The sequence below is a fragment of the Macaca mulatta genome, chromosome 18 (genome assembly GCF_049350105.2).
Source record: "Macaca mulatta isolate MMU2019108-1 chromosome 18, T2T-MMU8v2.0, whole genome shotgun sequence".
NCBI lineage: Eukaryota > Metazoa > Chordata > Mammalia > Primates > Cercopithecidae > Macaca > Macaca mulatta.
The window spans coordinates 66,743,280-66,887,458 of NC_133423.1; positions in this window are offsets into that span (position 1 = coordinate 66,743,280).

Consider the following 144,179-nt stretch of genomic DNA (forward strand, 5'->3'; position numbering starts at 1 on the left):
GAGTAGGAGTAAGCCAGATGAAGCAGAAAATGTGCCAAGAGTGACAATAGGAGGTGTTAAGTCTCAGAAGCAAGTAAGTGCCTGGTTGGGCTCAGGAGCTCCAGTAAGAAGTGCGAAAGGAAGAGGTATGAAAGAGGTCTGGAGAGGTAGGCAGGGCCAGGTAGTAGAGGGGTATGTAAGTCATGTTGTTTGAAATGTATGTAAGAGCCAGGGAATAGTTTTAAGCAGAAAAGCAAACTGATTTTATTTGTGTGGCTGGAAATCTGTCTTGCCACAATATGAAAATGAACTAGAGAGAGGCAAGTTTGGAGGTGGAATGATTGGTTGAGAGACTGGGAGATGGTGTTAGCTTAGTCAAAATTGGTGATAGTAGGTATTATGGTCTGGCTCTATGTCTCCACCCAAATCTCATCTTGAATTATAATCCAAATTGTAATCCCCACATGTTGTGGGAGGAACCTCATGTGTGATGATTAGATCATGGGGGTAGTTCCCTCATGCTGTTCTCCTGATAGTGAGTGAGTTCTCACAAGATCTGATGGTTTTATAAGAGGCTTTTCCCCCATTCACATGACACTTCTCCTTGCTGCCACCATGTGAAGAAGGATGTGTTTGCTTCCCCTTCCTCTGTAATTGTAAGTTTCCTGAGGCCTCCCCAGCTGTGCTGAACTGTGAGTCAATTAAACCTCTTTCCTTTATAAATTACCCAGTCTCGGGTATGTCCTTATTAGCAGAGTGAGACCAGACTAATACAGTAGATATGGAAAGAAGAGAACTTTCAGGAGGTAGAATTGACAGTACTTGGTGACCCAATGGATGTAGAATAAGAACAGGGAGTCAGGGGAAAAATATGGGTTTCTGGTTTAATGGGAACGTATCTGACCAAATAAACTGTCTTCTTCCAAGCCTCCCTCTGCCCACACTTGTAAGCTATTTGTTCTGAATTATTTAGAAATTGTCTCAATATCCATCTCACATGTTTGTGTAGACATATCCCTAAAAGGTTATATAAGCAGTATTATTATTGTAATTATTGTTTAGCTGCTTCATTTCTTATTTTCATTGTGGAAGTGAGAGAGAGAACATTGAGGGAGGAGAAGTTGGGTGCATTGTTGAGATGATGAATGCAGATTTGAACACATTAAATTTTATTGAATTCTTGGAGGTTCTTGGGAAACATTTAAATGGAGAAGTCCAACAGTAGTCATTTATATAGGTTTAGAGCTCAGAAAAAAATTGAGACCTGGACAGGAGTGAAGATATAAGAGTGAGCAATAAGTAGATGGCAACTAAAGCTAGGGGAGTGTAGGAGACTTCCCAGGGCTTGTACAAGATGTGAGAAAAGAAGAAACAGATGAAGAAAGAATAGGCTATAGTGGGGTCCAGAGAGGAAGCAGAGAAACTGGGGCAGAGCAGAGGCAGGAATTCTGTACTGGAAAACAGGGTAAATACAGTGTTTTGAAAAGTAGCGGTGATAAATTTCTAAAGTTGCCGAGAAGTTAAGAAAATAAGTACTGAAAAGCGGTTGTAAAATTTCGTAATAAATCAGGTAATGAAATGCATGAGTGACTTAGAGAAAAAGAAATTTATTAGAATTCAATTCTGATTGCAGGTTAACGAAAACATTATGGTAGATTTAAGTAATTTATTCGAATTAAAAATGTTCTTTTCCATTTGGTGTTGACTAACTTATCTACTGGGTCTAAAACTGGCTGAGTGACAATGAATCACATAATGAGAAACTATTCACTGCACGTTTGGGTCTGAATCACTGTCGTCATCAGTTTGGCAAGTCGTGGATAGGATGCCTATATGATGTTTGGTTTGCCTGGGGTGATCCCATCATGCTTGTTATTCCATTGTATTTATTAACACTAACTTATTTTACTCTCAAACATATCTCCATTTGAACAAAAAATAAAATGGGTTTTCATGCTATAGATGTACTGCCTTGATATCTTTTCAAAATTCTGCTCTCCCTGCTTAGGTAGAAAGGTGTTCAATTTATACAAATCTGGTTTTGTTTTGTGCACCATGGCTAATTATAAGAAAAGCACAAATTGTTTTTAATGATTTTCTAAAAATCATTTTTCACGATGTTTTAAAATGAAAACACGGAAGCAATATATAAAGGAAAAGATTATTTCTCTGCTTTGAATGAATAATGTTCAATCAGGAATTATCAATATATATTGAACACCTATTATGGGTAAGGCACCAGGTTCAAGAATGTTCAAGCTTCTTGATGATACTAGCACTTATTTTCAGTACTTTCATATAGTCTACAGTACTTTGTCCTGTTTTTTATTGATCTTCGTCTTATTTTGATTTTTCCCTTCTCTCCCTTATTAGAAATAAAATATTTCTTATATGTGCATCAGTATTCTACTTAGATTCTATTTATGCTTCCAAGCTGAAGACAAATTGGATCAGATCTATGATACATAATAATATAGATGTTAGCATCTATACAATCTAGAAAAGAGAGAGCCTCCAGATTAGTGGAACGGACATTTCCCTCAATAAATGATGGTAGAGTTTTTCCTTGCAGCATGTTGGGAGCAATGAATGGACCAATACAATGCGTGGAGAAGCTAGGAGGAAGCACAATAAAAAGAGGGCCGATATGAGATCCTCTCCATTTGTCCACTACCCATCCATCTAGCCACAGATGGTGATCATAAGCCAAGCACTACCCAGAAAAGGCAGGGCAGATCCATTGTAAATTCAAAAAGAACACTGACAGTCAAAAGCTTTCCAGTCTGAGGAAGAGACAAGAGGTTGAATACAGTAATAGAGGGAAATAAGCATGCACCAGACAGAGGACTTTACAGGCAAAGACAAACAATAAAAAGGCTGAAAAACAGAGCTGTCAGGAGCTTGTCAGAACATCCCTGATCATCTGAGTGAGGAAACAGGACAAGGCTCCGTCCAAACCTGGGAGGCCGAGGGCAGAGGTTTCAGACCTTTTGAATCTTATCAGTAAAATTATCTGACCATGCTTTGTTATACAAACCCCCTTAAAAATATAGTCTTGCCAGGTATGGTAGCTCATGCCTGTAATTCCAGTACTTTGGGAGAGAGGTGGAGTTTGAGGCTAACATGGAGAAACACCATCTCTACTAAAAATACAAAAGTTAGCTGGGTGTGGTGGCGCACGCCTGTAATCCCAGCTACTTGGGAGGCTGAGGCACAAGAATTGCTGGAACCCAGGAGGTGGAGGTTGCAGTGAGCCAAGATTACGCCACTGCACTCCAGCCTGGATGACAGAGACCCTGACTCAAAAAACAAACAAACGAAAAAGATAGTCTGGAACAAAGGCAGTCAGTGCCTCTGCTTACAAGAGGTGCAGAAACTTGAAAGACTAATAGAAAATTGTCACACCAAAGTGACTTTCTTTTCTAATCTATGGTTGGCAGTAAGAGGTATCATTTGTGATTAAAATTGGCCTCAAATACTTTACTATTTCGCTAATTAGGAGGTAGAGTCTCAGTCTCCTTCTTTTGTGTCTTCACTGACCTAAGTGGACCTGTTCGATCATTAGAATATAGAAGAAATAAAGTTCTGGAACTTCTAAAGCTAGGTCCTTAAAAACCTTGCAGATTTTTTCTGGGCCTCTTGGAACATTTGCTCTTAGATACTTGAGCCAACGTGTAAGAAGTCTGACTATCTTGTGAGAGACAGAACCCCCTGAGACAGTAAGGAAAGGGCCCATTTATCCTTGCTGTCATGAGAGGCCTGTGCCATCTAGGACCCTCTAGACTTCTAAAGCAGCCAGTTGAGTGGCACGGATTGATCCCAGTTGATGCCAATTGGAACAGAAGAATTGTCCAGATGAGCCCTGCCTAAATTCTTAACCCACAATATCATGAGACATAATAAAATCATTGTTTTTTTATGACACTATGCACAGATAGACAACCGGAGCAAGATTATATGACTGGACTTACTACTGCTACTAACAAAGATGTTAGGATCGCAAAATAATAAAGACATGAGATACCTGAGTCAGAGACACTGAGTTGGTTGCATTTTACCATCAGAATCAAGTCAGTCATGACTATCACAATGAGTGGCAGATCTGAGGGGCAGCCAGAGAACCATGGAAATGATTAATAAACACATCATCCTTAAGAACAAGCTAGATGAAAAGTCCACAAGGGTACTGCTCAATAGATGCAGGCTAAAGAAACTAAAGATGGTTGATTAGGAGACTAAACACAGTTGCCTCCCCCCACCAAAAAAAAAAAAAAAAAAATCTTTTTATCCAGTTTGTGAACCTAAGCCAGTTTCCTAACCTGAAACCCACTGAACTGGAGAAGGGGCTAGTTTTCCAGAAGGCAGAAACCTGCAGCACTGTCACAGAATATATGGTACTGGTTGCCCTAGTGCTTTCTTAAAGGGATCTGAAGAGTCATCATAGCCCCACTGTTGCATGGGCATATGGGAGCTAAGTAATACATGAAGTTCTGGCCCAGACTGGGCTCATAGAAGGTCCAATGGGTCCACAAACCCACTCTGTGGTCACTTCCTTGGAATGGACATCGCTGGGAGTTTGCAGGATCCCATATTAGTTTCTTCTTCTGTGAGATAAAAGCTGTCACAGTCAAATAAGTCAAGCTCTGAAACTGTGTCCACCCCATGAACATAGTAATTACAGAAAATCTTTGACGCTGGGAGGTACGGGAGCAGAAAACAGTATCTCCCTCAAGGACATAAATAATTCGGAGGTGGTCTCTAGCATAATCTCCATTTAATTCACAAGTCTGGCACCTATAAAAGCCAGATGAAACCTGAAGGATGACATGAGACTACTTCAAATGCAACCGAGTATAGCCCAATTGCCTCTGCAGTGCCATATGTGGTATCTGTTCTAGAGCACAGTAATATGACCTCAGGAATGCAGGATGTGGCCTTTGATCTGGTGGTGCATTCTTTCCGCTTCATTCGGAAAAGAGGATCAGAAACAGTTTGCATTCACTTGGAACAGAAAATAGTACTCATTTACAGTCTACAAATGACAAATATGAATAGTTCAGCCCTTTGTCATAATAGTCTGAAGAAACTAGGACTGTCTAGATATCCTGAAGAACAACACACTTTTCCACTACATCAATGATATTTTGTTAACTTGATTAAATGTAGCAAGAAGTATTAAGGGTGTTAGAAGCTATGGTGAGACACATGTGCTTAACAGTATGAGATGAGCACTTAAAGACTTAGGGACTAACCATATTAGTAATATTTTAGGAATTCAGTGGCTTGGAGCATACCAAAACTTTCTATCACAAAGTAGTTGGAACAGTGACAAAGTATTGCATCTCATACTTCCCGCCACAAAGAAAGACGTAGTACAATGATCTCTCTTTGGTTTGTTTTTTGAGATCTCACTCAGTCGCCCAGGCTGGAGTGCAGTGGCGTGATCCCGGCTCACTGCAACCTCCCCTTCCAGGGTTCAAGTGATTCTCCTGCCTCAGCCTCCCAAGTAGCTGGGACTACAGGTGTCCACCACTGCACCCAGCTAATTTTTGTATTTTTAGTGGAGACGGGGTTTTGCCATGTTGGTCAGGCTGGTCTTGAACTCCTGACCTCAGGTGATCTGCTCACCTTGGCCTCCCAAAGTGCTGGGATTACAGGCATGAGCCACTGCACCCAGCCTCTCTTTGGGTTTTGATGGTAGTATATTCCATATGAAGAACTGTCAGCTTTGCATGGGTCCCAGAACAGGAAGAAGCTCTGTAGCACATCCAGAATGCTGGACTAGCATTCCTGCCAACTGGAATGTATGACTCAGCAGATCCTGTAATATTAGAGGTATCTGAGGTGGGAAAAGATGCTGTGTAGATTTTATAATGAGTCCTGAAGTTCTGGAGCAAGGGCATGCCATCTATAGAGAACGATAGTATGCCATTCAAAAATTGCCACCTGGCCAGCTACCAGATCCTGGTAGAAATGAAGTATCTGACCATGGTTAATCACATGACCATCTGGCTAGAACTTCCCATGATAAGATAGATTCTGTCAGCCCTTCTGAGGCATAAAGTTGGACAAGCCTAGGGGCTATCCATTGTAATATGGAAATGGTACATCTGGGATCCAGCCCAATTAGGACCAGAGGACAAAAATCAGTGGCACAAGCAGGTGACTCAGACTGCCATGTCACCAATACTCTTACCCTAGTGCATCTCCCTTAGCTCACATTCATGGCCAAATTGGAGGACCCCCATGACCAGCTGACAAAGGAAAGAAAAAGCCCAGCTTGGTTCACAGATAGGTTGACTTGGTTATGTGTAAGCTAGTGTGATTTTAAAACATGCCTGAAAATTTTTTGATATTCTGTGACATTCTTTTGACCCCCTAGCAAAATATAGAGCCTAATTCTTCTCTCCTTGTATATAGGCTGGCCTTAGTCCCTCACTTCTAATGAAGACAATGAAACTGAGGTGACACTGGGCAATTTCCAAGGCTAGGTCATAAAAGGTGCTATGTTTTCCTCGTGGTCCTTTCTTTTTCGTGAGATGTTTGCTCTTGGAACCAAGCCATCATGCTTTGTGAATGCTAAATAGCCGTATTAAAACGCTGTGTGTGTGTGTAGGTCTTTCAGCCACAGCAGCTACTGAGATCCCAGTGAAGAGCCAGCATCAACCGCAGACGTGTGGGTAAGCAAGCCTTCTCATGAGTCCAGACCCAGCTGTCAGCTGCCCCACCTGTTACATGGAGCAAAGCAAGCTGTTCCCACAAAGTCCTGTCCAAATTTGAGCTATGTGAGAAAAATAAATGTTGTGTTTAAAGCCACTGAATTTTGGGTTATGTATCCATAGATAACAAGAACAGAAACTGCAACACAGCCCAGTCACAGATGGCCTTCAAATGTAGTTGTGAGGGGAAATACTACAAATAGGCTACATTTTGGGTGGTACACCTGGTCATATTCTTTCTGTAGGAAAATAAGTGGACCAAAGTTCGAGTATATATGGACTTATGGCAATAGAAAATGACTTTGCCGGTTCATTGGGGCCTGAAAGAGAATGATTGGAAGGTCTGTAAAAACATGGTCTGGGTTAGATGTATGTGCATTGATGTATGGGAATAAGTTATGAAATGTGAAAATCTTGCAATATGATAATGTCTACCAGAGAGCATCTACCATGAAAGAAGCACTGCACAGCCAAATTGACACAATAACTGGTCAGGTGATGTAAACTGCATGCGTCATTGGCTATTTGAGTGTCTGGCACAATGGACACAGGAATAAAATCACCATGGTGACAGGGATGGAAGCTATGGATGGGTTCCTACTCACTATGGCCTATCTAGCTACTGTCTACTATCTAGCTACTGTCACTGCCAGAAGTTTGAACTGCCACCAACAGAAAGTAACCCTGAACTCACCCCCCAATTTGACACTATCTCTTGACGAACCATTTGATGGCAGGTTGAGTATCTTGAAACCATTCACCTTTAGAGGGACATCAATTCATTCTCACGGGAATAGGCACATATTCTTTTCTTTTCTCATAGCTTTTGCCAGCACCACTATTGGAGGATTTACAGAACGTTCTATTCATCAACATGGCATCCCACATAAGACCACGTTAGACCAACTGACTCTGATTCAGGAGGAGATAGGACTTCTAGTACAGAATACAGTGAAGAAAAATGTATTTAGCACCCATAAGTTCCACTTTGGTATCTTAGTATTCACTTGCCCAACTTTGATTTAAATGGATAATTATAGCTGCCACAGAAAACTTTGGTGACAAAGTGTTGGGCTCTTCAGTGATGAGGATCTGGGTCACCCCATCAGATAAGTCCCTTAGACCAGGAGATGTTCTAACTGAAGGTGTGGGGAGTCTAGAATAAGTGATAAAGAAGGAAAGGGATGAAAATCAGCTGGGGCCTTAAAACAAGCTGCAGCAGCAGAGGCTGTGGGTCATGCCACTTACCTTCCTATCTAAGTTTCTCATGGGAAAGAGGCCAGCCAGTGTCTTGAAGTGGTCGCAGAACTTGTAAAAAGAAGTGATCTAACTGGTACAAGTGGTGGACTATGATGGAGGCTGTGATATGCCATCCAGATCCTGGCTCAACACTGAAACACCCTAAGTTTCTGGGAGTTTTGCTGATTGACAGTCCTCAGATATCAACACTTTTTGAGAATTGCCCTAGGTTGAAGAAAGCCACCTTGCCCAAAGTCACTCCTGAATTTCAGACCAGTCTTCATTCAATGATGGGTAGATGTAGGCACATAAAATAGAGATCTTTTGCCCAAATTCTGAAGAGCCATGTGTTCCAGTGATCTATTGCTGCATATTAAATCACCCTGAAACTTAGTGACTTAAAAGAACAAGAATCATTTTATTATTTTGCAAGGTTTATGTGAGTCAGTAATTTGGAAAGGGATCAGCTAAGAAGTTGTGGCTTAGGGTTTCTGCCAAATAATGGTTAGAACTAAAATAACAGACAGCCAAATCAACTGAAGGTTGGCTAGGCATCTCTCTCTCTTTATGTAATCTCAGGGCCTTGCTGTGTGCTAGTCTGGTCTTTCCATATGAGCTAGTTTGGTCTTTCTCATAGCATGGTGGTCTCAGGCCAGTCAGATTGCTTCTATGGCAGCAGAATACTTCAAGAATAAGCAAACAACTCAGAAGTTCTACGGCCTTTAAAGCCACATAGCATTGCTTTTGTTATTCTCTGTTGGTTGATATAATCAAGAAAACTCACCCTGTTCTAAGGAAAGTAGATATAGACCTTCCTTTTTTATAGAGGAGTATCACAGTCACACTGTAAGAACAGCATGTACTATAGAAGATGTTATGGCAGGTGTTTTTGGAAAATACAATCTGCCACACTGTTCCAACTTGGAGCTCCCCTTAGGTACGCCAAGTCCTTTGTTGAGACTGCATCACAGACCAACTTCTCCCTTGGCCCATACCTTCTTCCTTTTCTTCTTCCAAAGGTGTCTTAGTCTATTTTGTGTTGCTATAAAGGAATACCTGAGGCTGGATCATTTACAAAGAAAAGAGGTTTATTTAGCCCATGGTTCTGGAGGCTTTACAAGAAGCATGATGCTGGCATCTGGTCGACTTCTGGCACAAAAGCTGAGGCAAAACATGTTGAAGGTCAAAGGGGAAGTAGTCCTATCCACACAGGGACCAAACCTGAGGGGCATCCTGGCTTTATAACAAACCACTCTAACAGAAATGGATCTATTCCCCAGAACCAATCCAATCTCATGAGAGCAAAAATTCACTCACGACTGCAAGAATGGCACCAAGTCATTCATAAGAGATGCACCCTCATGATCCAAACACCTCTCTCTAGGCCCCACCTCTGAACACCACCACACTGCAGGTTAAATTTCAACATGACATTTGGTGAGGACAAACAAACCACATCTAGACCATAACAATAGGTGTTGATCCTGAATGCACTTCTTAATAAACTTCCTTCATTATAATCTGCATTGCCAGTCTCCCTTCCAGGAAACCTGACCTGCAAGAACTCGATAGCCATTTAGGTTTTCCCTGCTGTGAAATGCATAATAATTGTCCTCCACTGTATTTTCTACTGTGTTTTCTACCTTTTCTCATTAATTTCCAGGAGATTGTAGGTGGTCTATTAATAAATATCAATCCTGTTTCCGTTTTAGAAGTTGCAAATATCTTCCCCAAAACCACGATCTGTCCATTTACTTTGCCTATAATGCCCTTTATTTTATAGACAGCTAGACATGTTTTTGATTTGGGTATGTATTTTAGAAAGTTTCAAGCATGCCCTGAACATTTTCTTCTATTGGCTTTCTTTATTTTTAATTCCAGAGGATTTAAATTCATGGAGTAATAAATGATGTCATAATTTAGGAATATAATGTGGAGTAATTAAATCAAGCCAGTTGATATATCCATCACCTCAAATATTCACCACAGTGTGTGATAAAACTCAAAAAAGAAAAAAATTCCTTCTGTTTGAGATTTTTTACCTTTTGACCATCCTCTCCCCATCCCTCTACTCCCTTGACTCTGCAACTACCATTCTGTTCTTCGCTTCTATGAATTCAATTGTTTTAGATTCCACATGTAAGTGTGAACATGCAATATTTGTCATTCTGAGCCTGACATTTCACTTAGCATAATGTTCTCCAGTTCCATTCATGTTGTCACAGATGACAGAACTTCCTTCCTTTTGTAAGGCTGAATGGTATTCCGTTGTGTATATATGCCACATTTAAAAAAATCATTTATCCATTGATGGAAACTTAGGTTGATTCCTTATCTTGGCTACTATGTGAATAGTGCTGCAATAAACATGGGAGTTCAGATATCTCTTCAACAAATCGATTTCAAATCTTTTGGGTAAATATCTAAGAGTGGGATTGCTGGATCATATGGTAATTCTATTTTTGTGGGTTTTTGGGGAAATATCTCTATGCTGTTTTCCACAGCGGCTATACTAATTTACTGATTTTACTATACTAATTTATAATCTCAACAGCAGTATGAAAGTATTTCCATTTTAATTTTACCTTTCTTATTTTGGTCTTTATTCCATCTGGCATCCACTTTTAATACAGCATATGTAGAAATTCAATACTGTTTTTCTCTATCGAGTTTCCCCTATATCATTTTCTAAGCAGTATCCCACTTTCCGATTTTTCTGAGATCTTTTATGTTCTCTTGAAGGTTTTTTAATTGCCATAATGTTTTTCTTACTAAAGCTTTTTGGATACATTGCTCTGTGATAGAACATGATTCTTTTTATTTGCTCCTCTTTTTCAAAATTGACTTAGCTATTTGTACACTTGTATTCTTCCACATTGCAGTATGAATTCATAGAATTCCTTTAAAACTAATTCTGCTTAGAATTTTTATTGGCATTGCATTGCACGTGGAGATTAGGGAGGACTGACATCTTTTACTGTTAAGTCATTTCATCAATGAGCACATGTCTCTCTCCATTTATTCAGATGATTAGGATTTTTTCAGTAGAAGTAGTATGGAGACTCCTTATCTAGTGGTGGATCCATATTCCCTGCTATTTATTTATCAAGGCAGACTTAGGAGACCTAAGCAGACCTGGAAACCTACACTGTTCATCTGACACTTGTTCTAGAAATAATAAATATGACCCTACAGTTGTTTAAAACCTGTTTTTTTTTTAAATTAAGAAAAACATAACAAATAATAAATGGACAAAGATTATGAGCAAATAGCTTTTCAAAAAAGAAATAACATTTTTGGGGATTTTTTATTTGTTTTTTGAGATGGGATCTCACTCTGTCACCCAGGTTGGAACGCAACAGCATGATCTTGGTCCACTGCAACCTCTGCCTCCCAGGCTTAAATGATCCTCTCACCTCAGCCTCCTGAGTAGCTGGGACAACAGGTTTGTGCCACCACGTGCGGCAAATTTTTTTGTATTTTTGGTAGAGACAGGATTTCGCCATGTTGTCCCAGGCTGGTCTCCTCCTGAACTCAGGAGATTCACCTGCCTCAGCTTCCCCAAGTGCTGGAATTACAGGCGTGAGCCACTGCACCTGGCCCCAGTGTTTTTAAGTGTAGGAAAAGATGCTCAATTTCACCTATAATTAGGGACTTGCAAATTAGAAACATAATGATATGCCACTTTTTGCTCATGAAACTGACAGATTTCCAGAAGTTTGTATTAACAGAGTGTTGGAAGCAAGTACTCACATATGTAGTTGGTAGGATTCCAGATAGATGCGAGCTCTTTGAAGGGAAATTTCTCAACATATTTCAAAATTGAGAATACAGGTAACATTTGAACTTGCAGTTTCACCGGTGGAAATTTATCCTTCAAGTGTACTTACATATCTGTGCAAAGTTGTATAAAGAAGGCTATTTTGTAGCATTATTTATGCTCGCAAAAGGCTGGAATAATCTAAATGTTCATCAGAAGGGTATGGCTAAAAATTATTTGTATATCCATACAGCAGAATAACATGTAGCCTTTGAAAATAATTAGGTATAGTTTCTTTCTGTGATGTGGAGTAATCGTGAGGATTGTAAAGTGGAAAAGGCACAATGCCAAATGTGTGTAAAGTATACTCCAACTGTATAAAGCAAAAAGGTTGTATTAATATATTTGTTTGCGGTTCCATACAATATCTCTGGAGTGATAATTAACAGATAATAGTGGTTGCCTCTGGGAAGGACAGCTGGGAACTGAGGGTTGAGGTGGGAGAAGACATTCTTTACTGTCTCTATCCCTTTGAACTCTTCAATTAATTTATTTAACAAGATGTATATATTATTTTAAAAAATAAATTTAAAACTATTTTAAAACTTAGTTTCATCCTCTCACATAAGTTGTAGAATATTATCCCATATTAGGGGTGCTTTGCTGTATTTAGATTCGACCGAAATATTTATCCTTTTAGTTTATTGTATGTTCCGGTGTTCCTTCCTGTACACTCCAAGGAATTATTAGGAGATATGTTTTTCTAGCAAAAGTGGAGTAAAATAATATCATAGTTTAAAAGTCTTCAGCAATGGTACCTATGTCCCTCTATTAGAAGTGAAATGGGGATTGGAATAATGTTTCATTGCATTTGAACAATGTTGAAGTAAAATCTGGAGAATTCTTAATAAGTTGGTGTTATGGGCTGAATTTTGTCCTCCTAAAATTCTTGTATTGAAATCCTAAGCCCCAAAACCTCAAAATGAGATTGGATTCAAGTCTTTAAAGGGTTAATTAAGTTAAAAATGAGGTCATTAAGGTGAGCCCTAACCCAGTAGCACTAGAGTCCTTCTAAGAAGAGGAGATTTGGACACAGATGAGTCCAGGGAGAAGAGCATATGAACACACAGGGAGAAGGCAGCCATCTATGAGCCAAGGAGAGAGGCCTCAGAAGAAATCAACTCTGTCAATACATTGCCATGGACTTCTAGCCTCCAAACTGTGACAAAATAAATGGCTGTGTTTAAGCCACCCAGTCTGTGGTACCTTGTTATGGCAGCCTTAGCAAACAAATATAACATAATAATGCAAAGCTATCTCATGTAGTGAAAAAGAGCACTGGTATCAAACATTTAATAGATACATTATTTTAGGATTTGGGGTTTGGAATGTTTTAAACAGACTACCTTGAGCTCTCCTTGTGAGACTTTTTCAGAGGATCAGTGGATCATCTCTATTAATTAATATTTTGAACTCAAGTGAGATGATAGCAGAGAGGAAGTCAATGTTTGTGAAACCAGGTAGAGATGAATGTTGCAAATGTGGGGTGTTCTTGAAATCCAAGTTTGCTGGAAAATAAGAGAATCTCTTTGATCTCGGACATGAGGTTTTAAGATGTAATAGGAGAGATTTATTTACACATTAGGCAGACAGCTGAGCATAGGTGAAAATCTTTCTCATCTGCAAGATATCATAGACAGCATTAAAAAATATTCCGTTATTCCTAAAAACAAGAATGAGAATTCTCTATGGACTGGAATAAAAGAGGGAATCCAAAAAGACGGCTTTAGATGGGCAGCCCTCACTGCCAGATTTGATGCTTCTGCTAAAAGACTGGGACTGATGTGATTGCCCAGGGGCCACTCTTGCAGAAAGGTCACTGTGTCAGGAACGATCGCAACGTAGAACACATGATAGAGAAATCTTGCACATATGAACAAGCAGAAGATTCTTTGGACCACCTCTAATTTCAGCTGCACAGCCTTGTACAGTTTCCATGCCTGTCTGGATAGACACGGACCAGGTCCTACCTCAAATGCAGGTCTTTTCTATTTTAAGCCAAAGGGCTGTCTCCAGAGCAGAGGGAGCCCCTTTGGCCCATAGGCAATCACAGTTAAAAGTGTGAGGGAGTCAGCATTCCCAGGAGCAGCCCTCAACTCATGGGGGGACTGGAACTCTTTAGCAAACAGTTCTGGAAGGCATTCTGCTTCTCAGGTCCTAGGGGGAACTGAGAAACTTCCAAATGCTGCCTAAAATGGGCTTTTCCTGATTCTGTGTCTTACTCTCGTTGCTCTTTTGCTTGTGTTTCTTAGAATTCCTTTCAAATAAACTACCTACAACCACTCTCGCAGGCTCCATCTTGAAGGAACCTAAACTAAAACAGTGAAAAACCAAGAATTAACTAATATATGAGGACGGCTAATGCAATGAAAGAGAGACCACCGATACAACAAATAGAAAAAAAATTTATACCCCAGGAATGAAAAGTAACAGAAACAATCAAAAAATGATTTTAAGAATATACAATATCATCACAGAGATAAAAGAGGTTTTTGTAAACATGATTATTAAACTACAAGAAGTACCCAAGAAATAAGATCTGGCAGTCTACAACTTCTTAGAAATGAAAAACGTAATTGTTGAAATAAAAAATTCATGGTGGGTTGAGTAGCATACTGGATATACCTGATGAATGAAACAGTGAGTTTAAGTGAGGGGAGGTATTTCAGAGATTCAAAGGGGAGATCTGGGGTTTCACCATCCATCAAGTAGGACTTACAGGAAAAACAAAATTGGGGGAGTAGAGGGGAATTAATATAGAAGGAAATAATTCAGAGCATTCCTATAACTGAAGAAAGACTTCAAGTGGAGAATCCACTAAGTGCCATGCAGAGTGAAAAATAAATAAGAAAATGCATGCATGTATGAATGCGTATTGCAGGGACATAATTTTGAGCAGCTTGGTTTGACTCACTTCAGTATTATTTATGTTCTTATGGTTGGGTAGTTTTACATGATATGGGTTTTGTTTTTATTTTTGAGAAAAGACTGTAGATTCAATAGAAGCAAATTGAAGTGAACGTTTAAGTAATGACCAGGTAAATTCAAGTTCTAAGGACAATCTGATTAATTCCGGCTAGGAAAAGTCATTCATATATACTCTTTATAAAAAAGTTAGACAATGAAAGTATCTGTGTATGAATGGATCTGATCCTCTAAATGGGAGAAAACACCTTTCAGAAAGATCATTGCTGGTCATCTTACTGATTAATTGAATCATTGCAAGATTAATGAAACCACTTCAGTGGAATAGATTGGCCATTGCAATCCACACTTCTGGTAATATGATTTGCTTCCCCCATCAATCCCATTTGCCCCATTCAATCTGTAAAATGGAGAGCAATAGTCTACACCACCGGCATTCAACAGCTCATCTTCAGGTGCCAATTGTTTACACGGTGGCTGTGTCTACATACTATAAAAAGCAATTGTTCACTCCAGTCATAAGGAGAAAGCAAACAAGCTAGGTTATGTAGACAAAACATTAATTTGTGTTAATTTTTCTCACCCTTCGATTGGTTTATTTGATATTGTGCAGACACAACCTCCACTTGGCATCGAGGTGCTTTTGTTTCCATTGTGCCTGCTTTGTAGTCTGCCTTCCCTTTTTGCAGAGGGATCTGTTTACTTTAGTGGTCTTTTGACACCCTGGCAGCATTGTCTCTTGCTCATAGCTAAGTACTGAGGAAGGACAAATCCATATGCCTCCCACAGTCTAAATCTAAATCTCTTTTGCCATGTTAAGCAGCTCCTGCCTGAATCTGGAGGGAGGCAGTCCATGAGCACTGGAGAACAGGACGACTAGAGGTAGAGCACCACGTTCTACCGTATCTTAAGGGAAGCAGCAGTTTGTCCGTGATGTTTGATGGCTTTCTTTATCTCAACACAACAATCTCTGGGGCACACTGTGGTCTCTAAACGTGTCCCTATTTAACTACACTCCTTACTTTTAGCTGCTTGCGCTCAGCTAACCAAGTGGTGGCAGAGATGTGTATAGGCGATCTTAAATCATTCTGATTTTCCCAAGTCCCTCCGCAGTTCTCGGATTGAACATATGGCAATGTTATGTCTATTTGAAAAAGCCTTTGCATCATATGTTTATACAACTGCTCACTATCCCAAGACAAAAATTCTTTTCCTGTTATTGCCCATTTGCTGACTAAAGAAATTATCCTCTTTATGTATTCTGGTACTTTACCTTGATATCTTACACGTTTAATTATGTAGCCCTCAGTCCATAATCTATATCTTCATCATCTAAGGCCATTTTGCTTCTGTGAATCCAAAGCTTAATGATATGTTGGGAGATAAAGAAGAGATATTTTTAAAATTTCTTACTATTACTCTTTCTAAGATTTTTTTTTTTAATTGTAGAATCACAAGTAACAGAATCAATAGGAAAAGACCAGTAAATTCTCAGATGTTTCTTATCCATTCCTCAATTATGTTGTGCTGCTAAAATGATAATACCCAAAACCTTTCCTACCAAATAATCCAACTTGTATTTCAGACAACATATAAAATGATGGGAATAGTTTTACTTACCCTACAAATGCTGTGACCCCAGATACTGCAGGGTGGAGGGTTATCATCATCTGACGCATGTCAGCATCAATCTCCAGGGAAGAGAAGGCAAGAAGAGCCCTAGTAAATCCAATGAAACCCAATTTTTAGACAGCAAAACTGAGCGTAGCAGAACAATAGTGAGGCTCAACACTCACAGAGGTTGCAGAATCTAATATGGGTCATAGAATAGCCTGTGAGGCCTGTTGCAGATTTCTTACAAATGAGATTTACAACGTGCCCTGTTGACCCCAATTTAAAGCCCTTCAACTACTTCTAACTGTAAGATTTCTTCTTGGACTCCATCTATACTGTATCCCTTTAATTCATGTCATATTTGAGTGAATGATTCCAACCTGCATTATTTCCTGTTCCTCTGATATGAACTTGTCTCTACTGCAGTAATGGAATCAACTGTCAGGTCAAGCCTGTGATTTTCATGAGAGCGTATCAGAAGTGTTGGAATGGGGACGATGGATCATTTAAATATTTTAAGGTTGAAATTCAACAATTACCTCGCCATTCAGCACTTTGTGAATGTCTTGGTGAGGTCTTGTATCAAAGTATATTTGAAACGTGGAGGTTAAGCTGGTTGACCTGGGTATGTCTTAGAAGTTCTATTACATTAGCTAATGCAGTACAAAACCTAAGCTGAGTTGGGCATCATGTTTTGCACGTAAACCAAAGGTATCGAATTTGTGGCTTTTGCTAGCTTTGCAGAAAAGATTTTTTTAAAATACATTTCTTGATAGTGCAAAACTAGCAAAAGCCACAAATGGGATGGGTTTGCTTCTCATGGAAAACCTTTTGTATGCTGAAGCTCTGGTCAGCCTCTGCAGTACTTTGCGGTTTGTAGCTCCAATCTCAGAACAAGTCTGTTATTGTCTTAGCTCCTCAAGAAGCAGAACGAGTTCCACACAGACCATTGGAGTGGTCTATGGAATACTGCCCATCTCCTCGGCAGGCTAATGTTTCTCATCAGTTTCCAACTTCAAAACAGTAGGACCAAGAATCACACTCAGGAAAGCAATTTGTTGGCCCCACGTGAATAGACGATGGGAATGTCAATCATAGATGTGTCTCAAGGTGGATTCTATGGTAAAATGAAATTGATAAATGGAGCTACAAGAGAAAAAGTGGGAGCTACAGGAGGTCATGACCATAATATTTTAAAGTTCACATAGTATCAGTTATACTCTTGGACAAAATTGCATAAAGTATATAACAACGTAGGACAACCTATCTTTCTCTCTATTTTCTGCCTTCTTGGCTATCTATTATCTACCTATCTGTTAAAAAATAAACAAAGGCACTCTAGATTATCCATGCACTTATCCAAAAAGTGGAGGTAGACATAAAAAAAGGTTCTGTTTCCTTCTATTCCATGCTATCAAAAGCCATTGTCTAAAATCCTAGTAGTTATCTTTGATTACACTGCACTGTTGGCTTTTGATCTAACTGTTGGTGTTCACTTTCTATTTCCCAGTCTGAGGATCCTGTCTTTCTACTTGGTGTTGCTGGTAACACTTTCAGTGTTCATTAGGAGAACTGACACAATGAATCAGAAGCAAAGAGAGAAAACACAGGTGAGTTAATTTGGTTCTTTCTTTAACTTCTACCCTGATGAGAGAGAACATCAAGAAGGGACCAAAAATCTTAGTTAAAAAGTGGTCTTTAAATTATCTGTGGATTTATTAAGTTATGTACTTCTAGAAAATTGATCAATTTAATTGTGAAACTCTGTACAATTGATTGAAAATTAACTATGTCTGCAGCACACAGGCATTTATCACATTCTAGCCTCTGTGTATTATTGAAGACAATAATCAAAGGATTACTTAAATACTGTAAAATTACACCTATGATGAGGGCTAGCAAGGGGAAGTGCATGCTACTAGTCACATATAATACAGGACCGTCAGGGAAGGCTTCCTTGAAGAAGTGATTACTGGGCTGGGATCTACTGGAAGAGTAGAAGTTAACTGGACACAGCTGAGGGTAGATGTTCTGAGCAGCAGCAATAGCATGTGCAATTGCCTTGTGGTATGTGGAAGGCTGGTGCAGTTGAGAAACACAAAGATACAACCAACAGTTCTGAGCAGTATTTTTGCTTCTGGAAAACCATCACATTGATGCAGAGTGCAAAACTTTCCTTTCCAGAAATGTTAATTTAATATTCATATAAAAAATAGAAATAGAGGCTCAAAAAGGCTGCTTGGTTCACATGGCTTATAGTGTCACAGAGAGCTAACTGAGAAATTTTAGTATGCTTTCTTCCCATTCCCTCTCATTATGAATGGCTGCAAATAACAGAGAAACAACAACAAAACCTCATGATACAATAGTTTAGTTCACTATCACTTCAAAAACACAAAACCTTTGTGTCGGTTGCAAGCACTGGAAGGAGAAATCATAGGGTTACTTTCTTAGGGAGTAGAGCCAAATCTGACTTTCACTCTAGGCCCCAGGTATACAGATCAAGAAAAGCAGGAGTGGATGGAGGATGCAAACCCTGGAAATACGCTCATGCCCCATCCTTAGACATATGCAAGATTGGGAAAGCAGAATTGCCACCACTTAACAGCAGTGTCAAAGCATGCTCAAGAAAAAGGTGGTGCTGTGGATACTGTCTCAATTAGAGTGTTACCAGCCTCTTTCTGGGTGGCACTTCCTGGAGAATCCCATCTGGGCATCTGAAAGTTTTCCAGATCGGGGTCACCCTTGTGTCATTATCATCCAAAGCAGCTTTTGCTAAGAAAGTTTCTATGTCAGGTTGCTGCGTCGTGTCTGTCACAGCCAAAGCAGAGAATCTCTGAGAACTCCTGATCACCTGTATCGAACTAATGAGGTTGTCCTTTATCTGAACATGAGGCCTGGATTGTATGCTGACAGTGGATATTAAGCTTTGCTTTCTACCCCCCTCTCCCAGAGCTTGTATAATTGATGATTCTTCCTGCCAGGATAAGTTTTTGAGCACAAAATTCATTTTAATAGCAGTTTTTGCTTATTAAACAAACCACTGTGGGTTTTTTTTCCTGTTTACTTCTACAGCCAGAATCACAGAAACACAAAACAAATCAGCCTAATTTTACCGTGAACTTTGCTTTTGACATCTTTCTATTTTTCAAAGAGAATAAATGTGCTGTAAGTTGACTGCTCTCTTTCAGACGGAAGAAGCAGAGAGCTATTTTTGAAGCTCCTTAAATCAGAAGCTATGGCTTTTTACAAAAGCAGCCCCACAGGATATCAAGACTGTGTTTGGAAACATATGTGATAAAAAAAAAAAAAAAAAAGAAACAAACCGTAAAAACGAACTGGGATCACCTTGTAATTGGGCAGAGAGGGCTTCCTGCTGCTCTGTGTTTTTACAAAAGCCATTGCTTCTGCATTTCTCACCTTTTGCTGCAAGAGATTGTACACAAAATCTCCAATTGCCAAGCAAATCACAGCCGAGAGTCAGACCCCCTGTTTGGAAGAGACCTTTCTCCTCTCAATATCCTCTTTTATTGATGTTATGGAAAGAAATTAGAGATACACAAAGAATCAACAGTGGTTATAGTGAAAATGCAAGTCTTATACAAAGAGCCCTGAGCAAGGTCTTACAATACGCCAACATCCACACGGGGATGACATTAGACAGCTCAATGAAGTTTAATTGTTTTACTGCTGTGCTTCCAGGCAGACACCTTGCATGCCAATGGAGGATAAGTGCCTTGTAAATAAAGTGCATTATTATTATTTTATTTAATATCGCTAAATAGCTGTTACCTCCCCAGCCAGTATAGGAGCAGGAAAGACTGGAGTTTGGTGTGTTTTGAAAAGGACATCTTGTCTCAGAATCTACCTGTGACTCTTAAGGTGATAACTTCAAGAAGTATTCTTCCTCCTCTTTAATTTCTCCTCTTATGAAGTGGGGCCAAAATTAATTGCTACATTTACCTTTCAGAGCATACAGCAGTTCAATGGCTATGTATACAGTTATTTACCATAAATAATATTGACTGGCTGCCCACTATTTCAATGGTTCTGAGTTAGGAGCAATATAAATTGTTTTTAAAATAGAAAGAAAGCATGATTAATTTTTAAGGTGTTTGCCAATCTCTGAGTTATGTTTTTAATAACAATTTTAGGTCCAACTTTGCAGGTGTGCAGGCATAGAAAATTATTAGCATGAAAATCTGCAAGGGTCTTAGAACCAGAATTTTTAAGATGGCTCAATCAGAAAAGCTAATATCTCATGTGCTAAGATGGTCTTTCCAATTATAATTTCTCATTACACATGTGTACTAGCTGAGCGGCAGAAAGTTAGGTGGAAACTTTCTTCTTAAAAAAATTCTTTTTGAAAAATTTATTGTACAAAAGCATGTACACTGACAAACATTCACTAAGAGAAAATGAAACAGGCACAAGAATATGAATAAATACTGAAATGTATTCATACGTAACATGTTATTTCTACTAAAATGAACACATTGATAAGTTTTACTTTCTTCTTTTGAGACTAACAGTTTTGGCCTGATTATGAGCTTAAAGAAGGAACATTTTACATTGTGTGTTCCAGGCATATTTCACATGAGTAAAGAATAAGTTGCAAAATTATGGGGCAGGGAGATTATACCCTACTTTTTTTTTTTATCAGGTTTAAAAATTTACTGTGTCTTTCTCACACTTAAAAAAATACTTTCTTGTGATACTGGTGAATTACTGTTTTCATCCATATGTTTATGGCATGTAAACTTCCTTCTATGGATGGATAGACAGGAACGTTATTCTTGAAATTTGTTGACAACATGGGTACGATTTTTCACTTCACCTGTTCTCAGGGAATTCTGCAAAGCCATAAATTCTATGTTAGCTGGCTAGACTGTTCCTAGAAGAAAAAAAAAAAGTTTAACACAGTGAAATGCTTGATTCCAAAGAAATCTTAGTGGTTTGTTGGAAAATGAGTACATTTTGGCTGCCCTATTGAAGTCAGATCTGTTGTTGATGGTGGAAACAGAATCAGTGCCATTGACAATGCCATGCCTATTGCTTTACAGTTTCATGAGTATGAATGTGTAGTGGACTGGACAAGACTATAGAATACAATGAGAAAGAACATCCTGAACACAAAGGAATACAGGTGGTAGATAAAAAGAGACTTGCTAAAAAAACAGGGCCAAGGGTGCTCCTCTGCATGCTCACTGAAGGACTTTCTAGGCAAAAAACGTGGTGTTCAGTGGGCCCAATCAACTCCCTCTGGCTCTGTTCACCAGAAATATATCATAGAAACTTTTCTCCTTACTTCATGTCTGGTTAATGTTGAGTTCTGCTCTTGTAGCACGTACCCACCATCTTGAATACCCTTAGGAGTTATTTTCGTCTTCCTTCTTACGTATTAAAAATGTATCTGAGATAATTTTACAGCAAATGATTCTCAGCTCCAGGACTCTTTATGATGCCCTGTGCTTGTTCTTCTAATCACTAGGTGGATCTCTTTCTAGGTACCTCTATGCCACACTCTCTTTCAGTTACTGTAAATACAAAGATGAAAGAAACCTGGGGATTCTGCCCTTGAGTTCATAGTTCAGTGGAAGCCACAGTCACAGAGCACGTTGTTGTTATACCGCGTTCTATAACCCGAGTATTCTGTGGATATACAGGGCAGGTGACTGACCGCCTGGGAGAAGCTGGGGAGGCTTCATGGAGGAGGAGTCTTTTAGATTGAGTCTCTGCTATAGATTCAAGGCCTGTCTCAAGAACCAAATGCCAGCACCTGCATGTCTCTTACTGAGATTCTGAGCCAAATGGAGCTAAAGTTCCTCTTAATAACAAAACATGTGAAAATGGGCTTGGTGCAGTGGTTCACGCCTGTGATCCTAGCACTTTGTGAGGCTGAGATGGCGGGATTGCTTGAGGCCAGGAGATTGAGACCAGACTGACCAACATAGCAAGACCCCGTATCTAAAAAAAAAAAAAAAAAGAAAAGAAAAGAAAAAAAGAAAAATTAGCCAGATATAGTGGCACATGCCTGTAGCCCCAGCTACTCAGGAGACTGAGCCAGGAGCATCACTTGAGCCTGGGATGTTCAAGATCATGCCAATGCATTCAAGCCTGGGTGAGTGATATCCTGTGTTTTGTTTGTTTTTTAATGTGTGAAAAGGGAAGAAAGGGAAGAAAAGAAGAGATGTCTCATTTCACACACACAAAAAACCCATCCACTAACAAAAGAGATCCTGTGGACATTTGGCTCCTCCTATTCAGACCACCTGCTGCTGCCTTCTCTGACTTTGAGAGGGGATAGGTCAGCAGTGAAGAGAAGGTGCGGGGCCATTTGACAAGTGTCTGCAGGAGTGTGCTGGGTATTTTCCCTCTGTATAAGCAAAGGCAGGAAAGTGACTAGATGATGAGGAGGAGGAGGACTCTTCCCTATATAGGTGAAGGATAGAAAAGGTTTGTCATACAAAGTAGAAGGAAAAGAATATGTAAAGACATGGCTGAGTAAAAAACAGCGTATCTGGGAAAGAGCAGCATTGGGTATGCAGGGGAGTGGAAGGGAAACTGAAGAGGGTGGGTCAGGGAATGTAGGTTTGGAAAACACTTCAGAATTTAGATATCATGCTAAGTCGTGTGGACTACATTCTATTGGCAAAGTGGAGTACATTACAACAAGAAAGGGACACCATCATATTTGTGTGACTGTGAGTGTATAGATGTAATAATCTTTTTTTTTTGAAAGAGTATAAGAGCCACAAGAAGTTGCAAAAATAATATAAGAACTTCCTGTATATACTTTACCCAGATTCCCCCAATGATAATATCTTACATAACCATAGTACACTGTTGAAACCAGGAAACTGTCATTGGTCCAATATTATTAACCCAGGTCTACACCAGGGGATCCTGCCCTTGAGTTTGTAGTTTAGTAGAAGCCACAGTCACATAGCACATAATGCACTCCACATCTAGGTTCAGACATCTATCTACACCTGAGTTATTAAGATTTCACAAATTTTTACATAAACTTTTTCGGATATTTACTGCTGTGAAATTTTATCATGTGTGTAGATTCAAGTAACCATCACCTCTATCAGGATATAGAATTGTTCCACCAACACAAAGAAACTCCTTTATGTTGCCTCTTAATAATCATATTCTTCTTCCAAATCCAACCTTGGCAAACACCAGTCTCTTCTCCATCACTATAAGTTTGTCTCTTTGAGGTTGTTATATAAATGGTATTATATGAGTATATAACCCTTTGAGATTGGCTTTTTAAATATAAACTGCCTTAAGGTTCATCTAGGTGGCTGCATATATTAATAGTCAGTTCCTTTTTATTGTGGAGTAGTGCTTCATTGTGTGGGTGCACCATGGTTTGCTCATTCATTCACCCATTAAAGGATAATTGCTTCATTTCCACATTTTGTCTATTACAGATGAAGCTGCTGTGAACATTCATGTACAGGTTTCTGTGTGAACACAAGTTTTAATTTTTCTGGGCCACATAATCAATGCACATAACCTGATAAGAAAGTGCCAAACTGTCTTCAGAGTGGCCATACCATTTTACATTCTCATCAACAACATATGAGGGATGCAGTTTCTCTACATCATGGCCAGCATTTAGTACTGACAGTATCTTTTATTTTAGCTGTTCTGACAAGTATATGGTGATATCTCCTTGTGGTTTTAATTTGAAATTTCCTAATGGCTAATGATGTTGAAATCTTTTCATGTGTTTATTTACCATCTGTATATCTTCTTTGGCAAAGTGTCCTTTTAAGTACTTTGCCCATTTTATAATTGAACTTTTTGTTTTCTTTCTAAAATTTTCTTATTTTTTATTTTTGTGGGTACGTAGTAGGTATATATATTTATGGGATACATGAGATGTTTTGATACATTCATGCGATGTACAATAACCACATTGTGGAGAATAGAGTATCCGTCCCTCAGCATTTATCCTTTGTGTTACAAGGACTGTTTGTTTTCTTGCAGGTGAGTTTATAGCATTCTTTGTATATTGTAGATATGACTCTTTTTGTCAGATATATGATTTGCAAATATTTTTCCTAATTTTTGGCTTGTTTTTCTATCCTCTTTGGGTATTTCACAAAGCAAATTATTAATTTTGATGAAATCCAATTTACTAATTTTGCTGTTATGAATTCTGTCTTTGGTATCATATCTAAGAACTATTTAATCCTAGGTCATGAACTTTTTTTGCTTTCTTCTAAAAGTTTTACAGTTATTTGCTTTACATTTAGATATATAAAACACTTTGAATAAATTTTTATATGAGGTATGAGGCTTGAGTTGAGGGTTTTTTTTCGTTTCTGCCTGTGATTACCCAAATATTCCAAAACTAATTGTTGAAAAGACTACACTTCCTCCATTAAGTTGCTTTTGCATCTTTGCCAAAAATCAGTTGACTATACTTGTTTGGATCTACGTCTGGATTCTTTATTTTGTTCCATAGATCTGTGTTTCTGTCCCTCTGCCAATACCACATTGTTTTGATTATTGTAGCTATGTAGTACAATTTAAATCAGGTAATGTGATTCCTCCAACTTTATGCTACTTTTTCAAAATTATTTTTTACTATTCTAGTCTCTGGCTTTTCACATAAATTTTAGAACCAGCTTATTTATGTCTAAAAATGTCTTAGAATTTTGATGGAAATTGCATCACACTATAGGTCAATTTGTTGAGTCTATCAACCCATGAACACACCATATCTATCCATTTATTTAAGTCTTTGATTTTTTTTATTAGTGTTTTGTAGATTTCTACAAACAGATCCTGTGCATGCTTTGTTAGTTTTATATCTGACAGCTTTATTTTCTTAGAGTGATTGTAAACAGTATTGTGTTTTAAATGTTAGTTTCTAATTGTTCATTGTTAACATACATTAATAGAAGTGTGATTGGCTTCTTATGTGTTAGCCTTGTTTTCTGCAACCTTGCTAAACCTACAACTTACTTATTCATTTCATGAGGTTTTTTTGGGGGATAAATTCCTTGAGATTTTCTATGTTGTCTGCAAATAGCAACAGTTTTAATTCTTTCTTTCTTATCTATATGACTTTTATTTCCTTTACATGCTTTATTACATTGGCTAAGACTTCCTTTCTGTGCTCTTAATCTAAAGGGAAATCAACTAACTGTTGTCCATTAATTAAGATGCTACCTCTAAGATTTTCTTTATGTGTGTAGATGCTGTTTATCAGTTTGAGTAAGTTCTTTTCTTTCCTAGTTTTCTGAAAGTTTTTATCATGAAGTTTATATTGAAATGTTGTCAAAGGCTCTGAATTCATCCAGAGTTTGAAGGGCTGGTGGTGAGGCTTGTTTTGGAGAGAGTGATCAGTGCATTGTGTAGCCCCCATAAGGTAGGAGAGGAAAGGTACCCTGTCTTCACATCAAGTCCGGTGAGGAAGAATTTAGGAGGATCATTTGGAGAACAATGTGATGCTAAGTATGCCACATTGGTGTGATGTGATAGTAAGTAGGCCACACTGGAATTTGAGAGATGCAGGATCTGGAATGCCCAAGAGGTAATGTCTAGCTGGAGCAGTCTGCTGGTGGCAAAGCAAGGAAATAAGGCTGGTAACATTTTAAAGCTCTATGGTATTTTCCATAGGTCGAAAGAGAACCTGGCTGGGCATAGAGGCTCACACCTATAATCCCAGCACTTTGGGAGGCCAAGGTGCGCGGATCACTTGAGGTCAGGAGTTCAAGACCAGCCTGGCCAACGTGGTGAAACCCCATTTCTATGAAAAATGCAAAAATTAGCTGGGTATGGTGGCAGGCACCTGTGATCCCAGCTACTTGGAAGGCTGAGGCAGAAGAATCATTTGAACCTGGGAGGCGGAGGTTGCAGTGAGCCAAGATCATGCCACTGCACTCCAGCCTGGGCAACAGAGTGAGATTCTGTCTCAAAAATAAAAAAAAGAGATGTCCTTTCTCCCTCCCTCCCTTCCTCCCTCCCTCCCTCCCTCCCTCCTTTCTTTCTTTCTTTCTTTCTTTCTTTCTTTCTTTCTTTCTTTCTTTCTTTCTTTCTTTCTTTCTTTCTTTCTTTCTCTCTCTCTCTCTCTCTCTCTCTCTCTCTCTCTTTCTTTCTTTCTTTCTTTCTTTCTTTCTTTCTTTCTTTCTTTCTAAATTAAGAGGACTTCCTGAAGGGACAGAATGACTCCCAACAGGAGTGTGATATGTGTGTGCAACCACTAGAAGCCAGAGGCAGAGGAGGAATAATAAGCATCCCTCTAAAGGAAGTATTGCCCTTGTAAAGAGAACTCAAGTGGGAGATCCTAGTGATGGTGGAGAGTTTGGAATTCCAGTTATTTGGGATCCAAAGAATCCAAAATCACCCCACCAATACCAGATTTCAAAGGTAAGATTGTTTCTTCCCCTTACCTCTCTCCCACCCACTGCTTCAGTTTCATGAGTGTCAGAGATAATGTAATTAAAGGGGGAATCAGTGGAAAAGCAAGATAGGAAAATGAGGGCAGAGTGAAATCACCTATGTCCCCTCTCCCAATTCGGGTTCCCTGCATATATCAAACACGAGCTGGAGGAAGGGTGACATTATAAATTGGATTGGAGTTTGGAATTTTGAAATTAGACTGGACTGTATGATTTATTTTGTAATAATTGATACTCATCGATAATAACTGAGAGTGATGGGAAGAGCTATATAACTTGCCTAAGATTTCAACAAAGGTCAGAGAAATGGAGGTTGGTTGAGTTAGTCTGCAAGCATGATGCAATGACAGAATAAAGTTGATTTTTGTTTGCATCATAGCAAGTCAAGCTATTTTAGTAAACCAGTGATAGTCATGAGTCGTAGGATATTTAGGAGACCAATTGTAAATGTGAATCTGGAGAAGATCAGGAAAGAAAACATGGATTTGAGGGTTCATTCTATCATTTTTGCTCCGTTTAGAATTGATTCAACCTCTAATGCTTACTTGATAGTTATATAATAGACAATTTACTTTAAAATAGTTACAATAAAAGTACCCTACTTAAAAAATAAAGCACAGGAGTGACGTCAGCAAAATGGCATAATAAAACATCCCAGCCCTTGTTTCCCCACAGTTACCCTGATTTAAAAACAATATAGGGATAATACACCTTTATGAGAATTCCAGAATCCAGTTAATAAGTTTTAGCACCCTAGGTAAGCACAAAGCTAAGAACAGTATCACTAAAATGGGTAAGAAGTGCAATTTCAGTTTACCCTAACAACTTTCCCCAAGTTAGCACAGCTGAGTACCAGAAGAGCATGCCCTAGCTCACAACTCCTCCTTTGAGTGAAAGAGAAGGGTAGAGTGTGTATCTAACATTTTGGCTTTTCAGAGGGCTGCCCAATGGGCTGGTTTCTGTCTTGTCTCATTCAGAGCACAGGTTGAACAAATATAGTTTCAATGCCTGGTGACTGCTCAGACAAAAGAAGTGTGTATGGTAGGGGAGGGAGTGGGAGATTGCTGTAGCCATCATGGCTTACTGTGACCAGAAGAAAGTTCTCGACTTGAGGCTATCCCCTTGGGAAAGAGGGAGAGAAATGAAGCATGTGTCCAGCATTCTGGCTTTTTGGAGAGCTATTCTAGGGATTGGTATTCATCTCTCTTGTCAGGTATCTGTCTACATTTCAGGGTTCTGACAGAGAATCTGCATAATCTGAATAACCTGCTGGCCACTAGGAACAAGGAGAGTGACCCAGATTGGTGCCATAGACTCAAAGAACTTGCAGTACCACAGACAGATACCAGAGAGAGAAAGAAGTTATGAAAAAGAAAGGAATAATCCTCTCTAATGGAAATTACACACACAGACTCAAAGAAAATGCATCAGCCTCTTAAAAAAAGTTTCAGAGATCACAGAAGCTCTAGTCAGGCTGATTGGTGAGTGTCTTCCCTTTTATAAAGCCAGTCCAATAAGACTGAGAGAGGTGGCTGTTTTTTCAGATGTGTGAATCCCAACACAAAGTTATGAGGCACATGAAGGAACAGGGAAACACAGCTCAAGTAAAGGACCAAAATACATATTCAGAAACTGATCCTAAGAACTGGAGGCATATGAGTTGTCTGACAAATAATTCAAAGTAACTGCCATAAAGATGCTCTGAGTTCAAGAAGATAATGCATAAACAAAACAATATCACCAAATATATAGAATATATTTGAAAGAATCAAATAGAAATTTGGGAGCTGAAGACTTTAATAACTGAATGAAAAAATTCACTAAAGGGTTTTAATAGCAGACTTTTTCAAGCAGAAAAGATTCAGCAAGCTTGAAGACAGGTCATTTGAAATCATCCAGTCAGAGAAACAAAAAGATAAAAAGAATAAAAAAGCTGGGCGTGGTGGCTCATGCCTATAATCCCAGCACTTTGGGAGGCTAACGGTGATGGATCACCTGAGTCAGGAGTTTGAGTCCAGTCTGGCCAACATGGTGAAATAAACCCCATCTCTACTAAAAATACAAAAATTAGCTGGGCATGGTGGTGGGCACCTGTTATCCCAGCTACTCAGGAGGCTGAGGTGGGAGAATTGCTTGAACCCAGGAGGCAGAAGTTGCAGTGAGCTGAGATTGTGCCACTGCACTCCAACCTGTCAATTCACATCAACAATTGACAATTCACAATTGACCCCTCTTCCCTGTGTGGTGTCGTAGTTAAGAAATGAATGCAATCCTTGGATTCAGACAGACCTGTTTCCAATCTCAAATCTTAGGGATTATATTAATACCACGTTGCACAAATTACCCTTTCTGATACTCAGTTTTGTCTTTTGTAAAATCAAGGATGACTAAGCCCTGTTACTGATATCAGGAAGTTAATCTCATATTTAAAATGGATGCTGAGGCAACATAAACTTGTAAGAATTCACAACATGCTTGAAAAACAGGATATCTACATTCAAAAGAAGGAAACTGGGTCCTTATCTTACACCACACATAAAAATCACTCAAAATGGATTAAAGACTTAAATGTAGTACCTGATATCATAAAACTCCTAGAAGAAAACACAGGAAAAAAAGCTTATTGATATTTGGCTTGGCAATGATTTCTTGGATATGACACTAAAAGCACAGGTAACAAAAGCAAAAATAGACAAGTGGGACTACATCAAAGTAAAAAGCTTCTGCATAGCAAAGGAAATAGTCAACAGAGTGAAAAGACAACCTATGGAATGGGAGAAAATGTTTGCAAACCATACATCTGATAAAAAGCTAATATCTAAAATATTTGAGGAGTTCCTACAACTCAACAGCAAAAAAATCCAACAAACAACCTGATTAAAAAATAAGCAAAGCAAATGACCTAAATAGATATTTCTCCAAAGAAGACATACAAATGACCAAGATATATATGAAAAGGTACTCAAAATCACTAATGATAGAGAAAGAAAAATCAAAACCACAATAAGATATCACTCATATCTGTTAGGATTGCCATTATTAAAAAAGGAAAACATCAAATGTCAGCAAGGGTGTAGAGAAAAATGAATCCTTGTATATTACTGGTGAGAATAGAAAATGGTACCGTCATTACAGAAAATGGTACAGAGAAGCACCATATGACTCAGCAACCCACTTTTGGGTATTTATCCAGAGGAATGAAAATCAAAATATTGAAGAGATATTTGTACTTCCTTGTTTATTATAGCATTATTCAAATAGTTAAGAGGTAGAAACAACCTAAATGTTCATGGATGGATGGATAAATGAATAAAGAAAATGTAGGGGGGGGGTGTGTGTGTGTATTTATATACACAGTAGAAAATTCTCCAGCCATTAAAAAAGAAGGAACTCCTGTCATGTGCTAAAACATGGATGGACTTTAAGGACATTATGCTAAGTGAAATAAGCCAGTCACAAAAGGACAAATACTGCATTATTCCACTTATATGGATATCTAAGATAGTCAGACTCATGGAAACAGAAAGTAGAATAGCACTTGCCAGGGGCTGTCAGGAGAAATGAGGAGTGGTTCAGTGGTTATAGAGTTTCAATCACACAAGATGAAAGTTCTAGAACTCTGCAGTACAACATTGTGCTTATAGTTAACAATACTGTGCTGTACACTCAAACATGTATTAAGTGGGTAGATTTCATATAATGTGTTTTAAATCACAATGCAAAATGCACATACAATGCCACATTTAGATTTTCTCATAGAAACCTATGAGATTCACAATTGACAATTCAAAATTCACAATCGACGATTGACAATTCACAATTGACCCCTCTTCCCTATGTGGTGTCGTAGTTAAGAAATGAATGTGGTCCTTGGATTCAGGCAGCCCTGTTTCCAATCTCAAATCTTAGGGATTATATTAATACCACGTTGCACAAATTACCCTTTCTGATACTCAGTTTTATCTTTTGTAAAATCGCAAAATGGTGCTTTCCAGGTAGTTAGTTCTAACTAACAGCTAGTTTGTTTCTTTATGTCATTTCCAAATCACATGTAAAATATTTGGGAGGCAACATCTTATTGCATGGGCCTTATGACTCTGCCTTTACCTTCAACCTCTCTAGAAATTACGTGTGTGTGTGTGTGTGTATGTGTGTGAACATTTATTCTTATGAAACTTTTGTGTATATATATGTTAAATATATATAATAGATATTGATATATAATTCCTTCTCTTGAAACTCTGGTCTATATATGGATACAATGATTATCATTAAATCATTTATAAAACACCTATTAAGGTTTAAGGATTGATTCAAAGACATACAAAACATTTCCTTTGTTTAAAGGATTTAAAATGTGCCAGGGGAGAAGAATATACTAATATTATTTACTAATATATTATTAATAGTATTTAATATTGGTATATTAATATTAAAACTTCAGATAACCATTCATCAATGCTAACAATCCAGAGGGAACAAACAGTAAGTGGTAGAGTGGGTCAGGGGACAAAGCAGTCACTGAGGGCTGGATCATAAGATTTGCCAAGGAGATAGGATTTGAAGACAGTTTGTAGTTCAGTCTCTTCAACACGCGGGGCAGGTAGTGCAGTGTGGGCTAACGGTTCAACATGAGACATGCTCTGATTTTAGGTCACGTGTGGAAATGGTTCTACAGAGTGTTGAATCCCACTGTCACAGGCAGTGTGGCGTGGTGTTAAGAGAACAAACGGTAGTGAAAATGCCTGGGTTTGAACCTGGCTCTGGCACTTTTTAGCTGTGTGACCTTAAACAAAATACGTAACCTCTGTGTACCTTTTCTCATCTGTAAAATGGGGATAAGAATATACTACATTATAGGGTCATTATGAGGATTAGATAAGTTAATGTTTATAAATTACTTAGGCCAATCTAGGCACCTAGGCACCTGGTGAGTGTTAGGCATGTACTTGTTAAATAATGAATAAATAACCAATCACATTGGAAGGAAGCTATTTCCTTTTCAACTCTCTTTCAATCCTTATGACGAAGTCAAAAAGAAAGTCTCTGTGTGGTGCCAGAATGACTTTAATACCTCTCTAGCCTTTGCCAATCTCCCACTGCAAGAAAAAGAAAATATCCCAAGCTCCTCTCTTTGACAGAAGATGATGTTGCAACAGTACTTAATAAGCCAATTTTATTGTCATGATACTACTTTTATAGTTATCTTCTATTTGTATCAAATGATTCTGGCATTCCATTTATGGTAGTTACATATAGTTTAAAAAATAAGTTTTAGTAAACGTTTTTAATCAATTTGAGGAAAGTAACTAATTTACATTTAAAGACAGTAAATAAACAGATAACAACAACAAAAAGGTGGTTTCTTGAAGACTTAAGTTTAGAAAGCTTTGGATTAAAGCAAAGCTGGTAATTCAGAGAGAAAAGAGAAAGTTTTATTCTTCTGTGTTGTGCCTTTTGCATGGTTTTCAGAAACAATGCCTCAAAGTTCCTCTTTTACCTAGGCAAAGTGCACGGTTTTGTCTGCCTTCCAAAATCACCACTCGCCTTGTCTAAGACACATGGTCAAATAGAAGTGGGTAGGGAATGTAAGCACTTTGCATTGTTGCTTTAGTGGACCTCTTCTGTCTGCTGAAAAGTGTTTGGTCCAGCTATCTGAGGAGTTCCACTAATTGCCTCATTAGGCAATCTCAATGCAGAAACAATATTTAAGTACATCAGTGCAACTCTTGGGTATATGTAGAATTTAATAGCAGATGAAGCCAAATGAGCTGAAATGGAAAATTTATTTCGTTTTTAATAAGCCTTCTTAAATTCTCATTAAAAAAAGACAGTAAGCAATTCATGCTTTTCAGCAAGCTGTAGTTTTTCTTAAGTTGTAAATGCTTCTGAGCCATTTAGAGAAGCTTTGAAATATTTTCTGCAAATTATTCTAACATTTTCAAGTATGGGATATTTAATAAGAACTTTACTTCTTCTAAAGTTAGATGTACAATCTGTGAATCATAATATCAAAATGCACAATATGTAAATGTATATGTAATATATGCATTCATAAAGGAGAATGACCTTTTTAAAATATTTAAGGCTTTAGTAATTATGTTAAAAATATCCCCAACAATGGTTACTAAAATCCCCCCTTGGTTTTATACTCGCCTAATGTAACGGTTGTCCCCGAATCAGGGGACAATAGGAGTAGAAATACTGGCAGAACCAGGGAGAGGCAAGCTGCTGCCGTCCATTTGTGTGTTTTAAATTGACCATAGGAAGAAAAGGTGACCGAAGGACAAAGAGCCTCCAGACTTCCCTAAAACTCATCTGTCCTAATATTTGGAGTTCTTCACCTTTCCCATCTCACTGTGTCTACCTGGTTCCCAGCACATAGTCACCGCACACCTAGATTATTACAAGTCTCCAAACTGCCCTCCCCTTCACCACCACCATCCCAGCTTGCTCTCAGTAGAGACCGATCTTTCTACAATCCTATCCACAGCCCCCCATTTCTTCCTCTAAGAGCTCTTCTGGTTACACTCTGCCTTCAGATGAAGGTCGAACTGCCTGGCTTTACTTTCGTCCTGTGCGACAACGTGGCTTCAGCTGCTTTGCTGGCACTTTCTTTCCCTTTTCTTCACACTGAACTCTCTGCTCCAACCAGACCTTCCTGGAGTTCTCATTGCTCCTTCCCAAATACACCTTGCACGTTCTGGCTTCTGAAGCTTTGCTGAGGCTGATTTCCTACCTCTGTGTCCTTCATTCACGCACATTCCACCATCCAGTAAGGCCCATCCTAAATTCAATTCTTGCCATTTAGACTGGAAGGACTTCTGCGCACCGAGCAAAACCAGGCCTACCACTCAGCTGACTCTTCCTGTGGCAGTTTCTTTCTGTACCATGGATTGCCACTTACATTTTTATGTGTGTTTATTGTCAAGCCTTTTGCATTAGATTTGAAGGTATTGAAGGGCAGAGACCATCTCATAGCATTTGGTGTGCCTTGTTTATAGGAGGTGTTCAGTAAATCAGTTGATTAATTGCTCAATTATGTACTTTGCTGGTATGTTTTTGTAAAACAATCAGCTATAATTTTGGACACCTACTAGAAGTTCCTAAAGTTTGGAAGAGCTTTCTGGGGAATTGGTGATCTATTACAAGAATTAGATTTTAATTCCTCTCGGTTTTGAGCTTCTGTAGAACTTAACACTGTATGGTGAAAACAGGGATAGTCAATAAATGTTAAAGAACCAATAAATGAGTGAATGGAGTCCTGAATTTGATTTTTCATTCTTATCTTCTCCTTAGACCATCTTGTATATAAAACCTTGTCCATTTCATGCCTCTGAAAGTAAATCATAAAATGATGTAATCTTCTTTCATGTGTTTATAGCTTGTGATTAGTAGCAATCCTCAGATCCAGTCCAAATTTAAGCGTATAGAAAAATCTTTTATTATAAAGACATGTTGAATCTTCTTTATCATCATTGCAACCTAACTAATAAAAATCTTTGTGATCCTATTGCTGGGACTGTTACTATCTACCCCAAATTTGTACTGGAGTCAGAAAATTCGAATTACCTTTTTTGGATAGGATCTGCTGTTTGACTGTTTACTTTGAAGACATATGTATGCCTACTGCTGGTGGAAAAATAAATTGATATAAGCTTCTGGGATATTAAGTTTGCAATAGAAAATAGCCACCTTTAAAAGACTGAATGCCTCGCCTGGGCAACATACTGAGACCCAATTTCTATGAAATAAAAATAAATTAGCCAGGTATGGTGCGTGCCTGCAGTCGTAGCTACTCAGAAGGCTGAGGTGGGAGGATCACTTGAACCCAGGAGTTCGAGGCTGCAGTAAGCTATGGTCATGCCACTGCACTCTAGAGACAGACACCCCATCTCTGAACATAAAATAAATAAATTAATGTCTGAATCCTTTGATCTCATAATTCCATTTCATAGAATTATAAAATTATCATGAATGTACACAAACATTTAACTCTGAGAATGTTCATCTCAGCATTATTTCAAATACAAATAAATGTAACCAACATAAATGTTTCATCATAAATTAGACAAATTGCAGTAAATAATTTTTATTTACCTACATCATTAGACACATGCACTTATTAAAAATAATGTTTAGAATTTTATATATTAATTGATGAAATGGAAAGACGTGGAAAATTATGTTGTTTAATTTTTAAAAAGCATGTGACAAAATATGCGTGCAATTTATTTTAATAAAATTAATTAAATATATGTGTGTGTGTATATATATATATAAAATGAATGTATAGACCTCAAATGTAAAGAGTAGTTACACTTGGTAGGTGGAATTATGTGAGAATTCTCTTCCTTTTTATATATATCTTTATGTTCTAAATTGTTTTTTAGAATAGATATGATAGTTTAAATATGTATGTGAAAAAATAAAAGATTATAAATGTTTACTTAAAGTTTTATAATTGAGTAACATTTATTTTCTGGCTCACCATTTGTAAAACAGAATATCTATTACCAAACAAATACTTGAATAAAGTTTTATAAGAAAGATGACAACTACTGCTACTATTACTGAAAACAATTGCCCTCAAAGAGCTTCCAGTTTTCAGGTATGTAGATCTAGGCAATCACATTTAGGAGATAAAAAAGTTGAAGTGTACAAAAAGTTTTTTTAAAAACATGGTCTTTTATTGTATCTTTGCAAAAGCTAGAGGTACATAGATCTTAAAATATAATTCCAGGGAGCGAATTCTGATACCTGTAACAAATATATTCTAAAACAGAGTTTACTGTAGTTGATAAAAGCCAAGGATCAACCTCCTCTGGGAGGCAGATGGTGACTGTTTTCAACTACCTGGAGGGGCTTTGAGACATGGGGGATTCAGTTTTTGCAACTCAGAAATCTCAAATGCAGTCAGGAAAAATAAAAAATACCATATGTGTCACTTGCTCTTTCTTCTTTTTGTGTCTCTTCTGCTGCGTCTTTTTTTTGTTTTCTATGGGTCTCTCTTTCATCCTCTGCCCCGCCCCCCTTTTTTTTAATCTCCTGGCTTGCTAGAAATGACTGAGTTAATAGCTACCAGAGTGAAGTACTCATGCATGATTAAAAAAATAATTACCCTCCTTTTTCTACTTTTCCATCTTGCTGACATCTTTTATCAAAGTTTGGGTTTGTGGTTCTTCCAGAGTGAGGTCTCTCCCTGATTGTGAGTTCGGCACTTTGGGAGGTACATTAACTCTTTCCTGCCACTAGGGGACCATTCTGTATAATGCTTCAATGGACTCATTATCATTTATTTACACTGAGCCCAGTTCTTCCCAGACTATGGGGTGAGCAGGTTTGGAGAAAGAACCTGTGTATATACACCTTGGGCAGCTTTACCGGAGGGCAGAACAGAGAAGACGTGAATCCCTTTCACTCTCTCTTCTGTGTGTTTTGCTAGCATGCTCCTCTCTTTGCCAGGAGGACAAAACCCATTCTTTTAGTTACCCCTCAAGATTTGGCAGAATTTTTTTTTTTTTTTTTTTTCCAGAAAGACTGCAAAAGATGGTAGGGGAAATACCAGTCAGAAAAACTGGAATACAACAGGTTACAGTTCAAACATAACCTGCTAATTGAGGCCATGTATTACCGCAAAGGGAGCAAATGGCCACTGAAGGAAAAACACAGGTTGAGAAACAGGAAGGGCTAATACTAGCAGCCTATGTGGGCAGACTCCCAGGATTTCCATTTGTATGAAAAATGAGACAGTCATAAATATCAAACTGTGCAAGCCACATGAACAAGTGATGAAATGTAGCAATTACCTTTAAAAGGGTGTCTTTTGCTATTAACAGTAGACGAAGAGGATGAGCATGACAATTTGAAGAACCACATGCATATTTGACCAATTTCTCCTGATAAATCTAATCCACCTGACCCAACACCATTATCCCTTCCACCCGCAGCCATGCTTTCCTGCTGACTCTAAGCGTCCTCTTGAGTCAGTGGTTGAACTAAAATGTACAGAATCGGGGCTCACTGGTAGAAAAGGTTGCTCTACTTTTGCAGTGGGCTTTGTGGGCTTCTTTTAGCCTCTGAGAATTCTAGTGCATTGCTGTGAAAACTTAGGGTTAACTTCTTTTGCATTGAGAATGGTGTCACTTAGTCTGTTAGTTCCATCTATTTACACAGCAGGCAGCTTTGCATTTGGTTGTAAAGAAGAAATGCCCCAGTAGGTTTTCCTTCTATGCAGAGAAAGTGTGCTCTGGCCCTTTGTGGGTCAGACAGAAAGCGGAGGGGCGAGCTGAGGAAAAGGGGTCTCCCAGGTGTCCTTGACTGCAGCCCCTTCACTAAGGAGAAGCCAGAATTCACCAGCATCTGCAATAAATATTTAATCATGCTTTGCTCTGAATCAAACCAATAAATGTTGATAAATTCCTTGTTTTTTTTTCACAAGTCTGTTCACTTTGCTGTTTTTCTCCCCCTCTGGAATTTGGAAACGTGAATTATGTTTTTTTTTTAGTTGCTTTAGGCGTCTCCCATCAGGCTCTGAAGGACTCCCTGTTTTCTAAGACCCTTGCATGCTCATCGGGGCTGAGTTTGGAAAGGCACGTAAGAAAGAAGAAGGATCAAAAAGAAGCAAATAAAGAAAGGGTGGAGGCCAGCAGAATAGCATCTATGCTCAGAGGTGAGCTGAGTAGGAAAGTGCTCAGAAAAAGCAAAATGGAAGCCAGCCCTGTGACATTATTTTGACTTTCTCAGATGGTGTTTGAGGTTAAATCAAAGTCCAGCTTGTTCATGGATGGGTACTATTGGATCTAATGGCTTCAGCAGCCCGTATGATTTTGAGGAATGATAAATTGAAAGGTTCCTCCCTTCCGCAGAAAAACCATCATTGTTATTTTAAGCTTAAGTTTCATTTGGGCTGGAAGAATTGTCCATTGCCTGGAAATAACTACTGCAGCCACAGCCGCTACCCGTCAGCAGGAATATCTGCCAATTGCTTTCTTTGGGGAGCAATTCTGTGTCCTGGGAGAAGTACAAATTTTATTTTATTATTTTAGCTGGCCAGAATCCTTGTTTAAAGGGGGGCATTGTGGATATGGGAGTGGTTTGTTTTGTTTACAATGGCGGCTCATGAACTTCAGGGCATATAGAGATCACCTGGAAAGTTTGTTAAATGCAAATTTGGGGGACCCCTACTACAGATTCTGATTTGGTGGAGCTGTAATCGGAACAAGAGATCTCTATTTTTAACTAATACCCCAAGTGATGCTTGTAATATGTGCAGCCCACACTTTGGGAAACAGTGATTTGTGAATTTTAAATCAGGATAATCTTATGAAAGAAAGACTTTATATTCTCACCAGAAATCCATGTATAGAGTTAAAATTTTCTAGCTACTCCCTAGTGTAAGTCTGGCAGAATGGTGATATTCTCAGTGCATCCCTTCCTGAGAGATGTCACAGCAAAATGCTGCATAATATTGCAATGAAAACAAGTAAGCATTGAGTCTAGGCGTCCCCTACCGCCTCTCCCTCTTGAAATCAGAATATTCCAGAAACTGCAGTCCTCATCTGTCATGGAGGCCTTCGGCTTTAGACATAGCTCTGTCCTAGCCATGTGGCCTCCTTTCAGGCATGAAGTCTCTTAGCAGTGGCAAGTGGAAAGGTGGAGTGATTTCCTAAAAAATTCAGAACTTTTTCATGTTCATTACTTGACTTAGAATTTTTTTGATCTAAATAACCCAAGTGGCAGTCTCATGCCTTGTTTCTTTGATATTGGAGTTCCATTTAACGGTGAATTGCAACATGGCCAAGTGAATCAGAATGTTTGTACATGTTTTAGTGTAGAAAGAGCTTTCTTTTTTTAAAAAAAATTGACATTATTGAGGTATGATTGACTTACAAAAAGCTTACATATTTATATTTAATGTATACAACTTGATGAGTTTGGAGATCTGCATATATCCTAAAACCATCACTATGGTCTATGCCACAAACTTATCTATTGCCTCCAGAAGTTTCCTTCCACTGTCTTTATTTATTTACTTATTTATTATTTTGGTGAAAAGAATACTTAACATAAGATATACTGTCTTAGCAAATTTTTAAGTATGCAATATAGTACTGTTAACCACAGGCACAATGCTGTACAGTAGATCTCCAGGATTTATTCAGCTTGTATAATGAAGGCTTTGTGCCTTTGACTTATGCCTCGTCATTTCCCCCTCCCCCAGCCTCAGGCAACCACCATTCCTCTCTCTGCTTCTACGAGTTTGACTATTTTAGATTCTCTATATAAGTGGTATTACATATTATTCTTCTGTGTCTGGCTTATTTCATAATGACCTACCATTTCATCCATGTTGTAGCAAATGGCAGGATTTCCTTCTTTTTTTTTTTTTTTAAGGTTGAATAATATTCCATTGTATGTATATACTGAGTTTCCTTTTTCCATTCATCTGTTGATGGACATTTAGGTTGTCTCCATATCTTGGCTATTGTGAATAATGCTGCAATGATCATGAGAGTGTAGATGTCTCTCCTAGATCCTAATTTCAATTGCTTTGGCTATATACACATAAATGTAATTGCTGGATCATATGGTAGCCCTATTTTTAATTTATTAAGGAAACTTCATATTGTTTTCTATCATGATGACAACAATTTACATTTCTACCTACAGTATACAAAGGTTTTTTCTCTATATCCTTGTTAATATTTATCTTTTTTTTTTTTGGATAATTGTCATCCCAATAGGTATGAGGTGATATCTCATAATGGTTTTAATTTGCATTTCCCTGATGATTAGTGATGTTGAGGACCTTTTCATATACCTATAGGCCATTTGTATATCTTCTTTGGAGAAATATCTATTCAGGCCCTTTGCCCATTTTTAAGTCAGGTTATTTATTTATTTGCTATTGAGTTGTTTGGGTTTCTCTAATATTTTGGATATTAACTTCTTATCAGATGTATATTTTGCAAACACTTCCTCTCATTCCATAGTTGTCTTTTCACTAGTTGATTATTGTGCAGAACTTTTTAGTTCACTGTAGTACCATTTGTCTATTTTTGTTTTTGTTACCTGTGCTTTTGGGGCCATATCCAAGAAATCATTGCCAAGGCCAATGTCAAAAAGGTTTTTCCCTATGTTTTCTTGTAGGAGTTTTATGATTTCAGGATTTAAACATTTAAGTCTTTAATCCATTTGGAGTTGATTTTTATATATTCAATAAAATGATCTAATTTCATGTTGCTGCATGGATATCCAGTTTTTTCAACACTGTTTATTGAAAGACTGTCCTTTGTTCATTGGTACCCTTGTTGAAGATCCATTGGTCATATATGTGTGGATTTATTTCTGGGCTCTTCATTCTGTTCTATTGGTCTATATTGTTTTTATGCCAGTATCATACTGTTTTTTTAAAGATTTAATTTTTTTAGAGCAGTTTTATGTTCTCAGCAAAATTAAGAGGAAACTAAGAGATTTCCCACGAACCCTCTGTCCCCACATAACTTCCCCATTATCAATATTCCCCACCAGGGTAGTTCATTTATTACAGTTTATGAACCTCCATTGACACATCATATCACACAAAATTCAGAGTTTACATTAGGATTCATTCTTGGTATTGTTCATTGTATGGGTTTGGACGAATTGTATAATTACATGTAGCCACAATTAAAATATCATGCAGAGTATTTTCACTGCCTTAAGGGTTCTTTGTGGTCTGCTTATCATTTCTCCCCTGCCTGAACCCCTGGAAACCACTGATCTTTTTATTGTCTTCATATTGCCTTTTCCAGAATGTCATATAGTTGGAATTATACACTATGTAGACTTTGCAGACCAGCTACTTTCACTGAGTAATAAGCATTTAAGCTTTCTCTATGTCTTTTTATAACTTGATAGCTCATTTATTTTTAGTGCTGAATAATATCCTATTGTCTGGATGTACCATAATTTATCCATTCACCTACTGAAGGATATCTTGGTTGTTTCCAAGTTTTGGCAATTATAAATAAAGCTCCTATAAACATCTATGTGCAGATTTTTGTATGGACATGTTTTCTTTGGTGTAAATATCAAGGAGAACAATTACAGATCTTTTGGTAAGAGTATGTTCGGTTTTGTAAGCAATAGCCAAATGGTTTTCCAAAGTGGCTATATACCATTTTGCATTTCCATCAGAAATGAACGAGAGTTCCTTTCATTCCACATCCTCACCAGCATATGGTATTATCAGTGTTTTGGATTTTCACTTTCATAGGTGTGTAGTGTTATCTTGTTATTGTTTTAATTCACATTTTTCTGATGACATATGACATGGAGCATATTTTTATCTGCTTATTTGCCATCTGTATATCTTCTTTGGTAAAGTGCCTGTTAAGGTCTTTGGCCTATATTTTAACAGAAAAGTTTGTTCTCTTGTTGAGTTTTAAGTGTCCTTTATGTTTGGATAACAGTCCTTTTTCAGATGTGTCTTTTGCAGATATTTTCCTTTAGTGTGTGACTTGTCTTCTCATTTTCTTGACATTATCTATTGCAGAGTAAAGGTTTTTAATTTTAATGAAGTCTAGTTTAGCAATGATTTATTTCACTTTTAGGACTTGATAATCTTATATTTAGGTCTATGATCCATTTTGAGTTAATTTCTGTGAAGGAAATAAGGTCTGTGTCTAGATTCTTTTTGTGTGTATGCCTGTGGGTATCCAGTTATTCCAGCATCATTTGTTGAAGACTATCTTTGCTTGATTATATTGCCTTTGCTCCTTTGTCAAAGATGAGTAAATTTATTTGGGTTACTGTGCTGTTTTGATTACTGTAGCTTTGCAGTATATTTTTAATTTGGAATGCAAGATACCTTCAGCTTTGTTCTTTTGGCTTAAAATTGCTTTGGCCGTTTTCAGTCTTTTGTGGTTACATATGAATTTCAGAATTGTTTTTTCCATAGAAAGAATTTTAGGATTGTTTTTTCCATAGAGAGAAATTCCTAGGAAGACAGTTCATTCATGATACAATGTATTGTGGTGAAAAAGTCCTGTACTTAGAATCTGAGGTGCCAGCTTCTAAGTTTATTTATTTATTTCAAATTATATTTTAATAAATATATTAGCAATATCTTGCTTAATTTTGCATGCTTTTGAACTCTGAATGAACGAAACTACATGGCAGGAATAATTTTGTCATCTGCCTCTTTCACTGAAAAATATGCCTATCAGACTCATATTGCTTGTTTGTGCAGCAAGCGTCCACAAAATCATATTCCAAAATCCAAGGTAATTTTGCTGAGTTTGACAGTGAAATATGATGTAAACTGATGTGCAGCTGTTTGGCATCCATCCTCATCCATGGGTTGAAACATTCCTATAGGTTTATTTAACAGAGGAGGAAGCAAAGGCTCAGCAAATCAAAATGATTCGCCTGAAGCTTTGGTGGACAGAACCTGGAATTCAGCTTCATTGTCCTAAGTCTGGCATTCATTCCCTCTGTAGTGTCTTTTAGCTCTTTAAGGACTTCCTTTCTGGGGAAAATCCTCATATCCCAGACCCCACTATGAGCAGCAGTACTCTGAGAAGTCACTTTCTCTCTTGGAGCCTTCATTTATCAATCATAAATCAAAGATGATAATAACCTACTGTGCAGGTAATTGTAAAGATAAAATAAAATGAGTATGCAATACTTGGTGAGTATTAGATACTCAAAGAGCAAAATAATTATATTTTTAAAAAAATTCTGGGTTCAGAGTTTGCCATTTATCAATGATGTGGCAATTGACAAGTCACATTGTCACCCTGGCCCTGAAATGGGATAACAATGCCCATCTAGTTCAGGTAATAGAGAGGAATGAATAAGGTAATACATGCAGGAATGCTTTGCAAAAGAATGCTGCTATCCACACCTTATAATCATTTACAAACTTCTCCAAGAAATTGAATGTTGGATTATAGAATATTTGTTCTTCTGTATGTAGTTTTAGTCATAGCGTACTCTTGGGCCCTCTGCCTCAAGGTATTCTATAAGGTAGGCGTGAATTTATTAATATCTTTAGTATTTCTTAAAATAGGAAAAGCTATGTCATAAAGACATGGACTCTGCAAGTGAATCATTTATTCTAAAATCCAGGGCCTGCAGATCATTTGTAAGAATGTCAGAGCATGTTCTGTGACCAATGTGTCAATAATTCCAAGCCCCCTCTCTCTCTACCCTGGGTCAAAACCAGTGCCGATGAATGAAGGAGCCCATGAATGAAACCAGGCCAAGGTGAATGTAATACTAGGGAAGTCTTTAGTTCTGAAATTCCCTACTTCTTTGTGCTCTTTTCATCTGTCCATGGAGAGCATAAGCATCAGAAAAAACTAGCAGTGGTACAATTTTCCTTGCAAAGCTATAGCACAAGCCAGGAAAAAATTCTTAACCTTCATCCTATCTCCCATTCCTTTCCTCCCATGGCCAGTGACTGTGTCCTGTTGGACTGGGAAAATGAGGGGAGACTAAAAAGGCCAATATGCAGTTCCCTCGACACTAGGTTGGATCCTTGGATGTAAAGAGAGAAATTTCTGGGCAGTCCCTTTGTCAAAACAGCCTACCATGGCCTCCCAAACATTCCACCGCCTTGTGCCCCCTGCACCCCCATCCCCGCGCCCCCTGCTCCCACGCCCAGTTATCGTATCCTTGTTCTGTGATATCCTCTGTTGTCCATCGTGGCATTTTATGGTCGTGGTTCTCCTGGGAGTATCTTAGTCTCAAGCTCCCTGAAGGAGAAGCCCACGTCTCCTGCGTCTTTGTTTTCCCCTCGTGTCTGGGCCAGTACCTGGTACAGAGTAGGCATTCAGCCATGGAATTTGATTTTCTGTCTCTGTGCTTTTGTTCTCTGATTGTCCTTGGCCAATCCTCCTTGTCAAACTATACTCCTTCTGCTTGCTCTGCCCCTCCCTTTTTGGGCCTCAGTTTACCGTTCAAAAAGACATTTTTTCTAAGGGACTTGGCACATAAGAAAGTGCTCAATCAATGTTTATCCCTGTCTTTAGTGAATCCTTTGATCACCCAGCTGTTAAGGGATGTTCCTCCTCTGAACTCTCAGTAGCTTTCAGTAGTTACCTGTGCGTATGCACCACAAACACTACAAATCCTTCACAATTAACATCTGTCATGTTAGGGAGATTAAAACATCTTTTATACATTTCTGTGTGCATGCTATTTTTTTGCAAACTCTTTTCTTGAATCCCATACAAATAAAACAATGGTAATTTGGGGACCCTGCTTCAGTATTCTTGAGCCTGTGACCTGACTCTGTCCTTTAGCTGTCAACACTAGCCATTCCCAAAGGTAAAAATACACCCACAAATCCCATTTTCTCTCCACACAGTTTTGAATGTCACTAAAACACAGATGTTTAATAACATGTTTTTTTGAAGCTGTTGATAAGGAATGATGGGGGTTTAGAGAAATCATGGAAGGAAAAGCCTCTCTATTCCAGCTCTGGTCTTATCCAACATCCAGCCTGCAGCTTCCCGTCACAATTCATTTTTATCTGCAATGGTAAATGTGCTGGGGATACCTGCGGACAGACACCCAGGCCAGGAAAAGGCAGTATTTGTGTAGTTGTCTTCTAATAAGGTCAAAGGCGCAATGTATTATGCAGCTCTGTGGGCAGCCAGACTCATTAGAGCGGGAGTGGGTCGCGGACCTGTGTAGGGTATTCAGAGGTGGGGTTTCATTTGGGGTCTGTGCCTAGTGGGTGTCCTGAACTCTCTCGGCAGAACATGAACTGGGGGTGGGAGGAACATTGATGAAGCCCCAGCTCTGGGAATCTGGGAACCCTGTAGGGCCCATGCCCTCCTGAATCTGAGGTTTGATTTCCACTCAGCGCTCACTGAAGTTGGAAGCGAAGCAAAAGGCAAAGATGCCGGTGCTGTTTGCAAACCCCAATCGCTTCCCTTTACCAAATCCTGCAGTGCTGCCTCTCAGGTTGGGGGGAGGTTTTCCTGCGGAGCATAGGCTGTTGAGGGAAGGTGGGCAAGGGGTCTTGCAAGGGGAGAGCCCTGGAGGTAGTACTTTGGTGCATTTCCTAACAGTGTGAGGCAAGGAGCTGAAGGCCAGAGCCTGACAGGCTGACAGGCCTGATTGCCACTGGCATGAACCGTGCTAGGCAAGTGGAAGTGACTGAGAGATTGATTGATTTGTTTTGCTGAGGCTCCTTTGTGGTCTTCTGGGTGGATTTCTGGCCCCACCTCTCCGCCTCAAAGCCCTTGCTGCGCCTGCTGTTGCTTTTTTATTTGGGGGTAATGAAAATTTGTTATAAGCCTTCCCTTTCATCTGTACGTGGCAGGCTGTCACAGAGAAACAAGCCATTCTGCAGCCTCACTCCTGTCCAAATTGCTAAATGTTTTTTTTTTTTCCAATTGCTTCCCTAATGGGCCAGGATAATGGGAGCGGCATGCTCTCTGCCCACGCCGGAGATGCCAGCGCATTTGTCCAGCACACATGTGTGGTGGGCACCCGTCCCCTTCTGTCCACGGTGGGGCCAGCGCCTCGCAGCTGAGTGCTTGCCCATGCACCTGCCCCTTGCCCTTGAGGCCACCAGGGGCTCAGCACCCAGGGAAGGTGGGCCCCAGCCCACAAGGTGGCCCTCCCAAGGTGGCTATCCCTGCAGGTGAGGCTCTGTGGAGGGGGCAGGTGATCCAAGCCAGAGCCCCAGACCTGGGTCCATTAATGGACCGGCCGGGCCAACTTTTTATGGACTCCAGTTGCTGCTTTTCCGACAGGCGGGCTCTGGAGCTCCCCATGGCCGCCTGTTCCATGTGCTGGATGCTCAACTGTGGCTGACCCACAGCTTTATGGGCCTAAGTGCTTATCCAGGAACAGAAGTGAGGAGGTTATGTGTGATAAGAAAATAATTTGCCAAAACTGCAACAATAAAGAGGGCCTGGTGGGATCTCTTATGGTATGAATAGCCCCGAGCAGCTGCAGATTTCTCTCTGCTTTCACAATTATTTTCATTTTTATAACAACTAAGAGCTAAATGCCTTGTACAAGCCTGGTGAATCTTGCTTCGGTTTCCAATCCAACATTTCTTTCTCTTTCTGGGAATCTTAACATCCACGCAGCCTGAACAGAATGTCCTTGGCATCCTGGCTTCAGCTGGTGTCTCCTTGGCCTGCTGACAACTGTGCTGCCCTGCTCCAATGCTGTGCTCCCCCTACACAGGCCCCTGAATGCAGAGAGCTATAGCCGTGTCCTCTGGGGCTCTGGAACAGGTGCTCCTATTGCTGACTTCTGAAGGCAGGGAGCTCTTCATCAACCAGGGCCTTTGAAACCACAGCAGTTGCTCCGTTGACAGGGGACATGCATTTGACTTGAGCACGAATGAGGCAAACACAGTCCTGCCTCTCCACATGCAGCACTACATCCTGAAGGCACCACCAGAGCACTTAACTGAGTGCCCGCCCACCATCTTTCTTGTGTGGGTGCTGAATGTTACCAGCATTTGCATTTATTAATGTAAATTGCACTCTGACCTTGTTAGAAGACAACTACACAAATGCTGCCTTTTCCTGTACAAATAGATACTGCACCAGGCTCCTGGGCAGTCTCACATAAGAGCAGCACAGGCTGTAACATTGAACAGAACTGATCCAGGTCACAGCAGCATCAGTCAACACCTGTCTGACCCACATCTCTCTTTCCTCTGTGAAATGGGGATAGAGTAGCACCCACTTCACTGGATTGTAGGTGCTATTATTAGTTAAATGAGGAAATAAACATAGAACACCTGGCAGGGTATTCGACACCTTATTAGCACTCAATGCATGTTAGCTATAATTATTAGCGCCTCCCCTTTCTGAGCGCTTTTAGTCTACTTGGGAATACACATGTGTGACACAGAGTGATAGCATGACAGAGCTTGTATTAAATGAACACATTAAGTGGATGCATTAAATGAGCGATGAAGACAATAAATGCCAGAGGCAGGGCCATCACTTAGGGCAGGTTTCCCAAATGTGCCTCATGATTGGGATCTCCTGGAGCACTTAAAAATAACAACCCCAGGACCTTCTCCTAGAGATTATGATTTGTTCAATCTGTGAATGGGCCTTGGGATCAGAATCGAAGTCTTTTGGGCTATGACAACATTTTTGTGCAGATGATATTTAGAAAAGCACTGTTCCAAAGAAATACAATGTGAGCCGCATGTATTATTTAAATCTTTCTAGTAGGAGTATTGTAAAATGTAAAACAAAACAGGTAAAATAAAATCACTATTTATAATATATCTTATTTGGCCCACTATATTCAAAATAGCTTGATTTCAGCATGTAATCAAAATAAAAAATTTTAATGAAACACTCTACATTCCTATTTTCATGTTTAGTCCTCAAACTCTGGTCTGGACTCTACACTTACAGCATATCTCAATTTGGACCTGGAAATCTCACCAGAAATACTTGATCTACAATTTTATTTCATAAAATTTACAGTTGAAACAGCAAATTTACACATCCAAGTTGTTCTAAATATGCTTAAAATTTTCCCAATACCTACACTGAGTATTAGTTTTTCAAATAATTTTGATGATTAAGAGTTCAGATCCTCAGTCTCACTAGCCACATTTCAAGAGCCGAGGAGCCACGTATGGCCAGTGCCTACTACATTCAACAGCCAGCCTCTATTCAGACAGTTAATATTTTATAGTAATCAAGATTCTTCCTCCTTTATTATGTCAAGACTTTAGAGTGGAGGGAGGATGTATCAAGAAAGAATAGCAGTCAGGGAACAGAAATGTTCGGTGGGAGCAGAAGTTTTGTCAGGAGTAGTGGGAAATGATGTCAGTGAAGACTAAAGGACATCAACTTTAGGTAGGCATCCTCTTAAACCAGGTTCAGGTTTTACTGAATAGGCAATGGGAGTCAAAGGTGGTTTTTGAGCAATTCAGTGATGTGGGCAAAGCATTGTTTCAAGATTAACTGGATTTACTGGAGTAGATAAAATATGGAGGTGGGGAGGATTCATTGATATAGTTAGAGAAAGGGCTTAAATTAAAAATACAATAAAATAAAAATTGAATGTTCCTTGTGGGGGAGGTCAGGAAAAAAAGGGAGAATCCAAGTTGCTTTTTAATCTTTTTAAAATGAATGAATAAATATAAAGATGGAAATAAGGAAATGTAGAAGGGAAGCTGGTTCTGTAGAAAAGAAAATGAAGCAGGAAAGATAACTAAGTGTCTACTATAATTGAGGATTAGGATACCAATATAAATGGGGGGAGATCAATTTCAGAAGATAATGTGGAGTGGAAGTGATATTGTCAAGTGTTAGGGAATGAGAAGGCAATGAGAAAATAAACTGCCTTAAGAACTTAGTAAGTTACTAGGAGACGGTAGATATGACTTCTGTACTCAGCAGACCACTGGACAAACATGTTTCCCCCCAAGTCATTAATCTGATGACAGGAATATCAGACAGAGGAAGGCAGGAAGAGAACATGATCTGGGGGATAAATGAGCCTTTCTACAGTTGTTACTGACTTAACTATTGACTTTATCTCTGAATGTGGCAGTTCCTTAGCATTTTCCATGGTCCCACACAACCCACCAAAGCCCCCGATCTGCTTTCTCCACTATTACATATACCTTTATCATTTGGAAAAGTAACTGTTACTTAAAATCCTTACAATAAGATCTAAAGTTCCTTTTTGTTGTATTCATTCATTCTTTCTTTCAACACAGTTTTATAGAGTTTCTATACCTATCATGTCCCAGAAATTCAAGATATAAAGATGAATAAGGCAGAAAAGATGTCTTCTTTCATGGAGCTGTTACTGCGGTAGGATGAAAGGATGATAAGCATACAATACAATGCAAGTTCCGAAGTAATAAGATGTTGGAGCTGGGAAGTTAGTTTAGTTCAGGTGATAAGAGAAGGCTTCTCAAGGACGGAGTTTTTGAGACTATTCCTGGATGACAGGAAGGAGTTAACAGGGAAGACATAGGGGAGGTCATGGAGGGTGGGAAACAAGAGCTAAGCCCACAGGAGGAAAGGAGCATGGCTGCACAGGTTAGAGACGCTGAAAGAAAGCAGGCGTAGGTGGAGCATATTGTGCAAGATGAAAATAGATGGGAAATTAGCTTCTGAGAGGTAGGCAGAGGCTGCCTGCAGGTCAAGGAGTCTGAATTTTTGAGTGCAATAGGAAGCCACTGGAGGGCTTTCAGAAACGGAATGGCATGGTCTATTTGTATTTGTAAAGGATGATACTGGCCATCATGGATTAGTGGAGAGGGGTTGTAGGTGACAAAAGTAAAAGTCATTGGGAGGTGGTAAGCAGGAGGGTGGTATGGTTGCTGGAGTTGCCATGTGGGGAGTGGATTCTGGTGGAGCTGGGAGGAAAGAGTAGAAGCAGGAAGGATAGCTGGAGGCTACTGTAATCAGGGCAAGAAGGATGAGGATTCACACTGGGGAGGAAGCATTGGAGATGAAGAGGAGTGGAGAGATACGGGATCTGCTTTGGAGGTGGAGTCAACAGGACTAGCTGACAGGTTGGAACCAGTAAGGGCCCTAGGGTGGTTTATCTTAGCAAATTGATTGGATGGTTGTATCTCATACTACTGAGATGAGAAAAACCCCATGACAAATGCTCTTAACATTGTGACCTTTGTGCTGCCACTACCAAGAAGAGCCCATTGTTCCCAGAAAATCAACCAGGATTCTTAAAATTAGAAGCATAAGCAAAATCTGAAAAACAACAACAACCACCCAAAGAAACCACAAAAAAACAAATACAAATAAAATATGTTAAAAATGGGTGAAAAATAAATTAAAAATGTAAAATAGGTAATAAGCATAAGATTTATTACATTATTATCTGAATCTCAGTATTTGTGAATATTTGAATATATCTATAATAAAAAGTTTTTAAAAAATTAAACGGCATGAAGTCTTCCTCTTAGCTAATAAATACCAATTAGAGAAATAGGAGTCTTTCCCTGACTTTTGAAATAAACGCCTGCCGAGGAGATCGCTGGAAGTACCAGCAAGGCCCCTCCTGAAGCCCACTAAGGCACCTTCAAGGGCGACCTGCAGCTGTGGTTTAACAATTTCACACACTGCACCCCCCGCTCACGTTTGGAAGGGAAAAAAATTAATAGCAGGGGAATTAAATGGCTACCAATTTGTGAGCACCCAGTCCTAATACGTTTATTGATTTTGGGTTCCAGTTTAGTGCTTGAGCTGTCTCAATTCATCAAACTTTCCACAAAAGGGCATAGATCATTCTGGAGGGGGGTGAGTAGCTCCACTGCTGGGGCTGGAACTGGAAATGTGTAGACTATGGGTTCCAACCCACACTCCATGCAGATCCAGGTGGGGCCACGCGCAGCAATCTGTTCACTGCTTTAGTGTCCTTGATAAACATAAGATTGATCACAGAGGGACTGTGTAGCCGTGTATTTATGCAGAACATGGATTTTAAGCCACAAAATCAAGGGACAAAATGACACTCTTCAACTAGCATTTAAAAAAATAAGAATAAACCATTCTTCTGAATTTTCAGGTACTTTGCATCTCAAAGGAGACTTGAGGGTAGCTGGGTGAGAGAGTTCCAAGAGTCTATTGTCTCCTGAAAGACATGAAGAAATTCTAAGGTGGGTCCAGAATACTTTGTGCATTAGGGTGGATAAGGGACTTTCTCGTGTCCTTCCTCTAATACAACTGTTTGCTCTTGTGAAAGGCCCTAATGGTGAGGAGATTCAGGAAATTATAACCTTTGAGCTAAGTAGTAGAGATGGATCTCTAAATGAGATAAAATGGTTAAGAACAAAATGTAAGATAGTAATGCCATTTTTGAGGGTTTGAGGCTGAGATTAAAGTCAATCTATCTAAGATCTGGGTAATCATTGTAGAGTTACAATTGTCAGCTAGGAAATAGTTTTATTTTGGTTTATCTTTGTGGCTAGACATGCCTAGGAAGTCGTGAAAAGTTATGAAATTATATTTGTTATATCAAATTGGCCCCATTGCAACATGCCTTAATATCTAAACAGGAACATTTATTATCCTCAGTTAAAAAGGTTTGTTCTGGGCAAAGTATTTGGCTAAATGTATGAGTCTGTAAAATGTTTATACTCTTTGACCAGTAATTCAAGCAATTGGAGACACAGCTACAGATTTAAATAGAACGGCAGTTAATGGAAAATTGTTTGAGGGAAAAAAAACTGGTACCATTTTTTGGAGATTTCTAGTAGTAGATGACTTATTGGAAAAAGTTGTGATATATACACACTATAGAATAATATGTAGTCATTAAAAATGTTCAGTGGGTGTAATTAATGACTAATGACATGGGAAATTGTTCTTATTATAATTAAAATGTTAAGAAAGAAAAACATGACACAAAAATGTATACATATATAAATATATTGTATTAATTATGTTAAAAATGTTTATAATACATATACACAGATATGTCTATAATGTATACTACACATGTCTACTTTACATAAATTTCCAGAATATATATGTGTGTGTACATATATTCACATATGAATAAATAAAAATTTATTTATTTTTATATTTAAAGATAATATAATTTATTTATTAACTATATATTTTGTTTATTATATATTTTATTTTGTATAATTTATTTCATAAATATAATACAACATATTAATTATATATAATATGTAGCTATAAGTTATCTATAAAATAATACTTATAAATATGTAAATATCCCAGGATGACAAATTTATGGGTGGATTTTTCTCTATTTTTCAAATTTTCAGGAATGAGCATGTGTTACTTTTGCAATACAATATTCTTATTAATTTTTAAAATACTGCTAGCACCACTATGACCAATAAAGTTATAAAGTCAAGCTTTGGATACAGCTACTTCAAACCCGCCATCTTTGAGCACATTTGTATGAATACATAAGTGTATATCTGATGTTAGAATTTAGCAAGACTGATTGGAGGTTCATTTCTGCAAAGCCAGTTCCGCTTGCTCAAGGAGAATATTCCTTGTTTATGCTGCAGGCAAAACAACTAGATTTTGTGTGTTTTTTTTTTTTTCTTAAACCTCAGGTCTATTGTGAAAATGAGCCATCTGCGGCAGCCGTGGTGCTTTTCCCAGCCTAATAGCACCTTTCATACTGAACTCTTGGGCTTTCCAGGAGCTTCTGACAGCTGCAGAATGATTATGTACATTATATAGATATCTATAGATACATGTATAAATCGGTATAAGATTGTGTACTGGGGAACTCTGCATGGGCATGCACCGTGATGGATACGAGGGTCGAGAAAGCCTTGTGGTTTGGTTTGTAGAATGCCACGTGGTAGGGCATCTCTGCTGAGCAATGCCAGGTTGTGCAAACGTTGCCTCCTGTCACAACTTCATCACCTCAGGAATGGAGGAAGATCCTCTCAACCGCAGTTTCTCCCATCAACATACCAGGAACTCCGCTCTATTTCTACTTTACCATATTAAAAAGGTTTCTTAGGAAACTTTTTAACACATGAAAGAATGAACAACTATTCAGTTGAGGTCATTTCTTCCTGGTGACTGAAGGATTGATCTCTGCACCTACCTACCAGCATTGCTGAGGAGCAACGTGAATCCCTCTGCTCTAGAGAAGGAGGCGGGGTGCCCACATCCTTATCATCCAGGGACAGGCACACAAACATTGTGAGCAATTCAATGATGGTCAGTACCTTTCCGTCTAGGAAAACAAACATTTGCTATCACGGGTGCTATTTTATTAAAATCCTGTTTCCCTGCTTTGACTTGGTCCTTGTAAAAAGCACGAGGGAAGGTCTGCGCACAGGCTTCTAATGATGGCAGGAAAGACATTTGGTGCAAATGTGGCCAAGCACGTTACAGACGCTCCTCTGTATGCAGCCCAGGGGCTTCACCTGATCTAGCCATTTTTCTGATGCTGTATTTTCCAGCTCCCTGGCATCTTTAGAGTTTTGAATTTGGCAGCCTTCCCGTTGATGGAAGGAAGCTGGAAGTGCCTCCTACTAGTTTTCCTTGGCTCGTCACTGTCACTCTGTGCATCATCTAGCAGCTGAGATTGTGGATGGCAGAGCCGTTTGGATCCTCTCCCTCTGGGGCAGCTGTAGAAATCCATAAGGTGGTCTAAAGCAAACCCCAAGTCTCCTTGTCTAGCTTGGCACTTCCACTTCACAGTGAAAAATATATCTGACAGTCCACAAAAGTGTCCCTTCTGGGCCTTCTTTGTTTAAACTTAATATTTCCTGTATTAAATCTTCTAACAATCACTACGAGGAAGGTTGAATGCTAAAGAATTCAAAATCAATTAAGACTCCACCAGGAAATCAAAACCTTCTGTTAAGCTGTAAAATGCGCTGGGATGAATTGTTGTCACCTGATAATATTGCACCAGAGATGCATTGTAAAGCCTGACACTCAAGGCCAAATGTCCCTTTCCACAAAAGCTACAATCCCCTCACCACATGAAGTATGTAAGTGCTAGAAGAATAGAAATAATGAGTGATTATACAGCACCTTAAAAGGGGGTTCTTTTCACTAATATTGGTAGCAGACACTCTTCATCCTTGTGACCACTTTCACTGCCCTTAGAAAAAGATTCTGCAGTGACAATGCGAAGGCAAGGCAGCCCTGTGGTCGGTCATGAGTGTCTAATAGCGGGGTTCTTCTTCTTTATTTTTTTAAAGTGTAATTCCAAGATTAGTAACTATAGATTAAAGTAACTGCAGGATCTCAGACAGTGAGGACCAGCGGATCTCACAGTGGCTGAACACGAGGTCAAAGTCTTGATGGGCAATCACAATGCCTAGTTCCCAGGTAACGGGAAAACATTTTACCTTTAAATCAATGGGTAAGCAGAACCAAGTTTTCACAGCCAAAAAAAAAAAAAAAAAAAAAAAAAATTACCATCCGAATTCCTCATAAACCATAAATGTTATGCCAAAAAGGCAGTGATCCAGTTTACATGTATTTCCTCATCCTAGAAAATTCCAGAAAAAATAGTTTAGGAACAGTGATGAGGCAAGCAACGTAATTCTGAGTCTTCCTGAATTTAGGAATTCTGCTAAATGAATAGATAATGCCATAGAAAATATACTTTTATTTCAAAAAGCATAGTCAATACTTTTTAATTATGGCTTTTGTGGTTTTTTTTTCTTTTTGAATGTGATGTTTGGATGTGGGACCTGCAGGTTTCTTCCACGTATTAGACCAAAGACCATGAGACATAAATTAACAGCTCAGAGGCAGTGATTGCTAAATGTTTGTCCAAGTTTCCTGTGTGGAAGACCTTTGTTAGCCTGGGTTGACTGCTTTTAGGTAGAGTCTGCTTTTCCTTTGACAGCCCAGACCTCATTTTTATTCCCACTTCTGGGAAGAACTATTTGGCTTTTGTGACCTTTGCTGGGCTTTGTTAATGGGGTAGGCATGTTGTTTGGGGCTGGTAGGTAATTTTAGTAGTATACAGGTGGTTAATTCCATTGCCAGGGATGTGGAACTCTCTACATGGTCAGTTTGCAGCGTGCTCTCCCGATATATACACAGAGTACACCGCAGAAATGCCTACCTACTCTCAACGCAGCAGGCAAGCTGTTAGCAATCTTCTTTACATTACCTGAGGCCCACTCCATCACCCCTTTCACTTAATATGATAGATTGCAGGATGTAATATAGAAAAATGTAGTGTGTGTGGCATATAAACTCACAGTGCATATCGGATTTAATATATAATGCACAGAAGCCACTCTATAATACATAGTCAAAAAGGCTGCAAGCTGCTGTATTGATGCCGTGCCCAGTTTAGGAGAATAAGGCAGGTTTCCATTGCCAGAAAAGAGCATAGTATTCAATTTCTCATCCAGTATAGAATATAAATAAAACATGGTGTACAGTAATACCAAACTGCATGAAATGATTTCCCTTAGTACATAAACTTATAGCACCCCAGTCTTTGCTTCAAGTTGAATTTTCCCAGTTCTCTCAGATGGCAATAGGGAATTATACGACCTTCTACAGCAAGAACTTCCCACTTCACAGATTCCGGCGCTCTGCTGGGCCCTATGCTAATGGACGGCCGTTAACCATCTTGGAGCTCCCTAGAACTCCCTGGAGCTTTACAGGCGGAGTTCCTGGATTTCTCCAGAGTCAGAAGTTGACAGGCAGCTGTCAGTCAATTGAAAATTTCTTAAGGCTATACTCTGTAGCAAATAAAAGTGCTCAGTGTTTATAATGAGAAAAGGCGATTGTGCCAACATGAATATGATTTAATAAAAACATTAACCCAGCAGATGTAGTCTTCAAGTCTAGTTATCTGTGTAGAAATGCATACAGAGTAGGCATTTCCTCTTGTTTATAGAGAGCTATTGATTAATTTTGCTTTGTAGTTTGTAAGGATGATTAGGCTGTTCTGCTTTTATAATTGTACTTTAAAATGGGTAGCTCTTAGCTATAGAACTCCCCGATTTCCCTGAAATGTGGTACAAATTAGACACTGATGAAAATATATTCTAGAGAAAAATTTAAAATGTATCAATATTACTGCTTTCATCGGGTTATGTGATCTAATGGGAAAAAAAGAACGAATACCAGAAACCTCTGAGTTTAGTTTTATCTTTGTTCTTCCTCAGTGTTCTGGGTAACTTATTTTGTTTTTGTTTACTTCATTCAACCCAAAATAAGTGTGGTTGGTAAACTTAGGCCTATTCCACTGGATCTGTTGGTTAAAGTTTGGATACTACTTAGGAGTGATAATGCAGCAGTTCATTTGAGATGAATACAGGGGTACGTTCTTCAGGGCTTATACGGAGATGTAAGTCAATCATTCTTTTGAGTCTAGCTCTCACGCTGATCCCAAACTTAGTTGTGAAGTCATCGTTCAGAGGGAATTTTAAGTGGCTACTGCTATAACTTTTTAATCTAAGTGATTAGAGTACAATGTCTTTTACCTTTTGTATCACAAACCTTTGTCATTCCTGACCCTGAAATATAGAAAATAAATATTGGCTGGGAAGAAAAACTGTTTTATCAAATCTGGGATTTTCACTGACAGAGCAGATAAAGAACCTACATGAGTACTGGGATCCTGATCATTATTCTGACTCATTGCTGATAACATCAACCACCAGACCTGCTTGGTTACAGTCATGGCCTTTTCATAGTCAGTTCTTAAATTCTAAATGTCTCTCTTTTTTCAAATTTTGAAATAATTTCAGACATAGCAAATGTTGCAAGAATAGTGCGAAGAATTCCTAAATATCCTTCACCCACATTATGTTAACTTTTTACCACGTTTGCTTCACGATTTACTCTTTTCATCTATGTTATAATTACTACTCCTATTATTAGGCCTACATAATATTATTTTTTTCTGATTCATTTGAGAGTAAGCTGCAGACATAAAGGGCCTTTACTTTTAAATAGCTTTTTGTGTATAAAGAATAAGGACACTCTGTGACATGACCACAGTAAAATTATCAAAATCAAGAAAATAATATTTGATAAGATGCCATTATCTGATTTACAGACTTTATTCAAAGTTTTCCAATTGTCCTAATACAAACAGCTTTACAGCAAAAGAGAGAAGAAAATTCTGGCTCAGGATCCAGTCTGAGGTCACACGTTGCATTTCGTTTTGTCTTTCGCATCTCTTTGACTCTAGAACATTTCCTTACTCTGTCTTTCATGACCTTGTCACTTTTCATACAATGTGCGTTACTCTGGGTTTTCTCAAAGTTTTCTCATCATCAGCCAAATGACTCTTAAATGAGATTTTTCAAAGAGAAGGTTTGGAGGAAGTTCTCATTTTTCTTAGAGCATGCGATATTAACAGGGTCTAGTGTAGAAAGGAATTGAAACCAAAGCATGGATAGATTAAGCCACAATATAAGATAGAAATAGAGTCACTCACAGAGTTGTCTTCACAATTGGGTCTGAAATAGCCCCAACCCTCAAAGCACTGCATGGAATTTAGTATTTTATCAAGACAGCTTCCGAGCATGGGTACCTGAGCTTAGAATTTTGTATGGAAATACATAACTCACAAATGAAGGGCAATGCATATGTGCTTTTGGTTTCTTGCATCACCTTTTATTATCTTAAGACTGAAAAGTTAATAACCCAGTGTGTAATCATGCCATTATCAGTTTACATTGTAGTAAAGCCCATTCAAATGATGATTACATATGTTAATGAGTGTCGTTATAATGCACTACACAGTACATTACCTTCAATAAATATAATTGTTTATGCACTTTAATGAGGGTATATAATGCCCCAAAACTAATGGTATTGACTGAATTGTGATGTATTGCTCTAAAACTTTGCCATTAGGAAAGGAAATCTTACAAAACCTTTTATGTTTACCTAACTTTCTTTTTGCCCCTAAAAGCTGCCACTCATCTTTCCCTCCCCCTGTTACAAGAAGAAAATAGCTCCAAGACGCTTCCACAATGTTCCCTGTCAATGCTTTTCTCAACCTGAAGAAGCAGGAGGTGGGTTCATTTAAAGGGTTTAATGAAGATCATTATGTTTACCCCTTGGTAAGTTTTAATGCATTATCTGGCAGCAAAACTGATGCCACGTCAGAATTTTGGCTTCAAATCAAATAGCAAGGAATAAAAACATTGTTTGTTAAATGACACACTAGGAATGGAAAATAAGGCCAGGGACAGCGTTTGGCCTAGGGTCCTGCATCAGGCCAGGAAAGGCACAGAGCTCTATTAAGTTGCCTGTGATTGCATGGCTTTGACCTGCAGGTGGGGACAAAGAGAGGGGTGGCTGGACCCCATATAGTTCAGTTTAATTCTTAGAGCATCTTTCCTGCTCTCCTTGGAATCTTTGTAAGAGGACAAATGTAGTCTTATTTTGACTATGAAGCTGAAACAATCCTCATATCTGATTAACTACAATGACAACAGAAAAACATAGTTATTGTGCATGGTAGGTATTTTGTTTTTTAAATTAATATACATACTAAAAACAAAGACTCGAGTCTCCAGATGGGCTTCCTGTTGCCTATACATTTTGGCTTTCATAGTCTTTGTGTTCTAAGCAGGCAGACATGCTGTAGCTAATGTCCTCTGCAAATATAATTTCATTAATTAGACTTCTTGGATTACTGGCTAATATGTACACACGCTAAAGTCACTGCTCCTATGCTGAACCTGAACCAAACATACTTATTCCAGTCATAACAGCAATTCCTTCTTCTCCACCCAAGGAATAGAATCTCATTTGGAGCATTATCTGGTCTCTGGTTTTAGTGTGCATATTAACCAGCTAATTTCCAGTTTATCTAGCCACAGAGTGTGCATCTATACAATAATTGGGGTGTGATCCATCATTCTCTGTTAGCCCATCCTTTAGCCCGTGGATGACGCAGACCTAGCTTCCTGGTGAAAAGCAAGCTTGCAGGAGCAACTTTCTCCAAAATCCCTAGAAACACAGTTCTGTCACCTTTGTGTGCAAATTTGCATAAAAGGTCCGCTGTTTTTTTCCACTTCCACGGCACACTATTGGAAAGGATTTTAGGAGTCTTTGCAAATAAATAAAACAATGCAACTTAAAGAAGAAGATTAATTCATCAAGATACTCTAAATGCCAGGTAGAAATGACAACAGGGGATCCACACTGGCATCTTGAAAGGACTTCTTGAACAACAGCAGTTTCTTAAAGCAGATTCCCAGGATGGAAGATAATCACTTGAGAAAGTTTCCAACATTTACAATGGCGTTCCAAGTAGTTTGAAAGTCAGTAGTTTTGAGACAAAAAAATTGACATTGAGATGCAATTTGTGGTAAGATCTAATTAATTTTTTTGCTCCTAAGAATAATTTATTATTTACACTTCTTATTATATATGTATTTTAGCTTCATTAGTCGGCAATGCTGGAAAAAATTATACCTTCAAGTCCTATTTATCAAATTAATGGTGCAATTTCATAGTGACACATTCCACATTCATTAAACCAAGTACAGTAAAAATGCATTTAAATTAGATTAGTGTGATGTAATAAAGATTCCAGTGTGTGTGGAGGGGGTGATAGTGTAGCTGAAGAGAAACACCCAGATCGAGTTGAAAGCAACTTGGAGATAATGCTTCAAAATTGATTTTGGCACTGGTTTAAGTGAAAAAATAAGTGATGATGACTCTCTCCTCTAACTGCCTCTGCTTAGCTATTGTCATGCTTTACCATGATAAAGGAAGAAGAACTCAAAGATATAGCACAATCCTCAGACAGAATGCTCAAATGTTGCTCAGTCAAAGGCTACGGTAGAAGCTCGTCCAAAGCGTTTGAACTGTGACAGATTTGCACATGATACAAATACTGTGCCCATCATCTTCATTAATTAGTTTACATTTGTGGATGATAAAAAATACCAAGTAACCACAAGAATTATGTTACTGGGCATATTATACTTTGGAAAAATTCAGAAGGGGTTATGTAAGTTGTAACCCATAATATCTCACAAGGTGAGCGTGTCACATTTCCAGATTGAGTGTTGTGTGTCCACAGCATTTGAGGATGCTTCCTCTTGAGTTCACATAATACATTTGAGTAATAACACTCTTTTAAAATGTGTGCACTTACATAGATTTGCCTGTGCCATTGTGCTGCAAGGCCCTAAGAGGCTCTTAAATGACCTTTGTCCTGAGTTTAACACAGCATAATGCAAATTAGTGCTTAACACATCTTTTCAAGATGATGGAGATTCTTGGGGACTAAGGGAGATGATGTTAGTGAACAGGGTGAGGAAGTATGTAGGCAAACAACAGTCAGCTTGTGAGCATGTAGCACTTAAATCTCTAGCAAACAGTTTTCTACAACTTTCTTGAAAATTAGGATGCAATCACTCTAAGTTCTGGATGTATTCACATTCTATTGAACATTAATATTGGTGGGAAAATTATATTTATTTGTAACTTGCTACTTAATGTTTTAAACCCATTGAGTCATTTAAAATAAAGATGGCTACGTGTGGAAGGGTCCTATCCATGGTAGTCCAATTGCTCTGCTCTTACAGGCAGTTCGCTTCAGGTTGCCATAAGAAAGTGAGACCATGGCATGGCTTCTAATATCTGGGCTCAGATTCATCTCTGTCTCGCCTGTGCCCTTGCCCGTACCTGTGACAGCTGATGTCGTTTCTCCCTACTGTGTGTTTTGCTCAGATTTATAATATATCCTTAATAGTCATTATTGACTGACTTAGATGATAACTTTTATTGCACAGACAATAAAAGTTTAATGAAAAGGTAGTGAGGACATGGCTCTTTGGTTCGGCCTTCTTTTTCTTTTGTTTAAAATTGAGAGCTTTTATAAAAAGTGAAAGGACAGTGCTTGATCTTGGATTGCTGAAAAATATTATTTTCTATTTCTGTTTTTAAAAGCGCTAAGATCCAGCACAAATTCTCTCTATTGTGGACATGATTTCTTTAAATATCCTGTTAGAAAGACACAGATGTTTTGGGAGACAAAGAAGCTCAAAGACCAACAGTTGGTAACTTCAGGGCCTGGAACCAAAGGTGGTTCATAGAGGGCTGTAAGAACTCAGATTCCATGATTTTAGGGAGATGTGCTCTTTGATGCAAGAGACTCCCCTAGGTAAATTGAGGAAGTTAGTTGTGGCCCCAACACAGAACTATATTTCTTCCATTCTAATCCCTCTTGGCATCCTTTCTTTATCTGTTGCCTACCAGGATCTAAAATGATGACAGAATTAAGGCTGTTCTTTATCTACCACACCCTTCCCTGCACTCAGGACAACGGCCTAGTAAAGACTTTGCCTAGTAAAAAGACTTGGCAAAATTCTCTAGAAATCACAAAGGCCATTTATCTAGGCTGAGTTTAAATTTAATGTTCAAAATACATAAAAATTTACTATTGTAACTATTCTAATGAGGCTTGATTTTTCCCTCTGGTTCTGCAGGGAAATGTTCTGGCAATTTTTCCCCAGTGAAATGTGAGAGAAGGTGCCTAAAATAAGTAACACATTAGCTTTTGAATTTTTAGGGTGGCTTTGCTCTGATCCTAGAGAAATGACTACATCTCTCTTTTCTTCAATTTCTTCATCTAAATAAGGGCAGATGCTGCTCATTCGCCCCATGTGATTGTTACAGAGAAAACTATTTAAATTATTCTTAAGTACTTTAGAAGTGTAAAATGCTAGGAAATGCCAATTAATGACAACATGTTTCCACCTATAGAAAGGAAAACATTGGTGGAAAAGATAAAGTAACACGATCCTCCTAGAAATGGGGGAGAATTCTAAAATATTTATAGCCAGAAGCTGAGAATTTTCTCTTGGGAAAAGAAAAAGAAAATTTAAAACCTGCTATTTCCAGTTTCTACTTAGGATGTAGAGAGTTGGAGGAAGCATCATTCACAACCTAACAACAACACACAACAAGCTGGACAAACTCCAAGGTCACAGCTTTTTAAAGCTCATCAGAGAGCTAAAATTGCTTGTAACCAACCAGCACAAAACTTAAGGAGATACGGATACATTTGGGAAAGACAGGACCTGAGCACTTGCTTACCTGAGGCAGATACAGCCAGACATAAATAAGAACAAATCATCTAGAATAATTAATGAATTGGCAAAGACTGACTGATGACTGTGAAGAGACTATGTATCTCCTTGGGGCCACAGATACAGGAAGTGTTTGCCCTAACTTTTAGGTTCTTCTCTGTGGACTACACAAAAAAGATTGGGGACAGCTCCAAGAAACCATCCCTTGTGGTGCGAGAGGAACAAGCTGTTATGAAAGGACACAAAACAAAAGACTTCAACTGCAGGGAGAAAGTCAACATACACTGTCACTCTTAGAGAACTAGACAAAACTCATTGTAGCTAATGGAGATAAACAGAAAATTACCATCTTCCCCTGGGAGAGAGACAGGATTATGTTCTGGGCACACAACTACAGCTAGGAGAGGGCCAGGGAACTGAGAAAACCACACTCTTAAGACCAAGACCAGGGACAGGGACAGTGCCTGGCCAAGACTTCAGCTTAGTTTGCACAACAGAGAACACCTCCTTTCTTCTTCACCATCAGGCTAACAATCTTTGACTACAAGTAACTAGAGTACTGCTGGCTGAGTTGTAAAATCATGGGAAGAGATCTTCTCTGAAGCACAGAACAAAGAAAAGACCCAAAGCTGAGGATGGAGTACACAGTTGCCAAACTTCTGAGAAACGTGTCCTCAATCTAAGTGCAGAGTACCATTAGAGAAATTTGAAACTTATGATACACTGATGGTAGTCAAAGCAACAGTGAACACCCAAACCAGCTACATTCCTAACAAGATTCTCTCAGACTTTTACACTAAGAACCTCACAGAAAAAAAGCATGTCCATTTCCATGCAAAAAAAAAAAAAGAAAATTTACCTCGCTTCAATATTTACTGCCTTACAAGAGATACCAGCCCTTCAACAAAAATTTATGAAAACCCTTGCATATGAAAAAGCAAGGAAAAGAATCCCAACATATTACCAATTAACAGAATCAGGCTCAAATATATAAAAGTTAGAATCTAAGACCAAGAATTTTAAATTATTATGACTAATATGTTAAAGATTATCATAGAAAATATATAGAAAAATGCATGATCAGAAGGGAATTTCAGCAGAGAAGTAGAAACTATAAGAAAAATCAAACAGAAACATTACAAATAAAAAATACAGTGGCAAGGATGAAAAATGCCTCTGATGGACTCACTAGTAGACTCATATAGCTAAGGAAAGAATCAGTGAACTTAAGGATAGGTTGATAGAAAAGACCCAAACTAAAAAACAAGGGAAAAAAATAATAGCTAAGAATTTTCCAGAATTAATGGCAGAGAACAAACCAGAGATGTGAAAATATCAACGAAGATTAAGCAAAATTCCGAAAATTATACATCTAGACATTTTATGTCTCAACTTCTTAAAACAAGAAACAAACAAACAAAAAACATTTTCAAGGCACCAGAGGAAAAAATATACACCACATGTAGAGGCATTAAAAGTAAGAATTACGGCAGACTTCTTGACAGAGATTATGCAGGTCATCAGGCAATGGAGTGGCATCTTTAATGTGCTGAAAAGAAAATAAATCTGGCAATCTAGAATTCTATATGTCAGGGAAAATGTCTTTCAAAAAATAAAGCAGACATAAATATTTTCTCAGGAAAACAAAAACTGACAGAATTAATTTCCAACACACCTACACTTCAATAGGAGTCATACAAATTTTTCAGAAAAACAGAATATGATACCAGGTAGAAAATTGACTCCATGCAAAGAAATGAAAAGTGCCAGAAATTGACTAAATGAAGGTGATATCGTTTGGATATTTGTCCCCTCAAAATTTTGTATTAAAATGTGGTCCCCAATGTTGGTAGTGAAGCCTAGTGAGAGGTGCTTGGGTCATGAGGGCAGATCCCTTATGAATGGCTTGGTCCCCTCCCCTTGGTAATGAACAAGTTCTTACTTTATTTGTTCACATGAGAGCTGGTTGTTTAAAACATTCTGTCACCTCATTTCCTCACTCTTGCTTCCTTTGTTGCCATGTGACTTGCCAGCTCTCCTTCCCTTCTGCCATGACTAAAATCTTCATGAGGCCCTCATCAGAAGTAGATGCTGGCACCGTGTTCCTGTACAGCCTGCAGCACCAAGAGCCAAATAAACCTCTTTTCTTTATAAATTACTCAGTCTCAGGTATTCCTTTATAGCAATGCAGTTTGGACTGACACAGAAGGTAATAATACAGTTTATTTTACTACCTTTAATTACTCTAAAAGTTACCTGATTTTTCTTTTTTTTTTTTGAGACGGAGTCTCACGCTGTTGCCCAGGCTGGAGTGCAGTGGCACGATCTCGGCTCACTGCAAGCTCCGCCTCCCGGGTTCCCGCCATTCTCCTGCCTCAGCCTGCTGAGTAGCTGGGACTACAGGCGCCCGCCACCGCGCCCGGCTAATTTTTTGTATTTTTAGTAGAGACGGGGTTTCACTGTGGTCTCGATCTCCTGACCTTGTGATCCGCCCGCCTCGGCCTCCCAAAGTGCTGGGATTACAGGCTTGAGCCACCGCGCCCGGCCCTACCTGATTTTTCAAAACAAAAATTTTAACAATGTATTTTGTGTTTAGAGCATATCTAAAAGCAAACTGTATTATACAAATGCTAATAATAGCACAAAGTTTGGGGAGGAGAAATTGAGAATATCCTATTTTAAGGTCTATACACTAATGTGAAACATTATATTATTTAACAATAACAAAAAAAGCCTAGACTAAAAATCAGTAAGGATACAGAAGGTGTAAACAGCACTATCAAACAACGACCTAACTGACATTTATAAAACACTCCACAAACAACATAAAAATTCACATTTATTTCAAGTGCACATGAAAGCAAAATATACTACATTTTGGGACATAAAACAAATTTTAACAAAATGAAAAGAATAGAAAGCATGTAAATTCTATTTTGTAACCATAACTGAATTAAACTAGAAATCAATAACAGAAAGGTACTTGAAAATATTCAAATATTTTAAAATTATATTTCTAAGTAAAGGTCAAAGCAAAATTTATATATTTCTTGACTGAATAAAAATTAAAATGCAATATATCAAAATTTGTGGAACACAGCTAATTCAGTTTTTAGATCATAATTTGTAACATTAAATGTTTGTATTGGGCCAGGTGCAGTGGCTCACACATGGCTCTAATCCCAGCACTTTAGGAGGCCAAGGTGGGTGGGTTGTTTGAGCCCAGGAGTTCAAGACTAGCCTGGGCAATATAGCAAAACCCTATCTCTACAAAAACAAACAAACAAACAAAAAACCCCAGAAAATTAATTGGGTGTTGTGGTGCTCGTCTGTAGTCCCAGCTACTTGAGATACTGAGGTAGGAGGATCACCTGAGCCTCCGGAGGTCAAGGCTACAGTGAACTCTGATTGCACCACTGCACTCCAGCCTGGGTGACAGAGTGAAACCTGTATCAAAAAACAAACAACAAAAAAAGTTGCTATTAGAGCTTTTATAAAAGAATCAACTTTTAGTTGATTAGTCTTAAGTCAACTGATTTTTGACAAAGATGTAAAGGCAATTTGATAGAAAAAGGATAGTCTTCTCAGCAAATGATGCATCAGTTTACAAGAACACTGGCCCGTTCTTCATACTTTATGCAAAAATTAAAAATAGATCACAGATCTAAATGTAAAACAAAATTCTCAAATTTCTGGAATAAAACATCAGAAAATCTTTGTAATATTGGTTTAAACAAAAAGTTCTTAGATGACAAAAGCTTGATCCAGAAGAAAAAAAATTAATAAATTAGACTTTATTGAGGTTAAAAATTGTCACTCTACAAAAATCATGTTAAGAAAATAGAAATACATGCTAGATCCCTTTTTACAAACCATGTATCTCACAAAAGCTTGTGTATATAATATGTTTTTTAAAAAACTCTCAACCAGGCTCGGTGGCTCATTCCTGTAATCCCAGCACTTTGGGAGGCCAAGGCGAGTGGATCACTTGAGGTCAGGAGTTCAAGACCAACTTGGCCAACAAGGTGAAACCCCTTCTCTACTAAAAATACAAAAATTAGCTGGGCATGGTGACAGGTGCCTGAAATCCAAGCTACTCAGGAGACTGAGGTAGGAGAATCGTTTAAACCCAGGAGGCAGAAGTTGTAGTGAGCTGAGATCACACCCGCTGCACTGCAGCATGGGTGACAGGGCGAGATTTTGTCTCAAAAAAACAAACAAAAACAACAACAACTCTCAAATTCAAGAAGATAAACAACTCAATAAAATGGACGAAACATTTGAACAGCACTTTCCCAAAAAAGATATACAGATGGCAAAAATGCACATTGAAAAAATTCAACATCATTAAACATTAGGGAAATACAAATTAAAATGACAGTGAGCTGCCACTATACACCTATTAGAATGGTAAACAAAATAAAACAAAACAACCCTACAATATCTTATACCAAGTCCTGGCAAGGGTGAAACTCAATATAGAGTTCTCATATAATGCTGTTATGAATACAAAAGTGGTATAGTCATTTTGGAAAATAATTTGATACTGCAGACTGGAGTGCAGTGGCGCGATCTCTGCAAGCTCCGCCTCCCGGGTTCACGCCATTCTCCTGCCTCAGCCTCCTGAGTAGCTGGGACTACAGGAGCCCACCACCACGCCCGGCTAATTTTTTGTGATACTTTCTTATAAAGAAAAACACGCATACATTTACTTTGCGATATAGAAACACACCTAGGCATTTTACTCATGAGAAATAAAAACTTACGGCCTCACAGAAACCTGTATTGAATTGTTTATAGCAACTTTATTCATAACCATTAAGAACTGGAAACAACTCAAATACCTTTGACTAGTGAGTGGATGAACCCTGGTACATGCATACAGTAGAATACTACTCCTCTGCCAATGAAAAAGAGGAGCTATTAATAGACATAACAGCATTGATAAATCCCAAATAATTTGTCACATGACAGAAGCCATCTAAAAGTATAGATAACATATGATTCCACTTACATGACATTCTGGAAGAAGAAAATCTATAGGTAGAGAGTACAGGTCAGTGAGTACAGAGCTTGAGATCAGAGGTGGGGTTGACTACAAAGGAGCAGGCCAGGGAGCTTTTGGGGTAGTAGAACAGTTTTTTTTTTTAATCGTGACTGTGGTGGTGAACATACAACTTGATACATTGTCAACACTCATAGTATACCACAAAGTGTACATTTCAGTGTGTGAAAATTTTTTTAAAAAAGAAATGAGTTGTGACAAACCTTCTAAGTGCACAACTGTATCTGGAGATACACAAACAACACACTTGAGCAAATTGTCACGATAGTAAGATATTAGATGGAATTACGAGGGAAGCGGGCATATGCCCTTCTCTATAGTGCTTCTGATAATAAGAAAAGGGGCAATTTAGCCCAAGAACCCCAGAAACATGCAGTTGTATTTAAGGAGGAGATAGAAAAGAAATAACATTTAATGAGTACTTTTTACAATACCGTGTGTTTTGTGGATACTTATTTATATAGAGTAACTGATTTATTTCTCACTGTGACCCCAAGGTATCATTATTTCCATTTTACAGATGAAGAAACGAGGGCAATGAGCAGCTGAAGAACATACTCAGATTTGTTGGTCTTTCTTATCTATTGTTATGATTTCTTTCTCTGGAAGCTACAGAGTCTGCATGGGGTCACAACAAATTTTAAAGTAGGAGATTGTAGGCAGTAGGGATCTCTCATTCTATTGCAGCATGTTCTTCATACTCAATATTAAATACTGCTTAAGACAATTTAAAAAAAAATTTCACTTAAACATTCATCAGTGAATAAAGTATAAAGTACTTTATTTTATAAAGAATAAAGTTGGATTAAGAGTTACATGATTTACAAAATTTATCCCTCGTGGTTTGTTTCGGCAAGTGTTCAGAGATTTACAAATGTCTAGCTTTTTCTAGGCAAGTATTAAAAAAACCACATGGGGAAAAAAGTACCACTTTCTTGACAACAGAGAAAAGGGCTTGATGTCAGAATAGGGAGGGTTAGAATTTAATTAAAATTGATTTTGGCTGAGTACAGTGGCTCATGCCTGTAATCCCAGCACTGTGGGAGGCCGAGGTGGGAGGATTGCTTGAGCTGAGAAGTTCAAGACCAGCCTGGGCAACATAGGGCCACCCCATCTCTAAAAATAAAATAATAATAAAATTGACTTCCCTGGACTGAGGTATTGTTCATATTTTTCCCTTTTTATGATAACTATTGTAATACATATCTGGTATTTGACCATTTTATACTACCTTCAATTAAAGGGATCTCCTGAGCATAAAATTTAATAAATATCTAAAACCAACAAATACTTAAATAGAAATGTTACATTCTTGAACACAAAGACAATACTTTAGAGTCTATAAGAAATTGTGCAAGATGGCTGACTAGAGATACTTAATAATTGTGCCCACGACCCTCCAAAAAAAAAGCAAAGCAATGACACCTACATTTTGACCAGAGGGACAAAAGGAAAGTACTAGAATAAAGCAAGGGAATGGCAGAAACCTGTGGGGCATGGAGAAGGGAAGGAAACCTCTTGTTTCTGCCACTTATTCCTCCCAGTTGGGATCAGCTCACAACCAGGAGGGACTTCTCCCTGTGGGAAGGGTAAGCAGGAATCCCCCAGTGGCCTGCATCTCAGCTCACTACAGCCTTTGCCTTCTGGGCTCAAGTAATCCTCCCCAGTAGCTTAGACCACAGGAACATGCCCAAATCTTTCAAATCTCTAGTATGAATGCCAGAAGTCAAACTGATCAAAAATATAGCTATAATAAGTCATTAAAGGGCCGGGCACAGTGGCTCGCGACAGCACTTTGGGAGGCCGAGATGGGAGGAACACGAGGTCAGGAGATTGAGACCATCCTGGCTAACACAGTGAAACCCCGTCTCTACTAAAAATGCAAAAAAAAAAATAAGCCGGGCGTAGTGGTGGGCACCTGTAGTCCCAGCTACTTGGGAGGCTGAGGCAGGAGAATGGCGTGAGCCTGGGAGGCAGAGCTTGCAGTGAGCCGAGATCGCGTCACTGCACTCCAGCCTGGGCGACTGAGTGAGGCTCCGTCTAAAAAAAAAAAAGTTATTAAAGAATATACAATATACAATGGTGTAAATGGTAAGAGGAGGGCAAAAGTCTAGAGTATTTGTATGCAACCAAAGTTTTGTTGTTAGTGGCTAAAAATAGTCTAACTATAGGATGTTGTTTTAGGTAAGCCTCATAACAATCACAAAACAAAAAGGCTATTGCAGATACACAAATGAGAAAGAAAAGAATTAAAGTTTAGCACTACAGAAAACACCAAACCACAAAGGTTGACAACAAGAGAGGAAAAAATGCACCGAGGATATACAAAACAACCAGAAAACAATAATAAAATGTCAGGAGAAAGTCTTTGTCAAAAATAATATTGAATGTAAATCGATTAACTTTCCAATCAAAAGACCTAGAGTAGCTTAATGGATTAAAAAACAAGATTCAGTTATATGCAGCATATAAGAGATCCATTTTAGCTTAAAAGACACTCAGAGCCTGTAAGTAAAAGGATGCAAGAAGTTTCATGTAAATAGTACCCAAAAGAGAGTAGGCGTGGCTGTACTTATATCAGTTAAAATAGACTTTAAGTCAAAAAATGTCACAAGAGACAAAAAAAGGTTTTACTATTTCATATATATTTTTAATAAATTATTTAATTATAATAATAATAAATGAGTCAATTTTTCAAGAAGATACAGCAATCAAACATTTATGTTTATCCAACATTGGAGAACATATATATATATATAAATAGACATAAGGATAGAGATAGGTAGCAATATAATAATAGTATTGTATTAGTAATAGTACCCCACTTTCAGTAATGGATAGATCAGCTAGACTAAAAATTAACAGGTAAATACTGGGCTTGAACTGCACTTAAGACCAAATGGACCTTACTGACATATGTAGAACTTTCCATCCAACAGCAGCAGAATATATATTCCTGTCTAGTGCACATGAAACATTCTTCAGGATAGACTATATGTTAGATCACAAAACTAGTCTTAAAGAATTCAAGTAGATTGAAAACGCATCTAGTATTGTTATTGACCACAATGGTATGAATTGTGGTCAATAGTATCAACAAAGAAGAAATCTTAGAAAATTCACAAATATGTATAAATTAAATAATATGCCCCTGAACAACCAATGGGTCAAAAAAGAAATAGAACGTGAATTTAAAAAATATTTTGAGACAAATGACAATGGAAACACAACATACTGAAGCCTATGGGATGTAGAAAAATCATTCTAAGAGGAAAGTTTATAGCAATAAATGCCTACATTAAAAAAGAAAAATTATCTCAAATACATAGCCTAATATTATGCCTGAAGGATCTAGGAAAAGAACAAACCATACCTAAAGCTAGCAAAAGGAAGGAAATTATAAAGATCATAACAGAAGTAAATCAAATAGAGAACAAAAATCCAGAAAAATTAATAAAACCAAAAGTTGGATATTTCAAAAAACAATGACAAGCGTCTAGGGAGGCTAATATGAAATAAAGAGAGAATACTCAAATATGTGAAATCAGACACCTGATTTTACAACAGTCACCTCGGAAACTAAAAGGACCATAAGGGACTATTATGAACAATTATATGCCAACTGAGTGGATTACCCAAAGCAAATAAACAAATTTCTAGAGAAATGTTACCTACCAAGATTGAATCAGAAAGAAATAGAAAACTTCAGCAGACCAATAACAAATAAAGTCTAGGTACTTAAAAACTTTCCAACAAGAAAAGGCCAGGACCAGATGGCTTAATGGCTGAATTCTACCAAACATTCAAAGAAGAATTATTACCAATATTTTACAAACTCTTAAAAAAAAAAACAGAGCCAGAGGGAATACTTCCAAACATATTTTACAAGACCAGTATCATCTTGATACCCAAGCCAGGCAAAGACACTGCAAAGAAGGAAAACTACAGATCAGGATCTCTGATGAAATATGATGCAAAAATCTTCAATAAAATATTAGCAAACTGAATTCAACAACACATCAAAAAGATTACACATTATGACCAAGTGGGATTTATCCATGGCATGCAGGTTAGGTAAGTATACACAAATCAATCAATGTGATACACCACATTAATAGAATGAAAGATTAAAATGACATGATTATCTCAGTTGATGCAAAAAAAGCATTTTTACAAAGTTTAAAATTCTTTCTTGATAAAAACTCTTAACAGTTTAGGTATAGAAGGAAAATTTTTCTTTCTTTACATAAAGGTCGTTTATTCACACACACACACACACACACACACACACACACACACGTGCGCCCCTAACATTGTAATCAAAAGGGAGCAACTGGTAGTTTTTCCATTAAGGTCCAGTATAAGCCAGGGATGCCCACTCTCCTCACTTCTGTTCAACATAGTACTGGAAGTACTAGCAAGAGTAATGAGACAAGAAAGAGATAAAAGTAATCAAAATCAGAAGTGAAAGAGTAAAGTTATTTCTATTTGCAGATGATATGATCCTACATGAAGAAAACCCCAAAGATGCCACAAAAAACTAATAGAACTAATGAATTCAGTAAGGCTGCAGGATAAAAAATTGATAAATAAAAAGTAGTGTTTCTATACACACATGATAATGACCTAACTGAAAAAGAATTTTTAAAAATTCCATTATGATAATATCAGAAAACTTTAACCAATGAATGGAAATCTTTGTACACTGAATACTGATGAAAGAAATTGAAAAAGACAAAAAATATATGGAAATTGAAAAAGACAAAAAATATATGGAAAGATACCTTGTGTTCATGGATTGGAAAAATTAATATTGTTAAAATGTCCATACAACCTAAGCAATATACAGATAAAATGCAATCCCCACCAAAATCCTCATGATATTTTTCACAGAAATAGAAAATATCTTAAAATTAATATGTAATCACAAAAACCCCTGAATACCCAAAGCAATACTGAAAAGAAAAAGTTGAAAATATCATATATCCCCATTTAGAATTACACTGCAAAGCTATAGTAATTAAAACAGTACAATACTGGCATAAAGACAGAAACATACACCAAAAGAACAGAATAGAGCACCCAGAAATAAGTCCAAACATAAACAGTGAACAAATTTTTGACAAATTCACCAAAAGGACACAATGGGAAAAGGATAGGCTCATCAATAAATCGTGCTTGGAAAACTGGATTTAAACTTAAAAAAGAATAAAACTGAACATATCTTACCCCAGACAGAAAAATAAAATAAAAATGGATAAAAGACCTAAGTGTAATATATGCAAACCATAAAACTTTTAGAAGAGAACATAGGAGAAAAGCTCCTTCATACTGGCCTTGGCAATGATTTTTTTGGATATCACCCCAAAAGCTCAGGCTACAAAAGCAAAAGCAAATAAATGTGACTATCTCAAACCAAAAAGCTTCTGGCCATCAAAGGAAACAATCAAAAAAATAAGGCAACCTGCACACTGGGAAAAAATATTTGCAAACCACATATCTGATAATGGGTGTACACCCAAAATCTTTAAAGAATGCTTATAACTCAATAGTGGAAAAATAACCCAATTCAAAAAATGGGCAAAGGACCTGAATAGACATTTCTCTAAGGAAGACATAAAAATGGTCAACAGGTATATGGAAAGGTTCTCAACATCACTAATCATCAGGGAAATGCAAATTAAAACCACTATGAGATATCGCTTCACACCTGTTAGGAAGGCTATTATCAAAAAGACAAGCGATAACAAGTGGTGGGGAGGGTATGGAGAAAAAGAACCTAGCACCCCATCAGTGGGAATGTAGATGGGTACAGTCATTATAGAAAAACAGTATGAAGGTTTCTAAAGAAATTAAAATAGAACTACTGTATGACTCAGCAAACCCTCTTCTGAGCATGTACCCAAATAAAATAAAATCACTGCCTTATAAAAATATCTGCACTCCCATGTTTATTGCAACGTTATTCACAATAGCTAAGATATAGAAATAACATAAGTGTCTGTTCGTTGATGACTGGATAAAGAAAATGTATATATGTGATAGAATATTATTCAGCTATAAATAGAATGAGGTTCTACCAATTGCCACAATATGAGTGAACGGGGAGGATATTATGCTAAGTGAAATAATCCACACACAGAAAAATATTGCATGATCTCACTTATATATGGAATCTAAAAAAACAGAAAAGATGTCAAATATATAGCAACAGAGAATAAAACAGTGGTAACCAAGAGGTGGGGTGGAGGTGGGGAGAAGTGGGGAAATGGGGAGACGTAGGTCAAAGGGTACAAAGTAGGAAATACGTGGAATAAAGAAGTCTAGAAATCTCATGTACAGAATGAGGACTACAGTTAATTAAGTTATATAGGATTAGGAATTTTTTGTTAAATAAGTAGATTTTAGCTACTTTTGCTAAAAAGAAAAAGTAACTGTGAGATGAAAGGTATATTAATTTATTAATTTGCTTCACGATTGTAACCAATTTACTGTGTCTCGCTATATATTTTATAACATCATGTGGTAAACCTCAAATATGCATAATAAAATTTATTTTTCAAGTATGTAAGAGATTAATATATAATAAAGACTATATTCCTAAATATTCTATAAAAAAGTAATTGTTCAGTAATTGGTTTTTAGACCAGCTTGGGGAAAAAAAATCAGATCACTACCGCACATGTCAAGTAAGTTCCAAAAGAATTGAATATTCAACTATAATGAAGAAAGAAAAATGTACTAGGAAATTATTAGTCTCTTGAGAATGAGGAAGGCCTTTCTAAGTAAGACATCAAAAGCAGAAATGAAAAGAAAAAAATTGATAATATCAACTACATATAAATGTAAAACTTCCATAAATCAAAACCTTTATAAACTAAATGAAAAGAAAAATGCCTAGCAGAGAAAAAAACACCTGCAACATACAGGGCAGAAAAAGTATTAATATCTCAAATGTTAACACTACAAACAGTATAGACATAAACAACCCACTAGAAAAAATGACAAAAACTTAAGTAAAAGTTACAGAAAAGAATATAGTCAGCTAATCAATATATGAAAAAATAGTCTTACACTAAAATAAATACATAGAAATTTAAAAATAAAAAAATGTAAAGTGTAAATTTAAGATGTCCTTTGTTGGAGTTTATCACATTGGTGAATAATAATTCTAAATACCCAGTTGTGGCAAGTGATATGGTTTGTCTGTGTCCCCACCCAAATCTCATATTGAATTAAAGTTCTCGTAATCCCCACATGTTGTGGGAGGGACCAGGTGGAGAAAACTGAATCATGGGGGTAGTTTCCCCCACCCTGTTCTTGTGCTAGTGAGTTAGTTTTCATGAGCTCTGATGCTTTCATAAGGGACTTCCTGCTTCACTGGGCACTCATTCTCTCTCCTACCACCCTGTAAAGAGGTGCCTTCACCATAATTGTACGTTTCCCAAGGCCTCTCCAGCCATGTGGAACTCTTTCCTTTATAAATTACCCAGTTTCAGGTATGTCTTTATTTGTAGCATGAGGACGGACTAATATAGCAAATTGGTACTGGGAGAGTGGGGCTCTGCTATAAGAAGACCTGAAAATGTGGAAGCTACTCTGGACCTGGGTAACAGGCAGAGGTTGAAACAGTTTGGAGGGCTCAGTGGAAGACATGAAAATATGGGAAAGTTTGGAACTTTCCAGAGACTTGGGCCTCAGAAGACAGGACAATGTGGGAAAGTTTGAAACTTCTTAGAGACTTGTTAAACGGCTTTGACCAAAATGCTGATAGTGATATGGACAATGAAGTCCATGCTGAGGTCGTCTCAGATGAAGAGGAGGAACTTGAGCAAAGGTGACTCTTGCTATACTTTACCAAAGAGACTGGCAGCATTTTGCCCCTGCCCTAGAGATCTGTGGAACTTTGAACTTGACAGAGATGATTTAGAGTATCTGGTGGAAGAAATTTCTAAGCAGCAAGGCATTGAAGAGGAAGCAGAGCATGAAAGTTTGGAAAATTTTCAGTCTGATGATGCAATAGAAAAGACAAAGTAATTTTCTTTCTTTCTTTTTTTTTTTTTTGAGATGGAGTCTTGCTCTGTTGTCCGGGCTGGAGTGCAGTGGTGTGATCTCAGCTCACTGCAACCTCCACCTCCAGGGAAAAACCCATTTTCTGGGGAGAAATTCAAGCCTGCTGCAGAAATTTGCATAAGGAACTAGGAGCTGAATGTTACTCACCATAACAATGGGGAAAATGTCTCCAGGGCATGTCAGAGACCTTTACAGCAACCCTTCCCATCATAGGCTTAAGGGGGAAAAATGGTTTCCTGGACCAGGTCCAGAGCCCCTCTGCTATGTGCAGCCTTGGGATTTAGTGCCCTGTGTCCCAGCTGCTCCATCCATGGCTAAAAGGGACCAATGTACAGCTCAGGCCATTGCTTCAGAGGATGAAAGCCCCAAGCCTTGGCAGCTTCCATGTGATGTTGGGCTGTGGGTGCACAGAAGTCAAGAATTGAGGTTTGCGGACCTCTACCTAGATTTCAGTGAATATATGGAAATGCCTGCATGTCCAGGCAGAAGTTTGCTGCAGGGGCAGAGTACTTATGGAGAACTTTTGCTAGGGCAGTGCAGAAGGGAAATGTGGGGTGGGAGCTCCCACACAGAGTCCCCATTGGGATACTGCCTAGTGGATCTGTGAGAAGAGGGCCACCATCCTCCAGACCCCAGAATGGCAGATCCACCAACAGCTTGCACTGTATGCCTGTAAAAGCCATAGACATTCAGTGCTGGCCTGTGAAAGCAGCCAGGAGTGAGGCAGTAACTGCAAAGCCACAGGGGCAGAGCTGCGCAAGGCCATGGGGCCTACCTTTTGCATCAGCGTGATCTGGATATGAGACATGGAGTCAAAGGAGATTGTTTTGGAACTTCAGGGTTTAATGACTGCCCTATTTGATTTTGGAATTGCACGGGTCCTGTAGCCCCTTTGTTTTGGCCAATTTCTCCCATTTGAAATGGTTGTATTTACCATATGTCTGTACCCGCATTGTATCTAGGAAGTAACTAACTTGCTTTTCATTTTTAAGTCTTATAGGTGGAAGGGACTTGCCTTGTCTTAGATGAGACTTTGGATTTGGACTTTTGAGTTAATATTGGAATGAGTTAAGACTTTGGGGGACTGTTGGAAGGGCATGATTGTGTTTTGAATTGTGAGGACATGAGATTTAGGAGGGGCTGGGGGTGAAATGATATGGTTTGGTTGTGTCCCCACCCAAATCTCACCTTGAATTTTAGTTCCCATAATCCCCACATGTCATGGGAAGGACCAGATGAAGATAATTGAATCATCCTTTTTTTCATGGTAGTGAGTTAGTTCTCAAGAGATCTGATGGTTTTACAAGGGGCTTCCCCCTTTGCTGGGCACTCCTTCTCTCTCCTGCCACCCTGTGAAGAGGTGCCTTCTGCCATGACTGTAAGTTTCCTGAGGCCTCCCCAACAATGTGGAACTGTGAGTCAATTAAACCTCTTTGCTTTATAAATTACCCAGTCTCGGGTATCTTCATTAGCAGTGTGAGAACAGACTAAGACAGCAAGGATTTAAGTGAAACAAACATTCTCATTTATTACTAGAGAGGACAAAAGTGAAAACAGGTTTTTACACGGGCATTTTAAAAGCCTTAAATGCTGCATAGTTTTGACTCAGAAACTCCAGTCTTAGGAAGCTTTCTGGAGGAAATCGACAATCTGGGGCAAGATTTCTCTATGTTTGTTGCATTACTGTCACTAATACCAAAATGTGAAAATAGCTTACATGCCCTACAATGGGACATTGGTTGAATAATTTATTGTCTGCATATGGAACACTTTCAGCGATTTGCTGGAGCTGGCTCATACTGGTTTGCAAGTGTCAACTGTTAAAACTTGAGGAATTTTACAAGGCAGTTGTTGAACTGTTAGTAGCTTGAAATCAACCATGGTGGGAATATTTACACCATGGAAATCAGAAAATGCTACAAATTCAGGCTGGTTTTATCCCTTGGAGATCTAGTTCATAAATATCTACCAGCATATTACTGCCTTACATCTATTAGTAATGATATTTGTATAATACTAAATGACAAGAGAAAATGTTTACTATATTTTATGTGAGGATGATAGCATCTAAAACAATATGTATAAATCCAGCTACTTAAAAAACATAGGAAAAAGACTGGAATATGAGCCATGTTTTATTTTCTGAGTGGTTAGATTAAATATACTTATTTTCAGCCAGGCGTGGTCACGCGTGACTGTAGTCCCAACATTTTGGGAGACCAAGGTGGGTGGATCACTTGAGCTCAGGAGTTCAAGACCAGCCAGGGCAGCATGGTGAAAACATATCTCTACAAAAAGAAAAAAAATTAGCCAGACATGGTGGTGCACATTTACAGTCCCAGCTACTTGGGAAGCTGAGGCAGGGGGATTGTTTGAGCCCAGGAGGTGGAGGCTGCAGTGAGCCGAGATCACACCAATGCACTTCAGCTTGGGTGGCAGAGCCATACCCTGACTCCAAAAAATATATATATTTTTATATAATACAATATATATTATATTTAATAAAATATTACTTTATATATTATATAATTATATAATATTATATATTAATATATAATACTTATATATAAGTATATATTCAACATATGTGAATTTTCTATGTGGAGCATGTGATATTTTATAATAAAAAGTTTCTTATTGAAAGAAAAGTTTTTGATGCTCTTGACTATTACTGTGTTACTGCTAAATATCACTATGAAAATCCCTATAATAATTTAGAGCCGAGATTAGCAAACTACAATCTGTGGGCCAGGTCCAGCTTGCCAGCTGTTTCGGTGAAGTTTTATTGGAACACAGACATGCTTATTTGTTGGCATATTGTTTGCAGTTGCTTTTGCACCATACATGGCAGAGTTTAGTAGTTGTACAGAGACCATGTGGCAAAAAATTACCACAAATATTTGCTGTCTGGTCGTTAATAGAAGGAGTTTGCAACCGCTGTTCTAGTCATTTATTGGGCTGCCTGCTTAGCTCTGCTTCTATTTCACGGAAGACAGAGAGAATCTGTTCTATCTCACAGCCCCTCCTGAGTGGGGTTGCCCAAGTTCATCCCCTTTCCCAGGTCGTGACTGATTGGACTAAAGAAGGGAATTGACTCTACCACTGACCATTCTGTTTTTGTTTTTTCGGAGACAGGGTCTCACTCTGTCACCCAGGCTACAACACCAGAGTACAGTGGCATGATTTTGGCTCACTGCAACCTCCACCTCCCAGGCTCAAGCAATGCTCCTACCTCAGCCTCCTGAGTAACTGGGACTACAGGTGCATGCCCGGCTAAATTTTTTGTATTTTTAGTAGAGATGAGGTTTTGCCATGTTGCCAGGCTGGTCTCAAACTACTGGGCTCAAGCAATCTGCCTGCCTCATGCTCCTAGATTGTTGGGATGACAGACATGAGCCACTGTGTCTGGCCCTATGACTGACTATTCTTAAACTGGCTTGTTTTCTGCAACTTATGTTGCAGTCACGTTCCTCTTTGGGGAATTTTGTGTTGGGAAATCAGCAAACTGTTTAAAGTAGTCACAGAGGCTGCAGTTAGAACACAAAAGCAATCTCAGGCTTAAGTTTTGTGCAAACTGAATCTACTGAGGCAGCTGGAAGACAGAGAGAAAAAAAAAAGCACAAGTGTATCCCAGATAGGAATCATGCAATGAGCAAGACTGCATGGTGTCTGAAAGAAGAGAGAAGACTTGGTTCCTTCCTCTAGAGTTCTTTGTTTTTGTTCCAATGAAGCAGAGTTACACTTTGGTTCTTGTATGTAAATGTCTGTCAGATTTCCCATTTTTAATATTTTTAAAACTTCCCTCTTCTTGAGCTAGAATTGAATGTAATCAGATGAGCCTTAAATAGATAACATACTCTTAGAGGTACATTAGGACTCATAGTAAAAGTTTATTGTTTCTGAATGAATATAATTTGTCAACCATGATTAATAAAAGTAGGTAATTTACCTATATGATAATGACTTGTGTGTCATAACAGCAAAAAAGTCACAATAAAAATAATTTTATTAGTGCTAATATACCATTTAGATTTATATTAAAACCCAATATGTGAATGCATGGTGATAGGAATGGGTATTTAAGCCCATTAAATATGCACTTCCAGCTGTCATTGGTACAGAAAAACCTGTGCAAGAGAATTTGAAGCTTATCTTCTGTGAAAAGTCAGTAGCTCCCAAATTTCTCATTTCTTACCTCTAGATTACCTAGTGATCTAGTTCAGGGGTGTCCAAACTTTTGGCTTTCTTGGGCCACACTGGAAAGAAGAACTGTCTTGGACAACACCTAAAATACACTACCATTAACAATAGCTGATGAACTAAGAAAAAAAAATCACACAAAAAGATCTCATAATGTTTTAAGAAAGTTTATGGATTTGTGTTGGGTCACATTCAAAACCATCCTGGGCCACATGCAGCCCATGGGCCGTGGATTAGACAAGCTTGATCTAGTCTAATAGTTGAACACTGATTAGTCCAAACTTCTGAATTCTCTTTATTTCCTATGTAATCCTGTCTTAGTCCACTTTTGTGACTATAACAGGATATCTTAGACTAGGTGGCTTATAAACAACAGAAATTTATTTATGACAGTTCTTGAGGCTGGAAAGTCCAAATCACGGTGCCAGAAGATTTGGTGTCTACTAAGGGCCATTCCTGGGTCATAGTTGTCTTCTTGCTGTGCCTCTCACATGGCAGAAGGGGTGAAGGAACTGTCACAGTTCTCTTTTATGATGGCACAATCCCATTCATGAGGGCTCTGCCAAAGGCCTCACCTCCTATTACCATCACACTGGGGATTAGGATTTCAACATATGAATTTTTGGGGAACACAAACATTCAGTCTTTAGCAGGTAGCAAATGCATTCCCTTAATTTGTACTACTCTTTGTCTATTTCTTCTACAACACATTTGAAAAAGGAGAAAGGGGATTTTGAGATGTGAAGATGCAGCTGTTCTAACTGCAAAAGCAGAGATAAAAGCAGAGCCACTTCACAGTAAGGAGAATGTGAAATGCTCACCTGAGAGGAGAAGAAGGGATGTACTCACTGGAACTGTAATATTCTGGGCACTTGCAATGGCCGTGGTAAAACCAAAAGCATTATAGGCTTTTAAAAGCAAGCTCATTAGCATGTGCGTGTGAGCAGGCTGTGTTTGTGTGTGTGAGAGAGGTGCACAGTGGAGGTGGAGAGGAGAAGAGGCGTCAGATATGTTTATATTGCTTTTTAATTTATAATTTCCAAAGATATTCTTGTGACGCACCATTACAGAGCATCTCTCCTGTGCTAGGCCCTGGCTATAGTGGTTTATAAAATGGGCTTCCTGCCCTTGGGAAACTTACAATCTGGCAAGTGAAACAAACACATCAATAATTAACAAATAACTAACATTCCAATGGCCAAGTGAACACACAACTGTGGGAACACAGAGGGACCATTTATTGTTCTAAAGGGAGGTGAAGAGTGTTAGAGAAAGTTCCGTGGAGGCTGGCTTTCAAAAAATGAGTAAGATTTCACTTGACATAAAAATGGGGCAAAGTCACTCTAGACAGATGGGACAAAAGCACAGACCACAAGGTGCGATAAGGCCCAGGCCCACTGCTGTGGTTTGTCAGGAGATAAAAAGTGTTAGCAAGAAGTTCAGATCCAAGAGCAACAACGTATCCAAGCAAAGTAAGGGTCTAAAGGGCAGCGAAGGAGTGCAAAGAGCCAGCCATCCAACAAACTGAAATCCAACCATTTCTATTACCTTTTAACTCCATGAACAAAGTTAAGACATGATAAGCTTTACTAAAATCCAAGTATGCCCTGGTTGTTTTTTGAACACGGTAAGATGGAGCGAGGCTTGTAACACTTCATGATTCCGTTCATACCTTGTACTTTGTGATGCACTGAGGAAAGGAGGTGACCAACTCCAGTCATTTCTGCTGCAGGTATTTACAGTGCACCTGCTTTGTGCCTGGAGTTGTACTCGGCACTGGGGAAACAGGAGCAAGCAAGTTAGGCAGGGTCCAGCTCACCTGGACCCCCATGTGGCTGAGTGAGTCCGCAGGAAGGAGTCTCCTCTCTAAATCTTGTCTCATGGGAGTAGAGCATGGAGGCCCCAGGCTGAGGATGAACACAGTGGAGAGGTGACCCTGGATGCAGCCCCTGTCCTTCAGTCACTTTCCTAATCAGCCAGTAAAAGGAGGAAACAAAAATGGAGCTCCAAGGCAAGAGATCAGAAGCACTGCTTCCAGAACTTTTGACAATGGCAGAAGCTTTGCCCATTGCCCAGTATCAGAACCCTTGACATCAAGCCACATAGGGCCATCATGGTGAGCAGCAGTGTGTGTGTGTGTGTGTGTGTGTGTGTGTGTGTGTGTGTGTGTATGTGTATGTGTATATGCAGCATGTGCACGTGTGTGTGCAGTGCATTTGCATAAGCAAATATCAGCCACACGGGAATCCAGATGAGCCAGACCCTACCTATCTTGCTTGCTCCTGTTTCTCCAGTGCTGAGTACAACTCTAGGCACAAAGTAGGTGCACTGTGCCTAACATGTGAGGATCATAAGCCATGGTGATGCTTTCAGCAGGGATTGGGAGCATAGCATCATGCCTTTGAGGCTGGCAGCAACAGAAGAGGCAGCAGACAGTGGATGTCATGGAGAATCCAAGAGGCCAAAAATCACATGTGGGTTCCTTCTCCCGGGGGCTTCTGAACTATTTTCAGAGGAATTTGAGTGTGCTAGAGTTCTGCGGTGGAGAGAAAAGCCAGTGAACAATGATTTCTGACCATTTTTGTGGTCATTTTTATGACTCCAACAACTCTGTACAGCAGATTTGGGATTTTTATCCTGGAGTCACAAGCAAGGAAGGGAACTGAGATTCAGACTGAGGGCCATACAGCTGATAAGGAAATTGGATCGGGGCTCAAACCCAGGCCTGTGTCAGAGTCCTTCGTTCTTTTTATCGTGTTTTTAACAACCGGTCATCACGTTGGCATTGCCAGTCACATGGTAGGAATAAACAATAACTGGAAACACTACCTTTAAACACCAAGAATCAGTCTACACTGATGAAGTGGATGGTCTAGTGGCATGAACACAAGGGGTGTACAAAGGATTTTTTAAAATCTACCCATTGGTAGGTCCTTGTCATATTGGCCAAGGCAGGTGCCTTAATTCTCTTATTCTATTCAGAAAAGCAACAGTATCGGGGGACATTCAGGAAGCTCATCCCTTCAGGGGTCGGTGAGCTTTAGAGTCAGACTTTCTCTTCCCTGTACCTTGTGAGTCTGACCTTGTAAAGACCGAGAAGAAATTTAAACTCACATAGGTTTTTTTTTTTTTTTTTTAATAGCAGGCCAGAAAACTTTTTTTTAAATAAAGGCATCAATATTATTGCTGGTAAGTATCGATTTTTAAAATGGGTTTCGAGGTCAATATGTATTCATTGAGAGTACTATGATACCTGGTGGCTTTTCTAAGAATTTCCTGGGCATTACCAGAAAGTAGCAGATCTTCCTGGCTTTCCATCTCTATTCCAGTCTATTCACATCGGTGGCCACTAAGCAGCACTAGGATTAGAAAGGAAATCGGAAAATTGCGGATGGCAGGCAGAGAGGAGCCCCTTGTTTAATTGTATTCAAACTTGTCTGAACTGGTTTCCAAAGACCTTCATCCTCCCTCTCCCCACCCCAAGAAAAAGAGCAAACCAGCATTTTCTTTTAACTCAATTCTATTTAGGAAGGGTTTTGAAACTGAAAAGAGATGGATAGAGGGGGGACAATCTGATCTACCCGCTTTTGCAATCCACTGACAGCGCTGTATACAGAATAAGGAAGCTTCATTTCAGATTGAGGTTGCAAAGGTCGCAAGATAGCAGTGTGAGCCCCCGCTTTAATGCTGAGCGTGACATTTTTTGTCTCCTTTGTGAGATGGTCCATATGGAACAGCATAGCACCTAGTCAGAGCTGGGCTAATTCCTTCTGGAAGGAGAGGAGAGGGTGTGAACCAGCCAGGAACAAGCAGAAGCATTTGATTCCGCAGGTTTATGCCAAGATGAAGGCTGCTGCCTACTGGGGGATGCTGCTTCATGCCAGCTTCTCCTAAAGCAAACCAGCAGTATGAGATGACACTGGTTTCTCCCCAGCTTTTTTGAGATAATTTTCGGTAATTATGTGACTGCATGATCGTCTGCACCATTAATGCTCAGGTCCACAGTGGCAGTGGGAGAGGGAAGAAAGATGAACTCTGTGATGCCGACTGATATAGGAGTCTGGGCTGCAGAAGTGTCCACAGTCTTTTGCTTTTAGCCCTGGTAGCTGTTCTCTCCCTACTTCCTGTTCAGAAAATGTATCCTTCAAGAAAGCTGCCTTTAAAATTACTCATATTTGAGTTATTTCAAACTGTGATTATCGGAGAGCTAATCATTACCTTTTGTACTATCCCGTGGCTTTTCCTTGCCTCCCCCGTTCCTCCTGCTGCTGTCCCTTTGCCTGTCATTAGCACTTCCACCAGACACTGGGGAAGGGACAGCAGAGGAGCTCATGCTCAAATCTGCCACCTGTGCTGGGGTGTAGCAGTTCGGCAGCTCTGTGTACGGGTTTCTGAACTGGGGGGATTAAAGTTCTGAGATTCAGCCGGGCGCAGTGGCTCCTGCCTGTAATCCCAGCACTTTGGGAGGCTGAGGCAGGCAGATCACTTGAGGTCAGGAGCCCAGGTGACAGAGCTAGACTCCGTCCCAAAAAAAAAAAAAAAAAATATATATATATATATATAAAAAATAAGTAATTCTCAAATAATCTATTTGTTATCTTTATGCATTTCTGGGTAACTTACTCCATTTGTATTTGTATAAATAACAAATCAGACCACAACAGGTAAATCCTGATGTTCATTTTCCATCAATTTTAATGAAGTATAAACAGGAAAGAAACTTTCTGGGAGATAATTTTCAAAATTTAACAAAACCCCTAAAAGTGTACATATCTTTTTTTGGTTCCCAAATTCCACTTTAGCAATTTGCCCTAAGGTGATAAACATGAAAATATCCCAAGACTTAATTAGAAGAATGTTTAGAGGGGCAACAGAGTTAATTTTTTCCCTTTTAAAAAATCTTTCTTAGTGAGGTATAATTTATTTGCAGTGAAATGCGCACATCCTCAGTGTACAGTTTGGTGAATTTTCACAGATACACACGCCCATGTAACCCACATGCCTTCAAGATATGGAATATTTTTATCACCCCAGAACATTCATTAATACCCCTCCCCAGTCAACATATGCCCTGGAAACAACCAGCATTCTAATTTTTATTATCCTAGTTCAATTTTGCTTGTAAGAGATACTATTGGCTGGAGGTGGTGGCTCACGCCTGTAATCTCAGCACTTTGGGAGGCCAAGGTGGGCAGATCACAAGGTCGGGAGTTCGAGACCAGACTGGCCAACGTGGCAAAACCCCATCTCTACGGAAAATACAAAAATTAACTGGGTGTGGTGGCAGGTACCTGTAATCCCAGCTACTTGGGAGGCTCAGGCAGGAGAATTGCTTGAACCCTGGGGGCGGATGTTGCAGTGAACTGAGAGTGCACCATTGCACTCCAGCCGGGGTGACAGGGCAAGACTTCGTCTCAAAAGAAGAAAAAGAGATACTATTGTGACATTATTAAATAACTGTGTGTGTGTGTGTATATATGTATGTGTATTTATACACACGTACACATATATACAACATATATATGCATATACACACATATCTACACAACATATATACATATACACATGTGTATGTATATATGTGTGTGTGTGCATATATGTGTGTGTGTGTGTATATATATATATATTTTAATTCCCGTCCTCTGTGAACTATGACCCCTAGTGGCCACTCTCAGTTCACAGCTCCAGGGGACAACAAAGTATTAATGCTACCTCAGGAAAGAGGGGCTAGCAGGTGGCTATCTCAGACAGAAAGAAAGAGGAACTGGAAAGAAAATCTGCTCTTTCTGCCCTAGTGGATTGTGGGGGAAAATGGAGTCATGGAATCGGGCAAGGTTAGCTGATGTCCTGATCACCCCCACGTGGGGAGACGTGTCAGACAGGAGGAAGTGGAATCCTGCAGCGTGCACTCCTCTCTTGCCAACTTTTACTCAAAGGTCTCCCTTCTGAGTAATGAGACAGAAACAGAAATGATGGGCAAAAATGACCTCTGATTGGCCTCCAGGACACAGTTACCTCATCACAACTCCGTGTGTCGAAACAAAGGCCCAGCATTCCCCGCAAGGTCAAAGCCAAACCTCATTGCATGGCACACAAAAACACTTTCATCAGCTAACCCTGGCCTGTTTATTGCTTTAGCCTCCTTTCTGAGGTTTACCAATGCATGCTGGTTTGCCTGAGACGTTCCTGGTTTTAGCACCTGGGAATCCCTCCCAGTTCTGGGCAAACTGCGGCGGTTGGTTACTCATCTCAACCCTTGCCACCCTCCACCACTGGCATGTAAACTAAGCCTGTGCACTTAATGAAATTGAGGAGGTCACTGTCTTAGGAATTTTTACCTTCCCCAAACTGCATAGGAGCTGGCTTGGAACGGGCACTATTTCATCTATCAATCTCTGATCATTTATTATGTCAATATGAGTAGTATTTTCTTTATGATTTTTTGGCTCCTTTCTATTATTGGTCTTCAGAATAATTTTTTAAAAAGAAACTCCATTGTGATGCTCTTTCCTTTTGTAAAGGATACAGGCTTAATATGCAATGTTAGCTCCATTTCATGTGTCTTCTCTACCACTTCCCAACTGAGAAACAGACAGCAATATTCATTGCCTAGAATTACTAAGTAGAACCAATATTATCACAAGCAGGAAAGTGGACACAGCCCCTATATTCCACGATGTCCAGGCACCTGTGGAAGCTGTCGACTTCTGAATATTTGAGTGTCATTCCCCTTGAAAATGGCCTTGCCGTTATCCTCCTTCCTGAAACACACCAGAGAGGTGAAAGCTGTAAGACTCTGGAAGCATGCTTTACAAATTCTGTGGCTGTTAATTCCCAAGGACCATTTTATCATTGTAAGTAGTAGGCTTAATGAAAAACCCATCAAACACAAGAGGAAAAGCAGTGTTTTTCTTTTGTTCTTTTTACTCATTTTTACATTTTAACAAATGTTATTTTACGAAATGGATATTTAGATACATTTGCCACCAAAATACCCCATTACTACTATGAATTCTATTAGAGTGCTTATTATATTAATGTTCAGAGCAGGGATCACTGGAAATGACATTTATTTGAGAAAATTAGGAGAGAACTCTTCAAAATTAAACAACTTAATCCTTGCTTCTGATTGTGATTCACTCAAGTCTGCATAGCTCCCAACTCCGTTGGTAATCTGCATTTAATTCTGTCTTGCAAAGCTTTTTCTCTAGGCAGGGCATTCTAGAAGGCAGACTGACTCTGCCCACGTGGCTTTGCTGTGGAGTTCTTGCATGCATGTGTTCTATTGCAAATGCCCAGGAAAGTCTTTGGGACTTCAGCCCAGAACTTGTCCTTTTGTACAGTTGGGTGTGGTAAGAGGATAAGAAGTTTATAGTTACATCCATTGCAAAGTTTCTTACCTCCTTTTGCACACTAGAGACTTATTTTTGTGAAGATACTTCGTGTGATTTGAGTTTAACTGCATGGCTTTTGCTCTTATGGGATGCCTTTTTGCTTGTAATCCTCTCCTCCTCATCTTTTGCCCTCTTATAAGAGGTATCAGAGAATCTAACTGATAGGCATTTTGTAAAGAGCATTTATTTTGATTTGAGTAAGTGATTCAGCCACTCTGAATATTACCTTGTGTTTAACTGATTTCAACTATTCAGGCCTCCACAGGACTTTCAAGCTATTCAATGAGCTATTCCGTTTCTTTTCACAAATGTTTGCATGGTGTCTGGATAAGGTCATCACTTGCCAAGGACTGACCCTTACCAGACTAGCAAGGTTAAATGGCCTCACAACACCAATGCAAAAGCCTATCAGAATAGTCAGCCAGGTCCTGAAGATCCGGAGCCCAAAACAGACCACAAGGCTAGAGTAGGAGGCTTGCTGAACTTGGATTAGGATGCCAAGAACACCTTAGTCTCTTTGTCTAGGGAGAAGAGTAGTTGACATTTAGAGAAGAGTTAGAGTAAATGATGAAAATGATTGAAAGCCTAGGAAGTAGGAACTCGAATGTAGAAAGTCAATGACATCTTGATGCATGAGGAATTGAATAATTACTAAATGACACCATAGGGTTTGGAGTCAGAAATTTGAGTGAAGTCCAGCATGATGCCATGCTCTCTCTTGCCTCCAGAGATTCAGCGTACCCTGCTTCCTTGGCCTGGAATTCCCTGCCCTCCCATTCATGCTTCTTCCCCTCCAATCTCCTGCTTCTTAAGACACCACTCCTTACCTTTCTGGTTGAGGGTTAAAAGTTACTTCTCCTGCGAAGTCTTTTCTGAACTCCTATCACCATCACTTGGATATAATCCCTTTGTTTGCTCCCAAAGCATCTGTACTTAATCTCATTGCAATAAAAATAATGGTCCATTTATTGAGCATTTACTAAGTGCCAGATCCTATTCTAAGCACTGTACACATAGTATCTCATTTAAAACTCCCAATAATTTATCAGACAGGTACTATATTTATTTTACAGGTAAGAAAAACAGAAACACAAAGATATTTAAAAATTTGTTCAAAGTCAGTGTCAGATCAGAGACCGGGACCCAATCTGAACTCTTAACTGTCATTCTACTCAGTTGTATATATCTCTATTTTGTACATCAAGGACACACTCAAGTTTAAGGGTAGGACACATAGTCCCTAACCCTCAGAGGAGTGTCCAAGGATATGCAGATTTGCAGCCACCCTTAACTATTACCCTAGTTGATTAAAGATGAGTGTGTGTGTGTGTGTGTGTGTGTGTGTGTGTGTGTGTAAATTTAGCTCATCCAGCCAACTGCCTAGATAGGGCTTATAAGGAGAATCTGGGTATTTTATTACATGACAATCTCTGATCTTGACTCAGAGTCAAACTTACCCTTTAGTGCTTCTATATTGATTCTTATGATCACTAAAGAAAAATAAACAGGTTTCAGAATGACTGCTTGAGTCTGCAGCAAATGACATCCTAATCTCCTTCCATTCTGGCAAACATTCCCAAAACTAAATGCCTTCTGTGCAACCTCACGTAAGGTCCCTTCCCTCCTTTCTACACCCATGGTACGCTTCATTAAATAATCAAGACACTCTGGCTATTTCTTATCCCAACCCTGCAGGTAGGCATTATTAATTAAACAGTTCTGGCATAGGAGATAAAGCCTATTTGCCACTTCTCTTCTATGCTATCATTTTCTAACTTACTCTTCCTCCCAACATTAAAGACAGTATGGAATGGATTTTTTTTTTTTAATTTGAAGGAAGAATGGGTTGAATAGTTCATAAGCAGTCCCATATTTTTAGAAAGACTGAGAAAAGGCTTTAAGCATTATATTTTCTCAAATCTTAAAAAGGTATTTGGGCCAGGCGCAGTGGCTCACGCCTGTAATTCCAGCACTTTGGGAGGCCGGGGAGGGTGGATCACCTGAGGTCGGAAGTTCGAGACCAGCCTGACCAAGACGGAGAAACCCCGTCTCTACTAAAAACACAAAAGTTAGCTGGGCGTGGTGGTGCATGCATGTAATCCCAGCTACTTGGAGGTTGAGACAGGAGAATTGCTTGAACCTGGGAGGTGGAGGTTGCAGTGAGCCAAGATTGTGCCATTGCATTCCAGCCTGGGCAACAAGAGAGAAACTCCATCTCAAAAAAAAAAAAAAAAAAAAAAAAAAAAAAAAGAGAGATATTTGAACTGATACTATTGGTTTACATACAATAATTTTAAGATAATTTCTGATACTCTTGAGGAGGTTAAAATCAAAATTTATTTTTCTTCTCCTTCTTAAGAAAAGCATTTATTGGGTGCCTAATTATATATGGTTCTAAGCTAAGCATTGCATAGATTATTCAGAAATAGTTTAAAGTTCATAGGCATAAATAATTTTACTCATATGTCTAAAGGAGCTGCCAGGGTTATAAAACAATGGCTTTATAACTCAAGACATTATTTTATAAGGTGTTGTTATTTTAAAATTCATGTGTCAAGAATTCAAACAGCAGTGTTATATTCAATGATCACATTTATGGTGGCCAAATACTGTTGTGCTTAGAAGCAAAGCCTTCCAATCAACCCAGGATCCACACAGCCATTTTACTGCCCAATTGCACCCTCTACCTCCACTATTTTGGATAAAGTGTCAGGTTGGTGCTCAGCTGCTGGTAAAACTGATGATCAAAACTCAGGAAAATTCTACGCTTTAGAGGTTTCCTAGAAGATACCTATAGTCTGGAGGGAAGTGTTACACAGTGAAAATGATCATGTTTACTCCGAAGCTAACCGGGCATTCATCTTTTTATTCTTATGCCTGTCGTGGTATACCCAGAAGGTGCTAGATGGAATTAGCATAATGGAATAACTCCCTACCCTCTCCAGGGAAAGAAACTTCTCATTTAATGTTATGGTGTGCTCTATAATAGTAATGATTTTTATGGCTTTGTAGTATACTCTCAACAAACAGCTTTGGAGATGGATTAAATGATTTCATTTTGCTTTGGCTATTAGTCTATCTCAGAAACAGTTTTCTGTCTCATACACAATATACCAATAGCGATTATCCCTTATTTCTAAATAACACTATCAGGGATTCAACGGCAATGAGAACAGCAGGAAACTCCAAGGAGCATGATAATAGCTTCCTAAGCAGCTATGTAACTTCCCATTTCTCTGAGGGATGAGGCAAGCCAGAGGACTGGTGGACAGAAAACTTTCGTCTTCTGAATGTTGTCTTATTTCCTCCGTAAGAGCCAGTGATTGAGAGGGGTGTCAGTACAAAAGAACTTGAGCCGGCGATACAAATTTATTTCATATCTTGGCAGAAACTCGCACACCATCCCAGTCCAATGTGATAATGGGATTCTTTCAGGACTCTGCCCCACCACAGGAAAACCGGGAGGGTCATACAATGGTCAGAAATTAACTCTTGACATACTTGCAGCTCTTCCAGCAAGCACTGGGACTTAATATTACAGACCTAGAAGAGTTGATCTCCCCTGGTGATAGCAATCTGCCTTTCAATTTTGCTGTCTTGAACAGCCAGCTGTGAGCCTTTATATAACATTTCACAGTCCCTTAATTACTGCATGACAACCTCAGGGTTACTAATCCTAATACCGTTCTGAAGTGAGGGACTTGCGACATATCAGCAGTTTAATACAACTCTTTCTGTGGTTAATCATGTTTGGTGGAAAATATAGCTCTTCCCAAACCCAGTGAACTGCTAACCTTAAAACATTCAGATAAACTTTTGCTTATGCCCTATATCAATGGAGAGAAATAGCCTCTTGTGCTCTGGCTGATAGGTGCACCAAGGATGCTAAATGTATAACAAAAAGCTAAATAAGAGAGACATGTAGAGAAAAAAGTGGAGAAAAACTGGCAGGAAAAGATTCCTCCGATGATGTGTTGTACTGCTCAAGCTTAACATGCTATTCTTTTCTTGGTACAAACTGGATCACAGATGCAGCTTTCCCAGGCCATGCAATGATGCAAAAGGACTAAGTAGGCCTTGATGGTCTTAATATGGCAGCCAGCACCGTTTTATTACTTACAGGCAGATGAAAGCGGGTCAAGGCACCTACAAGTGAAAACAATGTCTTGCCTTTATTTGGTTAAACAGAGACTTCAAATGGCCAGGTCCCATCATTCGGGATCAGGATCGACTGGGACTCTCAGAAGCTGGATTGCTTCCCTGTGCTGCTGCTCACTTTCTGCCCAAGTTGGTACGCTGCTGACTGCCAGAAAGCAATTAATCAAGTCTACTCTTCAAATGGAGCTGTGTAAATAGAATATGAGGTTTGGAGTTTGGTGAGTTTCCTAATATCCCAAGGCATATTAATCAATCAACAAATACTTACTGAGCCTCTGCTGTGTGCTCAGTATTTTGCTAAGTGCTCTGGGACATAGGAGATGTCCGAGATGGAGTTCGAGTTCTCCAAGACAGTATGGCGAGATGGCTTAAAGTTCAATAAATCTGGGTTTGAATCTAGCTTGTCAACTTATGAGGTTGGTAACCTTGAACAAATTAAGAAACTACTCATTTAGAAGTCACATTTTAGATCCTCACCATTACATGAGGTCAAAAATGCCTGGTTTACAAGGTTAGAATTTCCAGCCCAGGTCTTTTCTCTGGCTCCAAACTTATATATCCAACAGTCTCCTTGCTATCTTCACCAGGATAGCTAACAGAATACAAACCACACATGCCCAAATGTTTTTGCCTTGCCTGCTCCATCCCACCAAGATCCTTGTTACAAATTTTTGCCTCCAACATTTCTCTCTCAATAAGTGGCATGCAATGAACTTCTCTTATTCTGTAATTCATCAACAAGTCAGTTGGTCTTATCCTGAAAATGTATCTCCAAACCACCCCCTTTCTTTATTAATTTTTTGTCTTCATTGCGACCACCTAGAATTCTGACAATTATCATTCATCTCCTGGAAAACTGCAACAGCTCCCTTTCGAGATTCACAACTGATTTCAACCCTCTAGTTCAATCTCCACTCAGTAGTAAAAAGTACTTTTAAATCTAAATTGGGACTTTCAGTTCAGGTTAAAATTTAGAAAGTCATGAATTTCTATTGTTCACTGGCTTGCAATTTATTACTGTACTTAGTTATTTTGGTACTCAAATTATCCCAGATTTGACCAGTAGCCCTCTTCAAATGACTTCTACATCTTTGTGACATGCCCCTATCGCTTTTTTTTTTCTTAAGCAGTTCCTTATTTGTTGACATAATAAGATTTTCCAGGCTATCTTTGTCTTATGTTAGACCTAGAATCAGTTTCTTCTTTGAGGATCCCTGGTTCCTTTTATTGAGGAATAGTGTTAGAGACCAAGATCTGGGTGCTAGGAGGGCTCATTACTCCTAAGATGTCATTGCTTCTTGGCCCTTTGAGAAGGCAGAACTAAGAAACATATGTATGTATGTATATACACACACAAATATACTGACACAAATATTTACATATATGTGTGCACAGATACAAGCGTACATACAGATATAAGCATAATTCATATTTTTAAAATTATGAGTTCATATTATTACCTCTAATTTCAATCTATCTCTACATGATTGACTTTTTTCCACCTCATATTTGTGTATTTTTCTTCCACAACGAGACCCCAAGCCCACAATAGCATCAATAAATTTACTTATTTGTTCAATCTTTTAATGCATTTTAATTTTTTTCAGAATTGTTTCACCCATACCTCTTCAAAATTAAACCTAACTGAAAGGAATTTAGAATTTGCTTGTAATTCTCTCCCCGCATTCCACCCTGCCCTACACTTAGGGCCTAATATTCAGATTCTGTGTTTGTCAGTTACCTGATTTTTCTTTTTTTTCTCTCTACCATAATGTGATTATGGTATTCTTTGAAATAACATCTTGTTCATTTGTTTCACTTTGCTTTCCATTTTGATCCCCCTTTCCATCTTTATTGGGTTAATTTTATTTTTTGAATATTTAGAACATTAACATGATTCCAAAGGCAGAAATTGTACAGAAAAGAATATTCTGAGAAAGATCCCTTCCCCTATATCTTTTTGCTTTGTTTCTTTCCTCTGCTCCCCGATCTTAAGGGTTACAAACTTTTTGTTTCTGATTTATTTTTCCTGTGTCCTTATGTAAAGGTAGGAAGAGGTATCTGTGGTTTCCTATTTCCTCTTATTTCCTACACAAAAGGCAGCATAAGATATACACTCTTTTGTACTTTGCTTTTTTTACTGCATAATGTCTCCTGGAAATCACACTATATCAGTTCATAGAGCTCTTCCTCAACTGCATAGTATGTTCAAAACCACTGGGTGAGTGCATCGTAGTTTATCCCATCAATGCTTGGACATTCAGGGAGCTTCCAATATTTTGCAATTACACATATGCTGCAATGGATGAATTTGCACATATGCATTTTTGTACTACTGGAAGTGTATTTCAGGGTAAATTCCTAGAAGTTGGCTTGCTGAGTCAAAGAATACCTGCAATTGTAGTTTTGTGAGATAGTACCACTTTTACCTTCATAGGACTAGCACCATTTTGCATTCCAATCAGCCCTGCACGGGAGTGCCTGTTCCCCCACAGTGTCCCAACAGAGTACATTGTCCAACTTTTGAATTTTTGCCAATCTGATAGGTGAGAAATGGCAAACGAGTGTGGTTTAATTTGCATTTCTCTTATGTGCAAAATTGTACAAATTTTCATATGTTTAAAGGTCATTTTATGTCTTTTTGGTTCATGTCTTCTGTCTATTTTTCTACAGGATTTTTGGTCTTTTATTCTTTAATATTTAAATATTACTGGTATGTGAATGATATTTATCCTTTTTCTGTGAAATACGTTGCAAATATTTTCTCCCAGTGTGCCTTTTGACTTAAAGATTGCTTATTTTTTCATAGTCAAATTTATCAATTTTTAAATATTGTGTATGGATTCTGAGTCTTAGTTGGGAAGCCTTTCCCTACACTCACATCGTATGAAATTCACCCATGTTTTCTTCTAGTACTTTCATAGTTTCATTTTTAACATTAGATCTCTGATCCATTTGGAGTTTGTGTATTGCATGAGGAATGGATCTAATATTTACCTTTTCTTTTTTTTTTTTTTGAGACGGAGTCTTAATGTGTCACCAGGCTGGAGTGCAGTGGCACGATCTCAGTTCACTGCAACCTCCGCCTCCCGCGTTCAAGGGATTCCCCTGCCTCAGTCTCCTGAGTAGCTGGGGCAACAGGCGCGCACCACCATGCCCAGTTAATTTTTTGTTTGTGTGTGTTTTAGAAGTGACGGGGTTTCACCATGTTGGCCAGGATGTTCTCAATCTCCTGACCTCGTGATCCACCTAACTCAGCCTCCCAAAATGCTGGGATTACAGGCATGAGCCATCATGCCCGGCCCTAATTTTACTTTTTCTAAAGAGATATCCCACTGTCTCAACATGATTTATTAAGAATAAAGAAGACAGTCTTTATCTGAATTTCTTGGGATACCACCTTTATCATATACTAGATTTCTGTGTATAATTGGTTCTATTTAACCCAATTATTTGCTATTTTAAAGCAAACTTAACAAACTTCTGAGCCCAGAGTGGTGGCTCAAGTCTTGTAATCCCAGTGATTTGGGAGGCTGAGGCAGCAGGATCGCTTGAGTCTGGGAGTTCAAGATCAGCCTAGGCAACATAATGGGACCCTGTCTCTTGAAAATTCAAAAACAAAATAATAACCCAATGTGGTAGCAGGCACCTGTAGTCCCAGCTACTCGGGAGGCTGAAGTGGTAGGCCCACTTGAGCTCAGGAGTTCGAGACGTGGTGAGCCATGATAGTGCCACTGTACTCCAGCCTGGTCAAGTGAGCAAGATCTCAACTCTTACAAAAAAAAAAAAAAAAAATCTGTTTATTTTGTTTCAAGTAGTTTGTTATTTAATAGCAAACTTAAAAAATTTTTTAACACATGTGGGCTGATATGACAGATTGCAATTCAGAAGAGCCCAAGCCATAGAACAAGTCTATACCAAATTGCCAACTCTTTGCCATAAGCCTCTGTTGAGTGCTGAGGAGTGATATCCTGATAGCTGGGGACAGGGCAAGAGAGCTTTAGAGAACCATCCTCCCCAAGACACATGGCTCACTCCCTGCATGCAAGGCAGTGCATAAAAAAGCCACCCCTGTTGAGCTCTGACTGAATTCTTAACCCATGGATTAATGAGCAACAAGATTACTATCGTACTAAGCCACTAAGTTTTAGGTTAGAATGATACGTAGTGAAAGATGACGGGTATACCACTTTTATTAAACACTGTACTGGATGTCTTGGCCAGTGAAATAAGATAAAATAAATAAATGGCATATATGTTGGAAAGGAAGAAGTAAAATTTCTGTTGTTTGCAGGTCACATGATTATGTACATAGGAAACCTTATGGGAATTAAAAAAAAAAACACACACAACTAAAACCAATAAGTGAATTTAGTATGGTTGCAGAATACAAGATTATATATAACTAGCATTAAATTTTAAAAATTGAATTAAATTTAAAAATTTATAATAGCAGCAAAACATCAAGTAAATCTAACAAAAGAAACAGGAATAAATCTAACAAAAGATGTGCAAGATCTCTGCACTGAAAACTACAAAACATTGTTAAGAGAAATTAAAGACACTATTAAAAATGGAGAGCTACTATGTTCTTGGATTGGAAGACTCAGTATTATAAGGACATCAATCAGGTCTCCCCAAATTGATTTTGAGATTCAACATAATCCCAAGCATAACCCCAGCAGGCTGATTGAAATTTTTTACAAACCTAAATTGGATCACTTTACTGTCTTTGATGGCTTCAATTTCCCTTGTATATTTTCCAAATACCTTATTTGTGTCTTTCATTTGCCCTTACAGACACTTGAAAGTGTTTTATTTATTTAGACATTTCCTGTCTCTCTCATTATAATCCTTATGAGTGCAGGAACCATGTCTGTCTTGTTCACTATTGCATCCTCAGTGCCAGGAGTTTTTCGAAAGATCTATAGCTGCTCACCATATTTTAACTCCCTTCTCTTTCCCTCTTTTCCACCCTTGAGGAACTGAAATTATTGCCAAGTCTGAACTAGAACTGGTAACACACATGATTCTTTCTGTATATAGCTTAACAGGATTTTTTGTTTGGCTTTCATCACATGCTCGTTATATCCAGATATGGGATATAATGCCCAAGTGATGGGACTGGAGTTTCTGCCAATTTAACAGCAGACATTTTACAGGAATCCTAATATGAGTGTTTTGTCAAAATGCAGTGTTCTAATGTTGTAGGTTAAGACCTGGTTTGATGTCCTTTAACTGAAGTGAACTCATCTCATCACCTTAGCCGTGGATACTGAACAGGATAAAACTAGACGTGTCATAGAGAAAGCATCTACCATCTCTTCTCTGTAAATTTCTGGACTATCAACCAATTTAACAAAGAAACTGTAGCCTTGTTTCTGGTTATTTTTTGTTGTTGTTGTTGTTGTTTTAAGGAGTCATATAGAATTTAGACCTACAGTACTTCCATCTCTCCTTATAATATTTTTAAATTAAAAAAATTCATTTTTAATTATTTTGGTATATAATAGGTGTACATATTTTTGGGATATGTGAGATATTTTGATACAGGTCTAATAAAAATCACATCAGGGTAAATGGATTATCCCTAACCTCAAGCATTCATCATTTATTTGTGTTACAAACAATCCAATTATAATCTTTTACTTGTATTTAAATATACAATAAATTATTGTTGACTGTAGTTATCCTGTTGTGCTATGACATACTAGATCTTAATCATTTTATCTAATTATATTTTTGTACCCATTAAGTATACCCACTCCTGCCACTTCCCATTACCCTTTCCAGCCTGTGGTAACCATTCTTCTACTCTCTATCTCCATGAGTTCAATTATTTTCATTTTTAACTCCTACAAATAAGTGAGAACACGTGAAGTTTGTCTTTCTGTGCCCATCTTATTTCACTTAACATAATGACCTCCAGTTCCAACCATGTTGTAGCAAATGATAGGATATTCTTTTTTATGGCTGGATAGTGCTCCACTGTGTATATGTACCACATTTCCCTTATCCATTCATCTGTTGATGGACTTAGGTTAATTCCAAATATTTGCTATTGTGAATAGTGCTGCAATAAACATGGGAGTACAGATATCTCTTCGATATAATAAATTCCTTTCTTTTGGTTATATGCTTAGCAGTGGGATTGATGGATCATATGGAAGTTCTACTTTCAATTTTTTGAGGGACCTCCAAACTGTTCTCCCTAGTGGTTGGACTAATTTACATCCCCAACAACAGTGTATGAGGGTTCTTTTTTCACCACATACTCACCAGCATTTTTCATCACATACTCACCAGCATTTGTTATTGTTTGTCTTTTAGTTAAAAACCATTTTAACTGGGGTAACATGATATCTCATTGTGGTTCTGATTTGCATTTCTCTGATGATCAATGATGTTGATCAGTATTTCCCATTTGTATGTCTTCTTTTGAGAAATGTCTATTCAGATCTTTTGCCCATTTTTAAATAAGATTATTAGATTTTTTCCTATTGAGTTGTTTGAGCTCCTTATATATTCTGGTTATTAATCACTTGTCAGGTGGAGCATTTACAACTCTATTCTCTCTTTCTGTGGGTTGTCTCTTCACTTTGTTGATTGTTTCCTTTGCTGTGCAGAAGCATTTTAACTTGATATGATCCCATTTGTCCGTTAGCAGTATCAGTTTTAATGTCTCCTTTTTCATCTCCGATTTTATTTATTTGGGTCTTCTGTCTTGTTTCTTAGTCTGGCTAAAAGTTTGTTGATTTTGTGTATTTTTTCAAAATGCTAACTTTTTGTTTCATTGATCTTTTATATTGTTTTCTTCATTTCAATTTCATTTATTTCTGCGCTGATCTTTATTATAACATTTCTTTTATTCTACTAATTTTGGGTTGGTTTGCTCTTCCTTTTCTGGTTCTGAAGATGTATCATTCGATTGTTTATTTGAAATTTTTCTGTTTTTTGATGTAGGCACTTATAGCTATGAATGAACTTCCCTGTTAGTATTGTTTTCACTGTATTGCATTGGTTGTGGTATGTTGTGTTTCCATTATCATTACTCTTAAGACATTTTAAAATTTCTTTCTTATTTCTTCATTGACCCACTAGTCACTAAGAAGTATATTGTTTAATCTTCATTTGTCTATATAGTTTCCAAAATTCCTCTTGTTATTTATTTCTAGTTTTATTCCATATGGTCAGAGAAGATACTTTTAACTTTTGAATGTTTTAAAGTTGCTGGCCAGACACGGTGGCTCACACCTATAATCCCAGCACTTTGGGAGACTGAGGCAGGCAGATCACCTGAGGTCGTGAGTTTGAGACCAGCCTGACCAACATGGAGAAACCCCATCTCTACTAAAAAAAATACAAAATTAACCAGGGGTGGTGGTACATGCCTGCAATCCCAGCTACTCGGGAGGCTGAGCAGGAGAATCACTTAAACCTGGGAGGCAGAGGTTGTGATGAGCCGAGATCGTGCCATTGCTCTCCAGCCTGGGCAATAAGAGCGAAACTCCGTCTCAAACAACAACAACAGCAACAACAACAAAGAGTTGTTTTGTGACCTGACATATGGTCTATCCTTGAGAACAATTCAATTCATGTGTTGAGGAGAAGAATGAAGAATGTGTATTCTACAGCCGTTGGATGAAATATTCTGAAAATATCTATTAGGTCCAGTTGGTCTATAGTGCAGATTAAGTCCAACGTTTCTTTGCTGATTTTCTATCTGGGTGATCTGTCCAATGCTGAAAGTGAGGTGTTGAAGCCTCTAGCTATTATAGTACTGGGGTCTATCTCTTTCTTTTTTTCTTTTTCTTTTCTTTTTTTTTTTTTGTGAGACAGAGTCTCAACCTGTCCCCCAGGCTGGAGTACAATGGCGCGATCTTGGCTTGCAACCTCTGCCTCCCGGGCTCAAGCAATTCTCTTGCCTCAGCCTCCTGAGTATCTGGGATTACAGGTGTGCACCATCGTGCTCAGCTAATTTTTTGTATTTTTAGTGGAGACGGGGTTTCACCATGCTGGTCAGGCTGGTCTCAAACTCCTGACTTCATGATCCACCCGCCTTGGCCTCCAAAAGTGCTGGAATTATAGGTGTGAGCCACTGTGCCCAGCTCTATATCTTTCTTTAGCTCTAATAATATGTGCTTTATATATCTGGATGCTCCAGTGTTGGGTGCATATATATTTAAAATATTTATATCCTCTTGCTGACTTTACCCTTTTTCATTATATAATGTCCTTGTCTTTATTAATAGTTTTTGTTTTTAAATCTATTTTGACTGATACAACTATAGCTACTCCTGCTATTTGTGGTTTCAATTTGAATGGAATATCTTTTTTCTGTTCCCTTATTTTCAGTCTGTGTGTCTTTATAGATGAAGGTGTTTCTTGTAGGCAACAGATCATTTGGTCTTGTCTTTTAAATATCTTTGGTCATTCTATGTATTTTGATTGAAGAGTTTAGTCCATTTACATTCCATATAATTATTGGTAAGTAAGGAGTTACTCCTGCCATTTTGTTATTTATTTTCTGCTGGTTTTATGATTGTCTCTTCCTTCTTTTCTTCTTTCCTGTCTTCCTTTTAGTGAAGATGATTTTCTCTGGTGGTATGTCTTAATTTCTTGCTTTTTATTTTTTGTGTATCTATTGCATGTCTTTTAATTTGAGGTGACCATGTTGCTTGAAAATATTTTATAACCCATTGTTTTAAGCCTGTGACAACTTAACACTGTTTGCATAAAGAAACTAACAAACAGGCAAAAAGAAAACTAAAAAAAACTTTACATTTTAACTTTGTCCCCTCACTTTTTAACTTCTGGTTGTTTCTATTCATATCTTATTGTACTATCTATGTCTTGAAACATTGTCATAGGTATTATTTTTAATTGGTTCGTCTTTTAGTCTTTCTGCTCGAGATGTAAGTAAAACCAGGTACTGTGATTACTCACCTAATTTTTGGCTCACATGAGGTGTTTTTTGCACAGATAGTTGTTCAATTTGGTGTTTCTGTGGGGGAAGACCATTGGTAGAGGCTTCTATTTGGCTATCTTACTCTGCCTATTCTCAGTGGCCATGTTCCTGAAAAGAACTATATGCTCTAAAGGCATAGTCTAGAAAAAGCAAATCACTATGCTTTCATTCTTCACTCAAAGTAAGCGTTTAGTAACTGTTCATGAGGAGAGTACTCAAGTAGCTTATGCAACAATTTCCTTGTAGAAGTAATGGTTCCATTGAAAATGGGGAAGTGGAAGCCACAATATGACATCAAATTGATATTTCCTATGTATCAGAATCAGCATTTCAGAACGGAAGCAGAACAACAGCCTCCAAATCACAGTAGCAAAGGCAACAAAGTTCATTTCTACTATTCTACATGCCCATCATGGATTAGTTAGGGGCACTGCTCCACGTTGACTTATCTCTGTGATGACAGAGCTAGTAATAATAGCACTAACAGGAACATTACTGATTGTCACAGCAGAGAGAAAAAGGGTGAAAGGTAGATTACTCAGTGGATCCTGAAACTTCCCCAGAAGCTACATGAATCTCTTGCGTTCATAGTTCATGTGGTCAGTGTTTCACAAGGTCACATCTAACTCTAAAGTGGATAGGCAGTGCAATCCTACCATGTGCCTGAAAGGAGGACAGCTGAGACTCTCAGGTACACAGCACTAATTACTAGCATCCTGATGAAAGTTGAACTTTTCTTCTATTTCAACCATCAACACAATTATTATCACCCTCCCTACCACCACTAGTTGAAAAGTATTGAATATTTACTACTTGCCACGTACTATGCTTTATTCATTAGCTCCTTTACTCATCACATTAAGTCTTTTATGTAGATACTATTGTCATTTGCATTTTTAGATAAGAAAGTAAATCCTTAAAGAGGAAAGTATGTAGGTGCAGGTCATACACTCAGTGTGGGAAAGAGTTAAGATTTGAACTTAGATACCTCTGACTCAAGGACTTGTGCTCCAAGACATCCTATAATACTACCATTCTAGCCTTGTTGGACTATGTTTAAAATTAATACTGAAGACTTTTTAAAGAAGTTCTTAAATATGCAAAAGTAAGATATTTGGTACAGGCTTAGTCACCTTGAGACATCTGCCAGGCTTTGTGAAAAGGGAGACATGGGGAAAGGGAAGGAATTCATGGGCTGGTCAATATTCCTCTTTCTTTTTATGAGATCCTGTCTAGCTACCTACAGAGTGGTAGGCTTCTTCCTAGGTGTAACTCTCAGAATCCCGTAACCTGGGGTCTAGTTTTTTAAAATTGCTCTCTGTGACTTCTGAACCTCAGAGTCAGATTCATATGAATGTATACTTTCCTTCTTCTTGAAGGGCCCCACCTTAATTTTCTTTTAAGAAACTGAAAAGCTGCTTTAGCGTACTAATTTGGGTCATTAATCTCCATAGATCTGAGCCTCTTGTAGAGAGATTAATGCTAACATTTAAATATGTGGCCTTGTTTGTCCTTCACTGACAGCTTTTTACTATATTTGGACAGTACAATTTTATCTTTATTGATTTTGGTGTACACAGAGTGTCAAGGAAGGTAGTTGAGATATCAAAATGGAGAGATAACACCTGTGCTGAGCAAGGTAGACCAACATCTCTTTCTGTTGTTCCCCCTCGAGGCCTTGCTAGCACCTCAGATAGAGCTGCCTCTCGGTCAGATGACTCTGTTGGCCTGAAGGACTGTCCTACAGTGATTTACCTACTACTTCAAACCGCAGTTCTTGGAAGTTCAACTGAATTTCAAGTTCATGTTTAATTTTTAGAAAATGCTGTATCTAGCCTACAAGGAAGCTCAGTGCTAGGGCTAGTGCCACATCTGCAGTACTATGAGTTCACTGTGAGTCCAGGTGAGAAGCATTAAATGTATGTGATTCTTCCTCTTGCCTCACATTGTCTATCATCTGCATTGACAATATGCAGATTGATGTACTAGGCAGGAGGATGAGTTGAAGTAAAGCTCAAAGTCTGGGGTCTGCTCTGGAGGATTTAATTTAGAAAATTAAATTAAGCTACTGTGATATGTGTGTGTGTGTGTGTGTGTGTACACTCACACATAAGGGTTAAGTTGGTTTGTAGAACTATTATCTTTAGAGCTTGGAAGGAACTAGGGAAAGCTGATGGCCCAAACTTGTACCTGTCAAATAGCATTTGCTAATAATCCAACGTCCTCAAAAGAGCAGTGCAAGAGTGGCTAGCCACTGTTCTGTCCTAGACGCTGACAGTGTTATTCCTAACCTTCTCAGAGGAAATAATTGTTATGTATTTTCTCTTGTCTGATCTGTCATTCCAGTACCATGATAAAATGGCTTCTGTATGCTTTCTTCTGTTTTCAAGAAGCCATCAAATGTGAAATCACACATCTCTTCTGTTTTGTGGATGCACGTGTATCTGTTGTCAATTACCATTTAGTCTACCCCTACCCCTGCCCCATATAGGGAAATCTACTCTGTTGCTGACTTTAGGAGATACTCTCAGCGTCTCACCCATATTTCTTCACCCTTACCACATCAGTGCACACCTGCTGACCTCCCACTGCCAGAATACGCTTTTTAATTTTTTAATTTTTTGCTTGAGGGCTTTTCCCCAACACTTTGCTACTCCTATGAGAATATACAGCCCTCATCTACCCACACGCACCCCCAAAGCCCTCAACCAGTGACTGATGGGATTTGGTGTAGAAATACCCCAGCTCCCAACCTCTTGTGTGGGGTAACTCTGATTAATTTCCAGTCACCTACAGTGGCAGCTGGCTTGATAACACACCTTTTTACTGACTCTCTGCCCTTTGTCCCCTCACTTTCTTACTCCCCTAAGTGTCCCTTCATCTTCCCAGCACACAGCTTTCTGGCTTCTCCTTGTCTGAGAGTCTGAGTTTGGAGGTACCCTAAGGCACCAATTAAGAGCAAGTGCTGACAAGCTGGTATTGGAGAATTTCATGAAAGATTTATTTTTTAAAAGGTTTGCTAGAGCACAGGGGTTGAACATCTGGAAAGTTTAAGTTCTCCTTCTAAAGAAACAGTGGTGAAATGGAGTCAGAAGCAGAAATCTGATCTGCAAAGCTGGTCAAAGAGGCTGTTTCTGCTTCTTCCCAAAGTTAGAGGGACTCAGAAATAGAAGGTGTGCTGGCCAGAAGCTGGAGGGAGAAAGGAAAAAGTCATTTGTGCTAGGCAACATATCAGTCTTTGTATGTGATGGCCCTGGGGCAATTTTGAAGCTTCCATTTGTTATTTGTTTCCCCTCTGGTGAGAGAGAAGCCACCACTGTTTTGTTTTGAAGCATTTTGTGCTATGCACAGGTGCGCCTAATTCCACATACTCTGTGTTCTCTGAGCCCAACTGCAAACACATCTTTCACAATGTCCCAATGCATTTGTCACTTACCCTGAGTGTTTCCTACCACAGGAGTTTTGCTCAGGGAATGCTCTTCCAACTCTCCTAGCTCCATCTGCCCAAGGATTTGCTTGCGATTGCAAATATCTTTCTAGGAAATTTGCATTTCTTCCAAAAGTCTCGTAAAATGTTTTCAGTCTCCATGCTTTATTATCTTTCCCATGTGATGTTAGTGGTGTATAATGGGTTATGCATTGGAAATTCCTGGCAGCTTTGGGGATAGGATTATCATTTCTCTTCTAGCATCGTAAGTTCAACACACACACACACACACGCACACACACACAAATTTCTATATAGCTCTTGGCAATCTTCTCTTCTCTCTGCATTTCCCCATGTGTTGAACCTAAGAAAAAGTCTTGACTTTCTCCATTCCCTTACTGCTCCCATCTCCAGTCAACAAAGCTCCCCCATTTCACCTGGTAAACCTACCTATATCATTTTGCCTTTACTACCATTATCTCATCCCATTCCTCCCAATGAGATGCTTGTCTCTACTCTTTTCCCTTTCCATCATCTCTTCACAATGCAGCCAGACTGACCACAGCAAAGCACATATATAATCGTTGTCAATTCCCCTACTAAGACTTGTCAGTGGGTTCTCACACCCCATCCTAAACTCTCACCTGGCCTTTCAGGCCTTCCTACTCACCTCTTCAGAGTCATCTCTCACCATCCTCTGCCTGGCCTTCTCTTTCTTCACTCTTCACCCTTCTGTTTCTGTCTCCAACTTAACATCCCCTTTCCCTTGCCCAGGGCCTCTGCCACTGTCCAGGATACCTCTTTATCCCTACTGTCTCACACTTGTCTACCTCACACTTTCAGCTTCAACTTAAAAATATTTCCTTGAGGGCTTTTCCCTGATCTGTAAATGAGTTTAGGTTTCTACTATATGTTAGACTTCACCTTCATAATGCTTATCACATTTTATTATTTTTATTTAATTATTTGTCTTTCCAGCCAAACTGTAACCTCTATAAGGACAACTGTGTCTATCTTGCTTGTCATTGCATTCTCTGTGCCTAAAATCATGTCTGGGTATAGAGTTAACTAACTAAAAAGCTTTAAATATATTTCGCTATATTATGAAGAGAAAGGGCATCATACGATATTGTAATTGGTCTGGTCTCAGTCACCTCCCAGGTTTACTTGGTCAGCATTGGTTATCTGTAAAGAAGCTGAACTAGATGATATCTATTTCAGACATAGTATTAGAAGTGCTTTTATATACCTGTATGTAGGTTATATGGTCTAATATAACCTTGCTATGTTTTTAACCCAATGCTCATGAAGTATCCGAATAATTATTTCATTATGGTTTCTTATGTATATACCTTTTGTATTATTGACTCTCATCTTTATTTGACTTTTTCAATAGAAAGAAGTAAGATACTTTAACAGCAATTCATGTAATTTTTGACACATTCATGAGGATTGCATGTCCTTTCTGCTCTTCTTTCTATGTAGTTTCAGTGATTGAGGAACATTGCCCTAACATGACAATTGGTTCTGATAGTTAACCTATACATGTTTAGATACATAGATTATGCTCCTTCTCTTCCTTTTGATGCTTGGAAAATCACTGATATTCAGAGATTCCACTGGCTGGAGCTACAGACAGGTGGCAGGTAGGGCAAAGGAGGTGACACAAGTGCCCCAAACTGCCTGAGGGTTATATATATGGGGAGTTAAGGCTGTCTGCCTTGTACAATGCCCAAATGGCATGTTGTCCATTTTGTAATTCTCCTTGCCTTCTTTTGCCTTTCAAGGCCGTCCTTGATGAGCGTGTCTAACTCTATTCAAGGTGTTAGAGGATGAGAGCACACAGTAATTTGCCCCAGGCCCTAAGAGCCCTAGTATCTCACCTTTATTGAATTCATTCTGTGCTATTGGATGGGATGGTGTTAATTTTCTATTTCTTTGTTTGAAGAGATCCTGAAAGAATCACTAAGGAGTATTTACAGGATAATAATGTCACAATCTGCAGTCCTTAATTTATTGATTCTCTGCAAGCCTTCTTTTACTTTAACTGTTGTTTTTTCTTTTCTGCTTCCATGAGAATTAAAACTCATTTGGTTTGTTGTTGGCTTTAATATAGTTTATTATTAGCAAGGTTATTATTTGAAGTCTAAGGGATGGCTACGGTCCTACCAGCAGTTTTGTACAAATAGTGGACACAATTCTTCTTCATTATTTCTAGTCAATTCTCAAATGCTATTTTCTTAGCACTGCCAGGGCATTCTTTTTTATGGATATCAGCGATCATTTAAAAAGCAATCCAAGGGTATTGAAGAAGAGATTTCGTACTGTAAAGACCTGACAGTCTTTATCATGTAGAATAAAATAGCAACTATATTTTTTTCTAGTTCACTGCTGTTGGTGGAGATTTTAAAAGATGATTATAATAAGCACTCTTCTTAGTTGACCCATGAATTATTTGGCTCTGTTGCTGAAATGTCAAGCAGTCAACTAAGAAAAGGAGTACAATTTAACTAACAAACCTATTCCCAGAGCAGTGCAGATGGTGTTTCTGCTCCTTCCCTTGAGAGACAACTTTGTAATCCAGGAGTTCTCACAGTCAGGAATTTTTTTCTTGACATTCAGCCTAAACTTTCCCTTACCTGAGATCATCTCATTATGAAAAAAAAACCCCCCACACACACACAAAAAACAAAAAACAAAATCCACTCATAGCTGGTTTTAAAAATTATCCCCTGCAGTGGTACAAACACCTCTACTTCAGTGCATTTATTCTTAATAATGGATTTGTATAGATTTTTGTTGCTGGTGTCTGGGATCCCAATTCTTGTTACTACTATTACTATTATTTTGTTCTTTTGTATTTTCAGTCTGTTTTTTCCTATGGGTAAGCAGAGTTCTAAATGCTCTTTTTTCTGACTGGTTTTTTAATGCCTTGTTTATTCTATTAATCTCAACTAGTCTGAGGCTATTCTCTGAGTGATTATGACATGGCTAATACTGCCATCCTGGACCTTACAATGGATAGCAGTCATCACCTCCCACAACTAGACTGCAAGGCCATATACACTTACTGTCAGCGTGGCAAAACCTCAGGGTGACCATTTCCCAGGGTAATTTTTTCAATAGCACTCTCTTTCTTCCCTTCTTTCTTCGCTCCCACTCCCATACTCTCTTTTTCTCTCTTTCCTTCTTTCCTTCTTTTTTTTTTTTTTTTTTTGGTTTTTGTTTTTGTTTTTTTTTTTGAGACGGAGTCTCGCTCTGTCACCCAGGCTGGAGTGCGGTGGCCGGATCTCAGCTCACTGCAAGCTCCGCCTCCCGGGTTCACGCCATTCTCCTGTCTCAGCCTCCCGAGTAGCTGGGACTACAGGCGCCCGCCACCTCGCCCAGCTAGTTTTTTGTATTTTTTAGTAGAGACGGGGTTTCACCGTGTTAGCCAGGATGGTCTCGATCTCCTGACCTCGTGATCCGCCCGTCTCGGCCTCCCAAAGTGCTGAGATTACAGGCGTGAGCCACCGCGCCCGGCCACTTTCCTTCTTTAAGATTGCTTTTTTATCCCTTCGTCTGTGAGATAAGATGTCTTTCTTCTCTTGTTGGGTTGACTGATACTCAATACTGCATCATCCATTTTCCATCATCATTTTTAGTACAGAAAGCTCCCAGTAAGTAGGAAGTGTGTTTTGAGCTAGTCTTTGTGTGTGTGTGTGTGTGTGTGTGTGTATGTGTATGTGTACAGTCATGCGCCACACGACGAGAAACCGCATATACGACAGTGGCCACATATGATGATAATGAAACTGGCCTAGTGATGTCGTAGCCCCATCATAATGTCCTGTCACAATGCGTTAAACACGTGTTTGTAGTGATGTTAGTGTAAATAAAGCTACTGTATTGCCAGTCAGTTGTATAAAATTATAGCACATACAATTATGTACTGAACACACTATTTGATAATACATGACTACGTTGCTGGTTTACGTATTTACAATACAATACTTTTTAATAATTATTTTGGAGTATATGTCTTCTATTTATTAAAACAAAGTTAACTGCAAAGCAGCCTCAGGCAGCTTTTTCAGTAGATATTCCAGAAGAAGGCACTATTATTATAGGAGATGACAGCTTCTTGTGTGTTATTGTCCCTGAAAACTTTCCTGTGGGACAAGATGCAGAGATGGAAGACAGTGATATTGATGATCCTGACCCGATGTAGGCATAGGCTAATGTGTGTGTTTGTGTCTTTGTTTTTTAACAAAAAGTTTAAAAAGTAAACAAAAATAAAAATAAGAAACAGCTTATGGAATAAGGATATAAAAAAGTGTTTTTGCATAGTTGCTGTGCTTATGTTTTAAGCTAAGTGTCATTATAAAAGAGTCAAAAAGTTTTGAAAAATAAAAAGTTTAAGAAGTAAAAAAGTCACGGTAAGCTTTCTCTAATTTATTATTAAAGAAATAAAAAAGTTTAAAAAATAAACTTAGTGTAGTCTAAGTGTGCAGTATCTATAAAGTCTATAGTAGTGGACAGTAATGTTCCAGGCCTTCACATTCACTCACCACTCACTCACTAACTTACCTGGAGAAACTTTCAGTCCTGCAAGCTCTATTCATAGTAAGTTCCTATACAGGTGTTTTTAAATTTTTTATACCATTTAAAATTTTCTGTTGATATACACAAATACTATTGTGTTACAGTTGCCTGCAGTATTCAGTACAACAACATGCTATACAGGTTTGTAGCCTAAGAATAACAGGCTCTACCCTGTAGCCTAGGTGTGCAGTGGGCTACGCCATTCAGGTTCGTGTGTGTACACTCTTGTGTTTGCACAATGACGAATTCACCTAAGGACATATTCTCAGAATATATCTTTGTGGTTAAGCAATGCATGGTGGATTACATATTTAATTAGTAGGCTTTATTTTTTAGAGTAGTTTTGGGTTCACAGCAAAATTGAGTATAAAGTACAGAGTTCCCACTTAACCCCTCTGTGCCACACACACACAGCCTCCCCTGCCATTAGTGTCCCACATCAGTGCAGTACCTTTGTTACCACCAATGAATGAACGTGTACCCACCATTATCAACCCAAGTCCAGAGTTTACATTAAAGTTCACTCTTGTGTGTTCTATGGGTTTCAACCAATGTATAATGACATGTATTCACCATTATATTGTGTCAAACAGAATACTTTAACTACCCAAAAAGTCTCCCTGATACAGATAATTTTATGATCTCAGGATCTTGCTTATTATCCCAGTTTTCCTCAGTTATATGCAAGAAAAAAATTAAAAGTTAATGGTAACAATATACGCTATCTAACGATCTTAACCATGGATTCTTTAGGGGTCAATCTAACATGCACGGAAGAACACCTTTCAGGGGGTTGGTGTCATGATAACTGTGTGCATTTAACTTCAATGCAAAAAGTTACAAGGTGGAGACTCTGAATTAACCCACCATATTTCCAAGTGTGGCTAATGTATCATTTTATAATTTGACCCTCCAAGGACCAGATTAAGATCTATGTGCTGTTAAAATTATGATGTCCCCAGCTACTCAGAAGGCTGAGACTGGAGGATTGCTCGAGCCCATTAGGTAGAGGTTGCAGTGAGCTGAGATCACACCACTGCACTCCAACCTGGGTGACAGAGAGAAACCCTTTCTCAGAACAAAATGAAACAAACAAAATTTTTTTTTTTTTTTTTTTTTTTTTTGAGACGGAGTCTCGCTCTGTCGCCCGGGCTAGAGTGCAGTGGCCGGATCTCAGCTCACTGCAAGCTCCGCCTCCCGGGTTTACGCCATTCTCCTGCCTCAGCCTCCTGTGTAGCTGGGACTATAGGCGCCCGCCACCTCGCCCGGCTAGTTTTTTGTATTTTTTAGTAGAGACGGGGTTTCACCGTGTTAGCCAGGATGGTCTTGATCTCCTGACCTCGTGATCCACCCGTCTCGGCCTCCCAAAGTGCTGGGATTACAGGCTTGAGCCACCGCGCCCGGCCAGAAACAAACAAAATATTATGGTGTTCACCCTCATATTTAATTCAAAATACAAACAACAATAAACAACAGAATAATAATAAGTCTGATCAGGTTTTTATTGATGATGCTTACCTGAATGTTCCTTTGAAAATATCTGAAACATCACATGCTTAAAAAACAAAACAAAACAAAACCTTTCTCTTGCTCTACATTTGCTGATACCTGAAGCACACATTTGGCCAGCTTGCTGTATAATCTAGAACTATTTTTTTCTGCATTTCCTATTCTTGTAAATTGTTTGTGTTCTTACTTTTGCTAAATAAAAACCTTATTTTAAAAAAATACAGTGTCTTTACTATTTCTGTGCAAATTTATTCTTTAAATTTGGATAGGATGAAGAGAAAACATGAAGGGAGAAGGGGAGGAGAATTGTAAATATCTGTGAAAATCCTCCATGTAGCTTGGACCAGATTGTCCATAGCTAACTGGTTGATGATCCTTACATTTCTAAATGCCTGAGTGTCCTTTCTTCACAGTTAGCACAAGGGAATCACAGATATTTTAGATTTCAAGCCTCTTCTTCGGTTGCAGAAATCTTTCATGAAAAAATACACCCTGGACTCATTTCCTACCATGGAAATTGCAACCTGGAGAAAGTTTCACAAACATTAAATGGCATGCCGAATCAAACAATTCGTAACTAATTAAGGTACAAGCACCAACCTGTGGCTTTAAGGAGGATGAAGCTGAGCCCTCTTTAGTGGGTTTGTTGATTCGAACTGTGTTTATGGTTAGCCAAACCAAATAGTCCCAGGTGGCATGGGTCTTCACCTCCTCACCCACTCTCTTTCTCAGCAGTATTCTCATGCTGTCACTCTATCAGCAAATATTTGCTGAGCCCCTGCTGTGCACAACGCACTGTGCAATGAAGAAAAATGAATAAAAAGCATAAATCTTGCCACCAAAAATGCTTAGAGTCTAAATAAGGAAGATATTTTATATCCATTGGTTCATTCATCAGATATTTACAATGCTATGCATTGTAAAGCATAACATAAGTGCAATATCAGATGTACTAAGAATTATCCTCAGGTTACAGTCTTGTCCACTGACTCCAGTGTCAAGTGCTCAGGTCAGCAATAGCTGAAGCTCTTAAAGACCAGAGTCGTGACATTTGCTATGTGAAAATAAGTAGATAGTAGATCTTCTCTGGTTATTCTGCAGGTAAAGAATGACTTTTCAATCCACTTTCTTTCAGAAAAAATCAGCCTTACATATTCTCCAGATGTCAGTTTGTTTTGTTTTCTTTAGAATCTACAACAGTTCTGTCTGATAGAAATATAATGCTAGCCACATATGCCTTTTTTTTTTTTTTTTTTTTTTGAGATGGAGTCTCGCTCTTGCCCACACTGGAGTGCAGTGGTGCCATCTGGGCTCATTGCAACCTCCACCTCCCGGGTTCAAGCAATTCCCTGCCTCAAGCAATTCCCTGCCTCAGCCTCCCGAGTAGCTGGGATTACAGATGCGTGGCACAATGGCTAATTTTTGTATTTTTAGTAGAGGTAGGTTTCACCATCTTGGCCAGGCTCATCTTGAGCTCCTGACCTTGTGATCCACCCGCCTTGGCCTCCCAAAATGTTGGGATTACAGGCATGAGCCACCGCGTGTGGCCATATGCAATTTAAAAATGTACTACTGGTCACAATAACAAACATAAAAGGAGGTAAAATTTATTTCAATAATATATCCTATTTAATTCAATATATCTAAAATGTTATCCTTTCAATAGGTAATCAATGTAAACACTTGTTAATGAGATATTTCATATTCTTTTTTAATACGAAGTCTTTGAAACGCAGTGTGTGTTTTAAAAATCCAGCACAGTGCCATTTGAATGCTTTCCAAGTACTCAATAGCTACACGTAGACAGTACAGATCTCTGGTGTTTAAACTCTCCACTTGAAATTACTGGAAACTTTCTTAAAGGTTTTCTGTGTAATCACATGGAGAACATATTATTATGTCAAGAAGCTGATATGAAAATTTATTTGTAGGGAGACCATTTTGGAAGAGCCTAATATGGAATAAAAGCAGCCTCCAGGATCTGGGGGTACCTGGGTGGTACCCAGTTTTCAGGAAGGAAAGAAACTCTGTGTATTAAAAGGAGGCAAAAGGACTCTGTATATGGGAAGGAGAAAGAACGAATCCAGGGGACAGGAGCAATGGGGCTGAAGGCTCAATGGAAGATGGTCAGGGACATGGCGAGCTTTTCCCTCCATTCTCTGAATAATCGACATCACTCTAACATGATTTTGTATCAGTGGATTTTTATTTTTGGTGGTGCCAAGAGTGGGGAGAAGCTTGGAAACAAGAATAAAGGGACAGCTGATATTTGGGTAACAGCAGTACACTTCATGACTAATTCCTGTAGTAAAGATGGGGTCTTACGCATTGAAGTGAGTTCGAAAAATTATGACACCTTAAAAACAACATTTACTTTCTTTATATTTTGTGCGTGGCCTTTTTTCCTGCATCTTGTGTGGTTTATAGCCTGGAATTTACAGTCAGTTTTCTAGAGACTATGCATATCCCCATTACTACTCACTCAGCACAATGTAGTAGTTCAGAGTGAAGGACTCGAATTCAGGCCAACTCATGTCTAGACATCAGTGCTGCCCCTGCATGCTGAGTGATTTGAGTGATGGTTTATTGTCTCTCATCTTTACATTCACCCTTGGTACTGTTACAGTCTTGCCAATGCACCACAATATAGCAGTCTCTTATTGCCTGAGTTAGTGCCCAGCATCCTTTGTCTCAGGACCAAGAAAGTTAAGGAGAGAAGACACCATGTGTGAGGTTGGAGCAAAAGTGAAAGAAGAAAGTTCTCCACTGCAGAGAGGGGCCCTGGAAGAGGGTTGCCCTTTTTACAGTGAATGCAAAGGCTTTTATAAAAAAACCAACGAGGGCAGGGCATATGATTTGCATAAGTCACGAATTTCTGGTAGCTCCAACCCATCCTCCTAGTGCGCATGTGAGCCCTTGGTTTGAGTTACTCCGTATTGCTTTGTTCTCCTCAATGCGCATGTGTCAGGGGACGGAATTTTCCCTTGTGGGCATGTCTGGGCAAGTATCCTGTGTAGTCTTTCTTATCTGTGCAGCTGTGGGCATGTCTTAGGCAAGCCCCTCATGCAAGTTCCCTTATCTGCGCCTGCAGTTCTTTTGTTTGAAAGAATTCAACCGAGGATCTACCCTAACTGCCTGCCTGACCAGTTTCTTCCTTTTTCCTGTCTCAATACAATGGGGGTGAAAGTAGTATCCACCTAATAGAGTATACATGGCCTGTGTATCATTAGAGCTCAACAGATGGTGGTTATTGCCATTATTAGACAGAGCTGTGCCCAAACCAGTGCTTCTCAATGTGTGTTCCCTGGATCCACACCATCAGCCTCACTCCAAACTTGTCAAAAATGCCAACTCTCCAGCCCATCCACTGTCCAGACCAACTGAATCAGAAACTCTGGGAGTGGACCCAGAAATCCATGTGTTAGCAAGTCCTCCAGGCGATTCTGATGCAAGCTAAAGCTTGGAAACCAGTGGCCTATAACAATTCTGGATAAATAAGGAGCTACTCTATTTGAAGGATTTCAGAATAGGTGCTTCAAGCTCCCTTGTCAACTGGGTTCAAATGTTTAGCAGTTACCATTGTCAGGAACTATTAGCTTCTAGTATATATGTGAGGTGCTTGGAGATCCTGAGAGGAAAACTGCAAGATGAAGACAAATGTTATTGCTAACTTAACTGATTTCTCCCAAGTTGAAGCCTGTTAGTAACATTTAGTTCTCCAAGAATCTACCTTGGTGGAGTCCCCTTAGAGCAATACTTAAATCAACCCTTTCCTCTTTTTAATGTTATTGTTTCCTCCTTCCTTCTGTTCATTACCTGAGTTTATTTCATTGGTATTGAATCTTTTCCAAAATTGAACTTCTATTTTGCTTTTTCATATGCCTATTCCAGTAACTACTCACTATATGTTCTTCAGTAGCCTTGTTTCTAAGCCCGTGTGAGTAAAAACATTATGAATGGTTGGTGTTCCATATAAAAATGATAAACAATGTGTAATTGTGTATACAGTGAAGTACACTTTTTATATCTACAAAAGTAAAATAAATTAAATCTCTCCCTCCATCTATCCAATCCAAATACCAAGCTCCTTTAGTTGCATGCCATGAAAGGACAACTATTTGTCCTTGAAATAATGTTCGGCAAGTACAAAAAAGCTACAGGAGGGAAGAGATCCTAAGGAATATTATTCTCAGTGTCTTTCCCTTTAACAGGTTTCTGTATTTTTCCTTCACAGCACAAAACCATTGCCCTCTTCCTGTTGCTTCTCTTTACAGAGAACATTGACCTGCTGCAGAAAAAGCCCCTAAAACACTCCTGCTCATCATGGGAAGTAATGGAGCAAGACAGCCGCAGCATGAAGTAGGAAATCTTGAAATTTTTCCCCTGCTATCCCTCCCCCAATCCTCCATTTTGTCCCTCCTTTTCCCATACCCCGCATCCCTCTGGGTTATAACTTAAAAAACAAAATTTTCCCTAGAAGAATCACTGTATGCTTCAGTTAGGATTTCAAAAATGTTTCTTTACACCCCACACAAGCTGACTGCCAGAATTCCTTCTGTAGGACAATATATTAACAGGCTGGAGCCACATGAATGGCAAGGTGCTACTGCTGAACGTCTATAAAGCCAGTTATGTGAACACAACATTTCTTACCCCAGGCTCTCTCTTCTCCCCCTGCCTGATCCCCACCTCAAATACCACGGGGATTTGAAGCAGTTCAGTTGCATTGTGATGATCTGTTCTTCAAATCATAAGATTGTTTCCGGGTTGATTTTTTTTTCTCAGCAACCACTATGGTGGTTCTGAAGCCTACCATTTTCATTAATATGTACAGATATAGAGGTTTCCGTTCTAATATCCAATTTGATGATGTTATGATCTATTTTGTGCAGTATGGCATATACTATGTCGAGTTACTGTTCATGCCACCATCGTTAAAGGCAGTTTAGTCTCTCTGTCATAAGCCCTGGAATTCATGGGTTTATAACAGCCATAAAAACACACGTATATTCCATGATGACAGAGCCACACTCAGGGAGTGAATCTTTGAGCAAAATGAGAAGGACTTTGCTTACTGTTTCAAAAACCAAAAATGCTATTGTTTTCAGGGCTTTTGACTTTTTTTTTTTGCCCATCAAAATGAAAAATGGTTTAATTTAATTTCTCAAAAGAAATATGAGGAGCTGTGTACTCATTACCAGCTCCTTTGCTAGATTTTTAAAGTCATTTCATTTTTAAAAAGAATTGTGGCCTATCTGGAACAAAATTATACTTGCATAAAAATTTATCACATTCTTCGTGTGTGTTCATTTTGCCTGTATTTTAGTCCATGCTGAATGCTGTTTGCAAATCTGTAACAGCAGACACGCTTTTGTCTGCTAAGCTCATGCTTTTATGTAGTTTCTTTTCCTGATCCCTGATAATTGTTTTGGTCATACAAAGTTAATGTTTATTTTTAAATCTGTGTTAATTTTTGAGTTAATTAGAATAAGGAATTTGTTAATGTCTGTACATGCAAATGTAGCCCCCAAAGTTCATCATTAAAAAGACTTTGAGGCTGCAAATTTAACTACCAAATGACAAAATAACAGACGATTCAGGATCATGGAGATTCTAGGTTTTCTTGGTCACAACGCCCATCCTCAATTTTTCATGTGCCTCCTTCATTATTCTCTCGTTGATACCCTGATCTCCCTTGTCCCCATCCACCAATCAATACTCATCTATCTAATTACTTGGCCCTTTGAGGAGTGTATGTGTATTGCTTCTATGCTTGTATATTTCTATGTGGGTAAGAAGGATATTCATTGAAAATGAATATTGAGGGACAGAAATGGTCTTTGGTCACTACTTCCTGCCTATGCTTTTTGAAGAGTTGAGTGGGTTACAAAAGGTAAGTAAATGCTGATCTAACTTTTTAATAGATGGAACTTGACAATTCCTTTACAATTCCATTGTATATATAGATTACACATACATATACATATATCATTAGAATAATAGAATCCTTGTTGTGGCTTTTAAAAATAGTTGTATAACTGCAGACAAATCACATAATAAATGTGAGCCTGGCTGGGCATAGTGGCTCATGCCTGTAATCCCAGCATTTTGGGAGGCCAAGGTGGGCAGATCACATGAGGTCAGGAGTTCGAGGCCAGCCTGGCCAACATGGTGAAACCCTGTTTCTACCAAAAAAATACAAAAATTAGCCAGGCATGGTGGCACATGCCTGTAGTCCCAGCTATTCAGGAGGCTGAGGTAGGAGAATTGCTTGAACTCAGGAAGAGGAGGTTGCAGTGAACTGAGACTGCGCCACTGCACTCCATCCTGGGTGACAGAGTGAGACCTTGGCTAAAAAAAAAAAAAAAAAAAAATAGTGAGCCTGTTTCCTTATCTGTAAAAGGTAATAATATTATAAACCATGCCTTCCTTTCATGATTCCTGCAAAAATTATGGCTTAAAGTTGTCCTTGCTTTGGACTCACAAATCTATACTTTTAGCTTTGAATTCATTCCTCAGTTCCAAAATACTTGCATTTACATATGCTTATGTATTAATATTTTTAACATATCTACATCTATCTATATATTAGCTATATTGAGGTATAAATCACATACCAAAAAATCATCAATTTTGAGTATAATATTTGGTGAGTTTTGACATATATGAAAACATGTGGTGATGTTGTGCAAACATTATCACAATGAAATTCACTGTATTTTATGGATAAGTAATACTTCTTCATATGAACATAACACAATTAGTTTATTGACTGCCCAGTTAATGGCAATCAATGGATTCAAAACTGAATCCATTCCAGTTTTTTGTTATTGTGGATGAAGTTGTTATGAACTCTGTATACATGTCTGGACATACTTTTATTTCTCTCAAGTAAATAAATACCAGAGATCTTCAACTTATGATGGCGTTACACACCAGTAAACCATCTTAAGTTGAAAATAAATTTTAAAATGCAGAGCATCAGTTGTTTACCGTGTGATCATGTGGCTGACTGGGAGCTGTGGCTCACTGCTGCTGCCCGGATTTACTAGGGAGTATCACACCAAACATTGCTAGCCTGGGAAAAGATCAAAATTCAAACTTCAAAGTATGATTTCTGCTAAATGCATATTGCTTTCACACCATTGTAAAGTTGAAAAATCCTAAGAAGAACCATTATAAGTCAGGGACAGTCTGTATGCCATTTTGCACTCCCATAAGCATTGTATGAGAGCTCTAGTTTCTCTAAACCCCGATCAGCACTTGATGTGGAACTTTTCAATTTTCAGTATCCTAGTAGGAGTGTGTGCTAATATCTCTTTGTGGTTCAAATTTGCATTTCGCTGACTATTTACTAATTATGTTAAACATTTTTTTCATGTGCTTGTTTACCAGGATATATCTTTTTTATCAAAGTGCTGATCATATCTTTTGCCTATTTTTTTTAGGTTGTTTTCTTATTAGTATTGAGTTATAAGTGTGCTTTATATATTTTCGGGTCTTCGAGGAGTTTGTCCACATCATTGCTGAATGTATTGGCATAATGTTATCCATAATGTTCCCTGATAATGCTTTCAAATCCCTAATTATGCAGTAATTTCTGATATTGATCATTTTTATCTTTCGTTTTCTTATCAATCTAGAGGTGTGCCAATTTCATTATCTCCTAAAAGAAACAGTTTTTGGTTTTATTGATTTTCTCTATTGTTGTTTTCTATTTCATTGATTTCTGCTCTTATCTTTTTTATTACCTTCATTATAATACAGAGATGATTAACTTGTACTTCTTTCTCTTATTTTTTGTGGGTAAAACTCAGATTCTTTATTTGAGGTGTTTCTCCTTTTCTGAGAATTTATTGCTACAAATTCTGCCCAAGGATAGTCATAGCCATATTCTACAAATTTAGTGCCAAGTTTTAATTTTTGTTCAGGTCAAAATATTTCTATTTTTTAAAATTTCTCCTTTGACCAATGAGTTATTTACAAACGTACTATTTAGTTTAAAAATGTTTGGAAAATGTTCAAATATATTTATTTAATTGATATCTAACTGAATTTGCTGTGTTTAGAGAACATATTTGGTATGTTTCCAATGTTTTAAAAATTAATTGAGATATTGAGACTATAATATGGTTTGTTATGTGCACTTAAAAAGAAAGGTTTATATTCTGTTGTTATTAGTGGAGAAATGTTCTCTAAATATACATCAGGTCAAGTTGTTGATAGTGTTTTTAGTTCTTTTATATTCTTACTGATTTCTGTGTACTTATTCTACCAATTACTGCAAGAAGACTATTCTTCAACAATAAATTATGGATTTCTTTATTTCTCTTTTCAGTTCATCAATTTTTGTTTCAGGTATTTTGAGCTGTGTTGCTAAAAAATGAACATTTAATTTTGCTATTTGTACTTGATGAATTGACACCTTTATTATTATGTTTTTTTCCTCTTTATGTCTCATAATATTCGTAGTTCTAAAATGTATGTGTAAGTGCCTTAGGTAGGATGGTAAATCTGATTCTCATTACTCCATATTGATCTGAAACAGAAGTTTCTCATGTTCATTTTTGTAAGATTTTTTGGGGGAAAATAGAAGTCTGAGTTTATAGTTTTTTATTCTTCTTCTTTCAGTTCTGTCAAGATGTTACTGCTCTTTTCCTAACTTGAATGGTTTCTGAGAAAAATCTACTATCATTCTTTCATTTCACTCTGTATCTTTCTCTGCCTACATTTAAGAATTTATTTTAACCATGGACTTTCAGCAATTGCATTATGCCTAGGTGGGTATAATTTTTCTTATGTTTTCTCTACCTTGCAATGGCTTCATTGAGCTTCTTAGATTTGTGACTTTCTACTTTTCACCACATTTAGAAACTTGTTCACACAGCTGCTATATTTGAATAGTTGCCAACTTTGGTTATCAGGACAGTTGATGCCTTTTCACTTTTCTACCTCTTGTACCTAGAATGGGGAGGTACGTAATAGGTGCTTAGGAAGTGAAAACTGTGAAAACTGGCACAAGTAAATATGGTAGACTAGGCAAAATACAAGATCTGTAGTTAGATACTCTGGGATTGAAACTTCAATTCATTCTTTTATAGCTTCACATTCTTGAGGCTCACATTCTTAATATGGAAATGGTTATAGTGAGGTAATACTTGCATTAAAGACATTTTAATTTTGCAACCCCCCAAGTAGCAACTAACTGCAGCAGGGATTATCCCTGCACGTGAGAAATCATTTTGTGATGGTACATCTTTACTGTAGAATACCGCTCAGCAACAGAAAAGCGGCAAACTACTGATGGGCTCAACTTGGATGGATCGCAAGAGAATTATGCTGAATGAAAAAAACTAATCCCAGAGGGTTACATACTGTATAATTCCATTTATATAACATTCCTGAAATAACAAAATTATAGAGATGGAGAACATTTTGATCACCATGAGTTAGGGATGGGTGGTGGTGGTGGTGGCTGTGGTTACAAAGGGGTAGCACGAGGGAGTCCTCTGGTAATAAAACAGTTTTAGATTTTGATTATGGTGAAAGATACATGAAGCTACACACTTGATAAACTTGCATAAACAACACAGAAACATACATACAAATGAGTGCTTATAAAACTAATGAAATCTGAATAAAGTGTGTGGATGGTACCAGTGTAAAGTTCCTGGTTTTGCAATAACAGGTTCTGAAATTGAGGCAATAATTAATAGCCTACCAACCAAAAAAAGTCAAGGACAGACGGATTCACAGCCGAATTTTACAGAAGTACAAATAGGAGCTGGTACCATTCCTTCTGAAACTATTCCAATCAATAGAAAAAGAGGGAATCCTCCCTAATTCATTTTATGAGGCCAACATCATCCTGATACCAAAGCCTGGCAGAGACACAACAAAGAAAAAGAGAATTTTAGACCAATATCCCTGATGAACATCGATGCAAAAATCCTCAATAAAATACTGGTAAACCGAATCCAGCAGCACATCAAAAAGCTTATACACCACGATCAAGTTGGCTTCATCCCTGGGATGCAAGACTGGTTCAACATATACAAATCAATAAATGTAATCCATCATATAAACACAACCAAAGACAAAAACCACATGATTATCTCAATAGATGCAGAAAAGGCCTTTGACAAAATTCAACAGCCCTTCATGCTAAAAACTCTCAATAAACTAGATATTGATGGGAGGTATCTCAAAATAATAAGAGCTATTTATGACAAACCCACAGCCAATATCATACTGAATGGGCAAAAACTGGAAGCATTCCCTTTGAAAACTGGCACAAGACAGGGATGCCCTCTCTCACCACTCCTATTCAACATAGTGTTGGAAGTTCTGACCAGGGCAGTCAGGCAAGAGAAAAAAATAAAGGGTATTCAACTAGAAAAAGAGGAAGTCAAATTGTCCCTGTTTGCAGATGACATGATTGTATATTTAGAAAACCCCATAATCTCAGCCCAAAATCTCCTTAAGCTGATAAGCAACTTCAGCAAAGTCTCAGGATATGAAATCAATGTGCAAAAATCAAAAGCAATACACCAATAACAGACAAACAGAGAGTCAAATCATGAATGAACTCCCATTCACAATTGCTTCAAAGAGAATAAAATACCTAGGAATCCAGCTTACAAGGGATGTGAAGGACCTCTTCAAGGAGAACTACAAACTACTGCTCAACAAAATAAAAGAGGACACAAACGGAAGAATCCGTGCTCGTGGATAGGAAGAATCAATATTGTGAAAATGGCCATACTGCCCAAGGTAATTTTTAGATTCAATGCCATCCCCATCAAGCTACCAATGACTTTCTTCACAGAATTGGAAAAAACTACTTTAAAGTTCATATGGAACCAAAAAAGAGCCCGCATTGCCAAGACAATCCTAAGCCAAAAGAACAAAGCTATAGGCATCATGCTACCTGACTTCAAACTATACTACAAGGCTAGAGTAACCAGAACAGCATGGTACTGGTACCAAAACAGAGATATAGACCAATGGAACAGAACAGAGCCTCTGGAAATAATACCACACATCTACAACCATCTGATCTTTGACAAACCTGACAAAAATAAGAAATGGGGAAAGGATTCCCTATTTAATAAATGGTGCTGGGAAAACTGGCTAGCCATATGTAGAAAGCTGAAACTGGATCGCTTCCTTACACCTTATACAAAAATTAATTCAAGATGGATTAAACACTTAAATGTTAGACCTAAAACCATAAAAAACCCTAGAAGAAAACCTAGGCAATACCATTCAGGCCATAGGCAAGGACTTCATGACTAAAACACCAAAAACAATGGCAACAAAAGCCAAAATAGACAAATGGGATCTCATTAAACTAAAGAGCTTCTGCACAGCAAAAGAAACTACCATCAGAGTGAACAGGCAACCCACAGAATGGGAGAAAAATTTTGCAATCTAACCATCTGACAAAGGGCTAATATCTAGAATCTACAAAGAACTTAAACAAGTTTACAAGAAAAAAAATCAACCCCATTAAAAAATGGGCAAAGGATATGAACAGACACTTCTCAAAAGAAGACATTTATGCAGCCAACAGACACATGAAAAAATGCTCATCATCACTGGCCATCAGAGAAACGCAAATCAAAACCACAATAAGATACCATCTCACACCAGTTAGAATGGTGATCATTAAAAAGTCAGGAAACAACAGGTGCTGGAGAGGATGTGGAGAAATAGGAACACTTTTACACTGTTGGTGGGACTATAAACTAGTTCAACCATTGTGAAAGACAGTGCGGCGATTCCTCAAGAATCTATAACTAGAAATACCATATGACCCAGCCATCCCATTACTGGGTATATACCCAAAGGATTATAAATCATGCTGCTCTACAGACACATGCACACGTATGTTTATTGCGGCACTATTCACAATAGCAAAGACTTGGAATCAACCCAAATGTCCATCAGTGATAGGCTGGATTAAGAAAATGTGGCACATATACACTATGGAATACTACACAGCCATAGAAAAGGATGAGTTCATGTCCTTTGTAGGGACATGGATGCAGCTGGAAACCATCATTCTCAGCAAACTATCGCAAGGACAGAAAACCAAACACCGCATGTTCTCACTTATAGGTGGGAACTAAACAATGAGATCGCTTGGACACAGGGTGGGGAACATCACACACTGGGGCCTGTTATGGTGTGGGAGGAGGGAGGAGGGATAGCATTAGGAGATATACATAATGTAAATGACGAGTTAATGGGTGCAGCACACCAACATGTCACATGCATACATATGTAACAAACCTGCACGTTGTGCACCTGTACCCTAGAACTTAAAGTATAACAACAACAACAAAAACGTTCCTGGTTTTGGTAGTGGACTATCACTATGCAAGGTGTTAATTTTGCAGAAAGCAAGGTCAAGGGTGCACAGGACCTTGCCGTATTTATCTTTTGCAACCTTTTGTGTATCTATAATTATTTTAAAATTAAGGGTTTAAAAAATATGTAAAATCTGATTGAGAAAAATTCTCAAAATCTCAAAGTACCACCCAATGTATTATTTATTAATCAGAAAGGAAAAAAAGTATCTTTACAATTGAACAGTCTGGTGGACATCACTTTAACAACATGGTGAAAACTTAGCATGATCAATTATTAAACAAACTGTTATTACGAGTCCTCTAATATAGAGCATCATCTGTGTAATAAATTTGTCAAAAATATTAAATCTGGGTCTAGTCATGAGAAAACAATGGAGCAAATCTAGATTACAAGGAATTCTACGTAACTTTCCTGAGATCTTCAAAAATGTCATTATAAAAGATGAAGAAGAATAGACTAAAGCACATACTGACCAAATGTAATATGTGATCTCTGATTAGATCTTGAATCCAAAAAACAGAATCTCAGCTATAAAGGATATTTTGGAATCAGTGGGGAAACTTTGAGTATGGGCTGTATATCTTACAGTGTCAATGTTAAATTTCTCCTGTATAACAAGGCAAGACATAGCTGGGCAAGAGTATAAGGGCCTCATGGCCAAGCCAAGAATGGTTCCTGGGAGCCAGGACTAGGATAGAAGGGTGGTAGATTGAAAATTAGAGTCCTTTAGGAGAAGTAGGGGTTAAACCCTGGAGAGATTGAGTACATACGACAAAGTCAGGTTCAGAGTCACTAAGCATACTGTGTTAGTTTGCTAGCACTGGCATAATAAGGCACCGCAAAGCCAGTGGCTTAAACACAGAAACTTAATCATCTCATAGTTTTGGAGGCTAGTAGATCTCCAAAATCAAGGTGTTGACCAGACTGGTTTCTTCTAAGGGCAGTGAAGAAGAATCTATTCTATGCCTCTTCTAGCTCTTGGTGGGTTGCTGGCAATCTTTGGTGTTCCTCAGCTCATAGGATCACTTCAATCTCTGCCTTCATGTTCACAAGGCATTCTCCGTGTGTGTGTGTGTGTGTGTGTGTGTGTGTGTGTGTGTGTATCTGTGTACAAACTGCCGCTTTTTCTAAGGACACAGTCTATTGGATATTAGGGCCCACCTTAACAACCTCATTGTCACTTGATCATTTTTAAAGACTCTATTTCCGAATAAGGTCACATTCACAGGTTCTGGGGGCTAGAACTTCAACAACTTTTTGGGGGACACAATTCAAACCATAGCAATTCCTAGGAGTTTTAAATTTGTTGGAAATAGTGCTGGAAAAATGGACTGGCAATGAAGAGGGAAGGTCTAGGCACAAACAATACAGACATTTGCTGCTGACCTCTAGGTAGCTGTGTTGGTCTAACTTAAAGGCTAGAGGCAGGGCAGACAGCAGCAAGCTGTGGCAACCCATCTAGTTGTGAGGCTTTAAGTACGGCCCTAAAGGTACAAAAGACTGACCCCCTAACACCTCTTCTCACCTCATATTTTCATAACTCTTACCTCAGTCCCATGCAAAAATAATTCACAACTCAGCACAGTCTTTTTAAAGATTACAAATGACTGTGTATGTCTAGAGTTTAATTTTGTGCCAGTTTTTATTCATGAATCACATTTCTGCAAAGACATTAATCCTTACTCATTACTAAGTGCATTGTCAGCTTGATAATTCACCAATGTGTTTTTGTGTGTTATGTTAGAACAAATAAGCTTCTTAATAAGCTTAAATGGCATTCATCCTTTAAAAATTTCTTACCTAAATAAAATGAAAAGATTGGGGGATTTTTAAAGGTATGTTGGATCATCTCTTCATTCTGTCTCAATCTCTTGAAGCCTGATTCTGCATGTGAGGTGGAGCTGAGCATGTCAGTTACATGAGGAAAGATCTCAAAGCCAAGGAGACCTCTGAGAATAAGACCTCATGGATCTTCTAGTTTCAAATGGACTATTTATATACTTGCCTTCCATATCTGATGGTACCTTTAGACTGTGAAGACTAACATAAATCCCCCAACTCCTTGCTTCTACACAACAAATATAATAGTGGCCAATTATTCTGCCCACTTATCAGATCTGTAGCTAGATAGCAGGCATGTCCTCAGGTATAGGCAAAAATGGAAACAAAGAGTCTCATTTTTATAAGCCCAAAATTATTGATAATTTTTATTATGTTTTCTTCCTTTGCTTTAATATTTAAAACTGCCTTAAAGCTTACCTTTGGTCTGATTGAGAAATGTGTTTTCCTCTAGTAGGTTATTCTATGGAAAAAATAATCAGAGGTTTACACAAATACTTCTATAGTGTCACAAGGATGCTTATTTTAGGTTTCCTCTATTGGTAAAAACTGGAAACAAAAAAGTGTCCAGCAGGAGGGAAACTAAGAAATATGAAATACTATATAACAATTCAGTATATGTTCAAGTAAAATTAAGTGAAAAAAGGTTAAAATAGTATATACATCACAATTCCACTTTTATAAAATGTGATATATATGAAATACAGTGGTCTTTAGTACTTGGAGTACCCTTTCTGGACTAGGAGGTGAATGGAGCAGGTGAAAGCAGGACAGGTTTCCTGTCTCCCTCCCCGGCTGCTGCAGTCCACTGTTGGCTTCTCTAACTCCTGTAGTGTTTGCCAGTTATAAAACACAGTATCACATTTGATTATATTTTGTCTTGTATTGTTCTTGAAAGTGTCTGGAAGACATTTAACGTCTGCTAGATTTTCAGCACCTTGTGGCAGGAACCATGTTGTGTCATTTAGAGAAGAAAATATGCTTCATGGATTCTTGCAGAGTTCTGGACACATAGCTGGTCCTCAATTAAATAGGATATTAGGATAATTCAGCCCTATATCAGCAGGTTAAAGCAGTTATTAAGCAGCATGAAATACACATAAAAACAACTCTTTCAACCTTTTGAAAACTCTAATGTCTATCACTTTGTATGCCAAAAACAAAATTTTTTTTTTCATAGCTTAGACAACCCAAGACAACCTGGCCTTTTGCTATGCAGGACTGTGTCAACTAGTGAAGAGCTGAGTCCACCAACAGTTCTTCATTTAGGCAAAAGAAGAAAACAAACAAAAACAACAACAAATAAATCCAACTTTTAGCAAACTATCTCAAAATATTGCAACATACAAGAACGTCAAAGAAACAAACAAAAAACACTGACACTGAATTATAATGCTTTCTTGGCTGACATGGAAATGTTTACCAGTCACTAGCATGGTAGACCATGCATGACCCAGGTCTTTGATTTGATTATCAGTGGTAGATAATTAGTTTAGAATTCCCAGCAAAGGCAGTGTGCAGTGGGTTACTCCTGTAACCCACACTGGCTTTGCCTCCCTCTTTAATGAACCCTCACCTGATTTCTCAAGCCCACAATATTCCCTCCCAGCTGATTCCTTCAGCAGAGGAGCTCTGATTCAAAGATGGTTTTGTTGCAAATCGGCTAGTTTAAGTAAAAGGGATTTATCATAAGGACAGATAAGAAGCAGGCTATATTTTTGGATCTCATCAACAGGAGTCCTTGCATTTTATTTATTATTCTTATGGTAGCCTGACTCAACATGCAACTTCCTTAATGCCTGTGTTACTAGTTTAAGTTCTTGAAAAAGTCCCTGTGATTTGCCATGCAGTGGATTGGTTGCACCTGTGTTGGTAACTAACCTGGCCCATCAGCTGTGGCTCGCTGGCTAGCTGGGAGTAAAGAAACTGTTGTTTTAGAGTCTGGAAAATTAGGAAAATCTACTCTCTCTGGTCTAGCCTGTATTAAGATTTCTTTACTTTCAATAAGATGGAAATTTCAGTATAGCAAGAAACAAGTCAAGCAATCACATACCCGTATGTTCCCTATCAATTGCAGCATCCTGGAGGCAAATCCAGGGTGAGGCGGGCGAATCAGTTGATGCCAGAGTTCTAGACCAGCCTGGCCAATATGACGAAACCCTGTCTCTACTAAAAATACAAAATAAAAATTAGCCAGACGTAGCCAGGCGCGGTGGCTCACGCCTGTAATCCCAGCACTTTGGGAGGCCGAGGCGGGCAGATCAGGAGGTCAGGAGATCGAGACCATCCTGGCTAATACAGTGAAACCCCATCTCTACTAAAAATACAAAAAAATTAGCCAGGCATGGAGGCGGGTGCCTGTAGTCCCAGCTACTCGGGAGGCTGAGGCAGGAGAATGGCGGGAACCCGGGAGGCGGAGCTTGCAGTGAGCCGAGATCACGCCACTGCACTCCAGCCTGAGCAACAGAGCGAGACTCCGTCTCAAAAAGAAAAAGAAAAAGAAAAAAAAAATTAGCCAGACGTGGTGATGTGTGCCTGCAGTCCCAGCTCCTCAGGAGGCTGAGGCAGGAGAATTGCTTGAACCCAGGAGGCGGAGGTTGCAGTGAAGCAAGATCCCACCACTGCACCCCAGCCTTGCAACAGAGCGAGACTCCATCTCAAAATAATAGTCATAATAAATAAAGAATAAAAATTAAAAAAAGAATTCCCAGTAAGTACTTTTATTTTGTCCACCTGCTATAACTGAAATGGCAAAGGACTTCCTAAGGCAGGGCTGTTCTCAAATCCATAGTCTAGTTGTACAGACAATATCTGAACTTGAATCAGTCACTTACAATGTTTGGACTTTACATCTCAATACATTAATAGAGGTAGTAATGTATCATCTGGACAATACAGGCAATAATAGCCATCGAAAGATTAATAACAAGATTATTGCAAGGATTAAATAATGTGACGTGAATACATCCGTAAACTGTGAAATGTGACATATTGTTGACAACATTAGTAACATACCTTTTTGTTCATCGTTTTCTCATAGGGCAGAAATAGATACAGCATCTAAAAGCTCTCTTGATCATAAGGAATGGTAGTCATTCAGCAATTTCCGTAAGAAGAAAAATTCATGACATAGACTATTAGTGAAGTGAGGTACCAGTATATAATATTTTCTGCTCAAAACAACAGTATTAGGTATATACAGTAGTTCCCCTTTTTCTACAGTTTCACCTTCCATGGTTTCAGTTACCTAACATCAACCATGGTCTGAAAATATTACAGTATTTCGAGAGAGAGAGACCACATTCATAAAACTTTTATTACAGTATATTGTTATAATTGTTCTACTTTATTAGTGAGTGTTGTCAATCTTTTACTTTGCCTAATTCATAAATTAAACTTTATCTTAGGTATGTATGCATAGGATAGGGCTTGGTACTATCTGTGGTTTCAGGTATCCACTGGGGATCATGGGACACATACCCTGCTGATAAGGGGGACTATTCTACCACTGTTTATCACCATTTTACAGATCAGGAAACTGAGGTCACACAGCTGGCAAATGATAGAGTTGAGACTCAAGCCTTTTCTAGTGCCAGACCTCCAATCTATGCTCTTAAGCACAAATGAGCCTGATGACAAATTCTCAGACTGTGACTGAATGAGTGAGAGATGCCGGATCTTAAACAAACACTGGGGAAAAGTTACCAGTGCAAATGGGGATTAGAAAGGAATAGTTCTTTTCCCTCCTGGATGTTTACACGGGTGGTTCACCCATTCATGGGCAGGAAAACACAGGAAATCTGGGCTGTGAGTTGTTGGGATCTAAGGGAGCCCATGATTGACTCATGTGTTGTTTCTATACTATGCTTGCCAATTATATTTTTAAACAGCAGCTACTGTTATATACTTCTTTTTCCCTCTCAGGAGTTCACAAACAAGTTTTTAATTTTAAGGTCAAATTGGAGGTCACTCTCAAGGTATGGGAAATTCCATTCCCATGGCTGCGTCTGGACACAATTTCTTTCTCCCGCAGGGCATTGTGGAATGTAGAATCACAGGCTGACAGGCAACGTGAGACACAGAACAAGCTGTAGAAATGCACTTGGTGGGGAGCATTTTGCTTCTATTTCAATATTAAAATGGGGAAATAGAAAATCTGGAAAATGAAAAATGCTGTCTCTACAAACGTTTGGGCTACAAAGAAGCATCTCGCTTTCACTTACAAAATTAGCTCTTTATTCTCAGATGTTATTAAATCTATTATAACCTTTCATCAGCAAATAGTCATGGGAGACTCTGAGTAACACTCGTCCTAGAAAAAGGCACGAAGACACCTGGCTTCTCTAGATTTATTAGCTCAGCTAGTATTGATGATGATGAAATTAATTCAGATTATTGATATCTTGATAACAATGGTGGCAGCAGGAGTGTAACCTGAGTCTTTTACAAAAAGATGTATACAAATTCTTTCTAACTTCCTGGGAAAAGCAGGGACTAATCAATGCCACCCAATGTTCATCAGGACTCTTAGAAAGTAATCCCAGCACTTTGGGAGGCCGAGACGGGCGGATCACTAGGTCAGGAGATCGAGACCATCCTGGCGAACACGGTGAAACCCCGTCTCTACTAAAAAATACAAAAAAAAAAAAAAAACTAGCCGGGCGAGGCGGCGGGCGCCTGTAGTCCCAGCTACTCGGGAGGCTGGGGCAGGAGAATGGCGTAAACCCGGGGGGCAGAGCTTGCAGTGAGCTGAGATCCGGCCACTGCACTCCAGCCCGGGCAACAGAGCCAGACTCCGTCTCAAAAAAAAAAAAAAAAAAAAGAAAGTAACACTCCTGACTTCTGCATAAAGAATTGCCCATTAGCTCAGCAGCCAGGTATCCAGGCAGGGCCAGTGCTCTACTCAGCAGCTTGTACTTGAAATATGAGCTTATTTTAATACCTGTGATACCTTGTTTAAACCACGCTCTCCCTCTTCACTTCCATACTGAACGAAGGTTAACGATATAAGCATGCTTATTGTTGATTGAGGCGTTCAGCCCTGGTAAATCACTCTGTTGATTTTTGCTTTGGGTCCACAGATCTGTGGTGGTGTGCTTCACATGGACATGACTAAGTGACTTTAAAAACCATGGTTGTTGAAATCTGACCCAGGTTAAAAAAAAAAAAAAATTTCCCCCCTACTCCCCCCACCCCCCAAAAAAAGCTCAGTGTTCTTTTTGTGAAATGCCAGCTCCAATCTGCATGGAGCCCATGGTAAATTACCCACCTGTTTTCACTTACACAACATTAAAAAACACTTATACATCATTACATTCTTATATCATATTACTGAAAATGAATGCTAACACCATATGAGATAAACAGTGCTAATGAGGTAGAAGGTGGTTCCTATGCTATCCTGATAGGATGACTATGGCCCTGATCAGCTTTTGGTCATTGTATGAGAGTCTTTGAACGTTGTTGTCTTGACAAAGAGTAGAAAGAGGCTTTTGTTTCCAGCACCTGCTGTTTCTCCACATACTTGGACTACTTCTCAATAAAGTGAAGCTGAATCACGGCAAGACACTGAAACTGTATTAACTCAATGGAAATCAGGTTGATATTTTTTTGTGGACAATGTAGAAATACAATTACTATGAACACATATACGCCTTTTTTTATTTTAAAAGTATAATTAGGATGTGACCAGAATGTTTATTTCTAATGGGAATAGCTTCTGTTTAGGCTAATAGAATACTCTCAAAGCATTCTTGGATTAGGACCATCTTCAGAAAAACTAATGGCAGGCCACACTGTACTTTCAACAGTAATTGTCAGCTGCACAAACAAAATCCATACTTTCCTTAAGAGAAAATTATACAATTCCAATGGGGAAAAAAAGCCTCATTTTGTTTAATTTGCTTCGTGTTTACCAAAACGTATTGGTTATACCACCAGCTCCACCATCCCCCAACCAAATCCCATGAAAAAATATATTAGAGGACCATCAGAGTTCTGTTTCAGCAAGCTTTGTTTAAACAAGTGCTTTGGTGTGTTTTTCCACTGTCGGAGGAGGTTGCAGGAAGCATGGGTGACTGATCATGAAACATCGTGCCTTGTCTTAGAACTGAGACTCCACCAGATGGCTGGGAAGATGGTCTGCAGGTCCACAGGCTGTAGAAAGAGCAGGACGGCCCTAGCAGATAGGCAGGTTCTGCCTCCTTGTGATATATATATATATATATATCTGTGTGTGTGTGCATGTGTGTCTGCGTGTGTGTGTGTGTGCTTGAATCCTATTTTCTTCATTGAGGGAGTCCCCCAAAATTCATCACCACAGTATCAAGGATTAGAGCAGCTGATCAAATTTTAGACTTGTTTCATGTTGTTTCTAATTAAAGTGGCCATAGGAATCTCCAGAAGTTATGTGAGAATTAAAAGAAAGTCACTGCGAGGTGTAAGCCTCCAGAAGTTTGCACGCTAGCCTTTACAACACCCTGAATTCCGTGATCACCTCCTCTAAAAAGTGCTAGCAGATCCTTCTGTGAGTTCCATCAGGATTGGCTGTTCACGCATTTATGAAAGCATTTACTTGATTCTGCCTAAAATTATGGATTTTTATATATCCTTCTCACCCTCTAAACTAGTATGTGCCCACAAAAGTTAGGTCAGTGCTAGGTACCCATTAAATATTGGTGGCTGTTGACTGGTGATTCCTTGAAAAAATACCAAAATAACCCATGATCAAGCAAAGCTGAGTCTTAGTAGCATCTCTGAGTAGGAAGGACAAAAGTGAGAAACGTATGAGGTTTTGAGGGTCAGAGAAGGGCATGTGGGTGTATTGACATGGAGGGGATTGGCTGGGGAGGGTAATCTAATTGCAGTTGGGCAGGCTTGGGGATGTAATCATTTAGAATTGGTGGACATAGACGGTAAGAATTTCTAGGACAGTATTGAGTAAATATTTGTTTGATGATCCCTGAGAATGAGGTACTTACTCTAATAAGGGCTAATTGAGGAGGCTAGTGGTCTATCATTTGGAGAAAAAAAAGGATTTTGGAGAAATATTTGAAAGAAACAGTAAAATTACTGACAACTTTGTCTTCCTAGGCAAGAATTTCCAGGAATAGTAAAGTCAGGTTAATTTAGACAGTGAGGTTATCAGATGGTTTAAGCTCTCTCCATATATTTGGAAGATTGCACTTAAAGTTGATTTTCTCCTTTTTCTCTAACTGTAAAATTTTAGTTTCACCAAAATATAGAGGCTTAGCTCCTTAAAAGAAAAAAAAAAAAACTCAAGCAAACATCATAATGATAGTCAAAACAAGATACTTTCTTTCTCTAAACTTAGATATTCTAGAAGAAAACAAGGTGACAAAATATAAATGTGAGATGGGAAATAGGAACAATGAGGTGAAAAGAACAATAAAATGGGCCACGTTTGTGGTCATTGTCCTAAAAATGTCCTTGATTATGTCAATTTAAATAATAGTATGACTTTTTTCCATAAAGAAGTAGTACTAATTGAACCACCAACTTAAAAATGAATAGCAGAGAACATTAGAAGGTCTACATAAAGTATAAAGAAATTCAGGCAGTGGCGAAGCAAACAAACAAGGAAACAACCCAACTCTACATATGTACCACTTTGGGAGTCTTCTTGTTTGGAAGTGACTAAGGGCTGGCTTATAGTAAGGACTCAGTTAATGATTAATAAATAATTGGTTTTTGAAGCATGGACTTATGTCAATACAAATAACTTTTGATGCTTAGAAATGCCACATAATGCTTCTGAAAGGATTTGTTGTAAGTCTGTGAGGAGTACATGCAATCATATGAGGTGTCGCATGGAGAAGAAAGGCAAAGACGTTGTTCCTTTTCTTCCCCAGGTCTGGCAGTCAGCGTAAAAATTAGAATTTCCACTGTTATAGGATCAGTTGGGCCAGGAAAGGCCTGACTAGGAGTTTGGTTAAAATTGATTTCAGTGTGATCGCAGCACTTTGGGAGGCTGAGGCAGGCGAATCACCTGAGATCAGCAGTTCGAGACCAGCCTGACCAATGTGGTGATACCCCATCTCTACTAAAATTACAAAAATTAGCTGGGCATGGTGGTGGGCACCTGTAACCCCAGCTACTCGGGAGGCTGAGGTGGGAGAATCACTTGAACATGGGAGGTGGAGGTTGCAGTGAGCTGAGATCATGCCATTGCACCCCAGCCTGGGCAACAGAGCAAGACTCTGTCTCAAAAACAAAAAGTAAAAAACTGATTTCAGAAAGGCTCACAGGGACTGAACAGCAAGGGGTCATAGGTAGAAGTAGGAACCAGGCACTTCATTCTAAAGAGTAAGACTGGAAGGATCTCAGAGATAGTTCAGGCAGGGGAAACCAGTAGTAGTGAGATTGGACCAGGCAAATAGACCAGCCCTGAGATGTGGAGAAGAAGCAGACAGACAAGGTCATTAGGCAATGGAGATCATGATCCCAAAGCCAAGGGTTTTAGGAACTAGGAAATCAGGAATAGAAGAAACAGGGAGAAATAAGAGCTTAGAAATATAGGTAAGCAGAGACTAGAAAATGAGGCAGCATCAGTGCAGAAGCCTGGGAGTCCCATCATCAGACTTGTCTGAATCTGCAACTTCAGGGAGAAGCTGGGGCTCCTTGCATATTTCTTTCTACAGGGCAGGAGCTGGAGACAAAGGTTCTCAGGAAAGTTCCGTATCAGACAAGGCCTCCAGGAGAACAGCTCCCTGATTCCCATTGGATTTGTTTGGCCCTGCCCCTCAATATCATAGCTTGGAGTCTCCAAGAAGCAGGTGCTGAGATAGAGTTAGAAGTGTGAATGGTTTATTGTGGAATAATACCCAAGAAAGGCAAAGAAGAGGAAGTAGGATTGGGCAGGAGGACCCATTGGTTTGTGGACAACAAGTCTCTGCCAGCCCACAGGGGAGCTCCAGAGCAAAGATTGACTGTTAGTAGAGTTCCACATTGGGCCGAAGTGACCAGGCCCTTGCAGCGAGGCTTCATTCAGCCTCTTCATTAGCCTCTTCAAAAGCTGAGGTGGATCCTCAAGGTGCTACCATTTTGAAGCTGTCAGCTAACCACACTCATTAATGCAAGTCTTTCTAGAAGGTACATCTGAGTAGCATGGCTGCCACAGTCTACTCCTTGTACCACACGGATACTCTTTCAAGGAGTAGAACCTCCAGGACTGTGGTGGGCCCCTATTCCTAGTGGGAAACTTAAGGGAGGGAGGTTTATGGGATGCACCCACTGCTGCAGATCCTCAAGGCCATGGCTATACTCATGGCATCCCTCACTCACAGATAAGTCCACTCTTCCTTACAAAATTCCCCTCACCTTCAGCTACTGTCCCTGCTGATTCCATATAGCTTACATGGTGGTTTGACCAAACCCTCATACCTAAGCGGTCCGAGCCTCCTGTAATCATACCATCTTCAGGCCAAGGTAGTTGCACTTATTCAGTTATAGTTGCAATTGAACAAGGAAGTACCAAGAAGCACCCAGGTGGGCCACCTGAGTTTCACACATACATCCATCCGATCTCATTGTGTAACACTAGTCCCACTTTTCCCACTGATTGGAGTCAATTATCCCTCATAGAATGGTGATTCCTCTTCTTGCCTGCTGACCCCTGGACACAAGGAAGCCCAAAGTGCCCAGGCAACAATCATGGACTTTTGTTTTGTTCCTCGGTAAGAGTAGACTTCTTTGGAAATAAGAGTCTCCAACTCAACAGAGTCTCTGGTTGCAGGGCAGAAAGTACAAGTTCTCCCCATGGGTCATTGGAAATGATGTTAGGTGGGGCCACTCTTGCTTTAATTACTGGATTCCAGACCCATGTATTCTTCCAGGCCATTGTATTCTTCCTAGTGGGGAGACTGGGTCATTTAAAGTTTCTTGTTTAGCACATATCCCATGCCCTGGAGGATGGCGCCTCATTCTCATGAGTTATTACCACCACCATGATGACATTTCACTTGCACCTTCAGCCCACCATGACAACAGCTGTCTGGCTAGTAGCTTCTGAGTAGCACAGTGATGGCACCACTTGTGGCTCCCATTGTTATGGGCCCACTCCCGCACCTCTGTTGGTGTAATGGGTTGAGGGCTGAGAAGGGACTAGTATGGGGATGGACAAACTGTCTGCTCATTTCTGAAGTTTGCCACCTGCAGAAGATTGTGACACTCTCCAAACCTGAAACAGCCTACAGCTGAAGACTGTCTGCCCAGCAGGCTCCTTGAAACTGGGTAGCAAGTCTTGCCTTGAAGGGTTGTCTGAGCAGCTCTTTGTCAGCCACACCAAGGATGGCCTGGCTGTATCGTACATGCACAGAATGATAGGAAAAATTGGAATACCCATCAAGATAGAATAAATTTGTTTGCTTTTGTATCAACTTAATAAAGAAATGAAGGAAAACATTTTTAGATGTAGTTTTTAATGAATAAACAAGAGTTTTGCTTTTCTCTGTGTTGTAAATTAATTTGTCATAATAAAGAGAAGTCAGAAATCCTTACTTCAATCTACAATGCTCTCTCCTCCCTAACTTTCTATGTGGGATAGTTACTTATGATTTTACACCCTTGACAAAAGATTGTTTATATTCATTCATCTAATTTGAGGAATAGGAGAAGGAGACAGGGCCATCAGGACAGGAACTAATATTTCTTACTAGGCACTTCACATCATACTTTTGTTTATTTCTCATATCAATACTGTAGATGTATTAATACATGCTATACATGTACATTCTGTAGATGGAGAAAATGAGGCTAAGGAACATGAAGTGACTACCTCGTCCTATAAAATTTAATTTAGTTTTCTTCTTCAATAGGTTAAATCTGAATCCTCTATCTCTCTGTGATCACATAACACCCTACTTGTTTCTAGTTTAGCTTTTGGCATGTTATATCAAAGTTATCTGTGTGCTTTTCCATCCCACTAGCTAGGGAGCTCCTTGTGATAGTGACTGTCTCCCCAATGCCTAATATGTCTGGCACATGGTAAAAAAGTGGCTAGGATAATATTTGGACCCAGAATTTTATGCTACAAAGCCGCTGCTTCTCTCTCTGCTCTGGTATTTTCTTCTAGGAGTATATGTATGAATATGTATGCATGTATATGCACTTATGAGTACACATTAATAATGGTGTCTGGATATCCATAGACAGATAAAACTGTGTGTGTATGTCTATAGATACAGATACATAGATGAAGAACAGAAAATGACAGGCTCCAGACAGGTGACAGAAAAGGGGGCAGGTGTCTTTAGCATTTGTTGAGGTGGGCTTGTTACTTTCACCTTCCCAAACATGGGCTTTGCCAGTCATTGTCATTGACATTTGGCTTTGCCTGTGGATAGCAGCAGCCTCCCCTGGCTCGTCTCTTGGTGTAATGGGCTGAGGGCTGAAAAGGGACTAGCATGTGGGTGGGCAAGCTGTCTGCTCATTTCTGAAGTTTGCCTCCTGGTTGTCACTCTTACACCTTTGAGCTGCCCATAAGCTCCCAGGGAGGCTAAGCAATGGTAGCTTAATTACAGAGGCTGTTATTTACTAGGGCCTCAGCTGAATCCATCAAACTAACTTCACTTTAACCTGAGCCGGATTTGATTATGAAGCCTATTTATCGAGTGTTTCCCCCTTTGGCTGTGTGTGTTTTGATTTAGGTACACAGACTTACCTATTTGAAAAGTAGCTCTGTTCTGACACATTTTATATTTTTTAAAGTAATATTGCGTGTAACGTAATTTTGGGGGAAAATACACATTCAACACAAACAAACAAACAACAAGAAAAAGGCCTTTGAATTTAGAATAATGGATACCTGCAAGGCAGCAACTTGCTTGAGAGATTTTGCTCAAGTAACTTATAACTATCAGTAGAAACCCCCAGGGATTTACGGCTGTTTTTGCAGAAGCTGTTTGCAGTGGAATAAACAGACAAGTGCTCTATATATCATTTTAAGTAAGACAAATAAAGCTCTGTTTCTACCTTACAACGATGTCATTGTCAGTTATATAAAAATAATTCTGTGTGACTTTTTATGAATTCTTCCCCTGCGCAGAAATACAATGGCCTAATTTTCCACTCCCTGTATTATAAATAAATGGCTTTCTTCAGCAATCTCAGGTCCACCCAAACTATCTCGTCCTGAGCAAAGGGCATCTTTCCTACCACTAAGTGCTCACCTGTGGAAAATGGACGTCATTGTCCGCCTTTGGACATTTGGGGCACTCCAGTCTTGTTACCTGCCACCTTCCCACCACAGCCAATGGCAGATCTGTAAAACAAGCCGTGACTCTAAGGCCATGATGGGTGCAGAGAGAAACTGAGCCATCCATGGACTTGCCCCTTGTTTAAAATACAAGAGAAATAGAATCACCAATTAATCAGCGTAGATGACTTAAATATAAAAACTGTGTTTTGTTCAAGTTTTTATCTGGGATTGGTTTACATGGAGAGAAGCAAGAACTGGCACAACAACTTCAAGTTATTTTGAAAAATAGAGGAAAGCATTCATTCACAATTTGAATTTTTTAAAAGAAAAAAGCAACATGCCTATTCATTGCTTTCATTCTCTTTTTAAAACCACTTTAGCAGCTTTGTTGAGGTATAGTTGACATGTAAAAAACTGCACATATTTAAAGTATACAATTCCATAAGTTTTGCAATATGCAGATACCTATGAACCCATCACTGCAGTCAAGATGAAGGACATATCCATCGCCCCTAAAAGTTCTTCGTGTCCCTTTGTAATCTCTTCTTTCCACTCATTCTTGACTACAACACCCGTCTGCCCCAGTCCCCAGGAAACTCATCAATAGGCCTTCTATCACTATTAATTAGTTTGCATTTTCTAGAGTTTTACATAATTGGAATCATGTAGTAGATTAAGATGAACATATAGATCAACTTGGGGTAAACTGACATCTTAAAATATTGTGCTTTCTGTTGCAAGACACAATAGATCTCTCCATTGAGTTAGATCTTCTTTAGATTTTTTCTGCATTCTTCTGTATGGGTGTACAGGTCTTTACATCTTTTGTCAGACCAGTCCTTTAATTATAAATTTAAACATCAGACCTACAATTATAAATTGTAAGAACATACTGATTCTTGATATTGTAGTAAGTTGTAATTTTAAAGCTTCAGTTTCCAATAGTTTCTTTCTAGTATATAGAAACACAATTTATTTTTGTATATTCATGTTTAATCCTTTAACCTTGCTAAGCTTACTTATTAGGCCTAGTAGCTTTATTGCACATCCTGTTAGATTTCCTGCAGAGCCCATCATGTCCTCTAAGAAGAAAGACAGTTTGATTTTTCCTTTCTAATCTGGGTGCCTTTTATTCCTTTCTATTGCTTGCTTTGAACTATCTAGAACCTCCAGAATGTTAAATAGGCTGAGATGGAGAAGACATTATGAACTTTGTGAGTTTAGGGGGAGACATTCAGTCTTTCCCTATTAAGCACGAGAAAAATATCCTTAATCAGGTTGAGAAATTCACTTCTATTCTTGTTTTGCTGAATATTGTTTATCAGGAATGAATAATCCTGGCTTTTCTTTTCCTTTTTGACTTTGTTAATAGAGTGACTTACACTGATTGATTTTCAAATGTTAAACCCATCCTGCGTTCCTTGGATAAGCCTGTTTGGTCATATGTACTATCTTTTTTACATATTGTTAGATTAAATTGGCTAAAATTTTGTTTGGAATTTTTGCACGTATATTCATGAGGTATATCAGTGTACAGTTTCTTTTCCTACGATATCTTTGATTTTGTTATCAGAATAAAGCCAGTCTCATCAAATGAAATGGACAATATCCTCTGCTTTTTATTATTCTGGAAGAAAAAATAATATTATTTCTATTTTGAATGTTTGGTAGAAGTCACTAGTGAAGTCACCTGGATCTGAAGTTTTCTTTGTGTATGTTTTTTACAACACAAATACAATTTTGTTGGTATACAGAGGGGTTTTAAAGTTACCTATTTCTTCTTGAATGATGTTTAGTATTTTGTATCTTTCAAGTAAATGTGGCTATTTAAAGTTGTCAAATTTGTTGGCATAAAGTTATATATAATGTTTCCTTCATGTTTATAGACTCTCTAGTAGTGCCACCTCTTTCAATCTTTATATCGATAATTTGTGTGTTCTCTCTCTTTTGAAAATCAATCTAGCTGGAGGGTTATCAATTTTATTGATCTTAAAAACAAACATTTTTAAATGTTTCTCAAATTCACGAATCTTTTCTTCTTGTTTAATTTGATGTTAATCTCATTTGATGCATTTTTATTCCCACACATTGTACTTTTCATCTCTAATAGGTTGATTTGGTTATTATTTTATCTCTCCACTGTCTCTCCTTAACCTTTTAAATATGTGGAATACAGTCTTTAAAACTGCTTTAATTGTACTCATCTGCAAATTCCAACATTTCTGTCAATTCAGAGTCTCTCTCAACTGATTAATCCAGCCCCTAATAATGATTCATATTTTCCTCCTTCTTTGCATGACTGGTAATTTTCTATTGGATGCCAGATATTGTGAATTTTATCTTTTTGAATAACTGATTATTTAAATTCCTGAAAATATTATTGATATTTGTTCTGGGATGTGGTTAGGTTGCTTAGAAAAAGTTAATCCTCTCAGATCTTGATTTTCGGATTTGTTAGCTAAGGAGAGAGTCGGGCTCAATCTAGGGCTAACCAATCCTCACTACCCAGGCAAGACTTTTCTGAGTCCTCTACCCAATGTCTTGTGAATCTGAAGGTGTTCCAGCCCGGCTGCAGAATCAGGCACTACTTCCAGCCCTTGTGAGCTCTGGGCACTGTTACCTCTAATCCTTTCAAGTTCATTTCCCTTGCTACCAGCAGACTCCTTATGTGTTTGTAATGATCGGTACTCAGCTGGATACTCAAGGCGGGCCCTCTGCAGATCTCCAGACCTCTCTCTGCTCAGCTTTCTCCTCTTTGTTACTCTGTTCTGGGAACTTACATTTATTGGTCTTCCTGGTCTCTCAGCTGCCTCTTTTCAATTCAGGGAATCTGCAGAACTCTACCACAATTCTTCCCTCTGCTGTGGCTCTGAAACTCTCTCAAGACAATAAGCTGAAGCTTTCTCAGGGCTCACTGTTTGCCATCTCTCAAAGACACTGTCTTTTTTGACTGATGTACAGTGTTTTACAAACTAACATTTAGTGTATTTTGTCTCTGTTTGGGTTGTTTCAGGGTAGAATAAATCTTGGTTACTCATCTTGTTCAGAAATGTAAATCCAATGTGTCTTTTTCCTTTTGCTATTTTTTTTTCTGCCTGTGTGTGCTGTGTGAATACAAAAACTTTAGCACTGTTGCAGTCCCATGGTCCTGCCCAATATCCCGCCTATGGGAAGGGGAGGAAGCTGAGAGGTTAATTAGAAGGAAGATTTGCTTCAAGTGGTGCCATTGCGGCATCCTGGAGGGTCGCATAGGCTTTCTCCTCAGTAATCACCCATCATTCACCTCTTGAGTAGTTCTTCCAAAATGTGAAATGTCAATCTGCCATCTAAGTGACTCCTGCAAAACAAGTGACCCTGCATGAAGCGGTGATCATGAAAACCAATCACAGCAAATGGCCCATCTACACAGACCTGGAATAAGAGACCTACAGAGCTCACGTGTGGCCCGGAGTTGACATTGGAAATAGTGTCTAACCAATCTTGCATAAATCTCATTCCTGCTACTTTCCTCCTTGTCAACTTTGTATGAAAGAATGAAGGAAGGAAGCAGAGAAGAAATACAGGAAGAAAGGAAAGAAGATAAGGAAGGAAAGAGGGTAGGGAGGGAGGATGAAGCTGCTATTATATCCAGAGAGGTAAAGAGAAATGAGGGAGCATTAAACAAATTCGTGGAGAACCTTACCTGGGTCTGATGGCCACCAAGTGGATTAAGAATTATTTTTACCCATTTTTCCCTCTTTGCTTACATATAAATAGCAGACCATATATGACTATAGTATACTATGTATAAAACTATTACTGAGATCAACTTGTTATGGTACTTAAAATACCTTATGGATGTAAAAACTCTGAACTTTGAATTCATTGACTCAATATTGCCTACTTGCCCTGTCTATTCTGAAAATTCTAGAATTTAAAATTGGGGCAGGGGAGAAGGCAAAAGTTAAAGAAGTTCTAAAAAATAATTACTTCATACCACAAGTAGGTTGATCACTTGCTAAACTATACCAGGGTAAGAAATGAAAAAACAAAACTTCATACCAAAGTGATTTGTTTCTATCATCCAACATACTTCTCAGCCACTGCCTTTCATAACTGATTATGATCCTGAATTACAATCAATAAATCCATGTGGTAATTTTGTCTCAAGTAATCACAAAATGTAAACCCAACTGTGCACTCATGTCTGGTATGATGTTTCATTACAGTTTATCAACGTCTTCATCTGTGAATGGTGTGATGCAGGGGTTCTCAACTGAACACTGTTGGTGTGTTGGACAAGATAATCCTGTGTGTGGCAGGGTGACCACATTGTCGGATAATTGGCGATATCATGGCCTCCACTTTCTTGATGCCAGTGGCACTCTAGCAGTAGGGATTTATAAAAAATGTCTCCAGTTATTGACAAATGTCTCCTGGGGAGGGCCGAGCAAAACTGCCACCATTGAGAACCACTGGTGTCATGGAACAAACAGGCCTGTGATACCAGAGTATGAATAAGAACTCTCCTACCTGCTTGTTGCAGAAACTTGAGTAGATTACTGATCCTCTCTAACCATTAGTTTCTGTGAAAGTTAAATGAGATTAGGTATAAAAAGTGCGTAGCAAACTCTGTGTGTGGCTCATCATAGAAACTCAACAATTTGAATTCCTCTTCCCCCATTCTGTATGCATTCATCTAAGACAGTAACGGTAGATTTAAATTATAAACTCATGGAAGACAGGAAGCATGCAGCATGGTGCCTAGGTGCTTAACAAACACTTTTAGTGATGATATGTGCATTTGCTAAAGAGAATTCTAATGTCTTCTTGATTCTCCATACTCTATGGAGACATGCCTATTTTCTTATCAATGTAAAGAAGGTTTTCATACAACTCTTTCACTTTATCTTGCAAAGTTGAAAGGAAGAATTGATATTCAGAGTTCAAAAAAATATAGTGTAGCCGTTTGATAACAGTGCTCTGTAAGAAACAGAAAACCAAAAGAAAATTATATAACAAGAGAATGTGCGTGGCATGGTTTGAAACATTAACTCCTTCTTTTGAAAGTGTGGTAAGAACATGTAATTTATATTGTATTCAGCCTGTTCAAAGGGATGCTTTCCAGATACTATGATTTTCCTTTATATTCTGTGCTATCTGTTTTGACTTTACGGAATAGCTATTAGTAAGAAAGAAGATGTCTCAGGTATTAAAATGATTGGTAGAAAGTACAATGATTTCTTCTTGCTGAGCATATTTTTACTACAAGTTAATACCAATTCAAATGTGATGCCAATTCTCACAGCTTTAGTTATCATGGAGAATTTTGCAAGCCATCTCGGGATACGAATAAAAACATTTTTAGTCAGAAATTTCGCTCTTAACTGGAGAGCATAATGTGGCAATATTCACTTTGGGGAATTTTAGTAGGTGGCAAAAAATGAAATCTATTTAGATATTAAGCTGAACACAGGCCTGTATAATGTGGTTAAGAATAATTGGGATCAAAGCTTCAAAGAGGACTTTGACAAGTGGAATTCCCTAAATTTACATTCGTGGGGTAAAGCTGGTATGGTAAAATGATTCCAGAACCATAGTTTAATTTCCTGCCTCCCTTAGTCCCTTTGGGAGATACTTTTCAGTAAATTGGAGAAATTTATTTCTGCATTTACATGGAAAAAAGTGAAAGACAAAACTGAGTACTTCTGAAGGAAGTGCTAAGTTGGAGCCAGGAGACAGAGAGAGAGAGAGAGAGAGAGAGAGAAAGAGAGAGAGACCTGGTAAATTCCAGAGACCATTTTCTGTAGCATATCATTTTTTTTAAAGTGGCTTATAGCAATGAACTTTTATTTTCCCATGTGGTGCTTTGTAATGTGTTGACTCGGCTAAGCTGAACTACATTTCCCAGAATTCCGTTCCCTGTACGTTCCTGGTTAGGATGGGCATAGGAACAACTTGTGCAAGATCTGGAAGATGGAAGTGGAGCAGGAGCTGTGTTTATCCTTGGAAGAGCCATGGAGGCTGGACTCTGTTGCAGCACACACACATTTTCACAGATCTGCTCACTCACTGTACTGACTCGGCACAAAGCTCCGGTCCCTGGAATTGCTTCCTTCAGTTTTACAAAGCCTGGTCCAGGAGTGAGCGTGGCTCTGCAGCAAGAACACCAGCCTCTCTTCATAGCAGCCTCGGCCACGAGGGTGGAGATTTAGAGATGGGATGGGAAGGGGCCATTGTGGCTTTCAGGGACAGACAGATGCACACTCCTGTGGGATCCTTGTGGGTTTCAGTTTTCCCTGCTCTCCCTGAATTCCTGCCCATCTTCGGATCCTGACTAGCTGTCTTGTGACTTCAGGTTCAGCATCCCTCCTAAGAAACAGACAAACGGAACTCCCTTGCCAGTGTCCATAGTTGTATAAGATTCGATCTTAATGTTTAAATTGATACATAATAATTTTACACATTTATGGGGGTCCATGTGATATTTTGATACCGGCATGCAATGTGTAAATGATCAGATCTGGGCAACCAAAATATCCATCACCTCAAACATTTATTATTGCTTTGTGTTGAGAACATTACAAATCTTTTCTAGCTATTTTGAAATGTACAATAAATTATTGATAACTGTAGTCATCCTACTGTGCTATCGAACACTAGAACTTATTAAATCTCTCTAACTATGTTTGTGCCCATTAACCAACCTCTCTTCATGCCCACCTCCCACCCTTCCCAGCCTCGGTAGCCACCATTCTACTCTCTACTTCCATGAGATTAACTTTTTAAAATCTCCCACATGTGAGAGAGAACATGTGATATGACTTATTTCTCTTAACATATTACTTTAAAAATTCTAAAACATTTTCTCTGTTTAGCAGTCTCGCCAGACTGTAGCAATGTCCATTTGTACATTTCAACCACTTTCACTGTCCGGACAATTTACCATAGATAAATCAGTTATCCATTAGATTGTTGCTTGTTGAGCTGCTCAGAATAATTAAATTGATTTGAATTGTCTAAAAAACAAGAATAAAAGCAAGTTAGCATATATAAAAAGGAGGAGTAAGGGAGCTACTACTATCATTTATTTATGCTAGTTGCTGCCCAGGTACTCTTCTAAGTACTTTAAACATGCTATCTTATTAAAGTTCCCATTCTATATATAAGAAAACTGAGATTTGGAAAGATTAAAGCACCCTCCTTGCCTCACACAACTGGTATATGCTTGGGTCAAAAATGGGAAAGAGGTTCTGTCTGATGCCTAGGTTTTTAATGCAGACCATCCTAACTATTCATTAAGTCATGTTGGTAAAAATAACTTAGTTGGATGGACTCGTGTAGCTAGTTAAAAAATATTGGGGAAATATCAGGATTAATATAAAGGGGTTACAAGTACAGATTTTATTTTATCATTGTTTAAAAAAACCACCATTTAATAAGCATATGTTATTTAAATTCTCACAACAATTCCTTGAAGTAGGAATTTAGATACCACTTTACAGATGAGGAATCTGAAAATCACAGAGTTTAAACGTTGACCCCCAGATCACACAACCAGAAGGGATGGAGCCAGGGTGTCAGTGTGAGCAGCCTTTCTTCAAAGCCCATCTCTTTCCAGGGAGTTTCATTCCCTCACACATTCCAGGAGGAGTGGAGATTGTGGCAAACCCATCGTGCATCTTTCCTCCCTGTCCCCATCCCTCTCTTTAGTTCAATTGCCGGGAAAGGAACAGCCATGACAGGAAAAGTAGAAAAGTGGGCGAGAGCCAGCCTGTGGCTGCGACATGTGGGCAGGGCCACTGGCTGATTGTGGGAACACATATACATTACGTAAGCCTCAGGACGGTTTCTGCTGGGGATTGTGGGAAGGCATGTAGATTACAAAAGCCTCAGGATGGTTTCTGCTGGGGAGTTCATTTTCTTTTTCTCTCTGTATCCCTGTTGTAGCCTTCCTGAAATACTGCATCTTCCATGGTTCCACCCAGGCTTGCACCCTCGGGCACTGAGCACTGAGTCCTCACACCTGATTGGGGGTGATTGTCCCGAAAAGTCTCCCTCTGGAGGTGACTCTGCTCATTCATTCAGGAATGTTCCTAGGCCTTTGAAGGAACAAGAAAATATTGGGTTTCATCAAGGGGAATTCAAATTAGGTCTAGTCTCTAGTTCTTAGGGTGGGATTTGTTGTTCTGTTTGTATTTGTTGGTTTTATTTTTTAAAGATGATGCTCCACCAGCCAGCCTCATCATTACTCAGTCTATACCTAAACTCAGAGTTTCTTTCCTGAACTTGGAGACTGATTGACAGAGTTAGAAGGAATGGGAAACACCCATACTAGGCTAAGTCTCTTTTGCTGTTTAGGAAATTCAAGGATGAGTAATTGAACTGACTAGAAAAGCAGCTATATCAGGGACAACACCAGCACTATTTTCTCTCTCTGGGCTCCACAGCCTGGCCCCACAGGTTCCACTGATACCCAGCACACCTTGGCCTGGGCCTTCCCTGTGGCAGGTGCCCAGCTGAGGCCTATGTTTCAGAGGCACATTCCAGAAAATAATTTTTAATGTTCATTTTTTTATTTTAAGACATTTTGCAGCATTTAGTAAAAATCTATATGTATATATGTAGAAAATGTATCCTTCATCTACATATTTAAAGAGGAATAAAATCAAGTAGTCTATTCTCACCTCCCTGAGGAATGGGGTTTGACAGAACTGAGCAACCTCTGTACTGTCAGAGCTGATAGTCGAGGTGTCTCTTGTATAACCGTGTATCTCTCTTACATAACCATTTATTGATGTCTCTTTTTTGTCTTTTTAAAAATTGAGATATAATTCACAGAACATAAAATTCACCCTTTTAAAAAAGTGTCTACTTTAGTGTTTTTTAGTATGTTCACAGAGGTGTACAACCATCTCCACTACCTTGTTCCAGAACATCTTCATTACCCCAAAAAGAAACCCTATGTCCATTTGTAGTCATTCTTATTCCACTCTCTCCCAAGACCCTGGCAACACCAGTCTACTTTCTGTCTACAGATTTGCCAATTCTAGATATTTTATATCAATGAAGTTGTATAATATGTGGCCATTGTGACTGTATTCTTTACTGAGCATGATTTTTTTTTTCTTTTTTGAGATGGA